A 144,179-nucleotide genomic window follows, 5' to 3' on the forward strand; every position below is an offset into this window, starting at 1 on the left:
TATGAATCCCAAATCTATAACATGACTGGGTCTACTTCTCCAGTACCCCCTCTCAGGACTCCCTCCCATTCCTCAAGCTCTGGGAACTTCCCGTTGTCCCTTAGACATGGCTAGGCACTATGAGCACTGGCCCTTCAAGTATGTTGCCCCTTCTCTTAACCGCACCTTCACCCTGTTGACCTGGCTGACCTTCATGTCACAGCTTACATGTCACTTTCTCCAGAAAGCCCACTTTGGCCCTCACACGCAGCCTTTGGGGCCCTTGCTGTGTGTTTCCAGAGCTCTCTACATATTCTTCCTGTCATAGTTTTGATCTAACTGGATCGTAACTCCCTCTTTTCTGTCTCTCCATCTAGAGTAGAAATTCTGGAGAGCAGAGACCTCTTCTCTCTTGTTCCTCTCTGTATGCTGGGTGTCAAGCTCATAGTTAGCTCTTTGTTCCAGCTCGGCCTTATACCCTCATTTTAGAAAGTCTGTCCACACATCCTCACATCTCATGGTCAGCTCATGGCTTCATGGTTATCTCCTCATGGTCTCATCCCATGGTCATCTCCTCATGGATGTTGTCCCTGCTCACCCAGTCACTCTACCTCATTACCCTACTTTCTTTCTTTTTTTTTTTTTTTTAAGATTTATCCATTTATTTGAGAGAGAGAGAGAGAGAGAGAGAGAGCAAGCATGAGCAGGAGGGGCAGAAGGAGAGAGAAAATCTCAAGCAGAGTCCCCACTGAGCACAGAGCCCCATGCAGGGCTCCATCCCAGGACCCCGAGATCACGACCCAAGCTTAAACCAACAGTTGGATGCTTAACCAACTGAGACACCCAGGTGCCCCCACATTATCCTGCTTTTATTTGCTGCGTGGCACCTGTCACTGTTGAATCTTTTCCGTGCATGTGTGTGTGCTTGTCTGTTTATTGTCCATCTTTTCGGGCAGAAACGTATACGCCATGGGACCAGCGACCTTGTCTGGTTTTGCCCCACACCATAACGTGGTGCCTGGGTTAAAGCTTGGTACATGGTAGGATGAATATTGGATGAATACATGATGGGTGAATGGAATGAATGAACCAATGAATGAATGAATCAGATGGAACCCTCAGAGGAGAGCAGCAGTCCGCAGGCAGAAGCAGTAAGCCTACTTTCTAGCCTGAACTGCCTCTGGCACTCATGAAAGGTGCTCTTTTAAAATTTCCAGATGGGACACACCCTTGATATGGAAAGAAAAAAATAGCCTCCCCCCGTGGCTGGCTGGAAAAAAAGGGGCTGGCGGGAAGTGGGTTCTCAAAACTTCCAGTGGCTGCTGGAGACTGGTTAATCAGTGACAGGTAAGGCCTGGGACACAGATGTCCCATGAACACTCATGGAAACCAGCATGTCATTGGCTAGTGGTAAGACCCAGGGCAGGACAGAATGGCCTGGATGTCTGGTGGCCCTTTTGAATAGTCTCAGCTTTTCTGGAGAGCAGTGCAGAGGAATTTTGGCCAACAGGCCCCGCATTCCATCCTTGGCCCCCATCTTCAGCCCTCCCACCTCCCCCCCACCAGCAGGAACAGAAAGTCATCGTTCCACCTCCAGAAGTTCTGTCCACAGGAACGTGTCCAACCTACTAAACGGAGCTCTTCACTCCCGTGAATACTAAGGAGGGAACCCAAACGGAGCCCGTGCCAACATCACTTCTCCCTTGCTCGACATCAAAATTGAGGTTCTGAGCTTTCCAACAAACATTTCTGAAGCCACCCCTTTCCTTTTGTCAAAACTGAAAAGTAAAGAGCTCTCGCGTGAAAAGCCTCTCTTCCGCCTCTCCCTTAGCTGGAGAGCCATGCCAGTTTGGACATCTCCCAAGGACCAGACTTTCTATGCCAGGCTTTTTATGAACAAAGCACAAGTTCCCTCAAATGCTGCTTGATGGCTGGAAGTCCTGTGGGATTCAACCCTCGGAGGATTCACACCCAAAGTCCTCTTGCTTATTAAGAACTAGCAGAGCGAACACTACATTCCAAGGATAAAACCCAACCCCCAAAGGCCCATTTTCTTGCTATTTCCTCTACCACTGTGGACAGTTTGGCCCTTTATGTGCCCTGGTTCAGGAGACCCTATGTCGTACTGCCTGAACAATAGAAGACCTCATTCCTACCCCCAAGAGAGTCAAGGTGGGCCAGATCGACATACTTGGAAAGGCAGACACGTTAATGCAGAAGCTCGTAGAGCGGACGCGGGGACAGGGCGGCCAGCATCTCCCTCTGCATTGCCTCTGCTGAGTGGTCAGAGACTCCTGGTGTCCTTGGGACTCCGGAACCCGAGGACCAGGCCCCACCCCTCATCCAGGGCTAGACATAACAGCTCAAGTTTAAATTCGGGTCCCTGGAGCAAGAAGATCTCTGAAGAGCACCAGAGCCTCCTGTCTGAAATCTCTGTTAGATCTCCATTCTTGGGGAATGGAGAGTGGGTTGGAGAGCCCCAGCCTCACCCCCTCGGAGCCAGGGCAGGGCGCAAACCCAGGACTCATGGCTCCTATCCTAATCCTTCTCACCTCTCAGTAATCCATGCGATCGTACTTCTCCACGCCAGCTCGTGGCAAGTCTAAGTACAAACACGGATCTGAGTGACTCCCCACCACCTCCCCGGAGGCAGGCATCTGAGATGCAGCCGAGCAGCAATCAGTGAAGTGACTGTGAGCTCAGAAAATGCAGACATTTTGTGTGGGAGGCAGCGGCTCTTGGGGGAAAAAAAGGAAAGAAAGAAAGAAAGAAAGACGGTCAGGAAGAAAGAACACACCAAAAAGCAACTTGTTGAGCTGGTAATCTTCTTCTTCTTCTTCTTTTTTTTTTTTAAGATTTTATTTATTTATCTGACAGACAGAGATCACAAGTAGGCAGAGAGGCAGGCAGAGAGAAAGGGAGAAGCAGGTTCCCTGCTGATCAGAGAGCCCGATGCGGGGCTCGATTCCAGGACCCTGAGACCATGACCTGAGTTGAAGGCAGAGGCTTAACCCTCTGAGCCACCCAGGTGCCCCTAAAGATTTTATGTATTTATTTGACAGGGAGATCACAAGTAGGCAGAGAGGCAGGCAGAGAGAGAGGAAGGGAAACAGGCTCCCCGCTGAGCAGAGAGCCCGATGTGGGGCTCGATCCCAGGACCCTGGGATCCTGACCTGAGCCGAAGGCAGAGGCTTAACCCACTGAGCCACCCAGGCGCCCCAAGCTGGTTATCTTCCTGCCAGGCAATATCCCCATGGCAGAATGAGCTCCAGGAAGAGGAGAAAGCAGGTATGTCGTGGTTTTCAGAAACCGTCCAACTCCAGACAGCCCCCCAAATGTTGACGCCACCCCACAGCAGTCCCTGCAGGGGGAGAGAAAGCCCCCGCTGAGAAATTGCATGGCCCAAATGCTGAAAACATACACCCAAATCCCAAAACGTGTTTCTGAAATAGAACCCTGACACCTGATCCCTTGGGTAAGGCTGACCACTCTCTCTCTCTCTCTCTCTCTCTCTCTTTTTCTCTGAAGAAATCCTCTGCGGAGTGCTTTTTAGGGAACTTGCTTCATTCAGAACCTGTAGCCAATTCCTTGAGATAGCCCGAGTGCTATATTGATTTTTTTTTAATTGGCCAGTGTTTGATCCATGGCTACGAGGCCGATGTCCCAATAAGGCCACACTTTTTTGGGTCCAAAAGGGTGAAGGGGGTGTTCTCAGGTGTCACAGAGCTGGGCTCTGAGGAGCAGCCCCCTGAGATGTCCAGGGCACTGGCAGCTGCATTGGAATAAGTGTGCAATCTCCCTAGGGAACTTCTTGGAAGGACAACGCTCATTTACTAAATGTAAAAATTCTGATGTCATTGAATAAATATGAAAGCTTTGAGATGCTTGTTAAAAATCAATCTCTCTCTCTCTCTCTTTTTTTTTTTTTTTTTTTTTTTTTTTGGCGTGCTGTGTGTTTCGGGAGCAGGGGAAGGGAACAGGACATGCCACTAAATTCACATGCTCTCTTCCGGGGCTGGGAGGCTTGGTAATCTTTTCCTGAAAGGGCCACAGAGTAGATATTTTCAGCTTTGTGGGCCATTTGGGCTCTGTCACATGGGCTCAACCCTGCCTTTGTAGTGTAAAAGCCGCCACAGGTGGTGTCCGAACCAACAAGCGTGGCCGTGTGCCAATAAAACTTTATTTGCAAAAACAGCCGGCCCGGCCTTGGTCTGTGGGCCGACTCCGGTTCGCAGGCTGTATGTCGTTCACGACCTCTGCTCTCCGTAGAGCGAACACCCCTTTGCAGACTTCTCGTTGAACGTCTCCAAACTACTTGATGAAAGGTAGAGGGACGAGCTTGGTCCCTAGGCTCCCATAATCACTTCTCTTCAGCCGTTCTCAGTTTAATCCCATGATGTCATTCTGCAATGCAGTGGGTCACCGACAGGGTCACATTACTCAGAAAAACAGGATGTTTGACACCTAAAATATTCAGAACAAGCCCAGAGCTCATCTCTGCAAAAACGCTCTTACATAATGGGAAGCCGGGACAAAGGGGAGGCAGCAAGCGGTGACTCGAGGGACAGTCACTCCCACGGAGGAGGCACACTGGGCCAGGCCCAGATGGCAGGAGAGCACCTCTCTACTTGCAGCTGTCACTCTAGTGGACAGATGACTTCATTTCAGCTCCCCTCAAATAAAGGGGTAATCATCTCTCACTTGGGAGAAACACCATATGGTAGATGCTTTGAGAAGTTGTAAGAAAAGTAGAAAGTACTTAGGCGGGGCAAGCTTCATCTAAAAGCATGAAATTTGTCTAGAAAGGGATCAGGCTGTTCCTTTGAAATGCTTACTAGAAAACCGAGTCTAAACCAGCAGGATTAGGTAACAAGAGCAGCATTATCGAGGCAGAGCCCCAGGGGAGATCTGTTTCTGGTGTTTACCTACCTTTAGTGCAGCTCAAATCCCGAACATGCATCCGCAAGGCCTTCCCGTGACCTGCTCCTGCTGAAACCTTGGTGCCCACCACTCTCCGCTGTGTGCTCCAGGCTCCAAAATACAGCACGGAATGGCTTCTCGTTCCCCAGAGGCCCAGAGGTATGTGGCCCCCTGCTCACTGGGGTTCCTTGTTCTCGAAGTCCTGTCTCCCCTTCAAAATTCAGTTACCTTGGGCTGTTCCCTGCCCCTCGCAAGTGTGTCCAGCACCACCCCCTTTCTGTGCTACCCTGGGCTCTTACACATGGTTCTCCTATTGTACGATTTGTCGCTGGATCCCCAGGGCAGAGAGCATGCTGGTGCTCGGGAAGAACTCCAGAAACCTCTGTGAGGGTAGATGCCCAATCATGGAGACACCTTACGTGCCCAGCTGTTCTCTTTTGAACCACAGCTGTGTTTTCAGGGCTATCCTCAGTTAGGGCTCCAGGTGAAGGCCTCTAGAATACACAGCCTTGGCTTCCTCAGCACAAAGCTCCCGTCAACTGTGAGCTATCACTCACATAGCTCTTCCGTTAACTACCTACCTTATTTTCTTTCTTCCTTCTTCCTTTCTTTCTTTCTTTCTTTCTTTCTTTCTTTCTTTCTTTCTTTCTTTCCTTCTTTCTCTCTTTTTAAAGATTTATATGTTTATCTCAGAAAGAGAGAGAGAGAGCGTGCACGAGGGGAGGGGTAGAGGGAGAGAGAGGATCTCAAGCAGACTCTGCACTGAGCTTGGAGCCCGACACAGGGCTTGATCGCACAACCATGAGGTCATGACCCTGAGATCTTGACCTCAGCTGAAACCACAAGTCGGACGCTCAACCGACTGTGCTGCCCAGGCACCCCTTCCGTTAACTTTCTTAACTGAGCTCTTATATTCCAAGACTTTCTGTCCATCTCCTGGAAGTCTCCCAGCCAGCTCCCTCTTATGCTCCAGGGGGCTTCTCTTCAGGGTCTCCTCTTTCAAGAGGCTGTCCCTGACTCCCCAGTCACGGGTAGGTCTCCCCACGACTCTGTCCTGGCCCATAGTTCTTTTGCTTTGTCCCGCTCAAAACCATCTGTAATGACTGGTCGTATGTCTTGACTTGTGCGTGATTTGCTTCTCCCTACTGGTGGGTTAGCTCCATGAGGACACAGGCCGTCCTTCTAACCCACTGTCGTGGCCTTGGCCTAGCACAGCACTTGGCACGTCAGCCAGCTTTCAGCAGCTATGTGTGGGATGCATGAAGGAATGCAGTGAGGTCTGAGTATCGTAAGCCAATCTACCCGGAATGCCTCACACAGTACCCACGGCCTGTAGGCACTCTGTGAATGTTCTCTTCGTCAACATCTCTTCAACCCCGTGAATCCCAGGAAACAGCTAGGATAATGAAGCCACATTCGCCCCACTCCAGTGCTTCCAAAGATGCTTCCCTTCACCCTCAGACAAACATAAAGGGAGAGGACTGCCCCCCCAAAAAAGGTTAATTGTCATCTTTCGTGTCCAAATGAGACGGGTGCAGAGTTGTCAGCATTTGTGTTTCCTTCAAGTGTGGCAGCAGTGAACTCCCCCACATAACCTTAAAAGTGGCTCTGGCCAGGCTGCAGAGCGAGACAAGGCCGGGTTAGGAGATGATGCCCATATAAGGCCCTGCAGGCAGCTCCCAGTGGAGCCTGAGCTAATTTGGCACCTCTCGGCAAAGGCCAACAGGGTTGCTTTCGGGGCTTTGTTCACAAATAATTCTCGCTCTGCTGTCTACATTTTCATCTAAACATTTGAGGAAAAACCTAATACCACCCTACATATCCCAGGCCTCAAAGATTCTTGAAAGAAGTGCTGAAAATAACCCAAAGGCAGCCGTCATGGAGATGTTCATTGGAGGCTCCCTGGAGCTCGCCCTGGGTGGCTGGGGAAGAGGCTGGGAGAGACTGGGAGAGGAGGCCAGGGCTCTGGAAACCACCTGAATTCATGCTGAGACCTGCTTTTTTTTTTTTTTTTTCTTTATGCCAGTGACCTGCAAGGTGATGGGAAGGGTGGTTTGGCAAACTTCCTGTGAAGAGCTAGATAGCATTTTCGACTTTGCGGGCCATAAGGTCTCTGTCACGACTCCTCGACTCCACTGTTGCAGAGGAAAGGCCTTCCGCCATGTGTAACCGAATGGGTGTGGCCGTGTCTCAATAAAACTTTATCGATCAACATTGAAATCTGAATCTCATGTAATGTTCACTTCAGAAAACATTCTTCTTTAGATTTTTTTTTTAACCATTTAAAAACGTAAACGCCATGCTTAGCTCTGGGCAGTACAAATACAGGTAATGGGCCAGATCTGGACTATGGGCTACAGGGGACTGACCCCTGCAGTAGGCAGGATTGCACAAAACAGCCACAGACCTTTGGACTCACTTGGATTTTTCAAGCTTACTTCTGCCACTTTTTGGTTGGGTGGCCTCTGAGCCTTAGTTTCCCTATCTTGCCAGCTCTGGAATGAGGCTTCAAAAAGACAAGGCATGGACAGCACTCGGCATAGTCTTCGGCACACAGCAAGGACTCAAACAGCGTCAGCTACTATTATCTGAGATTCCCTTCGATTCGTGTTGGGATTCTCCCTTCTCATGAGCCAAGTGCCTAGCATAGTACCTGACACACAGTAGACACATGAATTGTTGAATGAATGAAAGGCCCCCCACAGAAATGCAGCATACGATGCCTTGACTCACTATGCCTAGGCTGGCGAAGTTCCATCTGCCTCACTTCCAAACTCTCAGTTTGGGCCCAGTGGCCTGGTTGGGTCATCACTGGGGACCGGATCCTGAAGCTAGACTACGTGCCATATCGGAACTTGGAGGGAGTAGGTGCTCAATAATTCCTTGGCAAATGAACGAATGAATGGATGAACCAATGAACAAATGAAAGAACAGCTATCGCCCAAGCCAAGTCCTTTGGTGTTTGAAATCCAAGAAAAAAGACCCCTTCTCCGTCATCTCTAGAGTTCATGATGTTGGGGAGCACTAGACAAAGGGACCCCTCTGAAAATCCACTTGCGGAGGCAGAAGGTCATGGCCCAGCACTACCTGTCTGCCTTCCGGTCCCGACTTCTGCTGGTCCCACCGGGGCCGCCGGCCCGCCCGCCACCTGCCTCCCCAGCAGACACAGCTCTTGCACAAACGGACTGGGGCTTTTCGGAGCCAAACTGCTCTCTACAGACGCATCCCCATCCAGAGGGCCGCTGCTCCAGCTGCTAAGGTAAAAGAGGGGTTAGCCAGTGATTCAGGCCCGTGTGCTTCATTGGGGGGAAGCCATTTATTTTTCTATAAACAGCATATGGTGCTCATCTCCCCCTCAGCTGGAGGCTGTGGGGATTTCTGGCACGGGGGTCATTTTAAGTTTCAAAGTTTCTCTCAGGTTCTGGGAAAAACAACAACAACAACAACAACAACAACAACAAACCTGCAGAAAACACGGGAGGGGAAATCATCTTGAGCCACCCGTGGCAGTTCTGAAACCACGAAGAGCATCGTGAGCAGATCAGAGGCTCCAGCAAAGAGTTCGCTGGAGAAATGCCCCGGCAAGACGCCGCCAGGCCGATACGGTGCCGGTTTCCCCACCCGGAGACGCGGCGCGGGCGTCAATGGGCGCACTGTCTCGGCGGCTGCCTGCCCGGAAAGCCTCAGCCTCGGGGGCCACTGGGAAGGGGCCTGTGGGCTACGTGAGCACTGACAAGACCCTTAGAGGCTTCCAGCTCTCCTCCAGAGGAAGGCTTGACTTGGCTCCGACTACAAATACTGTCAACCACATCATAGCTGTTTCACAAAAGCACTCGGAAAATGGAAAATGTTCAGGGCATTTGTGGGAACCAAGAAGGAGCCAAACACAGGCATGGCATCATTTTTCCCACCACCCAAGGAGCCACCTTCCCAAGTCTCAAAGAGGCAGAAAGGGGGGTCAGGGAGTCTCGTGCCCACTGAGCAGGCCTCTGTGAGCCCATGCCATCAGCCACTGCTTAGGATGAATAATAGTGATAAAGCCCATAACAGCTACCACTGAGTGTTCCTGGTGGCCCAGGTGCCGTCCTAAGTAGCTGTGTGACCTCGGACATTCCCTGACCCTCTCTGAGCCTCAGTTTGTAGTTTATCTGGAAAAGAGGGGTAATATCAGTGCTTCACTCAGAGGGCTGTTGTAGGGCCTCATTGGGGCCACGTGTGTGAAGGGCTTAACCATGTCCCTGGCCCCATTAGGCACTCTGTACATGGGCGGCAACTGTTCCACGTGAAAAATATCCAGTGATTAGGATCGAAGGGGGTAATGAGAATAGTCTTAGCTCCGTATGACTTCTGTCCTCTCTCGCCTTCCCTCTTCTCTCCTTCCCTTGGCTCTTAGACACAGACTCGTTCCATTCTCCCCCAACCCCCGAAGAGGGTGGGCAGAGGGCAAGGGCTGAGCCATCAGAGCGGGAAGCACAAAGCCATTCTTTGTGGCTCTGTCGGCCCGTAAGCGGCGACTCTGAGCAGCCTGCCTCTTCCTTCCTCCTGGCCAGGTCCGCCTTCTGCATCTCCCTGGACAACGTGACTTTGGCCTGCTTCCCCAGGAGAAGTTGGCAGTGGGCTACCTTGCCGGGCTGTGTAGCTGTCAATCAGAAATGCCAAGGCATCCGAAGAGAAAACCCACCCCTTCTGTGATGGCCCACCCCAAATAGTGCCCCCAGAGCTGTTTCTGGAGGTAAGGCGGAAGAGGGAACAAAAATGAGGGGTAGCAACAGCTCCAGGGGAGGGAGTGTTTTGTCTTGGTGCGTAGTTCTGCTCATTCTTTCCATTCTCAGGAAGCATCTACTCTTCGCTGAGTAATATGCCCCAGGCACAGGGGAAAGGGGCAAACAGGACGAGGTGACCGTGCCCGAGGGGCGCACCATCTAGTGGGGGAGCTGGACAAAATAAGCGCTTCCAACAGGCTCTGCAAAGTTCTCCGCAGGAGAGGAGCACAGGGGGGCGGCGGGCCCCAGAGGAACAGGTCCTGAGCTCATCGCGAAGCGTGTCTGTTTTAGTCCAAGAAAAAGCCAGCAGCCGCAGCAACAAAAAATAGGCTCTCATGAAAACAAGCGGAACTCAGCAGCCCAGGAAACCAAATGCAGCTGGTGCCGAACTTGCAAACGAGCCTGTTCGTCTGGCTCCTGGTGATTCGGGTTTTCCTTCTTGTCCACCATTCCTGAGCCTGCCGATTAGGCTCAAGCCTGCAACCCGCCAGCAGTTCATCTTTAAGAAAATGCTCATGATTTGAGGTTATGAAATACAAAGTAAAAAGGCAAAATCCTGTAGACTGGGGGGATTCCAATTGTATAGAATAGTTTGTTTCTGTACATGGGAGAGCAGGTGCATATCCAGCAAAAGCGGTGGGAAGGAAACACATCGAAATGTTAATGAGGGCTGTCTTTGGGAAGTATTTTTATATCTTCCTGTTTCTTAAACATTTAAGTGTTCCCACACTGAACATTACTAATCTTTATTATCTGAAAAACACTGTAAATTTCAAAAGTGGAGCGCCAGCCAAAGGCCCATGCTGTATGACTCTGTTTATGTGACATTCTGGAAAAGGCAAAACTATAGGGACAGAAAACGGGTCAGTGGTTGCCAGGAGTCTGGTGTGGGGACTCAAGGGAATTTTTTGGAGTGATTAAAAACATTCTGTATCCTTCTTGTAATGATTACATGACTGTATGTTTTTCAAGACTCATAGAACTATACACAAAAAATGATAAATTTTACTGTATATAAATTGTTCCTTAATACATCAGAGTTGGTTTTTTTTTTGTTTTTTTGTTTTTTTTTTTTTTTAATGTCGGAGTGTGGCTCATTTCTCCAGTTCTATTATCTCGGGACAGTCCAATAAACATAGGAAGATAATGAATATTTTGGAGTATATAATTTCGAAAAGAAGATCAGAGAAAAAAAGAATTTTCCTATGCCTGTCAGTCTCCCCACGTTCAGCCTTAGATGGCTGGGGCTTGAGTTTTGTTTTTCATTCTTTGCTCCTTTTTTTAAAAAAAGTCACTTGAGACCAGGATTTATGTGAAAGACATAGTTTTTCTTGGTATTTAATGAGGTGACTTTAGTATGAATTCAAGTATATGATTTACAACTGGAGTGGTATCTTTATGAAACATTTACATCTGTGACAACACCTAATAAAACTTTTTATTGGAAACATCACTTGTATGGTTAGAGCAGACGGTCAAAGTCATCCCCCTTGGACCGGACGCATCACAAATTGATCATTTATACTGTTGCTCTAGCCAGTCTCAGACCTACAATCAGTCAGATGGGGAATCCAGAAAAGGGCAAGGCAATGGCATCATTTTCTTTACGAAGCTTGGAGTTTTCATTTACTGCAAGGGACACAACATAAAAACTATCTTAGAGTAGGAAATTATATGAGCCTGAATTTGGCAAGAAATACCTAGACACAGACCCTCCCTCATACATAAAAGGACCCGAGGGCTTAGTATATCTACAGCATAGAGACAGGCACTGTGATTCCTGTCCTGAATGACCAGGGTAGGCCCTGTCCAACCCAGTCACGTCATTTAAATATTTGTGACTGCTTTGTGCTTTATTTAATAGAGAACAGGTCATTGTCCATCATTACGACATCCGCTGCTGTATAACTGAGATAGAATCTGGGGATGCCTGGGTGGCTCAGATGCTTAAGCCTCTGCCTTCGCTGAGGTTGTGATCTCCAGGTCCTGAGATGGAGCCCCATGTTGGGCTCCTGGCTCAGTAGGGAGCCTGCTTTCCCTTGTCTCTCTCTGCCTACCTCTCTGCCTACTTGTGATCTCTCTCTCTGTCAAATAAATAAATAAAATCTTTAAAAAAATTGAGATAGAATCTAAAGCTACCCTTTGGTTTCTTCCTAAGGTGAGCAACAAGAGAGAGATCTAATGTAATCTGTCAATGCTATGGGGGGGGGTGATTGCCTTAGTACAGAGAGGGGGGCTGTTCCAGCTCCTCCTTAATTTGCCTGTAAATTCTTCTGTTCTTACTTACAAGTGGCTCCAAATGTGTGGTACAGAAACTACATGTACAGATGCTTTTGCTTCAAATAAAATCAGTTGAGAACTCGCAGAGAAATACTGAGAATCAGAAAATAATCTAAGTGACTGATCCTGGAAAGGGGCATAATAAAAATGGAGTGGCATGGAGTTACCCACAGGGAAAAAAAAAAAACCTGGCCATGTTAGTCTACTTGATTTACAAACCAGGATTTTGAAACTCCAGACCCATCTAGCTAATGGCCCCCTGGCCATGCTCGCTTGGAGAGCCACGCGTACCTCATGCTCAATGTGTCCCAACCTGAACTCCTTCCTTCTCCCTCTCCCTGCTCTTCCTGAGTTCCACATTGTGGAGAATGGACCCACCACTCACCACTCACTTGGGCCAAAAACGTGGTCGTTATCCTGAATGTTCCACTCTCCCTCACTCTTCCATCTGTCAGTAGGGTCTCTCCTAAACCTGCTTTGACCGTCCCCTTACCATCACTGTTGGTCAGTGATGTCTCCATATTCCTGGACCCAGTGGATGCCTTTCGGTCTATTACTTGACCTCTTGACTGATTTTGACATTTTTGACCATCCCTTCCTTATGAAAATTCTTTTTCTCCCTTGTATCTGTAACCACACCACTTTCTTACTGTTTCTCACCAACCCCCCAAGTTCAACTTGAATACATGACCTGAGCCCAAGGCAGGCGCTTAAGTGACTGAGCCACCCAGGCATCCCTCTACTTGCCCTTTAAATGTCACTGGTTTTCGTTTGCTCTGGTTTGGTTTTGGTTTATTTCCTATTTTATTTCTAGGACTCTTTCTGTTGCAGACCAGGTTCTCTTGGTGATCTCATCCACACCCAAAGCCGAGATCTCTCTCCTGTGCTTTGGGCTCAGAGATCTAACGTGTCCTTTAAAGCTGAACTTAGTGCCCCCTTACTGCAGCTCTGTCTTTATCACTAATGTGTGGTCTCCTCGCAAGCACAAACCTCGCCTTATTCACCTCTGAATTCCCAGTACCCAGGGTAGGCACTCAAAGTTTGCTCAATAAATAATGACAAATCGAATCAAGTAATTAGCCACCTATGAGAGGTAGAGGTTTGACTCCCACTACTGACATCTCTACCAACAGGTCAGAAAAAGTAGAGCTCAGCTGGTTAGAGTACAGAGTAATGAGAGCAAAGTTGCCGGCTCCATCATTCCACAACCAGTCAGCTTGTCCTGGATGGTAGCCATAGGCCAACTTTGAACTCTAACTGGCCATCTTGGAAATGTAACGATGGTCACAAAGAGCTGTGGGTGAGAGCAGAGAATCATCAGCCCCAAGGGCGGTAGGGTCTGACCCCAGCCCATCATCATCATCTCTCTTTGGTGTCTCCACCTGAGCTCCCTTTGTGGGGTGTGGTTGGTGTTGGTTCAAGAAAACCTTGGAAAGATGGAGAGAGAGAGAGAGAGGGAGAGAGAGAGAGAGAGAGAGAGAGATTGATTTTCTCCTTCCGCAGCATTTCCAGAGGCTATGCATCTCACTCCTGCCTCTCCCAGGAAAGTCTAAGGTGAGCCAAGAAAATTTTCTTTATAGTGTGAAGGGCATACTTCGTGAGATTCTGAGTTTAATGCACATTTTTAGGTCAGCACATTAGTCCTACAATTTCTGGGCGGAGGACTTAAATCCTGCTGTGGAAGGACTGTAATCCTGAGTTAACATAAAAGCAATTTTAGGAAATATCTATCAGGACCAACATTACATTGAAAACAAAAACAAAAACAACCCAAAAAACCCAAAACCTGACACCTCTCTGCAGATCATTGTTCTCTCCAGGTAGTTCTGAAGTAACTTTTCCCAATGACCCTGGAGGCAAAGAAGACTCCATTTTGGAAACATTGGCTGGGTGAGCTGGTGACTCACACCTCAGATGAATTAATAAAACTTAAGAAAACAAAACCAGATGTTTCCTTCACTTTACTATAGGCCTCTACGCTTTCGTTGGTCAGTTACACTGTCCGTTGCTGATTTCCTTCTATTGAGGCAAGAATCAATTTTTTAAAAAGCTTGAGTCCCTGCTATTTGGCTTGAACTTCCACAAAGACTGCAGCCCCAGCACTGACCATTTCAGCAAAGCTACAGCAGACCAGAGAGCTTGGAACTTGCTAGAGAACGCTTGCGACAACCTTTGCGGAAAAGCAGGGTGAAGCAGGCTCTGTGCTCGCAGATCAACCTCCATGGAATCAGCAAGGGTCTGGCAAACTAGCCGTGGCTTCCTCTCCAGATCCAATATTCATTCCTTGGCCCTTGACCCTCCCAGAAAATGCTAAGGACTGCATTTTAGCGAACCCACCACATATATTTTCATTCTTCTGGCCAGACCAGTGGAGGATACAACGAAATCCAGAGTGACGCACTTTTAAATTTCCTAATCACACCGCCCATCGTTCCCTGAGAACTTCGGAAGCTTTCTGCTTTTTGTAAGGAGGGAAAATAATTTATTTTTTCCTCCATCTATTGTACTTGGGTTAGAGCAATTATTTTCCCCAGACACCACCCACAGCAGAAAACTCCAGATGTTCTTGGGTTATAACAGGAGAATGGATTACAAGTGCTGGCGTTTCTCAAACTTGGCATCCTCCCTCAACTTTCTCGCTGGGGGCCCTCAGTCCCCTTCTCCCACACCTTTTCCAGCTGGGCTCTGTCTTTTCTTACCTCAAGGATCCAGGGGCAAACCTAGCTCTGTACCTTGACAGCTCCATCCCTTAACTTGTCATTAAAGTATTTTCTAGAACTGCAGTTACTGTCATTCTGCCCCCTCATTTGTCCAGCTCCAGGTGGCAGGGTGTCACCGTAACCACCTCCCCCCCCGCCCCACCCCCCCAGGCATTTGCTATAGTTAGTCACTGAGTCCTGCTGAGTCTACCTGCTAAATGACTTTTTTCTCCCCTGGGCCAGCTGTCTCACCTGCCAGGTGTTCTAACCATTACCCCTGCATCCACTTTTGCCCCATCTTGATAATCCATCTTTCCTACTGCATCCGCAAGGAGACAGATCTTTCTAGAACCCAAATGTGGTCAATGTCTTCCATATACTGCCACTCCCCAGGAATGTAGTGGGCATGGTGGCCCAGAAAAATTCCTTGCACCAGTGAGCAATGTGTAAGTGCTCAAGTCATAGGAACGGCAGGGCCTTCCCAGGCTTCCCAGCCTCCTGATCCTTCCCCTCCCTGTGCGTTTACCATCTGGACTTCCTTCCATCATGGTGCCATGTTGGCCCTTTACTTGCTAGTCTTCCCCACTGGGCTGTGGGCCGTGGACCTGTTTCAGTGATGGGTCTGCAACACCGGGCACAGTGCCTGGCACAGACCAGACATTCAGAACTAAATAGTAACAGAGACGACACTCTCTCCCTCCAAGGCAGCATGTTAGCCCCCCACTACAGCCCTAACAAATTAGCATAGACTCAGGGGCTTGTCCTCTTATGCTTCTGGAGGGCAGAAGTCTGAGCTGGTTTTACTGGGCTGAAGTCAAGTTGTCAGCCGGTTGCATTCCCTCCAGAGGCTGTAACGGGAGAATCCACTTCCTTGCCTTTTCCAGCTTCCAGAGATGACCTTCCTTTCTCTTCCGATTTAGCAACATAGCATCTCTCTGACCCTGTTTCTGTTGTCCCAGCTCTTTCTCTGAACACGGCCTGGAAAGGGTCTCTGGTTTTGTGAGACTATGTGATTAGTCTGGGCCCAGGATAATCTCCCCGTCTCTTGAAATCAGCTGGTTAGCAACCCAACCTATAGTCTTAATTCTCTTTGCCAGGTAACCTAACAGACACAGGTTCCCGGGATGTCCTACAGACGTCTTTAGGGACCATTAGTCTGCCCATCAGAAGCAGAAGTGGGGGGGCGCCTGGGTGGCTCAGTTGGTTAAGCCGCTGCCTTCGGCTCAGGTCATGATCTCAGGGTCCTGGGATCGAGCCCCATATCAGGCTCTCTGCTCAGCGGGGAGCCTGCTTCCTCCTCTCTCTCTCTGCCTGCCTCTCTACCTACTTGTGAGCTCTCTCTGTCAAATAAATAAATACAATCTAAAAAAAAAAAAAAAGAAGCAGAAGTGGGTGAGGAAATTCCATCTGAAGTCCCTTGCTAATGCTTTTCACACAATTGCAATGCTTTGACCTAATGGGCCACAGTGGCCTGGAGATCAAAATTGTGACTGAGTCCCCTCTGTGGTCCCAGTGCCTGGCCCAGGGCTCAGCCCATTTGACATGTTCAGTGTTTGCCGACTGGAAATCAGGGACTAAAGGATCGGTTGGCCGGAATGTTTAAATCAACCTCTTGGCTCCCCTTAGAAAATGGAGCTTTGAGGGTCGAGGTTTCAAGCAAGTGTTAAAAAAACAATTTTGTAGCACAATGAGGGGTCCAGTTGCCATTGTCTTGCTTTCTCACACTAAACCAGCTTTACAGTTAAAAAAACAAAACCCAAAAAATAGGCATCTTCCATAATTCGACAGAAGTCTTCCAGATTTTTTCAGACGAAAAAAACAGCTCACATGCTTTTTGCCTAGGCTACATGGGAACACAGCTGTATAGGAAATTGAAATGAATAAAAGAAAAAAAAAGCATGTCATAAAGCCTCGTGACTCCCAGAGCAACCAAGAATTGAATCCTTCTCAAGCAATTTTTGTAAGATTAGTATTTAAACACAGAGCAAGCCACTTCAGTTCCAACAAATCTGGAGAAATTAAACCTTGTTTCCAAGAAGTGCTCACTGAGCCTTCGATGCATTTTTTCATCACTGCAAAAGAAATAATTCACACAAATACATCGTGTCACCTTAGGGGGCCCGAGCGCCCATCAGCCAGCACCAAGTGGAAAATGAATAGACCTGGGGTGCAGGCGGACGCCAGGGGCAGGACTCCCTGGCCACAATTGCAGTATGGTGTGTGGCAAAGGAGAGAAGGTCTTTTACTAGGCAGACAGAATTGTCCAGAAACTGTCGGGTCTCACGGAGTTCCGGCTACAGCCAAGACAGCCCCAACTAAGCCAGTTCTCAAGAGTTCAGTCTGCACCGTGGCAACGGCTTGGGACCCCTCCAACTTGCTGAACGGGAGATTTCAAGAAAAGCAGCCCGGAGTTGAATCATGGTCTGTAAAGTGTTTCCCATATTTTACTTATACAGTACCTCGTCAGCAAAACCTTACAGGGTATGCAACCTCAGTTTCAAGAGCCTTCGGAATCCTGGTCAAAATGTTCCGATGTACATCACTTCATCTGCTCCCCTGAGCACGGCTGGCAGCTGCACGGGGGCCGGAATCAGAATCCAGCACCTACCACAGTGTTGGCAGCCGGCAGTAGCTCAATGAATGTTTACTGAATCAGTCGGCTGGCATCATTTCATAAGGGAAGAAACAGGCTCAGAGAGGTTTAGGTGGCTTCCGGAGAGTGCCCAGTGGCCGGCAGGGTAGGGCCTTAGGCCTATCGATTCTCCTGCCCCATGCTTCGAAGGCCTTCCAGACCCAGCTCAGTAAAAGGTCAGGAGGACGTTGTGCTTCTTTTCAGCACATTCACTGAGCATTTACCCTAAACCAGGCCTCTCCGCCACGCTTCCCATTTGCTGTCTGCCTGGCTGGTTCCTTAAAGCCTTCGAGTTAACGCTACCTCCCGAACCTTCCCACATTCCCCTGCCGCTCCTCGTGCCCATCGCCCTCCACCGTGTTCCCTACCTGTCCCCGATCCCAATCTCTAGTTATTTTGTACGTATTTTGCGTATTTGTGGTTGGCCTGCTCTGCCGGGAATATAAGCTCTGTGAGGGCAGGGGGCCCGCCCAGACTTTCTGGGGACAGTCAACCCACTGTAAGACGAGGGAGATGTGGCCACTGAAACAAAGAGCCAACATCGGCTCAGGCGCATTCATGAAAAAGTCTAGAACAACAGACTCCTGGTGCATGTCCAGAAGATAGGAAGAGAATAAGGCTGTAAGTTTGGGAGCAGAAAGGCCCAGAAGACATACCAGCTCCTCTTTTCAAATGTCTGAAGGCTGCAAGGGAGCAGAGGGCACAACTTGCCTAGCAGGTGCAGCCCGAAAGGGCTGACTGAGAGGAAGTCACAAGGTAGGTTTGGCTTCGAGGTGCCCCTCGTTACAATTGCTGGGTACTGTCTTCCATACGGATATTAAGGGCTAGGAGGGTGACCTGTGTCAATTTTATTCTTCACTGTGTATACAGCATAGCACATGGTATGTCTGTCGCTCAAGGAACCATTTGATTGGATGAATGTTGTGTGGAAGATCGAGTACAGGTGGTGAGTTGTCACTGTTCACTCTGCTCAGAACTGCTCCTCGTCCTCACCACCCTTCATCTGGGTGACCCCCTGCTTAGCTTCGAGGTCTGTTTAAATGTCACTTCATTAGAAGATCTGCCTTATTCCCCTACCAGCAGGCAGCAGTCCCCTCTCCCAGCCTCCTGTACTCTGCCATCACAGTCTTTATGGCGATTGCATTTTATATTCTTTGCCAATTATTTAAGATAGATATTCCCCTACTGGAAGGCAATTAGTGTTTCTGTAGCATATGCTCTGTGAAAGCAGGGATGGTTGTAGAACTGTCTGCACTATAGCCACTGTGTGTGGCACAAAGTAAGCTCTCAAATATTTCTTGAATGAACTCACTTTATAGCTAAGGAAGCAGAAAGGCTCAGCAAAGTCAAGTAACCAGCTGACACTGTGTAACAGTGGCGCCTGGGTTTGAAACCAGATCTGTGTAACTCCAAAGCCTGGGATTTTTCTACTTCATCACGATATGTGGGCACAGAGCCACTCTTTAGGACCACATGCTCTGCCACAAAAGATGCCCCCCTCCGGCGAAAATAGTGGAAGGCAGATTGGGGAGGCATGGTGCTAGCCAGGCTGCCTTGCTTATGGACACAGGAGGGCACTTCACTAAGAATTCGAGAAACTTCCCAGTCGGGCAAACTTGTGTTTGGCAGCCAACAGTGCAGCGAATGGAGGGACAGAGCTGAGACTTCATGCCTTTCCCTGGCCTCATGTCAAGCAGGTGGTGGGCAGCAGAATGGAAGCCCACAATTTTCTGCAGCCTCCTTCTAGTTCTCCAGATGGATTAGCCCGCAGACCGCCACTGGAGCCACTAGAGGAGTGGCTAACAATCTAGACTTTGGATCAAGCCTGGATTTGAGTCCTGGCTCTGTCCCTTACCAGCAGGGTGACGACCTCCCTGCACCTTACCTTCCACGTCTGTGAAATGAAAAGAACAGAATGTGCTCCCACAGCATGATTTGGATTCTGTTAAAATGCAGCTCTTCAAGAAGACCATGTATACACACAGCCTGTATCCAAGAGGGGCTCCAAAAAATGGGAATTAGTATTGCTATCATTTCCAATTTATTCCAAGCTTCATACCTTACGCTGCATCATCTGTGTGGGGTGCCTCCTATCAAGGACTGCCTGATGGAGTTTTTTAACTTCTATCTCTTTTTGTTAAATAAACTTAAGTTGAAGAAACTAAGCTTAAGTAACTTAAGTGAACTCAAGAAAACAATGCTCCCAACATGGGGCTCAAATGTACTTAATGTACTCAATGTACTTACTCAGATCGAATGTCAGATTTGATCTGTGAATTAGAAAACATGGTTTGTTCAAGAAAAGAGGGGTGGGGCACCTGGGTGGCTCAGTGGGTTGAGGCCTCTGCCTTCGGCTCGGGTCATGATCTCAGGGTCTTGGGATCGAGCCCCACATCGGGCTCTCTGCTCAGCAGGGAGTCTGCTTCCTCCTCTCTCTCTGCCTGCCCCTCTGCCTACTTGTCATCTCTGTCTGTCAAATAAATAAATAAAATCTTAAAAAAAAAAAAAGAAAAGAGGGGTGTGTAGGCCTATCACCTGCGTCTCTCACTGGACCATGAATAAGAAAGCTGGCAACAAAACAGAGTGCTAGTGTGGTTGGTGTCTTTACTAGACAAAGTTGCTGTGAGCAAACCCTAACCTATAAAACTGCTCAGGTACACAAAGAAAGATCTCTCTAACTGGGGAAAGGGCTGTTTGCGTGAGCGTGCTTTCAGCTAAACTTGGAATGGCTTTTCTACCTAACAGGACACAGAATCTACTCTCACCACATCATGGAACTGACATTTTCATGACATTATCCATTACCGAGCTAACAGGCTACAAATCAGTGTGATGGAATTTGAGAGCTTTGAGTCTTATTTCTTAAATGGTCCAATTGTGACCACAAGCAAACATGTCCATCCTTACACGTAAGCCCCTTGGTTGGCAGCCCCACACGTTACGTTCTGGTAGGTTCCTGTCTGCTCTTTTTTTAAACATCAGTCTTCCCCGCTTTCCCAGTAGGTGTATAGGTAGAAAAATAAATGAAGTCAGCACTCTTTACTTCTCACTAGAATAAACTGTGACTCAAATATGGTGAGTGGTTATTTGCAAGGCTATAATTTTTTTTAATGACAGATTTTCCTAAAAGAAACCACTATAACATCTGTCCAAGTACTCCAAGGGAAAACGAAAAAAATACATACAGATTAAGTCTATTTCTTTAACAGCACATTGTCAAACACGGACGACGAGGATAAAATGCCAAGGAACCTTACAAAATAACTTTGAAAGATGCAATGTTTGAGTCACTCAAACGCGCAGGGCTCACAAAGAACAGAACAGTTAAGTCCGAGAGCAGCTCTCCTTTGTGCGTGATGGTAACTCAGACTGTCCTTCATTCGAGTTCACTCAGGTGTCGAAAACCGACGGGTATATGAGCACAGTTTGTTGGTTCTTCTTTGCTTGGAGATGTGCACACAGATTAGAGGAGAGGAGAAGCTTCCAGATGCTGATATAAGCACAGCAGCCTTGGTTCCCCTTTGATAAAGTACGAAGGCAGATTTAGTTGACTCAAGCTGTATCGGTTTCCCTAAGAAAAAGTCTGATGCATGCTGAAAGAGACGAGTTACTGACTGTGTCATGCTAAGTATTTACAGCCATTTTCCTAAAGTGAGCTCAGTAACCTGACAGAATAAAAAAGGTAGTTGTTAATTTCGTGTATGACCTTTTACAACTTGAATAACTTCATGGGTGAATGACGCTGAAGTTCAAAGCCCCTCAAACACACATTAACAAGAAATGAGAGACTGTAAGAAGAGGCGCACGTCCTCTCGAATGCACACGTCACGGGGCTCCTGCATAGCAGGAAAGTCGCTACCACTACGTAACAAATGGCTATGCCAACAGTTAGAGCTGCCGCTCAAGAGTCCGACAGTAGAATTCCCTTAAAATCTCAGAGTGTTCGCAACAGTACAGACACCTTGGGAAGAATAAGTACATATTTTGTTTGGAAAGACATCTTTTTCTGGGAAATTTGAACATCATGTAAACACGTCAGTTTGCGAATCGGGTTAAGATTTAAGGCAATGCTACTCAGACCCGAGGCAGGGGGAAGACCCACAGAAGTTCCCATTTGTCTTCCGAAACATTAACAACAGGTCAGGATCCACATCGGAACATATCCCCCTTTGAAGCATTCGCTGCACCTGTAGGATTTTTCAGCATTACAAAATAGAATCTACTTTCATTCTCTGAGTAGGAAATGAGAAGTTGCTAAGTACTCTTCCTTGAAAACTGTAAAAGAAAAAACAAACCCACACCCACCCACATGGCAGCTTCAGTATTTCATATTAAAAAGTAACATGGAGAGGAAGACAAGTCTAGCCGGAGCACGTAAAGGAACACTGCCCTTATGGTGAGTTCCAAAGCGGTGCGCTTCTCCCCGACTGACCTTGATGTAGTGTGGAACGATCATGGGAGTCATAAATTAACTTTAAACATCAACTACAGACTAACGAATGACAATGAGACACAGTAAAGTTCAAAAATTTTACATTTTGCTCCTGTTTGGCTGCTAAAGAGCAGCGATTTAAATCGATATAAAAACATCTGACCACAAAGCTTGCTATACAGATAAAGTATATAATCCAAAAGTAAGCAGCACTGAGTTTCTTATTTAAACTTATCTGGTATGGAATATTTACACATCTGGGAAGAGAGCTCTCCGAAGCACCCCCCGCTTCTCTTGACTCCGCTCCCACGCTCTGCCCCGGCCCCCACCAATGCAAACCACCTGCCCTGTGCCATGTACACCCGTACTTTGGCTAGCTTGGCAGGATGATACGACTCCTTCCTATGGTCTTGGTCTGGGAGAAAAGCAACACAGTCTTGGATGTCATTTGTAGCCCTTCTTTTCTGAACACCAGTGTGCTATAGTCAATGAATCTGTTCTTTCATAGCAAGGGTGGGGGGAAGAGCCCCCCCCCCAACTTCACTCCCATCTCCCAACGGGACAAGATCCGAACACCATCAGCCTCTAATGCCACAACAGGCCACCGGAGAAAAAGGAAAGACAAAGGTCACGACCAAGGCAGTAGCAATGAACACAAGTTTCCCAACAGAGGAACCTCTCCCGTCCCTGGGCTTTCCCAGAGATAACACTCCCTCTTTCCTCTCCCTCCCCTCCCACGAAACAAAATTAATTCACGGCACAAGAACTTGGTTCTCTGGTTAAGTATCAGGTAAGTGTAAGAAAGAGTAAATCTGTCACTTGGTGTACTTTAACTGAGACGTAAAGCTAACAGAACACACAACATCACTGTGAAAATAACTTTTTTCTAAAACAGATCCAATCTACATAGTGCAGCCAATGAAACATAAAAGAATAGTTTGTTCACAATCTGCCTTGTACAGGATATTTATATTCTCTCGATGCCATATAAAGAGCATTTATATAGCTTAAACATTCAGAGACATGCACTGGGACTTTTTAGGTAGTACAAATTTCTTCACAATCACATGTGCAAATTTTACAAATCACTAGGTGAGTATTAGTAAGCTTAGGCTGGACTGTGTCTTGTATTATCTAACAAATTTAATGGGGGCTCAGAATCATCCATAGGAAGAACCAGGCGTGTTCCCCGAATGACCAGTTCGTGGTCCCCAAACGCAAGCTCCCGATCCAAGGCATCTTCAGAACTGTTTCCCATAAACCTCCTAGGGGCACCGGATGCTCCCGATTCGGTGTTCACAGTGGAATCCCCATACGTCAAACTAATATCGCCATCATTGAGAATAAGATCGGAGTCATCGTCTTTCAATTGCTCCTGGTTCTAAATACAAATAAAAGAAGTCTTAAGAATTGCTATGTGGCTGACTCAAGAAACATTTCCAAGAGAAGAATTTTTCGAGGACTCGTATTAAAACCCTTCAGGGCTAGTCTGCTGCCTTCAGGATAAAGCCCACAGTCCTCACCTTGGCTTAAAGACACCTCGTGACGCAGGCGATTCCCCATCCCCCCACCCCATCCTGCCCTGGCATGTGCCTCACCCACTCCAGCCGCCCCACCGTGTGCCTGCCGTTCGAACTGCTGACACGTACCCAAACCACTCATGCTTTCCCTTCCCTTCTGTCTCCCCTGCCCTCCGTCCTGTGACTAGAGCCTGCTTATCACTGAGGTCTTGGCTTAAAAGAAAGTCCCTTCCTGCTGGAAGTCTTCCTTGATCTTGCAAAGCTGGCTTAGGTGTGCCTCCTGTGCTCTTACCCAGTGGCCGGCACTTAGCCCTGGCCCTGGACTGCCCTTTCCCCTCGTACCACAGCTGCACGCGCACTGACTGGTCTGCTCTCAGCCCACACTAGCTTCTGAGCCCCTTCTGTGCTTGAGTCCAACCACCAGACGGCCTGGGGCACACGGAGGGTATTCTCCAAATGTAAGGTCAATGGATCACTGAGTGGATGAGTGGATTTATGGAAATCAAGCTTTTACTTCAGTATGAACAATGCCTAGAGATACAATGTGTTGAAACCTCACCATACACTTGCCTCCCAGCTCAATAAGCTTTGGTTCTCATGGGACTTTGTGGCCAAAAATGTAGAATTAAATGAATTATGTTCTACAAAAGGGGAAAAATCAAATACACACACACACAGAATGCCATTTTGGTAAATAAAAGAATGTTATATATGCATAGAAAACTTTGGAAGGGTAGCAACAAAATGATGATCTCTTTAGCTCTGCATGATAAAATTGCTAGTGATTTTTATTTTCTTATGTTTTTGTACTGAAATTGTATTATATTGAGGACCTATTACTTTTAAAAATCAGAAAGTCATCCTTTTCTAATATAAAGCATCAGAATCATTCTAAACACTCCTACGGATCTGGCAAAAAAAAAAAAAATCTGTGACTAATATTCCTTGAGGGAAGCAGAGCTGATACAAACAGCAGACATCCGTCTCTCCTGAGTTGTATGTGTTTGAAAATCGTAAATTTGTCTGAGAGAGTCAGACTGAGGAGACTGTTAAACACCAATTTAAAACAGTTTTAATTTGCTGTTGCTAAATATTTGCCTAAATACCCAAAGCCATGTGAATTAAAAACCAAACAAACCCATTCTACTAACCAACCGTAAGGCCCTCCTGCTCTGTAGAGTATGACATGAAGGCCCACCAGGGTCTGTCACCTCGCTTAGCGATATTCAACAAAAAAGCTCAGGGATGCCTTCGCACCAGCAAGAGCTCTTCAGCACCTTTAAGGACTGTGCTGAGTGTGAGGTTTGGGGCAATAGCTATCAAATTTTAGAATGCATGTATGCCTTTTGACTCAGCAATTTAACCCTTAAAATCTATTTTATATACCTTTATATACTTGGATAAATTCATAGGTACAAGAATATTTACTATAAGCATGGTTTGTAGAGACAAAAAAGAAAAGGAAACTACTTAAAGGTCTATCCATAGGAGACTAATTAAATCAATGCTGGTCTAGCCATACTAGGCAGCCATGAATAAAGAGAAGATAATGGGTCTTGTGTAGTCATGGAAAGGTAGCCATGATATATCACTAAGTGAAAATGCAAGTAGCAGGTGCAATTGTGATCTCACTTGTATAAAACAGTAAGAAAGCTACACATGTAAATTTGTCTAAGTTTGTGCAAAGCTATATATACACATGGAAGTAACGTACTTCTTGTGTACTAGGAAGTATACACAATAAATCATTAATAAAGACCGTTTCTGGGGGGATGTAAGTGGGAGAAGGAGCAAACTGATTTTTCACTTTGTACATTCCATACTGTTTGAATAGCTGGCCACAAGTAGAGTTAACTTTAATAATTAAAAAAGTAGGTGTTAATTAATTAATTAACAAGTGATAAAACACTAAAAGTTAAGTTTTATGGTTGTTACAGGTTACATGCTACCCCCCCAAAGATGCTAAAATCCCAACCACGAGTACCTGTGACCTCATATAGAAATAGGGGCTTTGCAGATGATCAAGTTAAGATGAGGTCATTAGTGTGGGCCCCGACCCAGTATGACTGGCGGGTGTCCTTTAAAAAAAGGGGAAATTTGGGGACGCACACACACACACACACAGAGTATCATGTGAAGATGAAGACAGCGATCTATATAACTCATCTACTACAAGCCAAGCAACAACAAAGACTGGCAGCAAACCATCAGAAGCTAGGGAGAGGCCCGGAGCAGACTGAGCCTTATGGCCCTCAGAAGGGACCAACCCTGCCCACACTTAGACCTCAGACTTCTCCAGAACTATGAGATAACACATTTCTGTTGAGCCATTCAGTCTGTGGTACTTTGTTACCGCTGCCCTAGGAAACAAGTATGACAATGTTGTATTTTGCTAAAGGCCATAGGATGCGCAGTTGTGGAACTCTTGGCTTTCGGTGACTGTGAGTGGGTCTCTGGAATCCAAGAGCTGAGGCTCACTGACTGAGCTGACAAAGCTGGCTGCCCCTCTGTGGCCTCGTAGGCTGACAGGGCACAGAGGACAGGGAGGCTGCTCGACATGGAGAGCCTGGGCCATGTGGGAGGGAGAGACAAGATAACACGGGTGCTCCCCATACCCCCGGGCACAATCTGTCAGGAAGCTGCATGGACTCAACGTCCCACAGAGCTGTAGGGCACCCCACCCTGTAGGTGCTACCTCTACTAAGACTCCTCTGCCCGTCCCTTCTCTGTGGGCTCTGCTCTAATATACCCCAGCGGAGGGCATAGGGAGCCACACGGTGCCTGTCTACACTGCTTCACCATGGCCTTGTTGCTCTACTCAAGCTGTTCCATCAGATCAGCCCAGGTGGTGGGCTTAATCTGGGCCCTGTATATGATGCCACAGATGATTTTGGAAGGGTTGGGTTGGAAGCAAAGGTTTTTTTAAAAAAAAAAAAAGAACTTGAAAAATAAGATGTTCATATTTTTAAAGTAAAGGCTGTCAGCATTTGTCATTTCTTTCTGTGTTGTGACACGTGCTGAATCACCAATCTCATGATGGCAGCTAAGGGAAAAAAATATGGACTCTAGGTTCTATCTAGATATGCTCTTGCCGCTGAGCAATGTGGAACACCAGCAGATAAACTCTCCCTGATGTCCAAATGTGGCGGGTTTGAAGTAAAAGACCATCTGTTGTACTTTAGGGGTATCAAAAATGGTTTTATTAATCCTCTCAACATGACTGTGACCTCTCTAATTCATAGATGAAAACATAACACATTCAATACTGAGCTCGGGCCACATACTGTAAATAAACGAAAACCAGTGTGGAAATAGAATTATTTACTAAAATCACTGACAGTAAGTGAGGCAATACTCTAGATCTCTTTTCAAATGAGGTTTCAAAGACCGTGAAATTGTATCTCTAGATTTCTATACGTATCTATATGCATTTTCTGGCCGGGCAAAATAGGCTTGTATTCCCTCTCATGGATTTTATACCTTAAAGGCCGGTGAAGCAAAACCGAACCAGTGATGTATCCACAGAGCGGAAAAATTTAACTTCATGAAGAACTTAGGTTTTGGATAAAAGCAACTTACTTCATAAGCTTGGGGGCTGGTCAGGCATCTGGCGATGGGCCCACAGCAGGCAGGGAGCGTTGTAGTGAGAGGAGGTCCACTGTGCGTCAGCAGGGGCTTCAGATAGCTGCACCCCAGGTTAAGGAAGAACCACGTCCCTTTCCTCCCAAACTCCAAACAAGTCGTGTGCTCACCACCACCCTCACGGTGTACCTGCTGCTTCCGAGGGCAATGGAGGCCTTTCACATATGCTGCCTCATTTTGTGGCCACATTACGCCAGCGAGTCAGCAAAGCGAGATTTTGTTACCATCTCTGTTTCACAGAAATGGAAACTGAGGCTCAGGGAAAGGAATGACCCACCTAAAAGTCACACAACGAAGCAAGCGACGGACCCATACATGAACCCAAAGGGGTTGGATTCCAAGCCCTGCACCACGTCTACCACGTCATATTGCCGTTTTTCTTTTACTAAACCCAAAGGGAAGACAGGATCACTCTCAGTTTAGCACTGAAGGAGAAATGGTGGAAAGTAAAGAGTGGGAAGAGTCAGAAAAAAGATGAAATTTTCCAGTCGCAGAATTTAGTAACAAAAATGGTTTTAATCATTGATTGTGAATTCAGTTGGTATCCTGAATGAGTTGAAACTTCGTATCAAAGGAAATTCAACTCTAAAAACGTTAAAAAAATTATGTATCATGAGTTCCTCTATCATAGACCCTCATTTCAGTGTTCATTTATTTTCCAAAAAATAAAAACAGACATGATAACAGGTATGATACTCAGAAGAAAACAAGAGGGAATCGTAAGAAAAAAGTAGAGAAAATGGGAGAAAGACACATATACATATTCCCCACTTTCTGAAGTCACAACCTAAGGTTGTTCTCAGTTAAAAATGAGGAAGAGTCCTGGGGCACCTGGGTGGTGACTCAGTTGGTTAAGCGTCCAACTCTTGGTTTCAAGTCAAGTGGTGATCCTGGGGTCATGGGATTGAGTACCGTGCCAGGCTTCACACTCAGCACAGAGTCTGCTTGAGATTCTCTGCCTCTTCCTCTGCCCCTGCTTGTGTGTGTGTGTGTGTGCATGCGCGGGCGCGTGCACGCACACTCTCTTTCTCTCTCTCTCTAATAAATAAAACCTTTTTTTAAAAAAATGAGGACTAGGGGCGCCTGGGTGGCTTGGTGGGTTAAGCCTCTGCCTTCGGCTCAGGTCATGATCTCAGGGTTCTGGGATTGAGCCCCGCATCGGGCTCTCTGCTCAGCGGGGAGCCTGCTTCCCCCCTCTCTCTCTGACTGCCCCTATGCCTACTTGTGATCTCTCTCTCTCTGTCAAATAAATAAATAAAATCTTTTAAAAAAATGAGGACTCGTCCTATATCTATTAAAGAAATGAAAACCCTCCTCAGAGAAAACACTCCAGGCCCAGGTGACTTCACTTGTATAGTCTTCCCAGCACTTAAGGAAGAAAACATACAAATCCTCCGGAAAACAGAAAAAGAGAAAAATTCTTCCCCATTCATGTCATCAAACCAGCATTATCTTGCTATAGTCGCTTGACAAGGACATTACAACAATGACAAAAAAGCCCCACAAACCAGTATCACTCCCAAAAATAGACACAAAAATCAGACACAAAATATCAGTAAACTGAATCTAGTGACACACAGAAGGGATGGTGTATCACAACTGAGTGGGATTTCTTCTAAGCGTGCAAGACTGGTATAATATTCAATCGATGAAAACAGCACAATGACAGATCAAAGGAGAACAAATTAAATACATGATCACCTCAACTGATGCAGAAAGAGCATCTGATAATATTCAATGCCTGTTCATGCTAAAATCTCTCAGGAGACTAGAAATAAAAGAGGATATCCTTAACCTGACAAAAGCTATCTCAACAACCTATAGTTAACATCATACTAAATGGTGAAATATTGAAAATTTTCCTCCTGAGGTCAGGATAAGACAAAAATGTCCACTATCATCACTTATACTCAACATTGTACTGGAGAGGACCAGCCAGTGTAGTAAGACATTAAAAAAAGTAAGGTGTTAGAAAAGAAAAAAGGATACATTATTTTTCACTTGATTTTATAAGCAGTAAATACAAAAGGATCTATAAACTATTCGCTAATAATCAGCAAACGTGACAAGACTGCTGGATACAAGGTCAATATATAAAAACCCCATTATAGATCTATATATTAAGAGCAAACAAGTAGAAAATAAGTACCTTTTGCAATAGCATCAAATACTTAGGGATGGTAAATACAATAAAAGATATGCAAGACTGGTCAATGAAAACTATAAAGCGTTAATGAGAGAAATTAAAGATCTAAAGAAAGGGAAGGATATACTGTGTTATTAGATTAGGAGACTCAATATTGTTAAGACATCAGTTCTCTCCAAATTCATCTATTGATTTAATACAAACCCAAGAGAATTACCAGCAGGTTTTTTTTGGTGAATGGATGAGTGAGTGAGAGTGTGTATGCGTGTGCATGTGTGTGTGTGTGTGTGTGTGTGTGTGTGTGGAAAGTGGCAAGCTGTTTCCAAAATTTAGATGAAGATGCAATGAACCTAGAATAGCTAAGGCAATACTAAGGAATAACAAACCTAGAGAACTTCCCCTAATGGACAGCAGAATTTATTACAAAGTATAATCATTAATAGAGTGTGGTATTGATGTGAAAAAAAAAAAAGAGAGAAGAAAGTCCAGAAACAGACCTCCACTCATATGGCCAAGTGATTTACAACAAAGGCTCCATTCCAATTCAGTGGGTTAAGGACGGCATTTTCAATAAATGGTGCGGGGTTAATTGTATACTCATATGGGAAAAAAGTAGGTGTTGACCCATATCTCACACCATACACAAAAATTATTTTGTGGTGGGTCAAAATCTTCAATGTGATAGCTAAAACAATTACACTTCTAGGAGAAAACATAGGATCTTGGGATATGAAATATAAAAGCATTATCAAGACACAAAACCACCAAAAGAAAAGACTAGTAAGATAAACCTCATTAAAATGAAGAATTTCTATTCCTTACAAGACAGGATTAAGAAAATGAAAAGGTGAGCTAAAGACTGGGGGAAGATATTCATAGTACATACAACCAACAGAGAACTCATTTCAGGAACACAGAAAGAACTACAAGTCAATACGAAAAAGGTAAGCCAAATCAATTAAACAATGGGCAAAGGAACTAAACAGAACTAAACACACTTCATAAAAAATGAAGTCCAAATAGCCAATAAACATATGAAGGAATGCTTGATCTAACTGGCCATCAGAGAAATGCAAATTATACCACATCTGGTGTCACTAGGCGTCCATGGAAATGGCTACAATTTCAAAGATTGATTAAATATCAAGTTTTGGTGCAGATCGGAACAAGGGGGACTCCCTGAAGTTGCTGGTAGGAATGTAAGTTGGTTACGACCACGCTGGAAAACTGGTTGGCAGCATCTATGAAAGCCGAACAATACACTTGCCTGAAGATTTTCCCCTAGGTATATACCCAAGAGAAATGAGTGCTGACGGTCACTAAGAGATGCATATGTGGACTTTTAACTTTGTTCGTAATAGCCAAAAGCTGGGAACAACCCAAATGTTTATCAAACAGTAGAATGGTTGGAAACAAAGAAACCAACAGACCTGTAATATATTTGCACGTTGGAACACCACACAGCAATGAAAAAGAACGAATTATTGGTATATGCAATGATACAGACAAATTGCAGGTTGCTAAGTGAAAAAAAGTAAGACATAAAATAATATGCAATACATGATCCCATTTATATGGAGATCAAAACCAGGAAAAACTAATCCATCTGCCAGCAAGCAGAACAGTGGTGCCCTTTGTGGAGGGAGGAGGGGCAGGAAAGGCACTACTGACTGTACGAGACACGGGCAGCTTCGGGGATGCAGGAGATGTTCTTTGTATCTTTACAAGGGTAGCAAGCACACAGCTATATACACAGGTCGCAAGCTTAAGATTTGGGTATATTATTTCAGTTGTATCTCAATTATAACAATCTGGCTACCCAAAGGACCTGAAATCCAGAATCATGAATGATTAATTCTACTAGGGCACTAGCTATAAAAATTACTGGGTTTGGGGGTACCTGGGTGGGCTCAGTTGGCTAAGCGCCTGACTCTGAGTTTTAGCTCAGGTTATGACCTCAGGTCGGGAGACTGAGCCCCACGTCAGGCTCTGTGCTGGGCATGGAGGCAGCTTAAGATTCTCTCTCTCTCCCTCTCCTCCTGCCCCCACCCCTCCCTGCCCTAGCTCTCTCTCTCTCTCTCTCAAAAAAAAAAAAAAATTACCATGTCTTAGTCTAGCAGTACTGCTTCAAATCTTGGTGTTTGCTTCTATAAAAATATACAGAAAAATAAGCTATTATTCTGTGCTTTCTCTATATCAGGATTATTTAGTTGTTTCATACATGCATTATGCAGAAAATGTGCAAAACATTTTATGCAGGAAACATTAAACAATTTTTGTTAAATCAGAGGGAAGAAAAAGCCCCAAGAGATATGGGAGTGGCTTATACCCAAAATGCTGATAATGGAGCCACAAGTAATGACATAATCATTAAACAATTTTAAAGAGGCAGGATCTCTCTCCCTACTGGGAGGCTTAATACAATACCACAGATATGCTTGCGTTCTTGTTTCCATAGAGTATTTTCATTTTGAGTACTTAGAAAAAGTGATTGTAAAAATCTAGCAAATGGAATATAGTAAGTAGTAGCTTCTAATGATAAGTGCCAAGTGCATTCTTCTTAAATACACAAAGCTTTCATCAGCAAGTCGAAAGCGAGGGAACCATTTTTTACATGGTTTTCCCAAACTGGCTTTGGTGGAACATAAACCGGGTTTTGATTCATTTACTAATAAGCCTCAGCCTAAAAGAACTGCATGCTCCCTTTTCCCAGTTCAATTTTCAAATAAGAAATTGATTTTTTTAAAAAAGATTTTATGTATTTGACACACACAGAGAGAGAGACAGCATGAGACAGCATGCTCACGCACAAGCAGGGGCAGAGGGAAAGGGGGAAGCAGGCTCCCCGCTGAGCAGGGAGCTCGATGGCCGACTCGATCCCAGGACCCAGGCACCATGACCTGAGCTGAAGGCAGATGCTTAACCCACTGAGCCACCCAGGTGCCCCTAAGAAATTGATTTTTTTTTAAAGATTTATTTGACATAGAGAGAGAGAGATCACAGGTAGGCAGAGAGGCAGGCAGAGAGAGGGGGAAGCAGGCCTCCCGCTGAGCAGAGAGCCCGACGTGGGGCTCGATCCCAGGATCCTGAGATCATGACCCGAGCCGAAGGCAGAGGCTTAACCCACTGAGCCACCCAGGTGCCCCTAAGAAATTGATTTTAATAAATAGTAAGGGATAAAGTATTTTCTGAAAGGCATGATTTAAACAGGTTATAGAACATAACACAACCCAAAGCAGCACTATGAGGAACACTTATAATAGAAGACAGAGATTTGGCAAACAATGAAACACTGGCACCTTGAGTGGATAGGCAAATCTTCTAGTGTCCTGGCAGGTCAGGGAAAAGCAAACCCACCACTGGCTACTGCGGTATCTAATATGACTCTGTTTTCATCTCATCTGCATGCTTTTCCCTGAGGCAGCCTTTCCTCTTTTATCCCAGCACACTGACAAGGACTGGCAAATAACCTTTTGCAAGATTCACTGAATTAGGTAAAAGACAGCGACTGCTCCATAAAGTGTCCCATAAGGGCTCCTGAGGCCCATCACACAGCTACCTTCTGCACTAACCGCCCCCTGCTGGCTCATGGGTTTTCAGAGGGATTTATTTGTGGGGACTGTCTCTCATAACCTTCTCCATCCACCACACTGAAGGGGAAAAGGAAGACCAAAGGTAGGTTTTGTAGCCCACTTCAGGAAGGGAATAGTCAAAACAGCCATCCCATTAAATTGTAACTGGCCATGTTCACACTACCATTTCTCCCCTCAGTTAAGGATACTTATGGTCAAAGTTGTACCATATCCGGAAAAGCCAGGCACTCTCGGCTTTGGTGGTTCTTCTCTCATTTTCAGGGATACCCTGGCAAACAGATAATAAAGAAATAAATCCATATACCAAGATAAAAAAACACATTTATTTAGAACGATTTCTTTTTAGACTTGGAAATATAGCCTACTTCACACAAGATACTCTCTATCACGGGTAGCATTAGACATTTAATAGCTTGTATACTGCAGCTTTGGAATACGGAACTGAAATGTTTTTCTGAATACCTCTATTACTCAGGCTGCCTGCTGATTTATGAGTCTACTGTCATTTAAAAAAAAAAATCAATGTGTGATAATTCGCCCTTAAATCTGCAAGACTTACATCCACAATGTGAATTGCATCTTAACAGAAAACATCACATTGACATCCCTATCTTTGGGAGTTGTTATGGGTCCCAAAAGTAACGGGCTTCTGCAAAGATGCTATGTTCTTAGAACACTAGCAAAATGAAAGCAAGCAGAAAGATTCCATGGTAAGCCTGACTGGCTAGAAGGGAAAACTAACAAAGCAAGGAGGCCTCTTTTAAAATAGCTTCCAAAAACAAACTGGGTCCTTATTTGTAATGCGGTACAGTCAGCAGTGGGGCAGTTAGGTGATCTGGTTCCTGTCAGCTCTGACATGAACTAGTTGGACATGTCCCTTACCCTCCCTGAGCCTGGATTTTTTTGTGTACACAGCGTGAGGGGTGAAGAATCTCAAAGGCCCTTTCTAGCATGGATGTTCCACGGTCCCAGGCTTTCTGAAGGACACAGAGTTTAGATTCTGGGTTTTGGTTCTTTCCTGTCTTTCATGATCTTCAAAATAAATAAGTAAATTTTTCTCTCAACATGTATCCAAACATACACAAAGTAAGAATGTTTGAGAATACTGCATGGGTTTACAGGAGCTGAAAAACACCTGCACTTCCATTCACACTGGTACACAAAGGTTTGTATGTCTCTGTGTTTTGAAGAGCAATGGGTCTATAAATCTCATGATCCCCTCTCTACATAAACACCTATACCTCTAACCCCCACATATTCCATGCTTCCTAACACGTTCCTCTCTGCTTCCCAGTGGACACTCAAAATACTGACTACATGATGCAACAAAGCAAGACACCCACAGGGTTTTGAAGGCAAGGGAAAAATGTTTTGTTTTTTTTTTTCTGTATCTCACAGGTGGTACTCACCTACCTGGTTTTCTTTTTCCCATCTCTCCTCTGTGAGGGGACATAGCAGGGGGAGACTTACGTGTACCATGACCAAGCGCTGGTCTGGTGAATCGTATGATATTTGATTCTTGTTGGGACACGGGGATGGAGGCCTGAGGAACTACTACCCCTTAGAAACTACCCCAGCAGCTCGGCATCATGGGGATTTGTCCAGCCTGGTTTGCACAAGTATTTCAAGCCCATGAAACTAAACTAGTCTGGTTTGGACCACAAAAGAGGCAAGTACTTACTGTATTACATACACACTTGTCACTCAACAGCTAACAAAATTAGCATTTAGGAAATGAATCTGAGAATTTTTTTTTTGAACCACCCAGAAGACAAACAGACCACCGCTTGTTTCAGACAAGAAAAAGAATGTGTTTTGGAAGAGAGACTTTCCATCTTTCAAAACATTATTTCTGTGATTTCCCATCTAATGTCTAGGATGGAGTCACGTATTCAGTGGTGCTCAGAAACCATGAAAAAGCAGATGGAAAACACCAGAAATGGGTGGCCAGTCTAGAGAAGGCACCTACCAGGGTCAGGTTCAGAGGAACAAGTGAAAAAAAGACACCTAAAATTAAGCAAGGAGACCTGGCCAAGGTAGAGGCACGGGAAGAGAAAGTACATTTTCCTGACCAGCCAGGGAAGACTGGCTAAGGACCGCAAAGCTTCTAGGTGGTTCTCAAGGGCAGCTGCTGGTCATCCAATTTGAGAGTTACACAGGAAGAGCAGCTGGAGTGGAGCTGACATCAGAGACAAGCCTTCATGCGCAAACCAGAGTGGAAAAAGGCTCCATGTGCCAGAGCCGCCACTTGAAAACTAGGAGTGCTTAAGGGACTGTTTCGCTCCACGGCCAAACCCAGGCCGGCCCACAGACAGGAGAGCTGTCACCCCCGATAACCATATGTTGTCTAAAATTTGGTTTTGTCCCTATCAAGCAGTGAGAAAAGCCAGGAATGATGTCAGTTAAAAACTGGTGCAAACAGGACAGAGTCTAAATAACAGTGGCATGAAGTGTACGGTAGGCCATTTCTTTCCGAGTGGCTGCACATTCGACAGGAACGCTAGAGACAACATAAACGCATATTTACCAAGTGCTCTTGGTCGGAATCAACACCAACCCTAAAGGAGAAACACAAAAGGCAAATGAGATCCTGAGGCCAAAATGAGGTCTAGTCCCCTGTGCGCCGTGTCAGGCTGCTACTTTCCCCAACACGCAAGCTATGGAATGGTGACTCTTTTCTTGCTTCTCTCTGGTTGTTGGTGTAGATTTTTGGCTCCTGCCACTTTCCTTAGCAACAGCTTGGATCCCGAGGCAGGCAGGGTCTACTAATGATTCTCTTCCTGCAATCCCACTTACCAGTTTCAGAAAAATAACATTCTCTTCACTGAATGGCAGGGCACTGGAGGCTGGATAGGAACCACTGGGTAGTTCCAAACACGAGGCCGGCACGGCGCAGTTCCAGGAGGGAGCTGCGTGTTTGCGGACCTCTCAGCTCTCATGGCAACATTCTGTTATGATGACTGAAGAGAGGGCCCAGTTACAGTTGTTTTCACAGGCTAATGGACAGATATTAGCCTGGCTTCTTCATAATTATCTTTCATCTGCTTAAAATTCCTTTCCGTATCCCAGGGAACAGCTTCATTAGGAAGCTCTCTTGGACTCCTCTCTCGCAACAGCAGCTCCCACCAACTCTGTCTGTTCTTTCTCTACCCTGTTTCTCACATCCTTCTCTCCTTTCCATTCCAACAGCTCAAGCTCAGGCCTCACCGTGACTCATGAGGTCTGTCGCAATTGGCTATAAGGTTGTCTGACTGCCAGGATACCCCCTCGAGTGAGCTGTCTAAAGTACAGAACTCACTTGGCAAAAGACTTTGAGGGTGGCTTATAACCCAGAGGGCCAAGCCTAAAGCCCTTTGGGTGGCACCGAGGACTCTAAGACTAGTGACGCCTGCCACTCCAACCTAGCTTTCCACCCTCATTTCCCCTCATTCTCTTCTATATACCCTGTATTAGCCATCCCCACCGAAACCTGTCCCCAGACCCATACTCTCCCGAGCCTCTGTGCCTTTGCCCTCTATCTGAAATGCACTGTCCCTCATGTGTTTCCTAGTCTTTTGGTAGGCTCCAAAAGAACCATTCTGAGACCCCTGCAGCTGGAACCATTCTTTCCTCTGTCCTACAGCACTTTCTAGATTCCTCTATAATAATACTTTTTTCCTCTATAGTAATACACAGTAGAGTATAATTATTTACCTGTCAGTCTCCCCAAATAGACTGTGAGTTCCTTGAGGGTAAAGGCCATGTCTCAATTCATCTCTGTAGCCCCAGAGTCTAGCACAGTACCTGATACACAATAGGTGCTCAAATGTTTATCGATTAAGGTCACTACTACAGACAACACAAAAAAAATAGCAGTGTGAGTAGCTGTAGCAGTAGCATCCCAGAAAATGAATACACTAAAGGGAGGAAAATGATGCAAGACCTCATCTGGAAGGCGAGTGAATCATGGTCAAGTGCTTGAAAACAGATGGCCATGACCAGATTCATAATTCAAAGGCTCATCTTGTCTTTGTTAAATGGCCAGAAGCTGTTTAATACCTTCTTAGCCGTATTGAACTCTAGACACATTTGTGCATCTAAAGTGACATCTAGTGGTCTTGGCGATAGCACATTTGTAATACTTGGAATGTTACTGGAAGCCAGTTCAGTGTAATAAACATTTATAGAGCAATTATTATCTGCCAGGCACTGTGCTAGGCACAGGGCATAGACATGAATGAGACACAGCACCTGCCCTCAAGGAGCTCACAGACTAGTGGGGGGCACAGACACAACTAGAGCGCAATCCCCAGGGGCTTTGCCTCTGGGGAAGGCCAGGCTCCAGTCTGGCCTCAGCTCCTTTCTAGCTGGGTGAACTTGGCTATGCAGCCTGATGAACCCCAATTTTATACCTGGAAAATGGGGACCATATCCACCACACAGAGTTGATGCAAGGATTAAATGAGAAATGTAGCTAGAGAGTTTAAAAGCATCTGATGCCTCATCTCACCCCCACTGGACAGTCGGCTCTTCGGCCATTACAAGACTGGCCGACAGAAGTGCTGTAACAGCCATGGCCACGTTAAGCAAAGGGAAGAGGGGGTCCGACAGAACAGGGCAAAGGGAGGAGGCGTCTGAGCTGTGCTATTTCCTGGGGGGGGGGCGGTGAGGGTGAAGGAGAAGTCCAGGCAGAGGAAACAGTATGAGCAAAGGCTCGGAGACCGAGAAGTGCCAAGTCTGTGCGGGAAATGACAGGGAGCCAAGTGTGACTGTCACAAGCTACGTGAAAGGACGCAGGAAGAGCTGGCTGGCTGGCTCTAGCTCACTGAGGAGCCTTTGTCTGCACAACAGCTGGAGCAATCCTTTCTTATGGTCCAAGAGATCATGTCACTCCCTTGCTTTAAAATCCTAGAAGATTTCCAATTGGATTTTAAAATCCAAACTCCCCACATCCTACAAGGCCAGATAGCAGAGCTCCTCGAACTACGGCTCACAGGCCCCATCCGGTATGCCTCCTGTTTTGATGGAACACAGCCAATCCAAGGGATTTACTCATTATCTATGGCTGCTTTCACGCTAGAGTTGAGTAGTTGAGACAGAGACCATACGGCCAGCAAAGCCTAGAATATTTACTATCTGGCCCTTTTCAGGACACACTTGCCAACCCTTGCCCCTGTAGGATCTTGCCCATCTCAGCTCCTGCCCACCCTTCAATCACTATATTCCAGCTATGTGGGCTTTTTTTCCCCTCAGTTTATTAAACAGGCAAAGTTTTCTCTTGCCTCAGGGCCTTTGCACTTCTGTTCCCCACTGCCTGGACCATTCTTCTTTCTGCTCACTGTTTAACTCATAATCTCTTGTCATTCAGTTACACTGAGCTCCAGTGGAACCTCAGAGAGACCTTACCTGACCTCTGCATATAAAAGTCACTCTATCCCCAGTCGCTCTCACAGTATTGTGTTTGTCATCACAGCACTAAATTGTTTTCTTCCTATATTTGTTTGCTGGCTTATTGTCTGTGTTCTCTTACTAACATGTAGACTTTTCTATATTACTGCTACCACTGTATCTCTCCAGAGCAGGGTCTTTTACCCTTTGCATTACTGATATTTTGGTCCAGACAATTCTTTGCTGTGGGGGTGCTGCTCGGTGTCCTATAGGATGTTTAGAGGCATCCTTGGCCTCTGCGAACCAGATGCCAGGAGCAGCCCTGTCTCTTTGTGACAATCAAAAATGTCTCCAGACATTGCCAAACTGCAGCCCTCCATTGAGAACCATGAAGTCAGGGCCTAAAATAGTGCTTGGCACGTGGCTGGCGATCAATTGGTATTAATCAAATGAATGAATAAAAGGTACATTGGAAATGCTGTACCAAGAGCTCTACAGACATTAGCTCACTGAATCCTTACAGCAACCCTCAAGGAGGCAGGTACTATTACCCACATGTTACAAATGAGGAACCTGAGGCATAAGAAGAGTTAAGAATTTGCCCAAGACCACAGAATTGGAGAATGAAGGAGCAAGAACTCGAAGTCAAAACTTGGTCTGCATGAATCTTAAATTTAAGGACTTCTCAGCAGCTTCAAAATTGTACTAGACAAATCTGGGGGGAGGGAAAGGAAACTTAAAATCCAGCCCCTGCTCACAAAGAGGCCAAAAAGCCCCAACCAAGCACAGTAAGAACTAACCTAAGATTGTAAGGCAATGCATGTAAGTAAGTGCCAAATTATGCTCCAGGACAGGCAAGATGGCACCGAAGGGCTTGCAAATCTGGTGAGGAGGATTCAACTCTAGGTGGGTTTTTTTTCAGGGGGCAGTGGTAGGCATGGGTATTTTGTGTGGAGAGTTGTTAGGAAAGAGAACTGAGTCCAAGGAAATGCTGAGACTCTACCGAAGAGCATTACTTTTCATAAATTATCTTATATGGAATTTTGTTCTTCTCAGTAGAATAAGGACGAATCTTCATTTACAAGCTCTTAAGGCAAGAAAGGAGTTTAATCCTTCCAAAAGTGAACACCTTCATTTCTTGATGCAGCACGTTCTACAAGAAATGAGGTGAGACCCGAGGCTCCTCTGTCTGTGACTTCTCTGTATGACCTTGAACAACTTAGAAACTTTTAAAGCCACTATTTCCTCACTTGTAAAATGGAGCTATTGTGATTAGATGAATACATGAAATGTACTTAGCCCAATGCCCAGCACATAGTAGGTGCTCAACAAATGCCAGGTCCTCCCTGAAGTAATGATCTGGATTAGAAGAACATTATTTGCAATTATATACAATAATAGCACAGAAATGGTAAGAAAGGATTTTGAAAAGTAAAAAGAAATAAAGACAATGATAACATTCAAAGTGTGATTTAGGGCAGGCTAGTCTCTAGAATGTCTAAGGGAAAGGCATAATAGAATGGAAAAAGTAGAGAACAGATTCTATAAAACATGAAATACTGTTTTCTCTAATGAACCCTACACATTCTAGAGGCTCAGCAGAAGGTCTATGAAGTTTCAGCCAAACACAGAACTAAAATCTACAAAAGCTTTAGCAACACAGGCTGCTGTATCCATGGAAACAATGCAGTACTCCTGAGAGACAGGGAGCTTTCCAACTGAATACATTAACTAGTATGAATTTAACACTAAGACCTTGCAATCTTGGCCTTGGACTGTCAGGTTAGAGACAGTGCTGATCATAAAGTTGAGAGAGAAGGATAACATCTAGCTATCTGATTAGGATTGGAATAAACTGGACTGTCTTATATGCTACAGATGAGAAGAAACATTTTCTATCTGGTCAGGTGATATGGATCAAAAGCCTTAAATATAGGCATATCCTTTGACCAAGCAATGCCACTCCTAGGAATGTATCCTAAGGAAATAATCGAACAAGGGCACAGTGGTGTGTACATTTATGTATGCTCGTGCTGTTAATGGTAACACTTAAGAGCAAAATCCTCAAATGGTAATGGTAACAGAAAAATCCAAGAAATAATGCAAAGACCCAAAGATAGGGATTTGGTTACATAAATTATGGTGTATGCAGCCATGAAGTTCTGATGTAAATACACTTCCTAACATAAATGCCCACGCTATAATTACGTTTACAAATTGCTTTACAAGAATACTTGCAGCATTGCCCCTTTCTGTTAAAAATACATGTTAATGCATAGCAAGAGATCTGGACGGACATCCCTCAAAGTGTAAACAATGGTTTTTAACTTTCTTTTGCACATTTCCGATTTTCTCTGTACTACAGGTTACATAATTTCTAGAAGGGAAGAATAAAACATTATACATTTGTCAAAGCTTAAACTTTTCTCATAATGGAAAGAAAAAAAAACCCTAAATTAGAATTTAATATGAAAATGAGCTTCCCAGGCACTACCTACCTTATATGCAAGCATGAAAGCATGGCAGTGGTACCACCGCCAAATACCCACACGGTAAAAAACACGATCAGAAGTGTGGTGCTGAACATCATTTGCCGTGCGTAAGTGGCAGTATCGCGAATGGCCAAGGCAAATGCCATCGCGCCACGGAGGCCTGGAAGGGAACGAAAGAGGCTTTCTTCAGTAACTCACTACTAACGTGAGCTTCAGAAATTCAGAGAAGTAAGGCACATTCTAAGAACTCAGAAGCATGTGAACAAATACGTAATATATACTAACACACAAAAGTATATACAGATACAGAGAATGAGTAGAGGATCCTAACATGTGCTGACCCTTTAGCAGTATTTTGAATTTTATTTTTAAACTTACACGCAGTGACATCCACTCTTTTTGGGCGTGCAGTCCCAAAAAGTGGGACAGTGTGGACAGTGGCTAGAGGCGTGTGTCCTTGGTACTACATCTTTGGTACTACATCCTTGGTACAAATTCCTTGGTACTACATCTTTCTAGTTGCACCTCTCTGTCACCCTGCCAAACCCCTGAGCTGTTCTCCACCACTGTGCTTTTGTCTTTTTGAGAATGGAACCCTTTGAGACTGGCTTCTTTCTCACGCAGCGCAATGCCTCTCAGGCACTGTGCGTATGTATCCCCAGTTGGGCATTCCAGTGCTAAGGAGCACCCCATGGCCTCATGGACATCCTACGGTGTGCCTACTGGTTCACCCACTAGGCTATTTCCAGGTTTTGGCAATTATGACTACGACTGCCATAAACCCTCACACACAGGTTTCTGTGTGAAAATACATGAATCCTTATCTTCTTTACAACATGTGACGTATTTCTGAACCAGGAATTTGAAAACAGAAAAAAATTCTGACAGAAGGGAACGGGACACTATAAAAAGAATTTTCTACTGGAGGTTGCAACTTCAATGTTTAAGGGAGTCATATTACTAGTACATCATTCCTGTTTAAAATCAAGCTAGCATATGTGTTGTGAGTGGTTCCGTGGAATGGGCCAAGAGGGAAAGTTCCAACTTACCAGCAAACATCATCATGTGCTGAAAATTTGATCCAATCTTACTTCTTCTACCCAAATTAAGTAAGAGGGACAAGGGGTAAATATTAGCCGCTCTTCCCAAGAAAATAGCAATCTAAAATTAATAGGTTAAGGCTAATTTCATTTTACTATTAATATTATCTAGACTACACACTCAAGATGGGGAAAGGCTATCTTCAGCAGCTTAGTCTCTGGGGTGCCTGGGTGGCTCAGTCAGTTAAGCATCTCTGGATTTTTGGCTCAGGTCATGATCTCTGGGTCATGAGACTGAGCCCTGTGCACGTCCCTCCAACCCCAACCCCACGCTCTCTCTCTCAAATAAATAAAACCTTTTTAAAAAAAAGTTCAGTCTCTAACAGTCTTTTGCTTTTGCTAACAGAGTGCTGTCTAATGGAACTTTCTGCCATGACAAAAAATATTCCGTATCTGCCCCCAACACGGTGAGTGTCTGAATGTGACTTGTGTGATGAGGAACTAAACTTTCAGTTTTATTTCATTTAAATTAACTTAAATTTAAATAATTACATATGGCTAACTGGTACCAACTTGGACAGCTCTAACATATAGGAAATTCATTAGATGAATAGAAACATTTTTAAAAGCTGATCTTCTTTGGAATAACTGTAAGATTATTAATGTAATAGGTTAAGTCATCTTAATTTAAGTCAGTGTTGGTGGGAGGGAGAGTAATACTGGCTAAACTTGCCCTTGCTTCCTTGGAACAAACAGACGGGCAGCTCTAACCCCTCCTACCATTGATTTTCCTACTGGCCCAGGTGTGTTCCTCCAAGTCTACCATATCCCCACTGCTTCAAAAGGAAGTCTTAATGGGAATGCAGACTGGTTTGAACTACAAACCAATCCTCATGTCTTTTTGCCCACTTAGCTGTGTAGACACTCCTGCTTTGCAATTACAATTTTTATGATACAGTCTCCACCCCATTTTCTAAAAGGGATAAAAAGGAGCATTTAAGACACAAAACAAGACAAGGTAGGGGAAGCTGGGGGAGGAGAAAAAACAAACTAGGTGGAGTAAAGAGTGTTGACCGGAGTAACTTTGGAAGTGGACAGAGTCTGTAAGACTAAAGGCAAAAGGAACTGCACAAAGGCATCATGGGCTTGTTGGTCAGGTTGTTTCCCATGGGGAGTACTGGTTAACGATTCTGATGCTCCTACGTATGCTGGAACAATTAAGGGAATGGGATGGTGGACAGTGGGAGCCAGATTTCTCACTATTGGAATGGGAATTCATGGATCATCAAGAGGAGGAGGCCAGGATGATGCGTGTGGTAATGGATTAGAGTTAGAGACATCAGTATGAACTTATGCTTAGATTAATAGCAATATGGATGATTACATACACACATATAGGTATATGTGCATACAGGAGCTAGTACATACATACATCTTTCCTCCCAGTGTCAGCTGAGGGTGCCTAGAAGCCAGGACACCCCAGTAACACTGAACACACTCACAGCTTAGATCTTGGTTTCTAATACCATTCCCCAATAAAAGGAACCAGGGATCCTTGGGAAAATGTTGATTTGACGTTGGAACAGGAAATACACAAGATGAGCATGAAGCATCTTCCCTAGAAAGTAAGGCAGTGCTCAGAAAAAATTTCGAAACACACAACGATGGGAGTGTGCCAAAGGAGCAAAGTACCCACTGAACGAGCTCCTGATGGCCAAAGCTGGAACAGTTTGGGCAACAATATTTTTAAATGTAGTAATGTATTATAATCCGAAGTATAAAATAAATTCCAGTGAGTCCATACTGATATAAATGAAAATAAAACAACAAATGTAGAAGAATAGGTAAGTCCTCCATACAAAGAATTCTAAATAATTTTGTAGATACTCTGTCCTTGAGAAAGTGGAACCTAACTTCCTGCTGTGGATGGTGACACCCTTCCAAGTGGGACAATAGAGAAAGGGAAAAAAATGAATGACTTTACAGTGGTGCAACCTAATAAACACTATCTCGGTCAAGTGATGAATGCTAATACCATCATTATTCACATGCTAATGAGTATATGCCCTTGATATAATGTGATGAGAATGGCATCTTACTTCTGCATCTTCCTCCCAAATAATGCACAACCCCAGTCTAATCATGGGGAACACATCAGGAATTCTAGTCGTGACACATTCTGTAGCAGCCCTTCAAAACTATCAAGGACCATCAAAAAGAAGTCTGTGAAACTGTCACAGTCAACTGGGACCTAAGGAGGCATGACAACTAAATGAACTGTGGCATCTTGGATGGGATTTTAGACTAGAAAAAGGCCATTAGGGAAAAACTCTTGAGAATCTGCGTGAAGGACAAGCTTCAGGCAACGATAATGTGTCAGGACAAGCTTCAGGTAACGATAATGTGTCAATACTGGTTCATTAATTGTGATGAGTGTACCATGCTAACGTGAAAAGTTAATAACAGGGGAACCTGGCTATGGGGTATAGGAGAACCTTCTATATTATCTTCACAATTTTTCTTTATTTCTAAAACTAGTCTAGAATGCAAAGGTTATCAAAAATAGTGAGTCCCTAAAAAAAGAAAAAAAAGAAAAAAAAAGAACAACAAAACACATGGGCCAATGTGGCAGTGACTTCTAGTTATATCCCCAGTATATATCCCTCCTTTCCTCTCTAGCAGCAGACCCTCCTCACTTTCACCTCTAATTTTCATCTGCATACACAGTCACCTAGATAAAGAACAGAATTCCCAGCTTCTCCTGCAGGTATGTGTAACCCAATGGATGTTAAGTGGAAGTGATGTGTGGCTATTCTGGATCATGTCCTTAAAGGGATTGGCAGACACAGGGGAGAGCCATGCTGGCCCCTAAGAAGAAGGGCAACTCCTGAAGGATGGTTGCAAGAAGGCTGCTTGGGTCCCTGAGCTGCCACACTAGTTCAGACTTTGACACAAGAAAGAAAGAAATGTCTATCTTGTTTAAACCTTGGTTAATTTGGGTCCTTGTCACATAGCATCAAGCCTATATCCTAACTAATAGAGCTGGCAAGAGGACAGCTCTTTCCTGCTAAAAGTCAATATTCCTGGTAGGCTTTTGCATTGAGGAACCTGAATTCCTGACAGACTCAACATATAGAGAATATTTAGCCTCATTTCTGGATAAGTATAGTAGATCAAGCCAGTTGACAGCTCCAAAGTTTCTCAAAGACTAGCGGGATATGAAGGGACTGATCTCATGGGAGTCTTCAGCTAGGGTTCTTCTCTTATTAATAGGGTTTTCTCTTTTTTTGCCTGAAGTTCATTCCCAGAAGACTGAAACACGACAGGATGGCATTTCAGTAATACCTTATTTTCTAATAGAGATCCTACTTAGAGTTGTAATTTTAAAAATATTCCTGGTACTCCTTTTGGCAGAAACTTCATTCGGAAGTAGTTTTTAAAAATATTCCTTTTGGAAACTACTAATTCAAATATCCCCCTCTCTAATCACACTCTCTGCTTCCATGCCTCATGTTTATCTATCCCCCTTGGATCGCTACCCCACCTCCATCTCCCTGGGACCTCCCATCCAAAGAACCCTCAACCCTTCCCTCAAACAACCAGTCCTCTCCCTTCCTCACTTCGTTTCTCAGCCACATCTTAGTAACACTTTTCCTGGTACCCTATACTCATCCGCCCCTCTCTGCATTTTCACAGCACTCACTTGATTAAACCCCAAACCTCGAAGGACCCATCTCTCTCTCTCTTCTCCATGCTTCCAGCCAAGTACTCCTGGGCAAAGTAGTACCGCAGGGCAGACCGATTCTGCTGTTCGCACCTATTCCTCAAACTCAAAAGCATCCTTAGTACTGCTCGGCAATTCTACTGCATTTCTTCAGTCAACTTACTCACTCGCTTGCCCACGCTCTCTACGTGTATTTCTAAACCCTCTCCTCAAAACTCCGATCACCTGTGGGAGCCAGCCTCCAAGAGGGTCCCCTAGTGTTCACACCTTCGTATAGTCCCTGCGTACACTTACCAGCGGCCATGAGTGTGACCAATACAATGTGGACGAAGGGATGACAGTCACTTCTGAGATTAGGTTATAAAAGGCACATCAGCTTCCATCTTCATGCTCTCTCAGCTCGCTCCCTCTGGGCAAAGTTATGCTGTGAGCTGCCCCATGAGGAGGTCCCCTGGAGAAAGGCCTCTGGCTAAAGGCCATGTGAGTGAGATGGGGAGGATCCTCCAAGCCTCAGACAAGTCCCGAGAGAGGAGAGCCCGAGTCCAGAACTCGACTGCAACCTCAGGAGAGAGCCTTGTGCCAGAACCCAGCTAAGCTGTTCCTGGATTCCTGACCCTCAGAAACTGTGTGAGGTAACTGGTGCTTGTTGTTTTAAGCTACTACCTTTTAGGGTGCTTTGTTATACAATAGAAAACTGATAGGCCACCTGCTCTTCCCTCCCTCTCAGCAGATGCTCTCACCTCCTACTTTACAGATAAAAATAGAAGCCATCAGACAGGAACTCTACCTTACAGGTGTGTACCTGCATCTTGACATTCCCTGTACTCTCCTGCAACAATGGCGGAGCCATGCCTCCTCCCGCTGGACGCTTACCCTTCCCCACACGTGTTAGATTCCATTTTCTCCTGTCCTCTCCCAAGGCTGGCACTACTGAGTGCTTGCTTTCATGTGCTCAGCTTCTCCATTCGACTGGTTTTTAAAGCCAGAGACAGAGACAGAGGAAAGCAGCCCCCTTCAGCCTTTCACTATCCTGCAGCTATTGCCCCACGGCGCAGACTGCAAACTCTTTCCCAGGATCTGCGCTCTCTCTTCCCTTCAGTGACAAAGGACTAACAGTTTTATTTTGGGGGACTGCTGGAATGGTTGGAGACCTTTTTCTGCCATCTCAACCCGTGTTACTTGTGCAATAAACAAGATGAAAAGAGAATAGAATACATAGAATAGGAAAAAGAGTTGCAATTCTTCCTTTGTTTTACTCAGAGGAAAATTTTATATATTTAAATGTATTCTTATCAACCACCTCTCCAGAACACACGTGTGAATCTCAATCGAAAAGAGGTTTTCAAAATAGAACACATAATAAAGGATACAAATGCGCCCACTACAAATGTTGGGTTAAAGACATGGTTCTGGAAGGTGAACAGTGTCAGTCCCATGTAGGAGAAGATGAAATTCTCTGCCAAGAAATTGAGAAGCTCAAACAACTGAAACGAAATTTTGAAAGGTTAGTCCAGTAAATACATTAAGTTATGTAATTTGAAAACACGAGTATCACTAAGATAACAACGTAGACACTTCACATATGTAAAGCTCATGTATAGCCCTCAAACAGGTGCTTCAGAGGGGAGCAAATGTAGGGATGACATTTCTAGTCCCACAGATAAAGCCAGAAATGTCGCCCCCGCACGTCCCCCCATCATTTCCTTTGTCAATCCCCAAGTTTAGTCATTGTCTTCCACCTCCTCCTCCAAAACCTGTCAAGTTTCCTATGGGGAGGTTCCTTGTCCCTGCCACTGGCTTAGTCTAAAGCTTTCAGCAAGCTCAAATCCTAATTACTGCAAAGGGCCCCTAACTGTATCCTGCTGCCCCCATCCCACAGCCTCATCGGCTGGGTCTCTCCGGATACGATAGTTGGAAGACACCTCCCTCTTCTAGGCTGGAAGATGCAGTTCAAATTCTTTTCTCTTGGCACCGAACGCTTCGTGACAACTGCTTGTGTGATTTCACTTTTCACGTGGGTCTTAGCCCTTGTTTAGGGAGCAGGGGCTTGCGGGTTATAGCCCTGTGATCCTCCCCTCCCCGGCTGCCTGAGTGCCCCGCCGTTCACACCGCTGCCCAGGCAAGTGTTACTGACCCAGCAGCGAGCTGAGACTTGCGACTTGAATTGCCGCATGAATGAATCCCAGGCCCTGTGTAATCCAGCATCCGTCCGTCACAGTTATCTACCACTGCTCATTCACACGAGCCTCTGCCCCACTAAACAGGGTAGTGGTTAAGTAACAACAGGTGCCCAGGGGTCAAAATGCCTTGGCTTGAAGCCTGTTTTTCCTACTTGCTGGCTGTGTGGCTTTGGGCAAGTTAAACTTTTTAAACCGAGCTTGCCTCATTCTTAAAAAAACAGAAATTAAAAATGGAAATAAGTAAGTACATTCTTAATTTACTTTAAATGAATTAATATGCTATAATTATACTTATTTGTTTAAGCATAATAGCTAAGCTTTATCTGGTTTTTACTATATGCCTGATACTATGCTAAGGACTTTACAAGCATTATCTCGTTTTAATCTTACAACTCCATGAGGTAAGTACTATCGTGATCCTCATTTTAAAGATAACAACACTGAAGAACAGACAAGTTGTGTAACTTGCCCCTGGTCACACAGCCAGCAAGCAGTAGAACCAGGATTTGGAACAACACAGACTCTCTGCTTTGAACCACAATACCAAGGGCTGGCAAAATTTTCCTATGAAGGATCAGAGAGAGAGTAAATACTTGAGGCTCCGTGGGCCACGTGGTCCCTGTCATAGTCACTCAATTCTACCAACGTAGCACAAAAGCAACCACAGACTACATGTTAAAAAAAAAAAAAAAAACGAGTGTGGCAGTATGCCAATAAAACTACTAATGGACACTGCAGTCTGAATTTCAAAGAATTTTCCTGTGTCACAAAATCATCTTCTTTTGTTTCCAACCATTTAGAAATGTCAGCATCATCATCGTCAGCCCGCAGACCTTACCAGGAGGTCTGGCTGCTGTCTGCCAACCCCTGTGCGGCTTTCCATTCGCTGACGCTAGCTACCTTTTCGTTCCTGCCTTTACCAGTACTGTTTCCCCACAGCTTCTTTTCTTATCCTTTCTCTATGCTTTTCTGAATCCTTCCAATCTTTCTAGGTATACCATTTCTTCGATGATAGTTTTCCAGCCTCCGCAAGCCTCAAACCATTTCCCCACTTCTCTGACCTCTTGTATGGCAAATCATTTGAAACATGCTATCTAAAAGTTCCATTAGTCTGGGTTTTTCTAATGTTATACAAGCTTCAAATCACCAACAAGACCAAAAGACTTTTTTTTTTTTTAAATTCCCCACTCCACTGTCTAAAAAAATACCAAAAGCCCCAGCTGATTTTCTTCTCTACACTTAGTACAGTAAATTAATTCATAAAAGGGATTTGTAGCCTCAGCGTATATGCTTGGGGGAAAAAAAGTCTAACTCTTTTGAAGAGTTAGGAAAAAGCACAGGTCACATACTCAATTTGTATCCCCAGAAGAAAGAAGAAAAGAATAAGGACATTTGTTCCCACTTGAGCGGGAGTCCTTTCCAGGCTAATCTCACTGTGTTCTAGTCATTTGGCAAAACTGGAGGCATCTAATCATAATCAAGTATGCATTTAGTTCTATTCCAGACATTTCCTATCATTCATTCATTTGTCCCAAACACCCCATGAGACTAGGAAACGCTATGCCTATTTCCTCTGTAAGTCCCTTCAGGTTCCCTGCACACCTGATCACTTAGCACCATGTGAAACCCAACCACGGGTGTAGCTGACATTCCTGGAAACAGAGCAGCTGCGAGGTGCCCATGGGAGGTTGATCATCTCCATGTCACCCAGCAGCAGAGCCAGTCAGATCAGAAATGTATCTTGTTTCTAACACTCAGCGGTCCTTCTAGGCGAACCTGAGTGAACTTCCAAAACGTTCCTCTTAAAAGCAATTTGATTAGGAAAACAAGGAAGGGAAGCCAACTGATCACCGGAGCCACAGTAATAATGGCCCCTAGCTATTCTGATGAACTATCTCTACCTTAAATGCTGCCACCCTTCCACCTGCCAATCCCATCTATCTTTGGAATCAAAGGAAGAGGAGCTGAAACGAGTGGACATCATTTGGAACCAACCAAAGATGGTTTTTCAGTAAAGACAGACTTTGGTTTTGCTGCCAAGGAGGAAACATTTATTCACAAACTATAATTATAAGCTTCTCTTACCTGTTTAGTTCTATGCTGAGACTCGGTGGACAGATTATTGTAGGTATAATGGGCCTGTGTGATGCCACAGAACAACACTGCAACCACACCTATAAAGACAACAAGTTCCAAGTTCACATCAAAGGAGACTTCCCGACTTTCATACCGAGGCTTGTATTTTACAGAAGATCATATGCTTAGTGTTGAAATTTCCAGTTGTGACTTACTTTAAGAGGAACCACTTCCATTAAAAATCTTTTTTTATATTCTAAGTGACAGCACAAATCCCAACGCTAACAAGTATGTTCAAATGGTAGAGGATGTGTCCACGAGTGGAAGCAATGACTAGCAAAGTCACTCCCTGTGAAGGCTGACGATCAAAAAGAGAAAGGATCCTACCTGTGAAGCCCCATGCTTCAGCCAAGAGGAAGGTACTCCAGGACATCAAGAAGAACAAGCCTGTCTCCAACAGCTGGAACTCCCGTAATTTGGTGAACTTTGTCACGTAAGACTGTCAAGGTTGGTAACAGGATCTCATAATACAAAAGTAAGACTACAAAAAATAAGTTGAGGCAAGGCAACCATGATAGGGCAAGAAGGGTTCTTCAATCTAACACAAGACACAGAATAAGGAGGCACCAAAGTGAAAGACTTCTTAAAAGGAGCGTTGTACCAAGGAGTCTGCAGTCTCTGCTTCCATGAGGAAGTCACATAGTTTTGTCAGTCCAATTGTTTTATGGGTATCACATGCCTTGCTGGAAACCACATCATAAAGGACAGTCAGAAAGGCGAGCAACAAATCAGATACACGACAGGCCCCCTCTGACTATTAACCTGCAACTCAAAGCAAGACAGCTTCCCTAATTATAGCAATTTTCAATTGCTAAGAACGTGGCATTTCCATGAGATTTCATGTTTACTTGATCCCCTAGTACCTCCGTGATGTAGAGCATTCCATGATGAAGAAACTGAGGCATGTCACTCACTTATATGAATCTAAAAATTATTTGTTAGTCGACCGGGGAAGGGCCTGTGCAGACCTGTAACAAATCTCAGGACGGAATCTACGTCTGCTTCAAAAAATGTGTACCACAGCAGAAAGATGAACAAGATACTCTCCCTCCCCTCAAGGAGACTGCAAGGGGACAGCGGTATGATTTGTCCTGGTTCCTCCTTCAGAACTTTGTACTATCTATTTGTGCCTCAGTTCACCTGTAAAAAGCTGTAAGACAAGTCTCTTCCAGCACAAGGCTGAAGGAGAGCACACTTACAGATCCTTGAAAAAAAGTATTTGTTGTTTATTACTTTCTTTAAAGATCTTACTTTTAAGTGATCTCTGCACTCAACGTAGAGCTCGAACTCACAACCCTGAGGTCATGAGTCACACATTCTACTGACTGAGCCAGTCAGGTGCCCCCAAAAGTATTTGTTTTACATGAAAATATCTTAGACATTTTGGAGTTGGAAGCTCTTTAGAGACCATCTGGTCCCACTCATCTTTCCTGTTGTCCCCACCTGCCACCCTCCTACACTGAGGGCCCACAGGTGAAGGGCCAGTGCTCCCATACTGGAAGCTCCAGGAAGACAGAGGTCATGTCTGTCTTGCCCATCTTTGATGCCCAGAGCATAGCAACTTGCACGCAGCAGGCAATCAAGGAGTGCTTTCTGAATGAGCACAAGAATGACTTGCCCAACATTTCTAATAGCAAATCAGTGGCAGTGCCAAGCACTCTAGAAATGAAGGTTAAAACCATTGAGAGCAGAGATGAACTCCCATCTGTCCAAACCCAGGAAGCTGATTTTGTTCAACTGACATTATGGTCATACATTTCCTATTTGTCCCACTCAGCAAAGAGCAAATGAACAGCAGTGCAGAAAACCCAGAGGCTCAGTGAAATATATTTACCTTTATATCAATTTAGCCTATAGTCTTAAAATTCACTCCCAGAGAGTCACTGTGTCTAATTAGACTCTGGTAGTGAAAGTTGGAGAGCATGGAGCCCAATGCAAAATAAGGAAATTCCTTTATTTACATGATTACATAATGTTTTCAAACCAAGTCCTTGATTATATGGTTAATAATTATAACACAATGGGGTCACCTGGGTGGATGTCGGGTAAGCACCCAACCCTTGGTTTCAGCTCAGGTCACAATCTCATGGATCCCGGGACTGAGCCCCACACTGGGCTCCACACTTCGTGGGGAGTCTGCTTGAAGATTCTCTCCCTCTGCCCTTCCCCCTCCACTCTCTCTCTCTCTGAAATAAATAAATAGGGGCATCCAAGTGGCTCAGTCAGTTAAGTGTCTGCCTTCGGCTCAGATCATAACCTCAGGGCCCTGGGATGGAGCTCTGCGTCAGGCTCCCTGCTCAGTGGCGAGTCCGCTTCTCCCTCTCCCTCTGCCTGTTGCTCCACACTGCTCATGCTCCTCTCTCATGCTGTCTCTTTCTCAAATAAATAAAATCTTTAAAAAAATAATTGTAACCACAACACCAATTATGGAGCAGGAGAGACCATGGAATATAGTATTCAACCACTTTTTCAGTTAACAAGGAAAGATTAACAAAAGGATATTAAAGCGGTTACCACCCCAGTAGCAGCACCCATTGCGAAAGAGCCACTGAAGATCCCAAGGAAAATCCCAATAGACTTGAACATGGCTGTGACATCAAAGGTGTGGCTGTTGTCTCCAGCTGGCTGGTATGCCACTATTGAGCTACAAAAAAGAGATCGTTTTTACTTCTAGAAGCAACTTTTACTTCAAAAACTATCTTAAAAATAATAAATAAATACATTCTCTAGAGTCGTAGAGCTCAAAAGATGAAATCAGGGCCGGAGGAGGGTACGGGGGAAAGGGGACAAAAACCTTTGATTTGAATGGGCAAAATAAGGACAAAAGGTTACCAAAACACCCTGTGGTGGGTCCAGCTAGCAAGAAAATTCAGCTTTTACTTTAAATGACAATTTCAGGAGATTAAATGTTTTAAGGTCTTCTATGTGAAGTTGGACTGAGCCTTTTTCTCCAGTGTCAAGACACTGCAGTACTATTCTTCTATGACTCTGTTCAAGACTTCCTAGCACTGAATGCCTACAAGCCCTAACATACTAATGTGAACAAACTAATGAAAAATTCCACTTGTTTTCAGCAGAGGCATAAGAATATAAAGAATACTGCTCAATACTCAACCTGGTCACATTTTGTTTTTCCTATGGGAAAAAAAAGATGACTGAAATACCCTTTCAACTTTTAGAATACCAGAATGGGCTCAATGCCTAACATCTATTCACTCACTGAAATAGACTTTTATAGGGAAAAGGGCTTGAACGTCCATCCAAGGAATTAGAATCCACTCAGCTTACTCAGCTGGATCTCTACCTCAAACTTTTGAAAGAAAGTCACTCTGCAAGTGGCCAAGACACGCAATTACAGGAGACACTCTCCATCTTGAACTTACAAGTCCAAACCTGGTCTAAAATGCTTCTTTTAAAATGGTCACCCTGGGAAAGAGAAGTGGCTGAGAAGATCACTGTTGCCAGCAGGTGTCTGGCAAGAGTGCCTACCATTAGTAAATCCGTTCTCATCTCAGTTAATTGACATATCAGTGTTTTTATAAAAAGTGGACTCAAAGACATCATACAAGTCATGTCAAAGAAAAGAAGAAGAAAAAAATACATTCCCAGGAATATAATGAATTTTCCCTGTGGTTACTGCAATACCTTTTAAGGTTCGGGCTGAAAATGGGCTTGCTATACCATATACACCAAGTTTTTTTTCATACCTCCACAGTTAAGTTAAAAAAATTATTTTAATAAATATGAAATGGCTTCTTATCTATACATAAAGGGTCCCACCACCTTTTATGATTTTTAAGACGTCAAGAATGGTCCAAATGGATATAACCATTTGTTTAACCATTTCCCTACTGCTAGACATGTAAAACTCGCTTCTAATATTTTTGCTACCATAATAAACATGTGAAAGAGCATTTTTGCATTTTTACCAAATTTTGGACTAGTTCCCTGTGCTATATTCCTGGAACCTGGGTATTACTATACCTATGGCTCCTTTTACATGTAGTGCAACTGCTTTCAAATAGACCTATATTACATTTTTGGAGGGAAATAGGACTGTATCTCTCAATTTTTTACTGATCACATCCATTGGCCTAGAAATTCAACTTCTAAGAATCATACAGAAAAGCTCACAAGGATTCACAGAGATTTACACATAAATATGTTCACTGCAGTGCCATTCACAATAAAACAATATTAGAAAACACTGAACATTAAACGGTAAGGGACAGGAGAGGTAAATTTGTGGTGTATCATACAAAGGGATGGTAGAAGTATTAACACAGTAAAATGTCCAAATGAGAAAAGCAAGTTACAGAAGAGTATGTTTAGTACTATGCCTTTTTTGTTTAAAAATTATTAATATAGGGGTGGGGGAATGGGGTAATTGGGTGATGGGCATTAAGGAGGCCACTTGATACAATGAGCACTGGGTGTTATATGCAACTGATGAATCATTGAATTCTACTTCTGAAACTAATAATACATATGTTAATTAATTGAATTTAAATGAAACAAAATTAAATTTAAAAATAAAATAAATTTTTTTTTATCCATTCTGATACCCTGTGTCTTTTGACAGGGGCATTTAGCCCATTAACATTCAGGGTAACTATTGAGAGATATGAATTTAGTGCCATTGTATTGCCTGTAAGGTGACTGTTACTGTATATGGTCTCTGTTCCTTTCTGATCTACCACTTGTAGGCTCTCTCTTTGCTTAGAGGACCCCTTTCAATATTTCCTGTAGAGCTGGTTTGGTATTTGCAAATTCTTTCAGTTTTTGTTTGTCCTGGAAGCTTTTAATCTCTCCTTCTATTTTCAACGATACCCTAGCTAGATATAGTATTCTTGGCTGCATGTTTTTCTCGTTTAGTGCTCTGAAAATATCATGCCAGCTTTTCTGGCCTGCCAGGTCTCTGTGGATAAGTCAGCTGCCAATCTAATATTTTTACCATTGTATGTTACAGACTTCTTTTCCAGGGCTGCTTTCAGGATTTTCTCTTTGTCACTGAGACTTGTAAATTTTACTATTAGGTGACGGGGTGTGGGCATATTCTTATTGATTTTGAGGGGCGTTCTCTGAACCTCCTGAATTTTGATGCTCGTTCCCTTTGCCATATTGGGGAAATTCTCCCCAGTAATTCTCTCCAGTATACCTTCTGCTCCCCTCTCTCTTTCTTCTTCTTCTGGAATCCCAATTATTCTAATGTTGTTTCGTCTTATGGTGTCACTTATCTCTCGAATTCTCCTCTCATGGTCCAGTAGCTGTTTGTCCCTCTTTTGCTCAGCTTCTTTATTCTCTGTCATTGTCTTCTATATCACTAATTCTTTCTTCTGCCTCATTTATCCTAGCAGTGAGAGCCTCCATTTTTGATTGCACCTCATTAATAGCTTTTTTGATTTCAACTTGGTTAGATTTTAGTTCTTTTATTTCTCCAGAAAGGGCTTTTATATCTCTCGAGAGGGTTTCTCTAATATCTTCCATGCCTTTTTCGAGCCCGGCTAGAACCTTGAGAATTGTCATTCTGAACTCTAGATCTGACATATTACCAATGTCTGTATTGATTAGGTCCTTAGCCTTCGGTACTGCCTCTTGTTCTTTTTTGTGTGTTGAATTTTTCCGTCTTGTCATTTTGACCAGATAAGAGTATATGAAGGGGCAAGTAAAATACTAAAAGGGTGGCAACAACCCTAGGAAAATATGCTTTAAACAAATTAGAAGAGATCCAAAATCGTGAGGGGGGAAAAAGGGGATAAAAAGAGGTTCAAAAAGGAGGAAAGAAAAAAATAAGAAAAAAGGAAAAAAAAAAGAAAAGAAAAGAATTAAAATAAAGAAAACACCTAAGAAAAATGTAAAAAAGAAAAAATATATATATATTAGATAAACTAGTAAAAAATCGTTAAAAAAGAAAAAGGTAACAGTTAAAAAAAAAATTTTACCCGAAGGCGAGAAAAAAAAAAAAACAAAAAATGAAAAAGAAAAAAATTTAAATTAACTGCAAGACTAAAAAAAATCACAGGGAAAAAGCCATGAGTTCCGTGCTTTTCTTTCTCCTCCTCTGGAATTCTGCTGCTCTCCTTGGTATTGAAACCGCACTCCTTGGTAGGTGAACTTGGTCTTCCCTGGATTTCTTGTTGATCTCCTGGGGGAGGGGCCTGTTGTAGTGATTCTCAAGTGTCTTTGCCCCAGGCGGAATTGCACCGCCCTTACCCGGGGCTGGGGTGAGTAATCCGCTTGGGTTTGCTTTCGGGAGCTTTTGTTCCCTGAGCGCTTTCCGCTTTCCGTAGAATTCCGGAGGACTGGAACAAACCCATCTATATGTTGCCTCCAAGAAACTCATTTTAAGCCCGAAGACACCTCCAGATTTAAAGTGAGGGGATGGAAAAGAATTTACCATGCTAATGGACATCAGAAGAAAGCAGGAGTGGCAATCCTTATATCAGATCAATTCGATTTTAAGCCAAAGACTATAATAAGAGATGAGGAAGGACACTATATCATACTCAAAGGGTCTGTCCAACAAGAAGATTTAACAATTTTAAATATCTATGCCCCCAACGTGGGAGCAGCCAACTATATAAACCAATTAATAACAAAATCAAAGAAACACATCAACAATAATACAATAATAGTAGGGGACTTTAACACTCCCCTCACTGAAATGGACAGATCATCCAAGCAAAAGATCAGCAAGGAAATAAAGGCCTTAAACGACACACTGGACCAGATGGACATCACAGATATATTCAGAATATTTCATCCCAAAGCAACAGAATATACATTCTTCTCTAGTGCACATGGAACATTCTCCAGAATAGATCACATCCTCGGTCCTAAATCAGGACTCAACCGGTATCAAAAGATTGGGATCATTCCCTGCATATTTTCAGACCACAATGCTCTAAAGCTAGAACTCAACCACAAAAGGAAGTTTGGAAAGAACCCAAATACATGGAGACTAAACAGCATCCTTCTAAAGAATGAATGGGTCAACCGGGAAATTAAAGAAGAATTGAAAAAAATCATGAAAACAAATGATAATGAAAATACAACGGTTCAAAATCTGTGGGACACAACAAAGGCAGTCCTGAGAGGAAAATATATAGCGGTACAAGCCTTTCTCAAGAAACAAGAAAGGTCTCAGGTACACAACCTAACCCTACACCTAAAGGAGCTGGAGAAAGAACAAGAAAGAAACCCTAAGCCCAGCAGGAGAAGAGAAATCATAAAGATCAGAGCAGAAATCAATGAAATAGAAACCAAAAAAACAATAGAACAAATCAACAAAACTAGGAGCTGGTTCTTTGAAAGAATTAATAAAATTGATAAACCCCTGGCCCGACTTATCAAAAAGAAAAGAGAAAGGACCCAAATAAATAAAATCATGAATGAAAGAGGAGAGATCACAACTAACACCAAAGAAATACAAACTATTATAAGAACATACTATGAGCAACTCTACGCCAATAAATTTGACAATCTGGAAGAAATGGATGCATTCCTAGAAACATATAAACTACCACAACTGAACCAGGAAGAAATAGAAAGCCTGAACAGACCCATAACCAGTAAGGAGATTGAAACAGTCATTAAAAATCTCCAAACAAACAAAAGCCCAGGGCCAGACGGCTTCCCGGGGGAATTCTACCAAACATTTAAAGAAGAACTAATTCCTATTCTCCTGAAACTGTTCCAAAAAATAGAAATGGAAGGAAAACTTCCAAACTCATTTTATGAGGCCAGCATCACCTTGATCCCCAAACCAGACAAGGATCCCACCAAAAAAGAGAGCTATAGACCAATATCCTTGATGAACACAGATGCGAAAATACTCAACAAAATACTAGCCAATAGGATTCAACAGTACATTAAAAGGATTATTCACCACGACCAAGTGGGATTTATTCCAGGGCTGCAAGGTTGGTTCAACATCCGCAAATCAGTCAATGTGATATAACACATCAATAAAAGAAAGAACAAGAACCATATGATACTCTCAATAGATGCTGAAAAAGCATTTGACAAAGTACAGCATCCCTTCCTGATCAAAACTCTTCAAAGTGTAGGGATAGTGGGCACATACCTCAATATCATCAAAGCCATCTATGAAAAACCCACCGCAAATATCATTCTCAATGGAGAAAAACTGAAAGCTTTTCCGCTAAGGTCAGGAACATGGCAGGGATGTCCATTATCACCACTGCTATTCAACATAGTACTAGAGGTCCTAGCCTCAGCAATCAGACAACAAAAGGAAATTAAAGGCATCCAAATCGGCAAAGAAGAAGTCAAATTATCACTCTTCGCAGATGATATGATACTATATGTGGAAAACCCAAAAGACTCCACTCCAAAACTGCTAGAACTTATACAGGAATTCAGTAAAGTGTCAGGATATAAAATTAATGCACAGAAATCAGTTGCATTTCTCTACACCAACAGCAAGACAGAAGAAAGAGAAATTAAGGAGTCAATCCCATTTACAATTGCATCCAAAACCATAAGATACCTAGGAATAAACCTAACCAAAGAGACACAGAATCTATACTCAGAAAACTATAAAGTACTCATGAAAGAAATTGAGGAAGACACAAAGAAATGGCAAAATGTTCCATGCTCCTGGATTGGAAGAATAAATATTGTGAAAATGTCTATGCTACCTAAAGCAATCTACACATTTAATGCAATTCCTATCAAAGTACCATCCATCTTTTTCAAAGAAATGGAACAAATAATGCTAAAATTTATATGGAACCAGAAAAGACCTCGAATAGCCAAAGGGATATTGAAAAAGAAAGCCAACGTTGGTGGCATCACAATTCCGGACTTCAAGCTCTATTACAAAGCTGTCATCATCAAGACAGCATGGTACTAGCACAAAAACAGACACATAGATCAATGGAACAGAATAGAGAGCCCAGAAATAGACCCTCAACTCTATGGTCAACTAATCTTCGACAAAGCAGGAAAGAATGTCCAATGGAAAAAAGACAGCCTCTTCAATTGGACAGCCACATCCAGAAAAATGAAATTGGACCATTTCCTTACACCACACACAAAAATAGACTCAAAATGGATGAAGGACCTCAATGTGCGAAAGGAATCCATCAAAATCCTTGAGAACACAGGCAGCAACCTCTTCGACCTCTACCGCAGCAACATCTTCTTAGGAACAACGCAAAAGGCAAGGGAAGCAAGGGCAAAAATTGAACTATTGGGATTTCATCAAGATCAAAAGCTTTTGCACAGCAAAGGAAACAGTTAACAAAATCAAAAGACAACTGACAGAATGGGAGAAATTATTTGCAAATGACATATCAGATAAAGGACTAGTGTCCAGAATCTATAAAGAACTTAGCAAACTCAACACCCAGAGAACAAATAATCCAATCAAGAAATGGGCAGAGGACATGAGCAGACATTTCTGCAAAGAAGACATCCAGATGGCCAACAGACACATGAAAAAGTGCTCCATATCACTCGGCATCAGGGAAATACAAATCAAATCCACAATGAGATATCACCTCACACCAGTCAGAATGGCTAAAATCAACAAGTCAGGGAATGACAGATGCTGGCGAGGATGTGGAGAAAGGGGAACCCTCCTACACTGTTGGTGGGAATGCAAGCTGGTCCAGCCACTCTGGAAAACAGCATGGAGGTTCCTCAAAATGTTGAAAATAGAACTGCCCTATGACCCAGCAATTGCACTATTGGGTATTTACCGTAAAGATACAAACGTAGTGATCCAAAGGGGCACGTGCACCCGAATGTTTATAGCAGCAATGTCCACAATAGCCAAACTATGGAAAGAACCTAGATGTCCATCAACAGATGAATGGATCAAGAAGAGGTGGTATATATACACAATGGAATACTATGCAGCCATCAAAAGAAATGAAATCTTGCCATTTGCAACAACATGGATGGAACTAGAGCGTATCATGCTTAGCGAAATAAGTCAAGCAGAGAAAGACAACTGTCATATGATCTCCCTGATATGAGGAAGTGGTGATGTAACATGGGGGCTTAAGTGGGTAGGAGAAGAATCAATGAAACAAGATGGGATTGGGAGGGAGACAAACCATAAGTGACTCTTAATCTCACAAAACAAACTGAGGGTTGCTGGGGGGAGGGGGTTTGGGAGAAGGGGGTGGGATTATGGACATTGGGGAGGGTATGTGCTTTGGTGAGTGCTGTGAAGTGTGTAAACCTGGTGATTCACAGACCTGTACCCCTGGGGTAAAAATATATGTTTATAAAAAATAAAAAATTAATAAAATCAAAAAAATAAATAAAATAAAATTGGTATATTTTTTAATTGTGAAAATATATTTATATGTATGTTAATATCCTAATGGAAAGGCCTAAATGAAAACCTTAATAGTGGTTATCTGAGATCTAAAATTTCAGGAATGTTCTACTTTCTACATCAAATACTTTTGAGATTGTTATAAACATATTAATTTTATTATCATAAATAATGACAAAGAGGTAGAATGCAAAAGAGTAGATGATACCAACTGCAATATTAAGAACAATGTACAAGTGAGCTTGGTTAAAACACCAGGGTGTCTCAGTTCTGGCACTATTGGTATTTGGGGTCAGGTAATTATTTGTTGGGTGGTGGATGCTGTCCTGTAAAGGCAACTGTCTACAGGGCTAGATATTTGCTTAGTAGGAGTGGGTTGGCAGGACTGAGTCCCTCTAAGGTTCACACTCATTTTTTTCACCAGCAAACACCTTCTGCTAACATGTATGGTAACTTCCATAAGTAGATTAAAGTATTAACGTATCATTTCAGTAATTGTCTTACCGCTTCTAAAAATTAAACATTTCTGCAATGCTTACGTTAAACATGAGAAATACAAATTAAACTACCATGAGATATTGTTCAATCATCAAAGTGGCAAAAAAGTAAAAGTCTGACAAATATTCTGTTGGGGAAGCTATGAGGAAACAGACACTCCCATAATTCAGTGGTTAAAGTGCAAAATGGCATAATCTCTTTGACAGGCAATGTAGCAATGTCTACCAAATTACAAATGTATTTACTCTTGAACATACTAATTTCACTTCTGGAAAATTATCCAATGAATATACCTATGCATGTATAAAACAGGTGAGGTCAAGGTTAAACACTGTAGCATCGTTTGGGATAGCAAAGGACTAAAAACTCTTTAATGCTTCCAGCAATGGGAGACTGAGTAAACCAACTTTAACAGTTCATAGTACAGCACACAGGGTAGGTACTCTGTAGCTGCAAACCAAGAATGAGAAAACTTTCTGCTTCAACATGGAGAGAGCTCCAGGATATAGTTATGTGAGAGAAAGCTAGGCATAGTCTATATTTAGCATGCTACTTTTAAAATAAGAAATAAGAGGCAAATGAGAATATTTATTCATATGTGTGGTTGCATTTGGTTGAAGAAATATGAGGATACACAAGAAACTAATCAAAATGGTTACATACAAGGGGCTGGGGGAACAGGAGGATGAGAATGGGAGTAAGAACATGACTTTCCTATGTTATATCTCTATACATTTTTGATTTTTGAACCATGTAAATATTTTATGTGTTCCAAAAATTTAATTAAAAAAGAAAATGTTCACATTATCATGTTAAAATAGAATAAAAAATTATATACACACCACAGCCACAACTGTGTAAAAACAGCACTCATCACGCATAGAAAACAAGAATAAAAGGCATTGCCTTGAATCTTTAAAGTAATTGTCTTTAGGTGTGAGCAGGATATACCATTTTTTCTTCCCCCCATTTTCCATGTTGTCTCTAAGTATGTATTTCTTTAGGAGGGGAAAAAAAACCAATGCCTCAGTCTTTCAAACATCTGCATTTGTATTGTACTTCATTCAATAAGCAACTTTCGGTTCCTAGTACCCCAATATTCAAAATATAGAAGATAACAAGAAAACAAACACTTACGAAGACAGCACTATGGCAACAGCATCGTTGAGGACACTCTCCCCAAAAAGAAGTGCATAGAGTTCAACATCCACTTGAAGCTCGTGGAATATGGCAAGGACAGTCACTAGCATGCAGAGAGAGTCAGAGAAGTATTTAGACATTACAAATGTAACACAGTCCCCTTCATAGATGATTATGATGGCTACTTAGAAATTCATCTCTTCCTCTTAGGATCTGATCCCAACAAATTCTCTTACCATATTAAAGATTCAGTATGTTCCTGTCAATACTGCTCTTTTTCTTAACTGTGTACCACAATATTTCCTTTATCTTACAAACAGCTGAAATTAACCCTGGAGGACTGAGCTGACCTACACGTTTCATGCAAACGCTAATCATCTTTGTCTTGCACATTTCTCTTCCATAAAGAATATATACAGAACTTCTTACAGACCAGGTGATCATTAATCTGATGAAGAAGGGTTACTATGAAAAGCATCTCTTGCAGCTAACTTCATTTTCTCCTTGGAGCCTTACAACTTGTTTCTATTTGACTTGCAAATTTCAGGCACATGCTTTAGTTTAGCAAAGACAGTAGGAAATGAAAGCACAAGTATGGTTTTTGGCTGAGATGAAATTTATGACCGGGATTACAGCTGTTATATTTAACTTAAGAAGAAGCCAATGACCAGGCTATAACCTGAGAAGATTAAAAAACAAAACAAAATAAAACCTTCTTCTAGGCAACAATTCCATGAGAATTCTTAGAAAATCAGATGAGCTGAAGTTGTACTATAACTTTAGTTGCTGAGTCACATACAGCTCACTCACTAAACAAACCCAAGCAGACATGAAAGATTATTCTAATCAGAGATGGGAAAGCCCCTTCACACGCCAACCAACGAAACAGGAAACTTGCATTTTAAAAGATGTAGTTTCTACCGCAAAGCATTTCATTTGGAATATACTGACACAAAAGCTTACTGAGAAAAGGAGAGCAAAAGCAGTGCTGAAGAATTTTGCAAAGAGAACCCATGGCTCACCCTTCTATTGCAAATAACAGAATTATTATAGGGGCAAATGCCTATATAACTCAGAAGAAATGTTAACTGTCCAGTTTAATATGAACAGCACACTTTTACTTGAGCCATTCGGGAAATACCTCTACCAACACAAGACCAGAAGGTTGAATTAATGTAGCCAGTCCAGTTGACTTAGATTTCTCATAGATGTTGAAAAGCCAAGGGCTTTGCTTCTCAGCAAAAGGACGCAGAAAATCGAGACTACTGCCTCCTTGCAAAAACCATCTTATCTTCATACAGATAATGGGAGCAGCTCTAAATAGTAAGGTCTTGAAAGGAGCACTTTGATTTTCGGTCTTAAAAATGCTGAACTAAAAAACTAAAAAAAATAAATAAAAATAAATAAAAATGCTGAACTATATAAATGCCTCTGTAAAATGCCCTCTGAGTTTTATAAAATCATCTCATATAGAGTAGAGAACATATTTTCCTACTTCCTATATATAACGCCCTGTGTTATCAGAGTTAACACAGGAATTCCGAGATAAGCTTATTATCCTACCTTTAATTGTGCTGCATGACAGTTAAAGAAGATGATTAACTTACAAGGGCAAAAAGTGAAACAGAACAAATCTCTGCTGAGGTCCTAAAGCCCAGTGAAAGAAACCTTGCATCCTTAGTTCAAAAACTCCAGTCTTTGATCCCATCACTAGGTCTTCAGCCTGTATCTTCTCTAAGTTGCTACCATGAAGTAACTGTGAGGCTCATCAATACTGTATTAGGAAAATTACCACCTAACTCCATAGAATGGTATTCATTCTCCAGCTGTGTTCATATCAGAACTATTTCAGGGGTGCCTGGGTGGCTCAGGCCGTTAAGCATTCAACTTTGGTTTTGGCTCAGGTCATAGTCTCGGGATTCTGAGATTAAGCCCCTCGTGGGGCTCTGTGCTCACTGCAGAGTCTGCCTGAGATTCTCTCTCCCTACACCCCCAACCCCCAGTTGCTTGTATGAGTGCTCTCTCTCTAAAGCATTCTTTTTTTCAAGATTTCATTTATCTGAAAGACAGAGAGAGAGAGAGAGGGCGCACAAGCAGGGAGAGAGGGAGAGGGAACAGTCTCCCTGCTGAGCAGGGAGCCCGACAGGGGTCTTGATCCCATGACCCTGGAATCATGACCCAAGCGAAAGGCAGACACTTAACCAACTGAGCCACTCAGGCACCCCAGTGCTCTCTCTCTAAAATACATAAATAAAACCTTAAAAAACTATATCATAACCATAAAGCTTATTTTATAAATCAATTCTTTAATGTATAGTAAGGCCTACCAATGATGCTAAATCACACTAATGGTAGCACAACTGCCTTCTAATGATCATATAAAAACTATTTTTCTTATTCTTACAGGCAGATAGCTGAATATAAACAGAAGGTTTTTAGGGAACTGGTCTTCTAAATGCATGAAAGGAAGTGTACCACTATTACCCATTTTAACTAATCTAGTTCATATTCTCCAAATACCCAATTACTAAAGATAGACACCAACCTGAATTTCTGAAGAAAAGGCCTTAGAGCCATTGTCTAAACAGCATCAAGCTGAGGACCAGTAATGGCAAATGTAAGGAATAAAATAAATAAAATAAAATAAAATAAAATAAAATAAAATAAAATAGGGTGCTTACGCCAAAAGGACCCATGAATTTTGTTTTTTCCTCTATAATTGGAAGTACAGTACTATGGGAATTTATGAATTCTACACCCAAAGGAAGGACTGCACATATGTGCTTTTGCTAGCAAAATGCTGTACTGGGGCGCCTGGGTGGCTCAGTGGGTTAAGCCTCTGCTTCGCCTCAGGTCATGGTCTCAGGGTCCTGGGATCGAGCTCTGCATCAGGCTCTCTGCTCAGTGGGGTGCCTGCTTCCTCCTCTCTCTCTGCCTTCCTCTGCCTACTTGTGACCTCTCTCTGTCAAATAAATTTTAAAAAATCTTTAAAATGCGGTACTTTAAGTTCTGAAGCTCCGCTCTCATGGACACATACCTGGGTCAGTTGCTGATACAATGGCACCAAACAGCAGACAGTCTGTAAAGTAAAAATCTCCCGCAAGCTGTCCAGTTACTTTCATCAGCGTGACACAGCCATACATTATTGACCTGCTCAATAAACACATATCTACTTTAGAAAAAAATCAGCAACTGTTAAAGAAGTCAGAATATAGTAAGAATAAGATGAGTCTAATGTAGTACTTTGTGACTAATCCCAAATTTAACTCATTTCATTTAAATATGGTAATATCTTGTCCTTAAGGAGAATTCAAACAATTTCTTATCTACGTGAACACATTTTATTGAAAAAGGTCCTTAGGCACACTCAGGAATACAATACTACATAAATCAAATTTGCATTATTTAAAAAGTATAATTTGAAGGATAAAAAGTGTTTTAATTTTCAAGTACTTACCCAATTACAAAACAAGAAATTGCTGTTCCAAGAAAAGCATATGCTAGGATTGACCCAAGGTTTCGAAAGAAATGTCTCTAAAAAAAAAAAAAAAAAAAGAAATAAAAAGTTACAGTGTGTTAGAATACTTACTGATTATTTAGAAAAGAAAAGGCTTTCTATTCTAGTGTGCTTTGCTAATATTCAATGCATTATTCATTAAAGGAAATAAGAGAAATAATTTTTGTACAGGCATAAATTTCAGCAAGGAGAGGAGAAGGGAGGGAAAGCTGGAAAGAACTGCCTGTTTCTGAAGTGTCAGACATGATAAAGTCCACAGAGTTTAAAGTTGTTCAAAATATATGAAATATACAAGCACTTACTCTTTTCAGACTATATCCTGCATAAAATATGATAGGAGGAAGTAATATGTTGAAAAATACTTCTGGATCAAAGGTAACCTGTTAAAATAAAGAGTTCTTTTAGATGAATTCCCTTAGAAGACCTTGTATTACATTATCAAATTATTAAAAAAAAGATTGAATGTTAAACTGATGAAAGTCAAGAATATTACTGTGGTCACTGAAAAGTATTTCATATGGGATAGCCGTTCTATTTCTCAACCAAACAACAAGGAGACAGTGTTGGAGCAATCAGTTAAGTCATATCTGGGGAAAGGGTAGTAAAATACTATGACATTAAAAAATCTTAAAAATGGGGAAATCATGAACATTTCTTTGCTTTAAATTCAGGAGACCCCCAACTAGGTAACAAAATATGGGGGTATACCATTATTGCCGGCAAAAAGAAACAGACTTCTTACACAGGTAATGCCTCTAAGGGGTATACAGCATAATATTATGGCAAGAACTTTCTGTGTGACTAAGATTTCTAGTCCTGATGGCCCATTTCTTTTAATATCTATTTCTTATAATCATACAGATGACCCTTTCTGTTCATAAGGCTGCAGCAGGATCCAACATGAACACAAAGCTATTACACACATACCCATGCTAAAACTTCATTTACCAGAACTTTTAAGGAACTGGAATTTTCCACAGGTGGAAAGAACTCTCGCTGCAAAGCAAACTAAGCTTGTACAAAACTGTAAAAAGCATTAAGGATGGTCAGAACCACAACCAAGTAGCTCTGAAAGCCAAGTTCTGCCCATGCAGAAGACAGAAGTGGAGGCGCCTGGCCGAGGGTGGGCGGCAAACAGGAGACACGAGCAAAGAGGCCCTGAGAAGCTTCATGGGGAACTATGGCAAGGACAGGAAGAAGCAGTTCCAGGAATGTCGGGGTGCCAGTGAGACTGCGGCACAGCCTCCTACATAAAGCTTTATGCACAGCATGGTACAGTATCTGGTTCTCAGAATGAGGCCCCTGAAATTGTGCCAGATTATGAATCAAGGAAAGATTAAATTGTCCTCCATATAGAACACAGTCAAAACAAGGAAGAAATAATATTAATTTTATTTTAATGGAATATTAATGGAAATATTAATGGAATATTTTAGGTATTATCAAATAAACTCAACGTGCTGAAGTACCATAAAATTCTAAGGACCATCTGCTAATTGAAAGAAATGCTTATAAATTCTGCTTGAGTCAATACTAGTCACCATTTATTACAATTATAAACATCACAGAATGAAACAAAAAGGATTATAGTACTTGGCCTCGGTCAGAAAATGAAGTGTACAGATGTCTATTTCCTTCGTATTATATCACACACAAATTGAGATTTCTCTCCATTTTAAGAGACTGATTTTCAACATCATTAAAAATTCACTATTGGCTTCCTTTCCTTTGCTACTAGTTATACACTTTTAAAAAAATCCAAATATTCCCTTTAATGAAGAACTTACCTTTCTAAGCATTTCATTATCTTGAACGTTATTGAGTTCATGTGAACTAATTTCTCCTTTAAGTGTATATTCATAAAATTTTCCACTAACATTTACCAATAAGGTAGTTGGGCTTGACTGCACTTCACAGCTTAGGGTCACATTATTTACGTCACTTGGAACATGAATGCCGTATCGAAGCACAAGGCCCACCAAAAGACCTGGAAATAATAAAAGAACCATATAAGCTCTTCTTCTGGACAAAGACTACTTCTTTTATACCCCATACATACCTTTGGATTGTTAACAGAAAAACTCTTATGATAGGGGCACCTGGGTGGCTCAGTGGGTTAAAGCCTCTGCCTTCAGCTCAGGTCATGATCTCAGGGTCCTGGGATCGAGCCCCACATCGGGCTCTCTGCTCCACGGGGAGCCTGTTTCCTCCTCTCTCTCTCTCTGCCTGCCTCTCTGTCTACTGGTGATCTCTGTCAGTCAAATAAATAAATAAAATCTTAAAAAACCAAAAAAACTCTTATGATAGTCCTCTGTGTGGTTCAGAACCAATTTCCAAACCGAATGCAGTTACATTTTAAAGTAGTATTAAATTTGCAAATCTAAGAGTCTAATATTCATATAATCCAGTGGGACAAGAGGAAAAAACATTCCCTAGGGCACAAGCATATATCACTGCATCTCTAGATCAAGATATAAATGGGTAATTAGGAATGTAACAAAATAAAAAAATACCTTCAAATTATCTGCACACAGAATATGCTCCAAGGTGTCCCAACCTGACAGCATAATCCTGTTAGAAATGTGTTTACCACCTCCACCTCCATCCATCAGTTCATAAGACCGTTAAACACACAACACTTCCCAAACTATTCTTACAGCATCTGGCTAGCCAAATAATACACGTTTAACAAACTGGAATGTCAATGGCATTTGAAGAGCAACTGAGCTCTTTTACCACTAAATGCTCAGATTTTAATTGAAAAATATGTGCTTTGGGACACCTGGTGGCTTAGTTGGTTGGGTGTCTGCCTTTGGCTCAGGTCATGATCCCCAAGTCCTGCATTGGGCTCCTTGCTCAGCGAGGAGCCTGCTTCTCCCTCTCCCTGCTTCTCTTTCTGTCTGTGCTCTCTGTGCTCTCGCTCTGTGCTCTCTTTCTCTCTGTCTGGCAAATAAATAAGTAGAATCTTTAAAAAGTTAAAAATATATGAAAATAAAATAAATAAAAATATGTGCTTCAAAATCAAAACATGGAAAAGAAGTCCTCAGTCCAGTACTATGACATCAGCGTATTGCTAGAATTATATTTGGACCATCATACTGATATTCAGATGTGCACCATGTTCTAGGTACTAACACCTATATTGATCAAACTGATAATGGCTTTATGGAGATGTAATTCACATACCATAAAGTTTACCCTTTGAACCACACAATTCAGTAGCTTTTAGTATAGTCACAAAGTCATATATTGATCACCACTATCTAATTTTAAAACATTTTCATTGCTCCAAAAAGAAACCCCATATCTATTAGCAGCCACTCCCCACCGCCCCCCAAACTCCAGCCCCTGGCAACCACTAATCTGTTTTCTTTATGTATAGGTTTGCCTACTCTGGACATTTCATATAAACAGAATCCTACAATATGAATTTTCATGTTTGGCTTTTGTTCACTAGGCATCCTGTTTTGAAGGTTTATCCCTGTTGTAGCATGTATTAGACATCACTCCTTTTCATGGTCAAATAATATTCCACGGTATAGCTGTATTTCAACTGCAAACTGAACTCAAACTTCTGGAACTTCCCTTAACTACAAGATGTACCGCACACCACTATCAGTTACACCTGACCTCCCTCTTTCCTTTCACACTAACCCGCCAGCCACTCTCTTAATATATGTGATTAGAGTACTATGCTGAGTAGGCCCCCAGGGTTCAGAGATGAAAACAATGTCCTTCCTTCAAGGAGCTCTCAGCCTAGTTAGTGAAAGCAGACATAATAAACAATTACAGTATGGTGTACACACACACACACACACACACACACACACACACACACACACACACACGAGGTGTTAAAAAAACAGAAGAAAGCGGTACCTAACCAAGCCAGGGGAAGTGGGATGTGGAAGAAGTGGGATGGTGGGGAAGTCTTTCTAGAGGTGTCACCTAAGCAAGGAAACAAAGTATAAGAAGAGGTTTTCCATGTAGGAGGTACAGTAGGACACATCCAGTCATGGAAGAGAGAACATAGCCCATTCAGGGAATCACACATAGTTCAGTATGGCTGGGTTATAAAGTGACAGAGTTGAGTGTGAAAGATCGGCAGGAGCTGAGTCATAAAAGACCTTGCAAGCTGGGGAAGGGAGTTTAGACTTTATCTCGAAAGCAAAGGGAAGTCATAGAAGGGTTATAAATAAACAGGGGCTTGACATCAGGTTTCTATTTTAGAAAGACTGGTTGCTTTAGACCACAGTGGTTTGAAAGGGCCAGATAGAAGGCCACTGCAGTCTTTCAGGCACTAAGCTTAGAGCTTCATCTAAGAGGACAGAGAAAGGGATGGAGACAGATTTTTAGAAGGTAATGAATTTTTCTAAGAATCAGTGACTGAGTAGACCAGGAGGAAGGGAGACTGGGAGAAAGACTAAGAGGAGCCAAAATGACTTGGCAACTATGTGGGTAAGCTGGCCTGAGCAACCAGATAGGTAGCAGGGCCATTCGGTGAGAAAGGGAACAGGTTCACGAGGGAAAACATACAGTTCTGTTTCAGACCTGTTGAGTTTGATGTACCTGTGACAAAATGCACAGTTGAGTGTGTGGGGTCTGGAGCTCAAGGAAGTAGGGGGTCTCAAGTGGAGATGGCTGAAGTCAGGTGCCTTTGAGATTACCTGGGGAGCAAATAAAATGGGAAGAGGACTATGGATATATGCCCGGATTTTATCCCAACATTTAACAGCCAATGTGAAGGAGCTGGTAGAGGAGGAGGAGCTGATGAAGGAGTGTAAGGAGGAAAAGTAACAGGAACAGGAAGAGAAGAGGAGGAATTGATGAAAACTAGCTAATGCTGCAGCCAAGTCAAGGAAGACAGGTATTAAGAATGGTCCATTGGGTTTGGGAACGAGGAGCTCACAAGTGAGCTTGGTAAGGGCCGTTCCAGTGGAGCAATGGGGGCAGAAGCCAGGCCAGAATGGGAAGTGACAAATGCAGGAGGGGGACAAATGTGGCAAGTGGGGAGGGTGCAGAGATGAGGGATTCCTTCAGGCAACTTACAGTCAAACATTTTTTAAGTGAGCAGAAATGAGTAACTGCTAAACAGTATGATGACCTCAAATTTTTAGAAAGTTTTTAACAAAGTCCTAGATTGAAAATAAATGAAAGGGGTGCCTGGGTGGCTCAGTGGGTTAAGCCTCTGCCTTCGGCTCAGGTCATGGTCTCAGGGTCCTGGGATCGCTGCTCAGCAGGAAGCCTGCTTCCCCCCTTCCTCTCTGCCTACCTGTGATTGCTCTCTCTCTGTCAAATAAATAAATAAAATCTTTTAAAAAAATAAAGAAAAAAGAAAATAAATGAAAGAGGAAAATATTTGCAAGTCAAAAATCTGCTAAGGGACTAATATTCCACCCCCCAAATATATATATATGATAAGGACAAAAAATATCCAAAATACACATAAGTCAATAGCAAAAAAAAAAAAAAAAAAAGAATGTGATTAAAAAATGGCCAGAAGAACCGAACAGACATTTTTCCAAAGAAGACATAGAGTGCCTGTGTGGCTCAGAGGGTTAAGCCTCTGCCTTTGGCTCAGGTCATGGTCTCAGGGTCCTGGGATCGAGACCCGCACTGGGCTCTCTGCTCAGCAAGGAGCCTGCTTCCCTCTTTCTCTCTGCCTACTGGTGATCAATCTCTCTCTGTGAAATAAATAAATAAAATCTTTAAAAAAATAAAAAAAAGAAGACATAGAGATGGCCAGTAGGTACATGAAAAGATGCTCAACATCATTAAGCATCAGGGAAATACAAATTAAAACCATGATGAGATCACCTCACACCTGTCAGAATGGCTAAGATCAAAAAGACAAGAAAGAACAAGTGTTGGCGAGGCTGTGGAGAAGAGAACCCTTGTGCATTATTGGTGGGAATGCAAACTGTTGCAGCCATTATGAAAAACAGCATGGAGGTTCCTTGAAAAAATTGTTAAAAACCCACCATATATGGTCTAGCAATTCCATTTTTGAGTATTTACCTGAAGTAAACAGAAACACTAACTCAAAAAGATATATGTACCCACAAATTTCACTGCCACATCATCTATAATAGCCAAGCCATGCAAACATCCATGGATGGATGAATGAAGAAAATGTGGTGTATATACATAATGGAATATTATTCTGTCATAAAAAATGAAATCTTGCCACTTGCAATAATATGGCTGGATCTTGAAGGCATTAGGCTAAGTGAAATAAGTCATACAGAGAAAGACAAATACCTTATGATCCCTCTTATATGTGGAATCTAAAAACAAAACACCAAGCTCATAGATACAGAGAAGAGACTGGTGGTTGCCAGAGGTGGGGTGTGGGAGGTGGAAGAAATTAGTGAAGAAGTAAACATTTATTTATAAAAAATGAAAGATACACTGTGAGGGTAGCTAACCTCTAGAATACAAAATAAGAAAGGGATGGTTGGGTATGAGTTGGGTTTGATAAGGACAACCTCGGTGAGCAAAGGCTATAGATCCATAGTCACCCTGCCTACATGATACAGAAAGAGCTCTTTTCTCTACTATCCTGTAAGGCCTCCTAATCAAGAGGCTCATTAAAAGTCATACCCCCCTTATATTTCTGTGCCAATATCATAGCTAAGCTACTACAAATAATGATAACAGCAGCACAAATTCTGTCCATGTCCTTAAGGCCGACTGTGGAAGGAATGGTATCCACCAGTTTTGCACTCCGATTCAAAGCTGAAATGTCACTGCGTGCCCTGAGGAGGGCTCAGCACTTGGACAAATTTGGAACACACACTTTGGCAGTTAAAACTTCAGCAAGGAGAATAATTACTTAGGTTGGAAAAAACTGACATGCTTTTTATTACAGCATCAGACATCTGAAAAATTGGAATTTCTCTGAATAAAGTTGATAGTTCAAGTTAATTTGGGTTCTGTGAAAGGTCAAATTGTAATCAGAGAGTTAGAGCAATTCTCAGTGAAGAGAAGTACACAAAAAGAGTGCTTTGTTACGGGGATAAGGCGGAAACTTCCAGCCTCCTACACAGACAGAGGCACAAAAAAATATTGATATCATGAAATGTAAAATTACCACTAACAGGCAACAAAGAATACAATCTCAAAGAGATATCCTTCACAAAACAGAACGGTCCCACCTCTCCTACACATTCCTGACCCTCATGTGCTGGACCTCCTCTCAGGGATAAAGAACTCAGTGTATCATTGAGGGTTCCAACACTGTGTGGGGCTCACAGTCAATGGAAGTTGGTTTTCTATGGGTCTCAGCCCATTCTCCCAGGCTATGACACTAAAAGACTCTGATAGTCAAAATATGGAAGGAATATTGCTGGGATATCAAATGTCGTCAAAATTGATAAAATTTCTACAAATTAACATGTGTATGTTTGTACACAGAGATTTATATACACATATGTATGTGCGTGTATTTATTATATAACATTTGTCTACTTCTTGAAGAATGCTGTTAGATTTTGTTTTAGAAGCCAATTCAGGGGCACCTGGGTGGCTCAGTGGGTTAAAGCTTCTGCCTTCGGCTCAGGTCATGATCCTGGGGTCCTGGGATCGAGCCCCGCATCGGGCTCTCTGCTCAGCAGGGAGCCTGCTTCCTCCTCTCTCTCTGCCTGTCTCTCCACCTACTTGTGATCTCTCTGTCAAATGAATAAATAAAATCTTAAAAAAAAAAAAAGCTAATTCGACTTCAAGACAACCAAAAAAGGCAAGGTCTTTGCTGACCTCTGGTTAGTTTTTCATGTGTTTATTCAACTTTTTGTCTCCTAGCACATTCTCTGCAGCAGCTCCTCCAACCTTTATCCTCCTTCTCACATCTTCAATCTCACTATATCCTTTTTGGAGAAGCCACAGGCCATCTGATGTAAGCTGTCTCAATTCCAAGCCTCTCCATGTCGACACCAGCTTGTTTCTCTTTAGCCCCGCTCTGGGGAAATATCAACCTCTTTTCAGAGGGAATTCTCTCACTTAGCATCTTGAACTAATCAATCCCCATCTTAATTCTTTCTGCATGTAGTATCTGACCCTCATAACCTCATGTAGTAGATACTATTGTAAACCTCTCAGTCACCGTTTCCGTATCTCTAAAATGGGGATAAATGACTTAGCCACCAGTATTTGGCATTAAGTGACAAAACCAGCACTGAATCTGGTTTTTCTATCTCCAAAGCTTCTCTTAAGTTCCTTTATTTTTTTAGGTACATCCCATGCTGGCATAGAGCCCAACATAGGGCTTGAACTCATGATTCTGAGATCTAGACCTGAGGTGAGATCAAGAGTCGGACGCTTAGCAGACTGAGCTCCCGCAAGGCATCCCAAGCCTCTCTAATTTTCTTATTTATTTATTTTAAAATTTTTATTGTGTTATGTTAGTCACCATAAAATACATCATTAGTTTTTGATGCAGTGTTCCAAAATTCATTGTTTATGTGCTCCATGCAATCCATGCCCTCCTTAATACCCACCACCAGGCTCACCCATCCCCTCACCCCTTCCCTCTAAAACCCTCAGTTTGTTTCTCAGAGTCCATAGTTTCCAATTTTCTAAACATCTCACGTCACAATGAACTGCTCCAGTGGTTAAGGTCTCTACTCCCTCACAGCCTTCCCCCACAATCTACCTTCAAAACCCCTACAATCTAAGTATTATTTCTCTACATATATGATCTTATGAAATTTAGTACAGCAAGATGTAGGAGGAAAAGCACAAGTCTGAAAGTCAGAAGCATGAATTCTGGCTCCATCAAGTTCTAGTCTGTGATCTTAGGGTCAATAAACCCTCCTTGAACCTCAGTTTCCTTATATGTCGTGATGGTAACACTAACTGTTTATCTTTATACTTAAGTTTTAACACTTCAATATAAGGCAATAAGGTTAGGGGGTAAGAAAATGGGGCTTCTGAGCCAGATGACTGGGTCTGAATCCTGGCTCAATGCTTACAAATTATGTGACTTCAGGCAGGTCATTTAACCTCTCTCTGCTCCAATTTTCTTATATGTAAAATGGGAGAGATAATAGTACCCATATCACAAGCTTGTTAGGGGGTTTAAATGTACACATTAGAATGCTCAATGAACACTATCTATTAAGGCACTAGATCCTAAGTGCTTTGTGGGCAGGGAAGATGACTCATATCTGTATTTCCCATCATATCTCATATGTCAAAGACAATAATATTTATTGATGAATCATGTCAGTTAAGCATAGGACTCTGGATGCTGGAAGTTTCAGGCAAAATATTTCTTTCCTGTCTCTTGCTTTCTATAGCATCTGTAAACACACTACAGCGAGTGATCACTTTTCAGACTCAATTAGCTACCCTGACAATTTTTACTAATGGTGACTCACTTTTAAGCTTCTTAAGCAAGCTAGCCCAGTGAACAGAACCCTTGGGTGCTTTCACATTGTGTTCGTAACTGGAGCAATTAGGCTATATTACAATCTAGAAACTGATCACAATTTAATCTTTTCTTTTTTTACTCTTGATTCTCAAAAAGATAAAGGAGAGGCTTATTTTAAATAGCATTCTTCCAGGATTTAGGTAGCTAAACTGACATCACAGAAGTAAAATCATTGGTGGGCTGAATCGTGGAGGGCTGGATAGTTGCAGAGTAAGGAACATTTTCATCCGAAAGTCAAGCAGAAAAATACAGGTCTTAAGTTAATATATTAACAGCTATGATGGTCTAAGAGTCAAAGAAAAGGTAAATGGCAGACAGTAATTAGGATTAGAAAATATCGGTTTCTATGGCACTGAAAATACTTTGACCCAATCCCATCTATTCTCAAACTGGACTTGGGAGTTAGTCAGGAGGCTGTTTATCCACAGCCCCCAATGCCATACTGAGAAAATGGAACAGGCTAAAGAATGCCAAGTCGTGGCAAATCAAGCCCAGGTCTGACTCCCAGATAACACCTTTCCACTTGATATTCCACAAGAGACACCCTTGTTTTTCCTTCACAAAATACTAACGCTAAGCTACTCCATAACCTTTTACTACCAGAAATGTCAGGAAATGTAGTCAGTAATCCCACTTTCCAATTTAGCTCAAGAGTTAGAGGAAGTTAATGACATCAACTACCAAGGAGCAAATATTTACAGGGCAATTCTAAGTCTGTATTTGATACTAAATAAACCTGTGTTTGCCTCTCAACTTATAAAACTAATAAATTAAAGGAAATGCTTTGAGCCTGACCTGAGAAAATGCAGTATAATAGCAATAATAATAGTATCAAAGCTATCATTTATTAAACATTTACTTAGGGGTCAGGTACTAAGCTAAAAACATTTCTTCCTCACAACAACCCTCCTGTCATTTCCCGCAATTTACAGGTGACAGTGTAAGAGGGTAAGGGACTTGTCTAAGATCACATAGAACAATTAGCACAGTGGGACAGGAACCCTGGACTGACTCTAAAGCAGGAGTTGGCAAACCACAGTGAGGTTTTGTTTTTGTGTGGCCCAAGAGCTAAGAACAGTTTTAATGTTCTTTAGCTTTCTTAAAAGGAAAAAAAAAGAAGAAAATGCAACAGAGACATATGTGACCCACAAAGTCAACAATATTTATACTCTGGCCCTTGACACAAAAAAATTGTGGACCTCTGGTCTAAAGCCCTGCACCTTTAACCACTACATCATACTCTCTCCATATGGAGCAAAGAGGCTTCTATGATCAGCTCCTTATTTTAACTCCATAATACTCATTTGGCAATTAATGGAATTTAAGATGCCATTCTTTTCTTTTCTTTTTTTTTAAGATTTTACTCGTTTATTTGTCAGAGAGAGAGGACGCACAAGCAGGCAGAGTGGCAGGCAGAGGTGGAGACAGAAGCAGGCTCCCTGCCGAGCAAGGAGCCCGAAGCAGGACTCCATCCCAGGACCCCAGGACCATGACCAGAGCCAAAGGCAGTGGCTTAACCGACTGAGCCACCCAGGTGTCCCTAGACGCCATTATTTTCTTTATGTGACCTGTCTACCCAAGGAAGCTAAGCGCCTCGAAGGAGGGGCTCTTCTATTTATTTGTATTTTCTGTGCCTAATACATAGTTGGCTAACTAGCAAATGCTCATTCAGTATAGCAAATACAAATCATACGTTGTTATACAGAGAAATTATATAGAGAGAGAGGTGTAGCTTAAGGGGCACTGCAAGTAAAATGCAAAAAATTATGAAGTAGGAAAACTACCCAATATGTCTAGAAACTAAGAATCCTACAGAGCAGAGATATTTGCACACAGGCTTAGAATCATATTACCTTACAGATGAAAAATAAGTCTGATTTCATGTATTTTCCTGATGCACACAACTACCTTGTTTTGCCACTCTTGAGATGCACATATGCTCGTTCCAGAGCATATGTATTTACTGGGAAGGGCTGGGGAGGGGGGTCATGGAGAAATGTCTCTTTTGTGCCAAGGCTGCTTCTACCTATTTGCTAGTCTGGGAAACAAAGCTCAGCAAGATCATCAGTTTAAGCCTGTTCATATGAAGATAATCTTCACTCACGGACTTCACTGAAAGGACTGTCTGTCCATCCTCATCTCTTCAACCATCTACCCTCACAGTCACATTAAGACAGTCAGCAATATGCATCTTTACCACTCACGAGGCCTCCCAGCAGGCCAAAATGCCTGTGAGCCCATGGTTTGATTTGCCCTTCTTGCCTTAAGACCAAAATATAAAAATACATAAACAAGAAACCTCAAAAAGCACACTAAGACACCAGAACTGAAACCATTTACTCAATGATCCGTCAATAACCTTACAGCACCAGTCACCCATACCGCATATGCGTGGTGTTCCTAAACACTGTTTGGCTGAACTGTCCTGATCACCGTATAGTACAACACACTGCTGGGAGATCTTTAACTCTTTCCTGTCCTAACCTCGGTATGCCTGGATTAGGACGGTAGACCACACGTATCCTAATCAGATATTACGAGCATAGTACAATAAAGCAGGATGTCATTAAAAATACCCTAAGCCTTCCTGGTAGCTTTTTCTGCATTTGGGTTTTCACTTGGGCTACAAGGGAGGTAACGTTTTCATTCTCAACCTCGAAAGGACAGGGCGTAGCAAGAGCTGGGTGATGGGTATAGGTGGACGCCGGCTCCAAAAGGACGCCAGATCCTGAGCGGTAGAGATACTACTGCAGCTTCAATGGACCTTAAACAAACTGACACCCCAGAGAAATAGATCGCTACGCTGTCTTCCCCTCCCCCAGTCCCCAGCCCAATCTGAGACACCGCACCCACTCCCTTCCCATCCTCAGTCCCGGGTCCCAAGCTTGGTAGGCAGAGGCGGGGGAGGGGGACGGGGGGTGGTGCGCGGAAGAAAAAGGGGGTGGGGTCGGAGGGAAAAAAGGTGTGGACGGACAAGGAAAGGGGGTGAGAAGCAGAGAAAACAGGGGGGAGGCTGAGGAAATGGGGTGAGGCAGAGAAACGGGGGGCATAGCAGAAAAAGGGGGGATGAGGCTGAGAAACGGGGGTGGGACGGAAAGCGAGGCAGAAAATGAAAGAAATGAGAAGGGGAGCTGAACACAGGCCAAGCAGGGCCAGGAGAGGAGGCGAAGCAGCCGGCGGGCAGAGAAAGGGGGAGCGCCAGGGAGCGGACATGGGTTGAGGCACTTGCCATAAATCATAGCCAGGCCGGTTTCATGCAGGAAGCGGGCCCGGCGGTGCTTGAAGAGCCATATCGTGAGAATGGTGAGGGTGAGCAGCAGGATGAAGATGAGTAGGTTGGCGCTGTCCTGCCGGTGGCTCTCTTCCGCTTGCTTCTCGGACACGATCTCCTCATCCATGGCTCTCGCCGCTCCGCCGGCGCTGTCCAAAGCCCCGGCCCAGCCAAAGACGCCCACTGCGAGGAGCAACCAGAACGGCCGCATGAGCCGGTGGGCCCCGGGGCCGCGGCCGCCGCCGCCGCCGCCACCACCGCCGCGGCTGAGGGGCGCCCGCAGCCAGCCGCGCCGAGCCATAACTCCCCCCGCCCCCCGCCCCGCTCCTCACCCGCAGCCGCCCGCGGTCGGACCACTCCCCGAGGGCTCACGGGAAAGAGGCGGGGCCCCAGGGAAGCCGTCGGAGCGCGCGCCGCCGCCACCGCCGCCGCTCTTAAAGGGGACGCGACACTCCCGGCTGGTTCGGCCCCATCCCTTTGCCCTTCGGGCCTCCACCGCACCGGTTCCCCCCAGCCTCGGATACGCACGCTCGGGGGCTTCCAGGGAACGAAAGGCTGTCGCATCCAGCCTACGGCTTTCTGGAAAAGAAACCTCAGCTCGGCTTAATCAAGCAGAGGCGGATCGGGCTAGGTCTACTTTGGTCCTATTCTTAGAGCTCTCAGGGGAATCGAGCTTTCATAACCCATCTCAATATTGTCCCCCAGTGTCTCTTAACTGGATAAGAAGCTGTCCCCTTGGGGGACGCCTAGAACTCCATCTCTGTAATTTAAATCGGATTCTCCTTGTTCTGTCCTCACTGGGAAAAAACCAACACTGTAGTAGTTCATGAAAGAATTGACTCAAAGGCAAGGAATATGAGTGTGTCTGTACGTTCGGTTTTCCTTATATGTAAACCACCCGCGTCATCTTCTCACATCAGGAACCTGTACAGAGACACTCGTTCATCTCGCAAAGAAGATTCAGTGTGTGCTCAAACTTACCCAAGCTTCAAACCACTCCTCTCCTTCCTAAAGAGGAAATCTTTTGAGATGTGGTGCATTTCTCCTTCACTCCTTGCTCCTTTCTTCCTGCTGTTACAATGCAGATTTCCCCAGCTGGGAAGTCACCTTTGACACCATCTCTCATCTCTCTTCCTCCAAGAGTATTTTCTCTACTCAGCCTCTCCACGCCTCATACCCAAACGGAGAGATTCACAGTTCTCACCTCTTGGAGAACAGTGGCTTCCTATTTTCTCCATACTTGTCATCAAATCACATTTTAGTCTGTGTGGGCTTTTTGTTCTCTCTGGACTTTCATTTCTACCTCTACATGAATGCACTACAAATCCCAGCCCTGACTTGTCACTCTTCCTTCAGGCCTCTAGCGGTGGGATACTGATCACATCCTGTTGAAGGACCTACCAAGCTCAAAAACTAGAACTGCTTTGAAGTGAGCTCGATTGTCCCTTACAAACATGAATTCCTTCTCAAATTTTGCATACTATCAATGGTACTATCAATCCAATTCCTATCATTCTGCCTAGAATTCCTGATTCTTAAATGCTATATCACCCCCTTGCTAAGACAAATAACATCCAGGTAACTCCAAGCTACCCCATTCTGGATTCCCTCCCGTTAACCGGCTCTTCATTTTAATCTCTTTAAGTTCTGTGAGGATAGTGAGCTTAAGGAAAAAAAAGAAAAAGACCTAGAACAGGTTGTTCAACTCCAAATTCTGTCCCTAGCAGGTCAGGAACTGTCCCAGGGGTTGTGAAGCCCATTGTCTCCTGTTAGTACCTGGGACTATCTGCACTTTCCCAAGAAATCTCATGCCTGCCTGTCCCCTATACCCTGGCTCCAGCCTAACCACACTGCCCTGTGCACACAGAAACCCAGGTGAAGATCCTTCCCAGTCTCCCCACTGCCCCCTCCCCAGACCTAGCTTGATCACCCCAGAAGACCCACTGAATTCATTTACCTGTTTCTTCAGGCCTAACCACCTACTCTCAGGCTGTTTTGCCTCAGAACAAAATCATTTTTCAGTCTCTGAGTGTTTGGAATTAAAAAAAAAAAAAACCAAAACTCGAAGTCAGAGATTGCTTGCCTGACCAGTAAGCAAATATTTTCAAGCGCCAGACTTTACTTCTGTCCACAGGCCCCAGTGACCTAGCAGCTACCCCATCACCACCACCACCCAGCCACCTCTTTATAACACAGTTCTGGGAGGAATCCTGACGGGGCAATAACTCTACCAAGTGGGCCAATCCCCATGAGTTTTGGCTCCCCTGAGAATGTACCCCTCGCTCAACCCAAACCAGTTGCTGCATTGATGTCCCCGAGATGTCCTCCTTTAGCAGCTACCTGAATTTCACTCAGGACATCACGTGCTCTGTGGCTGTTTCAGGCGGTGCTGTGTCACCATCCCGCTTACACACAGACAATACCTACATGCAACTCCCGCCCTGTATCCTGTGGCCTGAAGAGGTTGCCATTCAGCTCACTTCCCCACTGTTGTTCCAAGCTCCTTGTTCCTCTAGCCCTCATTTTAAGCCCTAACACTCTCCATTCCTTGTCCCCTGATGATTTCCTCGTCTCTCCTGTACATTCACGGAGGATGTGGGCATCTGGGTCACAGCATCCATCCCCCGCCCCAGCCCTGCCTTCATCCTGGCTGATTCAATGTCCATACTGATAAATCACCTGGAATTTGAGCCTTGTCTCCTTTTTCGTGCGAAAATCAAGATCCTCAAGAAAATCGTCCTCACCTTCCTTACCCTGCCACCTACTTAGCCATCCTGTGGGGGCCCCTCCTTTCTTCCTCCCTTCCAAGCTCAGTGAAAGATATGTTTCCTCTTCCTTTATGAAACATACATTGCAATCTGTGCTCTGCATTCCATCACCTCCTACTTGCCTCTTCCAGGATCTACTCCAACCATCATCTCCCTCCACCAACTTCAATGGCTCCTTGTCCACTACCTTTCTTTTAATTGAAGTCTAGTGGACATACAGTGTCACATGATCAGTTTTAGGAGTGCCACATAGTGATTCCACAAGTCTCTATGTTATGCTGTGTTCACCGCAAGGGTAGCTGTCATCTCTCACCATGTGACACTATTACAATACTCCTGACTATATTTCCTGTGCTGTGCCTTTCATCCCCATGACTCACTGTCTCTTCCTGTTCTCCAAAACCATTTCCAGATCTCTTTGGAGAAACGGGCCACTGTCTATACCTGCCTCCACTACCACATTGGTTTTGTCTCCCCATCAGAAATGAACTTCTCCAAAGAGCTGCCTACATTCTCTACACTCCCACCTGCTAGTCCAGAGATTAGCAACGTACAGCCAGTGGAATCCAGTCTGCACCCATTTCGGTACGGCCTGAAACTAGGAATGTTTTATACATTTTTTGTAATGACTGTACAAAAGTCAAAAGAACATTTTGTGACACATGAAAATGATGTGAAATTCACATTTCAGTGTCCATCAGTAAAGGTTTATTGGACACGGCTGTGCCCATTTGTTTACTAATGGTCTGTGGTGGCTTTTGCACTACAAGGCACAGTTAAGTAGCTGCCAAATAGACTGTAGAATCTGCAAATAGCCTAAACTATTTACTGGCTGGTCCCTTACGGGAAAGGTTTGCTGACTTCTGCCTTGGCCTCTACCAACTGTCCTCCCACACTTCTACTAGAGGGATCTTTTTGAAGCACAAATCTGATTATATATAGCACAGCCCTGCTCCAAAACCTCCAGTGACCCCACTGTCATCAGTTCTGGTGCCTTGGCCTGACCCGTGACGCTCCCTGAGCCCCGATTCCTTACCGTTTCTTCCCCTCATAGCCCACCCTTCTCCCCCAAATATCATTTGCTTCAGCCATTCTGAACTCTGTGGGTTCGTGAATGCTTCACGTGGTTTCATATGTGTATGTGCCTTTCCATGTGCTCCCTCTGCTTGGATGTCCTTCAGCCCTTTCCTCACCTCACCTCTGCTCCTCTGACAAAACTCAGTAGAGAGGTCACTAAGCTTTCCATGCCCTCAGGCTGAGTTTGGGGCCCTTTGTATGAGTTCCCACAGCCCACTGGGCAACTCTTTCTTTTAGCCCTCCTGAAATACTGTCATGCTTGATTTACATGTTTGTTACTCTGCAGGTCATGGATAGGTATTCTGAGGGTAGGAATCGGGCATTACTTATTTCTTGACTGACAGCATGTAGCATAAGGTCTAATCTAAAGAGGTATTCAATAAAACACATCTAAGGGGCCCCTGGATGGCTCAGTCAGTTTACTGTCTGCCTTCAGCTCAGGTCATGATCCCAGGGTCCTGGGATCGAGCCCCAGATCAGGCTCCCTGCTTAGCGGGGAGCCTGCTTCTCCTTCTGCCTCTGCCTGCCACGCCCCTGCTTGTGTGCTCTCTCTTTCTCTCTGTCAAATAAATAAAATCTTTTTAAAAAAATGTAATACATCTGAGCATCAGTGAATGCCTCTCAAATTTAACTGAGGGCCAAAGAAATCTCCATGTTTGCAGATGACATTAAATTCTCTTAGGAGTGGGCGCCTGGGTGGCTCAGTGGGTTAAGCCGCTGCCTTCGGCTCAGGTCATGATCTCAGGGTCCTGGGATTGAGTCCCGCATCAGGCTCTCTGCTCAGCAGGAAGCCTGCTTCCCCCTCTCTCTCTCTGCCTGCCTCTCCATCTACTTGTGATTTCTCTCTGTCAAATAAATAAATAAAATCTTAAAAAAAAATTCTCTTAGGAGCACAGACTCAGTTCAAGGATTAAACTGAAAGAGGACTTTCCAGTACTGGGCACATAGTAAGTGCTCAGTAAATACCTGATCACTGATAAGTGGAGATAAGTTTAGCCCAGTGGTTAGCACAGTCCTTGGCTCACTGGAGATGCTTGATAAACACTGAACTAACTGGCTCCTGAAATGGGGGAAAGGCCAGAAAGCAAAGTTGAGGCCATACTGTGGAAGGTCTTTATGCTGCAGACATTTTTAACTCATTCATTTCCCTGGTCAAAACTTCCCCGATGTTAATTTGGCAGCAGAAAGGGGGATGAATGAAATGCAGATAGATGGGTATTGGGGAGGCTGATTAAGAGGTTAGAAAAGTTTAAAAAAAAGGTAGGGGGGTTAGAATAGGAGGCCTTAACTGACTGGATGCAGTAGGAATGGAAAAGGGAGAAGGGAGGTGGGGTTCAGCAGCCCATGCAGAGGTAGGACTAACCTGTCATGGAAACTGACTGGGCAGGTAGATGGGGAATGCTTGAGAAAAAACAATTAGAAGACTACACCAAAGTTTTAAACCCGTGCAACCTGAAAATATAGGGGTGCTAATAACATTAAAATGGGAGTCATGGGGTGCCGGGGTGGCTCAGTGTTAAACCTCTGCCTTGGGCTCAGGTCATGATCTCAGGGTCCTGGGATCTAGCCCCGCATCGGGCTCTCTGCTCAGCGAGGAGCCTGCTCCCCTCGCCCCACCTGCCTCTCTGCCTGCTTGTGTTCTCTCTGCCCAATAAATAAATAAATAAAACTTTTTTAAAAATGGGAGGCAGGAAGTACAGCTTGGCTCTGGACTGGTTGGATTTAAGGGACTGGTGGGATATCCAAGTGGAGGGTCTGCAATTCAGGCGTGAAATCAGGATCAGTGAAAGATGTGGGAGCTATATAGGCAATATTGAAGTTATAGGAGTTCATGTGTTCTCCAAAGAACAGAAGGTAGAAAGAGACCCAGCTTTAAGGCAGTGGTATAAGAAATGTCTATATTCAAGAAGTGGGAGGGGGAACCTAGGTAGTTCAGTTGGTTAAGTGTTGATTAAGCGTCAGACTCTTGATCTCAGCTCAGGTCTTGATCTCAGGGTCGTGGGTTCAGGCCCCGCATTGTGTTCCATGCTGGGTGTGGAGCCTGCTTAAAAAAAAAAAAAAAGTGAGAGGAAGAATAGGTCACAAATATCAGTTGACGGGATGCCTGGGTGGTTCAGTCAGTTAAACATCCCACTCTGGGTTTTGGCTCAGGTCATGATATTAGGGTCCTGAGATTCAGCCCTGTGTCTGGCTCCCTGCTTAGTAAAGTTGGCCTGGGATTCTCTCTCCCTTTCCCTCTTCATCCCTCCCCCTCACCATGTGCATGTTTGCACATTCTCACTCCCTCTCTAAAACAAACAAACAAACAAACAACAATAACAACAACAAAAAGCCCCCAGTATTAGTTAGGACACAGTATAGTGCTAGAGTTTTACGTTCACTTCCTGAACTTATCAGCTCAATGTGCTAAAACAGCAAATTAGACTTTTGGTGTCATTTTCAGTGTCAAGGCTACTTGAAATAAATAATCATTTTAGCCCCAGACAAGTAACCTAGGATACTTTGTGCAGATGTGGTAATGAAACCCCAAGAGAGATATTAGTAGATCTAGAAATGGCCCAGAGAAGAGCAATTAAAATAAACAAAGGGGAGAAGCTACTGATGTTTTAAGAAAGACCAAAGGGATAAAGAGCTCCTTTAGTCTGGAAAAATTGCTAGAAGACTCTACAGAAGCAGCAGCAGGAATGATAATGGCTAACATTTACTGAGTACTCACCATGTGAGGTTATTCTTTTTATTTAAGATTTTATTTTTTTGAAGTAATCTCCACCCCCAACATAGGGCTCGAACTCACAACCTGGAGATCAAGAGTCGTATGCTCCACCAACTGAGCCAGCCAGTAGGAGCACCCTTCCTACCCCAAGTGGGATTATTCTAAACAACTCGTATGTGTTGTCTCCCTCAATCCTAAGAACAATCTTACCAGGTAAGTACTATTATTATCTCCACTTTACAGATGAGGAAATTGAGGCAGTTAAGTTAAATAACTTGCCCAATCTCCCAGATAGTAAAGGAGAAGCCAGGATTCAAACCCCATCTGTTTCTAAAGCATATACTTTTAACCACAGGAGTATAAATCTTTCAGTAAACAAGTCTTCAAAGATATGAATCAAGTAACCAGAGTCTTATTTACTGAGATTCAAAACGCGAGATGCCAAGGGGCCACTTAATACATTAAGAGGGATACATGGTTTCATTGTTTGAACTTCTTACACAAACACACACCATTTCTGTAAAAAAATAAAAAAGAGATGATGCAATTTCAATATAAATGTTGAAAATACTAGTCTACCCAGCAGGTAGTAAAATTCTAGAATTACTTACCCAGGGAGGTTGAAATAAGTATAAATAGTTTGAAGAAAGGTTTAGTACCTACAGTAGATATGTTCCTTTACACATACCTATAACAGCAACGTATTCCTAGGGAAAGTAGGTTTTTGAACTAGGTAGGAAAGGACAGAGCGTGCTGGAAAGAGGGAGAATGTGTGTGGGAAATGGAGGCACAACTGAGTGATGTATGAAGTCACTCGCCTAGTTGGGTGGCATGTAACCAAATTAATTAACTTGAAGATAATTTGGGAATGCAGTGCTTTCTCTATTCAACAGACTATCCTGGGAAGACGTGATGCGCCTTCATAAATAACATCTGGGTTGGAAATGCTTCAGAGATCATTATCCCCGCCTTTAACAAATCCACACCATGTATCCTCTGTGCATATGGAAAATGACTGTTTCTTTAGGAAAACTAAAGGCACTTTTGGGGTCACCTAGGAATTTAAGTGTTCTTTCACATGAAGTTTGACTTCTGTTCTAAAAACTCATGAAAACAGTGCTGCCCCTAGCTGTACCTTGCACCTTTGGAATGAACTCCAGCCTAGAAAACAATGTGTGACTGGACCCAAGGTACTTATTTGAATGATACAATCTTTGGTAACTATGACTCTGAATGAATACCTTGGCTTCCCTTCATGTTAAAATCTACAGATGAGACCATTAAAATCCCACTCCCTGAATAGGAGTTAACCATTTATTTCTAGAAAATGCGAAACTAGCCTAGTTTCTTTTGCATTCTGCACATGGGTAAGATATTCAAAAGAAGAGAATGGGGGCATGTATCTTAGACTGTAGTGGACAAAACAAAATTCAATGCTTGCCCACTACCCTGATGACTAGGATAATGTATGGTGGCTTATAGAAATACCACATTTCTTACCGGCTCTCTCTTTTTTCTGTAACCTCATCTTTTCAAAGGAAAGGAACCAGACCTCAGCTCCCTTAAGAAACCTAATGATTTTTCTGCTTTGAATAAGTTAATATTAGCAGAGATAATTTAATAAGATATCTGAAAGGCTATTTTAAATTCGACCATTATCAAAGCTAAAACCAAGGGTTAAGACTTTTTTTTTTTTTTTTCTGGTCAACTACCTTTTCTATTTTGCCACTTCCTGGGGTGAAGGAAGCACTTTCCTGTCAAGTACAGGAAGATTATTTCCTGGTTCTTCCTGATTGTGTGGTTTATAAATACGCCTACATTTGTAAGGAATACATTACACTGTACTTGACACTGATTGAGTACCGTGTCAAATCTTGGCTTAGAGGTGAAAGAATTGGAGTGGGCCCAGAGAAAAATAATGAACATAATATTTGTCCTCTTGGAACTTACATTCCAATGGGGGAAGAGAAAAAGTGAACAATAATAACACAACAAACATAATAAACAGGTAAATTATAGAATATTTCAGAGGGTGATACAGAGATAGAGCAGGCTATGCGGGCCAGGAATGGTAAGATTGCAAATTTAAAAGGCGTGTCCTTTGAGTGTATGAGAGTTAGCAAACTCTCTTTGAGTATATGAGAGTTAGCAAAATTGATGCAACTCAAAAGTAGAATCCTGACAGGACTGAGGGCATTTACCTTGTGACATGCTGCTTACAACGCTGTGCCTATGAGTCAGGGGGCACAGGAGGAGTCCGTGCAGAGTTTGGGAAAATGGATGAATTCCGTCTTGGCCATATTAAGTTCGAAGTGCCGCAGGATAGAAGTAAGCGATTAGCAGGTCTGGAAATCCAAGTCTGGAGCCAAAGAGAGACATTTGAGATCAAGATGTCTCTTCGGAATTACGGTGTTATCGACGGTAGCTGAAGGGGTGGGAATGAAGAGGTAAGCTCGCCAAAGGAGAGCAGAGTGAAAGAAAGGGAGAATCTCACTAACGACTGTGTGCATTTTAGGGGATAGCAGACAAAGACAAATCAAAGAGGGAGAGTACACTTTTTTTCTGATCGGAGACAGACGAGATGGGCTGGCGTTTTGCGTGTCCTTTATTCCTCCCCTTTCATTTCTCCCTAAACTGGCTCTCTTCAGGACAAACCCTCCCGCGTGACACCACACTCCTTCGGACACGAGTCTTTCTTCAAGACCTTTTGAAGGTAAGGAGAAGAGAACTAACTTTTACCGAGCATCCCACGCGTGCCACGTGCTTGGGGTTCCAAATACCGGGTTGTTCTCTTCTACACCCCACCCGCCTCCTCGCTTTCACAACCTTGCCGCCTTCAGCAGTGTGGGCTCCCAGAGGGCTGAAGCACTGGACAGGCCGGCAGAAAACAAAGGACCCAGCTGGAGGGAAAAGCAAAGCAAACAAACAACCCCCCCCAGCGAGGAGTAGAGACCCAGCGCCGCCAGCCTTGAACCTCCGCCTCCAGCTCTCCCGGAGCCGCGCCCCTGAGCCCCTCCCGGGCCTCTCCTCAGGCCCCGCCCCTTGCCCCGCGGCCCGCGCTCATTCGCTGGCGCCCTTCCGCTCCGCTTCCCCATTGATCCGCTTTCGCCTCCTTGGGTACGCTCTCCGCTTAGCTCCGCCCCCCACGGAGAGACAGCGCACGCAAGCTCGGCTCGTGGTCACTCGCGGACCTTATTCCGTGTCGCTTTCCCCTTCTTCCCGGCATTCCTGCTTCCGCTTTCTCACGGCTCTTTGGTTTTTCCACCTCTGAGGCACTTCGCGCCCAGGGGTTCAGTGACGTCATCTCTCTGCGCTGCGCGGACACCCGCCAGTGGAAGAAGGAACAGCTCCGCCGCCCTTCGCCTCTTTTGTTGGGCTGCTGCTCCTCCGGAATCATGGCGCCGTCACTGTGGAAGGGGCTGGTGGGCGTCGGCCTCTTTGCCCTAGCCCACGCGGCCTTTTCCGCTGCGCAGCGTAAGTGCCGGGGGGACAGCGACCGCTCCTGTGTGGGACTTCGGGGGCGGTGTGTGGGAGCACCCTGAGGGAGTGTCGGACCGGGTGTCCCAGGAATGGTCATTTGAGCCCTTAGAGTTGGGGGGTGACTTCGAGAAGCGGCGTGGGGCTCCCCGGTGGAAGGCTCGGAGTCTGAGTTTGAGGAGACGGGCACCTGAGAGTGCAGCAGGGGTGGAACGGGAAGAGGGTGTCTGGGAGACAGTGCTCTGAGCTGACTGCAGGGTGGGCAAAGAGGGAGTCTCTCCGGCTGCGGGGTGACCAGGAAGGCAGTCTTTTGGGGAATGCGGGATAGGTGATGTCAGATCCAGCGTGGGGCTGAGCAGGCAAAGTGTCAGAATGAAGACTTCGGGTGCTCATGGTCCCATGACAACTAGGTGGACAACATCTTGGGCGCTCCTGGCTGTCCAGGTAGAGTGAGAAGTTAAGTGACCGTTTGCCTTATGGGGGCACTGTGTTACAAGAGAAAGAGCACTGGACTGGGAGTCTGGAGGACTGGTTCTGAAAAACTTGATTTACCGCTAAATCTGTGTGACCTTGGGCAAGTCATGTCCCTTCTCTGAGACTTCATTGAGGTGGATTTTAATTCCTGCTTTTTCTGTGTCACAGAGTCACTGGGAAGTTTAAAAGAATAAAGTAAAACTACTTTAACATACACATACTATTGTATCATCAAGAAGAAACTTGGAGTCTAGCAGAGGAGGTATAGCTGCCTTGAGACAGCTGATTTGTTTTTTGTGGTCTTCCTTCTCTACTAGGCCAGGGGTCAGCAAACTGGTGTGTGGGCCAAATGCAGCCTCTCTCCTGTTTTTGCAGTGAGCTAAGAATGTTTTCACATTTTAATTTGTTGGGGGAAAAAGCAAATGAATATCATTTCATGATCCATGACAATTACATAAAATCCAAGTTTCAGTGTCCATCAATGAAGTTTTCCTGATAGACAGCTACACCATTCATTTAGGTATTGTCTGGCTCCTTTCTAAGTGAGAAGTTGAGTAGTTGACACAGACACAGTATGGCCTGCCGAGCCCCAAATACTTATTATCTGACTCTTTTTTCTTTTTAAGATCTTACCTATCCACCTGACAGAGATCACAAGGTAGGCAGAGAGGCAGGCAGAGAGAGAGAGAGAAGGAAGCAGGCTTCCTGCTGAGCAGAGAGCCCTACAGTGGGGCTCCATCCCAGGATCCTGGGATCATGACCCAAGCCGAAGGCGGAGGCTTTAACCCACTGAGCCACCCAGGCGTCCCTATTATCTGACTCTTTAAGGAAAAGTTTGCTAACCTCTGTCTTAGATTGTAGAGCCCACAAGGGCAGCCCATTTTATTCATTGCTGTGATTCCGTGCCTAGCACAATGTTTTCGCACAGTAGGTACTCAATAAATTAGTCAAATGAAGGAAGTGAATTCAAAGTTGAACTTAATTCATTTGCTAGATTACTTTCCATCTTAGGAATAAAGTAGAAAATGAAATGTGAATTCCTTCAAAGCTCTAATTTTTTTCAAGATAAAACCTTTTGTTTATTATGTAGAATTAAAATGATCCAGTTATTTTAACTACTTTTTACATACATGTATTGACGTTTGTCTGATCGAAACTCAGCTTTATTTTTTAAATACATTTTTATTTTGAAATTTTGCAGAGAAGTTGCAAAGGTAGTACAGTTACTATATACTCCCCACCCAGTGTCCTGCATTGTAACATCTATTACCATGGTATATTGTCACAACTAAGAAACTGATATTGGTATAATACTACTAACTAAAATCAAACTTTTTTTTGGGGTTTTACCAGTTTTTCCAATAAAGTCTTCTGTTCCAGAAATCAAGCAGGGTATCACGTTACATTTGGTTGCCATGTTTCCCCGGTCTTCTATATTTTGTGACAGTTTCTCCAAATCTCCAGTCTTTAATGATAACAATATTATAGCTAACACTTATTAAATGCTTACTGTGTGCCAGGCACTGAACTAAGCGCTTTACATGTATTATCTAATTCAGTCCTACCAAAAGCCCTGTGAGGTAGCTGTTGTTATCACTCTTGAAAGATGAAGTTGAGACACGCATAGCTGGGAAATTTGCACAAACTGACAGAGATGATGGTGGGGCCAGGATTCAAAGACAGGCAGTTTGACTCTAGAGCCTGTGTGCTACACTGCTTTATGAAATTCACTTTTGTGTAAGTAGTTGAAACAGCGCTGTGCTTAGGTGCCAGAAGTACAGTGATGCCCTAAGGGAGTTCAAAGTGAAGTGGAATCAATAAATAATCACAATAAAGTGCTATAGATGCTATGCTGAGTATGTCAGGATGCATGGAGACAGGCTGGGGATGGGAAGTGGGGGACAGAGGGTTAAGGAAATACCTTAGAGCCTTGCTGCTCAAGGGTGTTCAGCAGACCAGCCTCCAGGGAATTGCCTGGGAGCTTGTTAGAAATGCAGAAACTCAGGCCCCGCCCCAGAGTTTATTGAATCCTAATCTGCATTTTAATAAGATCCCCAGGAGATCTGTCTACACATTCATTTGAGAAACACTACCCTAGAGATCAGGATACTGTGTAGTACTGCGTCATTTTCTACAGTTGGCTTCAGTTGTAAAATTTTACAGTACTTGAGCAAGGAGATGACTGAAGTCCAACCCCTTCATTTTACAGATGAGGAAATGTCTGGTTAGAGGTACTGTTCGAATCAGATTAGGCTGCATGCAAAGAAGAAAGCTGGCTAGGAATTGAACAGACAGTAGGAAGTTAGCCAAACCTATTTTTAGTATTGGATTGATGTTTCTTTTACACCGGTCCTAATGTTAAACCTGTAAGATAAAACTTAGAAATGTCTCTAAACACATTGTCTTTTAAGAGTGGCTGCATGTTCACTCACAGCAATTTGGTTCTTTAAGTCAACAGCATATTGTTAAGTAGGGATTGTGCCAGGTTTTTCTAGAATTAGGATTTTATGTTTTTGTGTTTCTGATGAGATGAGAATGCCTTGTGGCATTTGTCCCTACAGTGGGACCGCTTTATAATGCTCATGTTGGAAAAATACTAATACTTACCTTTGAAGCTAATTGTGTCATGTCAGATGGTAGCTGCAGATAACACACCTTTGTGCTAGGGCAAGCTCACTTTTGCTGGGATGAACTTTGTTATGGCAGAATGGCTACCATGTATCTAATGTAATCTTCCCATTATCCCCCACTTTACTGTTACAGACAGGCAGTAGAAAGATACTGTATTTCTTTGATTCCAAGATACACTCCCACTCCCACTCCTACATTTCAACAGTATGAAATTGAGATACATGTTACAATGCACCAGAATGGCTTAAGGTTTGATGAGATAAAGTCAGTGAGTGACAGGAAGTAGAGGAGCTGGTTTTATGATCCCGGCTGATCAGCTTCCAAATCCTGGTCCTTTTCTTTAATACCTTGCTGCTTTCTGAGGCTAAGGCAGCAGCAGAATTATGATTTAATCAGAGAGGCAGAAATTGATGTTCTGGAACTTCTCCTGTTCCACCACTGCCCCAACATACTCTCTCAGGAAAAAGCATGTCTGTACCAATATTACTGGATTCATACTACGTGATGGCGGTGCTGTATCAGAGTTGAGATTTTCTGTAGGATTATTCGTTTTTAAGTAACTGTGATTTCTCTGACCATTTAGTGAAAGAAACTGTTAGTTTCAGAGGATTCTAGTTTTCCCATAGTACCAAAAGAAAAAAAATACGTTTAGGTATTTCTTCCTCTTACTTGTTCACCTTTCACTCTTACGGTGTTTTATAAGGTGACAAAGCAGGTCATGATGAAAGTAAAATAGTTCAAGATTGGGCTGACTGGCTTAGGAAATAGAGGTTTTTGAGGAATCCGGGATTAGCATTACTTTATGTAGCATATAAGTCAGCCGTTTCTTTGGTATATTGATTTGCTTGCATTTTAAGAAAGAAAAATGAGCTACAATTTCCTTAATGGTATGCTTCTGGTTTATAGATCGTTCTTATATGCGATTAACAGAAAAGGAAGATGAATCACTGCCAATAGATGTAAGTTGGTCATTTATATTTCGTTAAAATATATTTTAAAAATTAGCCACATAGCTTATAATAATTTTTTGCTGGTTCTTGTTCTCTTAAAAAATTTCCAGACATGAAGTAACATCTGTTCACTACTTTACTATTTGTCACTCATTGTAAACCCAAAGATTTGGAAACAAAAGATTTCTGTTTGGTTTCTAGACCTATAGTTTAAGTAGTCATTCTAGAAGTTGTTCTGTTCATAGTCTGAGATGGATTTAAAAAGTTGATTATTTGTCTTTATTTTACTTAGCAAAGTTCCTTTTTATGTAAAGTCTAAGAACAAGCAAAACTAAACATTGTTTATGGACATATATGTAGGTGGCAAAAGTAAAGAAAAACAAGGAAGTTTTTTTTTTTTTTAAGCTGAAATGACTGTGAACTTCACTCATCATTTTGTTTATCTCGAATGGATTTTAAGTGACAAAATAGTAACTTCTTTATAACAGAATCAAGCAGTAAGTGTAAAAAGTAAAACTGACCCCATAAAATAAAAAATGACAAGTGACCTCACTGCTCAGCAGTTCTGCTGCTACTCCCACCAGTTTGGAGCATGTCAGTAGTTCAGCTCACCCCTGGTCTTTATTTACATTATGTATAGTTTCACCTAATCAAAAGAGTTTTTCTTTTAAAAAGTTATCTACTTGTATATATGTATAGATTTATAATTAGCCTTTTATTACTTAACATTATTTATCTTGACATAACTTCATGAAAACTCACAGATTTGCCACATTCTTGTTCACGGTGCCTGTGATTGCATTATATGAAATAGGTCTTGGTACACTAGTGGTGGGAATGTGTAAGCTGGTATAACATGTGACGTTAGTTTTAATTTAGAAAGTTAGAGTAATAGCTTGTGGCTAATTTTGACTATAGTTGTCTGTAATAAAAGTTATGATGGGCGGGACTATTAAGCCACTCTCCTATCACCTTTGCAGTGTGGTAGGTTACCCCCCCCACACCACACACATATCCATTTATAACTATTATTTTTAAAAGATTTTATTTATTTCAGAGAGAGAGAGCACAAGCAGGGGGAGCAGCAGGCAGAGCAGGCAGAGGGAGAAGCAGACTCCCCGCTGAGCAGGGAGCCCCATGTGGGACTTGATCCCAGGACCCTGGGATCATGACCTGAGCCAAACGTAGATGCTTAACCGGCTGAGCCACCCAGGTGTCCCTCATTTATATCTGTTTAATATAGCTTGCTTCTGTTTACAAATTGGGAAATTTGAAAAATACAGAAAAATCACAAACAAAATCAATTGTGCCTGTCTATAATCCCAAGTTGGTTAATATCAAATATTGCAAGTTTTTGCTTGCACAACCTCTTTGGAAGACATTTTGGTATTACCTAATGAAGTTGAACATGGGTATACCCTCCCCCAGTGATTCTACTCCCATGTGCCAGGAGACCTACTGCAGGATATCTATATTGTCATTGTAAAAGTAACACACAGAAAACAGCCCACAGAGCCATCAGCAGTGGAATAAATAAATTGTGGTATTTTTATATAATGAAATATAAAATGCAGTAAAAGTGAATGACTGCAAGGATATACTACAACAGGGATGAATCTCCCAAAATATTCAAAAATGGGGAAAAGTAAGCAATACACATTTTAGAGGTACATACATAGCTGGTAAAATTATAAAGAAAAGCCTTAAAGAATTGATTAATATGCAGTTCAGTACAGTAGTTAACTTTGAGGGGGTTGGTGAAGGATATAATTGAAGAGGGACACGTGGGACTTGAAAGGTACTGGTAGTTTTATTTCTTAAGCTGGGTGGTGGGTTCAGGGGTATTCTTTTTCATACTCAATGATATTTAACAATAATACATTAACAAATTCTTAGTTGCTCTTGGAAGCAGGTAATAGTTGGTAAATGAGTTCTGAATAGCTTAGTACCTGTTTGCTATTGGAGCAAAACCTAGAAGTATTTTTCCACTGATACACAGAATTTATGGAAGAGTTTATTGTGTCTGAGTTCAGATTATTTAAAGCGAGAACTAACTCCTTGATAGGATCTGGGAGAAATACCTGTCAGAGGCTAAAAAGAGATGGAGGGAAAATTGTAAATTTTTATGACAATATTTTTATGTTATTTGATAATCTCAATCTTTATACTCACAGATAGTTCTTCAGACACTTCTGGCCTTTGCAGTTACCTGTTATGGTATAGTTCATATTGCAGGAGAATTTAAAGACATGGATGCCACTTCAGAACTAAAAAATAAGTAAGTCTTTCCCTTTTCATAGGCATTTCGATTCATAAGGGTTTTATTTCATTTATGTAATTTCAAGTGTATGTTTTCTGGTACATAAAAGTTGATTTTGCTTTTACATTTTGATGGTGCAGTTTGTGTGAATAATGAGGTCAAAATATCGAGGCAGTGCTTGATATGACAGAAAAATGGAAGTTGAATGACAGATGATTGACATTAGACTCAGAGGTCATGTTATATTTGCTTAAAATTATTTATTGGTTAGATGGGTGGAAGGGAATAGGTAAATAGGAAGATATTCCCTCAGAAATGTTTTCCTGTCATCCCTTCTTTTTTCCTTCCCTCCCCTCCCACACCCTTCCATTTTTTTCCCTCTTTTTATCTGCATGTCCCAGCTTAATCTTTGGGAAAATAGGGGTTTTTGGTCCATTTTCTCTATCACTTGAGCCTAGACTGTGACCTATACTGCTCTCTGGCCCTTTCCTATTCTTGGATTACAATATATTTGTTATTCTGTTTTCTGTTTTCTCTTGTGCTGCTTCTAAGCTATTTTCTTGAACCTGTCTTGCTTTTCTTTTCCGTATTTCCTACTTTCATAAAGTTATTCTTTAGCTTTGTTCAATTCCATCTCTGGACTTTACCTACCTTCTTGAGCCTGGCAGTTTTAACCCTTTGCAGTGTGTCCTCAGAAGGGTTCACAATAAACATTTATTTGTTTGAGGAAACTCACCCCCTTGTTACTTTTACTTTTCAGTTTACATTTTAGATAGTTACATGTCAGGCTTCCTGTTATATGTGGGAGTATGCTTGGAATTTTAGGTGGGCTGGCTTTGAGATTGGAGTTTTTATCAAGCCAGAGTTCTCTTTTTTGCAGGAAAATAGTGTTTAAACAAACCAGTACTAAAAGCCATACACTTAGGTGTTTGTGAACTTTTTTCGACTATACATAGCTCACTGGGAAAGAAGAAAGGATACTCTACTATCACCACCCACTATAGTTCTTACAAAGAGTCTACCAAGAATCATAGGCAAAGGGCCAGGAAAGAAAGAAGTAAAACAGAATGGCATTAAGTAGGTGGTAGCAAAATATATAAATTTAGTAGGTGGTAGCAAAATATATGAGTTTGGACAACAGTAGGTACAGAAGGGCCAAAACGAGTTTTTTTTTGTTGTTGTACTTGAAAGATTCTTGGAAACAGATCTGTGAAATGATCGTATTGCTTGAATAGTGAGGGCCAAATGAAAATAATCAAGGGTACAATCTATGTACTGTTTTTTTTTTAAAGACTATTTGGCATGGGCTAGTTAGTGTTAAGATTTACAGAAGTGATTAAAGCTGAGCGATTATTTGTGTTATAGTCATAGGCACCTTGGAAGGAGTGGCTGAAAGATTTGAGAGCTTTATGTTGCTTTTCCAGGTTTCTTATTTTCCTTATACAGAAACAAACAAACAAACACGAGACACAGTATGATCGCTATGTGTCGCCTGATCTCATGGATTTAAACTTAGTTAAGACTATAACCCATAGCAAATTCATAATTCGTCAGAAGCCTGCTTGTTTTCAAATAGGCTTTTGTACAGGTGTATCTAAAGTGGATGCTTTTTTTTTTCTTTTAAGGACATTTGACACATTAAGGAATCACCCATCATTTTATGTATTTAATCATCGTGGTCGAGTACTGTTCCGGCCTTCGGATACAGCAAACTCTTCAAATCAAGATGCATTGTCCTCGAACACATCATTGAAGTTACGAAAACTTGAATCACTGCGTCGTTAAGATTTTTACAAATTATCATAACAGGACAGGACACAGAGCTGGAATATTGGAGTTTGGGGTATAAAACACTCCCCCCATCATCAGTATTTATATTATATTGATCTTTCAGACCTAATTAAAAAAAGTCTATGGCCCTTGTTCGTACACTGTCAATCAAATCATTAACGGAGTATAAGTTATCTGTGAAATGAGTCTGATCTTTCATAGAGAGAATTCTTTTTTCCATTTAAAACAAACCCTATCTTTTGTAAAAGTCACTGTTTTGAGCACATTTCTTTGAAAAATGTTGATGATTTTGTAATTATTTATTTTCTTAGATTTCTTTTGCACTTGAGTTTTTAGGATCCTTTTGGAAATAATGTGACTACTGCATTTTGCAGCATGAATGAAAGTTAAAAAGTCTTTGGTTTTTAACAACAAATGGACTTCTCTAAAGAGACCAAAATGGTGGCTTATCAGTTTTTCTTATGACCCCTAAAAAATGGCTCTGCTTCAGCAGCTGCTTGCCAGTTTTCAATTTCTCATGACTTCTTGCCCCACCCCCACTCCCATATACCTTCTAACATCGGCTGTCTTGTTTCATCACTTCTCTGGGGTTCTGTGTGCAGTGAGTAATTCTTGTGTCAGAAATTCTTTGTCATAAATATATTTAACAAATTCAACTTGGTATAAAGCTACTTGTGTTCTCTTCATTTCTCTGTCAGAAATTTCCCCAATTGATTAAGTAGTTAAGGACTAGTTGAAGATAGACCACAAGACCCTTCATGATTTCATGAATTATCTTGCCTGTGTAGAATAGTAATCACTGAAGAAAACTGATTACTTGTCATCAGCCAGTTTAACTTATTCAAAGTCTCTGTTATTTTATTGCATACTAAACTCGCAAATTAGTAAAACTAAAGGAAACTTCTCATCAAAGGTAGGCTTCAAAGGCATTGGGACAAATATGTTTTAAATATTTGGAACTAGTATCTTTAATGAAAAGCCATTAATGTCATTTAAGAAACTGTTTTATAGCTTTGGATTCATTAGCCGGCTTAGAGTTTTGCCATCTTTGTTGGATGCTGCCGAAGATGAGGATGAGGAGACAGAGTAGACTTTTTTTTTTAGAAATAGTAATTTTGGCTTCGGAAATTTGGCTAGCCCTTTGATCTGCAGGGAGCTGAACGCTTCTTTGTAGAGAAGGCTGCTTTTGTTGAACTGTGCAGGTATGAAAACATTGCTTTCTTTGAATTGTGTAGGTGCAAAGGGAATAACTATGCAGACTTGAAAAGCAATACGCTTTCGGCAAGAGTCGTAAGATGCCCTTCTGCTTGATGGCATTTTTCCCATTAGAAATGGACCTCCGCTCTTCTATTCTGCCGGTAACACATAGCCTCAAGGCATGAGACTCTTTGTCGTTGAGCTTTTACTGTTGATTAGTTTTGTTTTGCCAACCCAATCTGTGGAACACTGACTCTGCTCTCTACGGAGAACAAAGTTAGAAATCTGCTGATTAGCCTAAGATAATTTAGAAATGAGTTAAAAATGGAATTCAGGGGTTAATGTGATGATAATTAAATAAAAATATTGTATGAGAAACAAGCTCCTCCCATCAGGCTTGCCTGCCATTTCCTCAGGTATGACTTGATTCGAAAGAGCCTCTTCTCTTTGGGGGCTGCCTTCCTTTTTTTATTATCCACATACCTTCAGTGCAGCCATTTAAAGGGTGCAGTTCAGTGGTTTTGTCATATATTTGTGAAATGATGCAACCACTACCACAATGCATTTTAGGACATTTCTATCACCCCTAAAAGAAACCCTGTACCCTTTAGCGGGGGGCCTCTCCTATCCCCCTGCCCCAGTGCCTCCCAGCCCTGGGCAACCACTAAACTACTTTTTGCCTCTATCGATTCACCTGTTCTGGTCATTTATTATGAATGGATTCGTACAATATCTGATCTTTAGTGACTGGCTTCCCAAGTATAGTTTTGTATTCTGTGTGGAGTGAGAACTTCTCCCCTTGAGAACTGGGATCGCTGAGGAAGGAAGTGGTTTGTCAAATCAGTAGATGGGGAGTAGGGAGGGCCAGACACTTAACCACGTTTCTTCATCAATCTTAGGCTGAATGGTTTTCCCTTGTAACCAAGCACTCATGATATACTACTTTTTATAATATTTTGCCTAGTCTCTAGAATAGATATGGAAATCTTTGCCTGCCCAGTCAGGAAAGTCCCAGTAAAAATGATGCCTGAGGATTTGGCAGATAATTGACATAGTTTTCAGGTGCGTCTAACTTTGCTAGTAGCTTGTATACCTCGGGCCAGGTGAGCTTCCCAAATTTCTTCTTCAGTTTCCTCCAGTGAATTTCTGTTTTCTTTTTCCAATATGTACCATAGAACTAAAGGTGATTTGGGTGCATCATAACAGTGCTAAATGGATTAAATTCAGAATTTTATTTATAATGCTTTGAGACAGTCCATGACTACCTAGGGTAGTTTCCCACCCGCCCCCCCCCCAAATATGTAGTGATGTGAGCTAGTTAAGCCTGCAGTTGACTGCCATTTTAGTGACATTCAGAAGTGTGCACTCTTGGACGGCTCTCTAAAATGTAGGAAGAGACTTTTTAATAACTAGGGAACCAGCCAAATGCTATGGGCTAGTGGCCCAGCCACAGAAAATGCAGATCGGCGGATTGGAGACCATGATGCTCTGTAACTCCCTAATGATTGTTTCCTAAGCACTGTGGCTTATTTTTGAGTGGCATGACAGCATCTTCCTAGTTGTATGTGGCCTGTTTCCATGATGTATTGAGTAGTGTTGTTTGTTGTGAACATCGATGCCTGTAACACCAAGCTAAACACCTTCTTTTGGATATGTTTCCTCTCTTTAAATGGCCTTGCCCTGTCCAATAAATAAATGATTGTCTCACCCTGTTTTTGGTAGTGGTTTTTGTTTTTGTTTTTGTTTTTTAAATCTCATTTTCTTCTGCTTCTCTGTCCCCAGAAAAATGTAAGAGGTAATTTTATGACTGTATTTTTTTCCAGTGTGATGCTGTTCTACTAAACTCAATGGATACTTTACTTTTTATTGTATGTGTAAAGTCGAATTACAATTTTATGGGTTTTTTTTTAGAGTTGAAATAGAATGTGTAATCTCATTTATATTTATAAATTATCAAAGGACCTTTGGGGTATAAGAATTTCAGTCCTTGAGTGGCAGTGCCCAATCATTCCATCACAAATTTGTTATAACTTTACACTTAACGGGAAATCATTATGATTAAAAGCATCAGCGGGCAAATCCAGAGTCTGATGAAAACCCAAGGGGAAGTTCTGGTTTGTAAAACTTGGCACCTATTTGGAGTATTTTGAAAAATAGCACTAGCAATATTCAAATCTACCTAGAAATATCTCAAAATAACCTACAAATCAAATATTTAAAAAAGGAAAAATAAAGACGATATACGTATGTGGCAAAACCAAAAAAAATCAGATGGTGCAGAAAGGCATGCCATTAAAACTTGCCCCCTTCTCTCTCGTGCCTAATGCCTCTCTCCAAAGGTAACCAGCTTAGAGTGCCCTGTATATTCATTTGGGGGAAAAATTATTTCCCAGCAAACGCAAGTTTTAAAAACTTTTTGTTAATGGAATCACACTGTATACACTCTTCTGTACCTTGCTGTTTTTGCTACCTGTGTCTTATAAGATCTTTCTGTATCAGAATATACAGAAATACCTCATTATTTTTAATGACTGTGTGGTATTCCAATATAGGAATGTGTTACAAATGTTCAAACACTGATGGGATCTCAGGTTTTCAATATTTTACTACTTCTAAACCATATTGCAGTGAGCATACTTACGCATATAATGAGATTATACCCATGGAGTTAATTCTTAGCAATAGAATTGCTGGATCAAAGGGTATTTTTCATTTTCAATTAAGTAGTTATTGCCAAATTGTTCTCCAGGAATCTTGGCCCAGTTATTCTCCCACAAGTAATTTGTAAGAACAATTATTTCCAAGGCCCATGCTGATACTGGGTACTAAACTTTTAAACATTTGATCATCTGAAACAGAATAAACAATATCTTGCGTCATGCTTATTGATTACTTACATTTCATTTTCTGTGAACTGTGTGGTCATGTTCTGTTTTCTATTAGATGAATTGTTTTTTATTGATTTGTATGAGCGCCTTGTAAGCTAAGAAAATTGGTCCATTGTCATATGTCTAAGAGTATTTTCCTCAGACTTATTTATGTAGTTAAACGTATCAGTCTTTATGGCTTTGGGGATTGCTGCCTTGCTTAAAAAGGCCTTCTTTACATTTAAGAATAAATTTAATGTATTTTTCCAGTACTTTTAAGTTTTTTTTTTAACCTTTAAATCTTTGTTCGTTTGGACTTTATTTAGGTAGAAGGAGTGAGGTAAGGATTCAATATTTTTCTCCCCAAATGGCTATCTGGTTATCCCAACCCCACTTTCTTCCTTTTCTCCCCACACTGATTTGAAAAGCCATCTTCATCCATACACTGAATTTCTGTGTATATTTAGATCTATTTCTGAGCTCTGCACTCTGTTATGTAAATTACCAGTCTTTTAATTATTTTAAGTTGCTGTACACTTTCATATTTTACATTGCTAGTCCATACTGCATTATTATTATTTTCAGGACTTTTTCTAGTTATTCATGTATGTTTATATTTCCAGAGGGATCTTAGTATCATTTTGTCTATTCCTAGAATCCTACTGATATTTTTCTAAAATTTTATTTTGAAAAATTTCCAACTTACGGAAATTGTGAAAGAATAATATGAGGAATGCCAATATACTTTTCATTTAGTCACCATTCCTAACATTTTTCCACTTTTTGCTTTTGTTATCTCCAAATGTGCTTTTGTCCCCTCCTGAATAGTTCATGGTAAGTGTGGATTTCATAATCAACACTTTGCAACACCATGACATCCCTAAATATGTTAGTGCACTGTCCTATAAGATGAGGACATTTCCCATTTAACCACGATACCATTTTCACACTGAAGAAAATGGTGAACCATCCAATATTATATTCAAATTTCCCCTTGTGTCCCCAGAATGACTTTCATAGCCACCCCAACCAAGGTTTGCAAATTACATTGGTTAGTGTGTCTCTCCAGTCTCTAATTTTAGATGGTCCCCCTACCTCTTCTTTTAAAATGGTATTTTCTAAATAAACTTTATTTTCCAGAACTGTTTTAGAGTTACAGAAAAATTGGGAAGATGGTGCAGAGTTCTCATATAACCCATACTAAGTTTCCCCCACTGCTAACATCTTAGGTTACCATGAGACATTTGATGCAAGGAAGGACCCAATATTGATACATTACATATAAATTACAGTTATTATTCAAGTTTCTGCAGATTTTACTTAATGTCCTTTTTGTGTTCCAGGATTCCATCTAGGATACTGCATCACATTTAATTGTGATGTCTTCTTAGGTTTTCTTGGCTGTGACAGTTTCTTACACGATCCTTGTTTCTGATCACAGATCTTTTTTTTTTTTTTTTAAAGATTTTATTTGAGAGAGAGAGTGAGCACAAGTTGGAGGGAGGAGTAGCCAGAGAGAGAGAAGCAAACTCCTTGCCGAACAGGGTATGCAACACGGAGCCCAATCCCAGGACCCTGGAATCACGACCTGAATGAAGGCAGAAGCTTAACCCCAACCGATGGAGCCACCCTGGTGCCCTGATCTCGACAGCTTTGAGGACTAATGGTCAGGTATTTGGTAAAATGTTCCTTTATTGGGATTTGTCTATCTTTACCATTTTATACTAGGATTGTGTGTGATGTTGTTATCAAGGGTACATATTTATTAACATTACTTATGTTGATGTTATTTTTGATCACCGAAGTTAGTGTTTGTCAAGTTTCTCCACTGTAAAGCTACTCTTTTTTCCCTATTTCCCTACTGTACTCTTTGGAAGGAAGTCACTATGCGTAGCCTACACTTAGGGAGTGGGGAATGATGGTCCACTTCCTCAAGGATGGAGTATCTACATCAATTACTTGGCATCCTTCTGCACAGGAAATATGTTTCTCCTTTCCCACTTATTAATTTATTCAACAATATATTTATATGAGTTTGGGCCCCTGGACTTTTTTTTTTATACTTCAGGTTATCATGTAACCAGTTTATTTTGAGGTTGAAATTGTTCCAGTTTTGGACATTGGGAGCTCTTTCACTGGGTTCCTGTATCCTTTTGACATACTCTCATTATTGTGGACTTTTTTGTTTTATTTGACCACTTCCTCACCTTCTGGCACTACAAGATGTCCCAGGCTCTGTGTGTATACTTCCTTCCCCAGTCCTGGAATCAGCCTTTTCTCCAGGGAACCTAGTTCCTCTTATAGAAGGATGGTACTTGAAACCAGGATCTGGGCCCTAGTTGTGCCCAGTGCTGCCAGTGTTTTGTTGCTTCGAGGCCCTTTGAGCTGACAGAGTAAGAAAATACATGTGTGTGCGCTAACCTGTGCATATACGCACATATAAATATTTCTGGATATAACCTCTGTATTTCTATTAAGTGAAACACAAATTCATACTGGTGTTCCATCCATCACCACATAAATCTTTCTAGCCAGCCCTCCTGCTGATCTGCAAACTCCCACTCCCACACTAAGAAACCTGGTTCCCACCATCTGCTACCTGTTCACTTGAATTGCTTACAAACCAGTATACACAGTTTCAGAAACATTACCCTGTTCTCCCATGGAAGACAACATTTCCAACTAGAGCAGTGATTATGTGTTGGGTTGCCATTTACTTACAGACCCCACTTATTTCCAAATTTACCCCCTCTCCTTCAGTGTGTTAGCTTCACAGATCTGTAATACAGTTAGATTGCTTTGTCACATTCTGCCTTCTACCCTGGGATTCCCCTCACCTAAATGATTTCTAAAAATTTATATACACCAGGGTTCACTTTTTGTGCCCTATAGTTCAGCAGATTTTGAGAAATCCATCATGTTATATATCCACAATCACATTATCATATAGAGGAGTTTCATAGCTCTAAAATACCCTGTACTTCACCTGTTCAACTGGGGCCCCAGTTTACCACTGGTCTTTTTACTGTCTTATCATTTTGCCTTTTTCCAGAATGTCATATAACTGGAGTCATGCACTATGTAGCCTTTTAAGACTGGCTTCTTTTACTTAGCAATATGCATTCAAGATTCCTCCATGACTGTCTGTGGCTTAGCTCATTGTTTTAAATATCTGAGTAATAGTCCATTGAATGAATGTTCCACAGTCTGTTTACCTATCATCTATTGAAGGACTTCTCCAGTTTTTGACAATTATGAATAAAGCTGCTCTAAACATTTGCATGTGTGTTTTTGTGTGGACATAATTATTCATATTAGTTGGGTAAATACCAAGGTACATGACTGCTGGGTCATATGGTAAGATTATGTTCAGCTTTTTAAGAAATTGCCAAGCTGTCTTGCAAAGTAGCTGTACCATTTGGCATTCCCATCAACAATGAAGGAGAGTTCCTATTGCTCTGAATCCTTGTCAGTAGCTGGCATGGTAAGGTTTTAAGTTTTAGCAATTCTACTAGGTGTGTGGTGATATCCTATTTTATTTATTTATTTAAAGATTTATTTATTTGACAGAGTAGAGGGAGGGACAGAGGGAAAGAGTCCCATGCAGACTCCTCGCTAGCTGTGGAGCCTGACACTGGGCTTGATCTCATGACCCTAAGATCACAACCTGAGCCAAAACCAAGAAGTCAGTCACTTAACTGGGTGAGCCACCCAGGTGCCCCATGATATCTCATTTTAATTTGCAGTTCCCTAATGAAAACGATGTTGAGCATCTTTTCATATGCTTATTTGTCAGCTGTGTTTGTCTTTTGATAAAGTATCTATTTGGATCTTTTTCCCGATTTCAAATTGTGTTGTGTTTTCTTATTGTTGAGTTTTAAGAGTTTTTTGTAGATTTTGAATACAAGTCTTATACAGATGTGTGTTTTTCAAGTATTTTCTCCTAGTCTGTGGCTTATCTTTTCATTCTCATGACAGTGTCTATCACAGTGAAGTTTTTCATTTTAGTGAAGTCCAACTTAGCAAATTTCTTTTATAAATCATGCTTTTGGTTTTAAATTTAAAAGCTCATTTCCGAAGGGAGAGAGGGAAACAAACCATAAGAGCCTCTTTTTTCCAAAGATTTATTTATTTATTTTAAAGAGAGAGAGAGAGAGAGAGAGCGCGAGCAGAGGGAGGGGCAGAGGGAGAGAATCTTTGAGCAGACTCCCCGCTGAGCATGGAGACTGATATGGGGCTCAAGGTGGGGCTTAGTCTCAGGACTCTGAGATCATAACCTGAGTGGAAATCAAAGGTCAGATGCTCAAGCAACTAGCCATCTGGGTGCCCTACCATTAAAGACTCTTAATGATAGAGAAAGAACTAAGGGTTGATGGAGGGAGGTAGGTGGGGCATGGGCTAGATGGATGATGAGGATTAAGGAAGACATTTATGATGAGCACTGGGTATTGCATGCAAGTGGTGAATCGTTGAATTCTGCTCCTGAAACCAATATTGCAATGTATGTTCACTAACTGAAATTTTAAAGTAAAAAAATTTAAAAAATAAAAGCTCATTTCCAAACCCAAGATCATCTTGGTTTTCTCCTATGTTTTTTTTAAATAGAATTTCATTGTTTTTCACTTTATATTTAGGGCTATGATCTATTTTGAGTTAATTTTTGTGAAAGATATAAGATCTGTGTCTAGGTTCCGTTTTTTCCATATGAACATCCAATTGTTTCAACACCATTTGTTGAAAAGACTATGCTTTCTCCATTGAATTGGCTTTGCTTCTTTATCAAAAATGAGTTGACTATATTTGTAGCTCAATTTCTGCTTTGTCTGCTCTGTTCCATTCATCTATATGTATACTCTTCCATCAATACTATACTCTTGACTCCTGTAGCTTTATACTAAGTCTTGAAATTGGGTAGTGTGAGTCCTCCATATTCGTTCTTATTTTTCAGGATTGTGTTGGCTATTCAGGGTCTTTCATCTTTCCTTATAATCTTCATAGCCTGTTTGTCAATAACTACAAAATAACTTGCTAAGGTTTTTATTGGAATTACTTTGAATCTATAGATCATGTTAGAATTGAAATCTTATTAATACTGAATCTTCCAATTTGTGTACATGGAGTATCTCTTTGTTATATAGATTTTTGGTTTTACACAGAGATCCTGTACATATTTTGTTTGATTTATATGTATTCATTATTTTGGTGGTGTTGCAAATGGTATTGTTTTATAAATTTCAAATTCCAATTTTAATTGTTGGTATTTAGGAAAGCAATTGACTTTTGTATGTTAACCTTATGTCTTACTCTTTATTATCATTTTTAAATTTTAGGAATTAATCTTGAATTTTATCATATGCTTTTTCAGTATATATTGAGATAATCATATATTTTTTCTTTTATGTATTAAAGTGGTAAATTATAAGAATAGCTTTTTAAGTGATGACCCATCTTTGCATTCATGGGATGAAGCAGGTGCCCATTAAAAAAAATACAGCTTTCTAGGATTTTTGTTTTTTATGATTTTCTTTAATGTTAACCCTACTTTTATAAAAATTTCTTCAAACCACAGGTTTGGTAGTAAGACTAGAATTCTGCTAAAAGTTGGATTTATTTCTTTCATGATTCTTCTTTTTTTTTTTTTTAAAGATTTTATTTATTTATTTGACAGAGAGAGATCACAAGTAGGCAGAGAGGCAGGCAGAGAGAGAGAGGAGGAAGCAGGCTCCCCGCTGAGCAGAGAGCCCGATGCGGGACTCGATCCCAGGACCCTGAGATCATGACCTGAGCCGAAGGCAGCGGCTTAACCCACTGAGCCACCCAGGTGCCCTCATGATTATTCTTTTTAAAGATTTATTTATTTATTTTAGAGCAAGACAGAGAGAGAGAGCAGCGGGGAGGGGCAGAGGGAGAGAGAGTACCAAGCAGACTCTGCCCAAAGTGTGGAGCCTAACATGGGGCTAGATTTCATGGCTCTAAGATCATGACCTGATTTGAACAAAGCGTCAGTCACTTAACCAAATGAAGCACCCAGGTGCCCCTGTTTCCTCCATGGTTATTAAGGACCCTAACCTCCTTCTTTGCCATACTTGGTATGTCTTTCTTTTCCCAGTCAAACACTTTATAAGGTAATTCCATCCCAAAAATATATAGGACATTTATGTAAGATGCAACTTAATAAAAGGGATGTTTGTAAACTTACCATCAAACTTAAACATGAGAGTATTGCCAATACTATTGTATCTACCTTTTATGTTTAGCAATATTTATGTCTTCCTTAAGAAATCTTTTCCTAATTTGAAGTCTTCCAAATTTCTTCCATAGTCATGTTTTTTATGTTTAAGTACTTAATCTAAAATTGTTTCATTTCTTATATATAGTGTGAAGAAGAAACCCAATTGCATTATTTTTCATGAAGATTGCCAGTTGTCCCAGTGCCATGTATTACACAAAGGAAAAAAGTCTGTTCTTTTCCCAGTGATCTGAAATGACATCTCTGAAATGCATCAAATGTCCTTCTATTCATGAGAATTTTTCTGGTCTCTGCATTGTTCAATGTATATACCTCTGCATCTCTAGCACACTGTCTTTATTACTAAAGGCTAGTAAGGCTTGGGATAGTAAAGCAGATCCCCCTAATTTGTTCTTTGTGTTGGCTATTTTGGAGCATTTACTTTTCCATGTAAATTTTAGAATCAGCTCCTCAAGTTTCATAAAAACCCCTGTGGGGTTTAGATTATAATTGTGCTAGATTTATACATTAAATCAATTGGTGGAGGAAGTGGACACTGAGTTTCCTATTTATTCTCTGATGTCTTTCAATAACATTTTATAATTATCTACATATCGACTTTATACACATTTAGTTACATTCATTCCATACTCACGCACACACACACACACACACACACTCTCTCTCTCTCTCTCTCTCTGTTGTGTATATATTCCATACATACTACTATTTCTATCTTTATATATCTATCCTTATATAATTTTGCTAATTTTAACAGTAAATTAAAAATGTACAAATTAAAAGTGTACTTTCCTGAATTTCTTGTGGCTGTTATATAGAAATACAATCAATTTTTATGTGTTGATGTTACACCTAGCTTCATTGTTAAATTCTTTGTCTATAGACTACTTTGAGTTTTTAGTTTAGCTAAATAACTTATTTATCTTTTATTGTCTCAGGGTGCAAGCTAGGGATTCTTGTAGTCCAGTGTTGAAGAGAGATGGTGATAGTGGACATTCTTGTCTTGTTCTTTTATTTTGTTTTTAAAGATTTACTTATTTATTTGAGGAGGGAGCAGAGGGGGAGAAGCTCAAGCAGACTCCTCACTGACTGGGAAGTCTGATTCAAGGCTCCATCTCATGACCCATGAGATTATGACCTGAGCTGAAATCAAGAGTGGGATGCCCAACCGACTGAGCCACCCAGGCACCTCTCTTGTCTTGTTCTTGATCTTACAAAGAATACTTCTAATTTTCACCAGTAGGAAAAATGTGCACTGTAGATTTCTGGTAGATTCAGTCTTCAACAAATACTTTTGATTTTGTCCTCATGAATAGTTATTGCATTTTATCACTTTTCTACATTTTCTACAATGTTTTTTTGCATTGGTTAGAATGATCATATGACTTTGCTCCTTTGTTGATACAGCGTACTGGTTATGGGTTTCTTGCCTCTCAGCTCCCAATTCACCCGTTTGGCCCCATCTCTGGAATTTGTCTGGTTCATTTAAATTTTGTTTTCTTGTGGCAGTTGTTACTGAAGTTTGCCTGTAGGGGGCGCCAGAGACATTGCAGGGGAAAGTTTTGCTCTCTGGTTGTGGGCTACGGATACAGCAGGCCCCTTCTGGGCACGAGGCTTCTCCAGCACCACGCTCTGCTCCCCACACAGCTTTTCTAGTACCCAGCTGATACGGGGCATTGTGGCCAGCGGCACTCCTTGGCCAGCAGCTTCTCTTTAAACCCTTCAAAGCAGTAATACATTAGAGTGCTTCTGGTGAGACAGCTCTGTGCGCAACGTCCTCAGATACCCCTGAGACAGATTTCCAGCAGCTGTCAGAGAGCAGATTTCTAGAAAGTTCCACCGGTGTGGCACCAGAGCTTGATTGCCATTCTCTGAGTTGCTGCTAGTCTCTCTCAAAAAGGTACGGATTACAACTCCTGGCATGGGAATACCCTTCCTTGGGAACTTTTTCTCTGTTCTGGAAGGGGTTCTTCCTTGGGTATTCTCAGCCCAGGGGGGTGGTACTATTCCCTGGTTGATCTTTCTCAACCCTGGGAAGGAGAGCTCTTCCTTGGGTACTATAGATCAGCCATGGGGTGGGGGACCAGTCCTTGGGTGCTCTGCCTTCAGCTATGTGGGGCTGTCTTTCTTGGGTGACTCTTTCAGGCCTGGGGGAGAACTTTCCCTTGGTCACTCTCAGTTGTGTTGATGAGGGGGCTTTATTTGAGTCCAGCGAGGAGGATCTCTTCTTTGGTACTCCATCCTGGGGGAAGACTTTCCCCTGAATGCTCCCTGTCTCTGCTATGTTGGGCAAGGGTCTTTCCTTGCTTGTTTATCTGCCATGCAGTGGGGAGTTCCTTTCCTGATTGCTTCATCTCAGCCCTGGGTTTGGGACTGTTTCTTAGATTCTGTATCTAACCTCTGTAAAGGGAAACTCTTCTATGGGGGCTTTACATTGCCCTGGGGTGGGGGCTCGTCCTTGGAGACTCTGTCTTAGAGATGGAGAGGGGGCTTTTACTTGAGCACCCTGTCCAAGTGGAGACCAAGAGGATATTTCCTGAGGCTGTCTGTCTCAGCTGTGTTAAGGGAGGGGCTTTCCCTTCAGTGTTTGCTCTCAGCCCTAGATAAAGGGATTCTGCCTTGGGTTCTACAGCTCTAATTCCAGAGGGTGGGTTTCCAGCACCACAGAAATCCTCTGCCATGCACTGAGTCATAGCTCAGCTTCTCCAACAAGATCTGGACTTCAGTACTTTTAGAGGGGGTGGATTTTTTCCCTTAAGCCCTCTCTAAGTCCTGGAGAGGACGTTTCATTGGATGTTCTATTTCAGCCCAGGTGTGGCACTCTTTCTTGGGTGTTTATGTCGGGGTGAGGGGGATTTCCCATGGGCATTGTATCTCAGCTATGCAGTAGGGGGATTTTCCTTGGGTGTCCTGATGAGGATACTAACTTTGGTGCCATGACTCAGTGCTAGGGGTGGTGCTTTTCCTTGGGTGTTCTTTCTAAGCCCTGAAGGGCGGCTCTTCTCTGGAGTTCAATCACAGCCCTGGTGGGGATGGGAGAGATATGTTATATCTGGACTTGTGGAAGAGGTCACTGATACAAAGACACAGGACAGGGAATAATCCTTGTCTCACAGAAACTAGACTTGATGGTATTCCACCTTACCCCAGTCTTCAGTTAGAGTTTCCCTTAATCTTTCTGTGCTTTGGTTTCCTTATTTATAACAAAGAGGATGATCATCGGACCTAGTTCACAGGGCTCTGTAGAGGATTAAGTGAGTTCATGTAAGCCATTTAGGATAATACCTGGCAGATAGTAAATGCTCAACGAAATGCTTTTACCCTCTTCGTACTCTTCTACTGTGGGAAATGCAAATTGTATGAAAAATTGTTTCTTGGGATTTTATTTGAATAACAGGGGGCATAGTTTTGATTATCCTTGCATGATAACAGCTTAAATATAACCTTTTCTTTTTAAACATAACCTTCTATACTTCTGATCTGTATCCTCCAACATTGAAAAGCACCCATCTCTGCCTGGCACCTAGGTGGACATATTTGAATCTCCTTGTGTTTGGGGACTTACACTTTCAAACTATCCTACCCTTCATTATCTATGTGTAGCATTAGGTAAGTGGTAATCGATTTTATTAATGATGACTTTAAAACATAAAAAGACACACACACACACACACACACACACACACACACACACACACACACAATTTCCCTTAAAGAGAGTTGACACAGAGTGGGTTATACTTCTTTAATGGGTAATCGTGTAATTGGCTCCTTTTTGGTTGATGAGAGCCACTCATTCCCTAAACATTTTGATGAATCATGGCTCTATTATATTTGACTTTGGACAACAACTTTTTTTTAAAGATTTTATTTATTTATTTGAGAGGGAGAGAATGAGAGAGAGAGAGAGAGAAAGAGAGAGAACACAAGAGGAGGAAAGTCAGAGGGAGAAGCAGACTCCTTGCTGAGCAGGGAGCTCAATGGGGAACTCGATCCTGGGACTCCAGGATCAGGACCTGAGCCATAAGGCAGTCGCTTAACCGACCAAGCCACTAGGTGCCCTGGACAACACTTTGTATTTTCACTTCCTCCTCATTCTGCTTAGGCTGGATTAAAATTAAGTTGCATTTCTGAGAATAGAACATCTCTTGGTGGATGGTAAGTTTTTGCTGCATGATCAAAACTTATATCGATGATGCAAATGCATGATTTTAGACACATAGGCAAACTTTCCAACTTTGCAACAGTTGCATTTTTGTCAGTGATGGAGTATGTTGATTGATTTTTAAAAATTTTTTTAATTTTTTTTTTTTTTTTAGGGACTGATGACCAATGAAGCAGATGAGTTTGCTTCAGGGCTTGAAAACAAAATGAAAAATCCTGGAGAACCCGACAGTCCTTTGTCATGTAAGAGAAGTTAGAGGACGCCTTGCTGTTAATGAAATAGTAAGGAAGATGGTAATTATGTCTTTGAGAAACAGTTATAAGCATGTTTGCCAGTAGAAAGGAAAGAATCTAATAAGCTTCAACCATTTGGAGTTGCTGCACGAGTTGGTAGGATGAAGCACGTCTCTGTGGCAGTAGGAGATGATGGACTCAACAGGACAGTGGGCCTGCACTCGCTCTCTGCAGGTCCTCACCTCCTGTTCGTCCTCTAACCCAGTGTCATCCGGGTTTTGCTTCCTCTGCTCCACTGAAACTGTCCTTGTCAGTTCCCCAGTGTCGGCTCTATGTTGTCTTTAACTTCTCAGCAGTATTTGACACAGTCATTCACTCAATCCTCCATGAAAACCTTGGGCTTTCAGAAACCACATTTTCCTGATTTCTTCCTCCCTTACTGGGACTCTTTTTCATTTTCCTTTTCTGCTTGTTTCTTTTCATTCCCACTACTAAATACTCTATGGCCACTAATCCGGATCCTGGGCCTTCTTTCCTGGAATATACTCTCTCCCTAGATGATCACACATAGTCTTGGAACTTTAAATATGACAATGGGTATTTCATCAACTCCCAAACTGATACCTCTAGATTACAACTTGCTCCTGAACTCCAGACTCAGATTCAAATGCATACATGGTATCTCCACTCACATGTCTAAGAGACTTTTAAAACTCCACCCATTCCTTGTGTTTAAACTGAACTCCTGAACTCCCTCCCTTGCATATACCTTCTCCACATACAGCACAGTCTGTTTTGGCTTTTGGTGTTATAGTGAAGAAATTATTGGGGAATCTGGGTGGCTCATTCTGTTGAGTCTCCTGCTCTTGGTTTTGGCTCGAGTCATGATCTTATGGGTCATGGATTGAACCCTGAGTCAGGTTCCACACTCAGTAGGGAGTCTTCTTGCTGATTCTCTCCCTCTGGGCCCTCCCCCTGCACACACACACACACTCTCTCTCAAATGAATAAATAAATCTTTTATAAAAGGAAATTATTGCCAAGTCCAATGTCATGAAGCTTTCCCCCTATGTTTAGCTTCAGGAGTTTTATAGTTTTAGGTCTTACATTTAGGTCTTTAATCCATTTTGAGTTCATTTTTTAAAGATTTCATTTATTTATTTGATAGAGAAAGAGAGATCACAAGTAGGCAGAGAAGCAGGCAGAGAGAGAGAGAGAGAAGGAGGAGGAAGAAGGCTCCCCACTGAACAGAGAGCCCAATGCAGGCCTCTATCCCAGAACCATGAGATCATGACCTGAGCCAAAGGCAGAGGCCCAACTCACCGAGCCACCCAGGCACCCTTGAGTTCATTTTTATTCTTGGTGTAAGATAAGGGCCCAACTTTATTCTTTTTTATGTGGGTATCCAGTTTTTCCCATACCATTTTTTAAAAGATTTATTTTATTTATTTATTTGACAGACAGAGATCACAAGTAGGCAGAGATGCAGGCAGAGAGAGAGGAGGAAGCAGGCTCCCCACAGACCTGAGAGCCGGAGGCGGGGCTCAATCCCAGGACCCTGGGATCATGACCTGAGCTGAAGGCAGCGGCTTAATCCACTAAGCCACCCAGGTGCCCCTCCCATACCATTTTAAAAAATTTCTTAAAAGTAAGCTCTAAACCTAGTGTGAAGCTCATACTCATGACCCTGAGATCAAGAATCACATGCTCTAGTGACTGAACGAGCCAGGTACCCCCTTCCCCCAGTAACATTTTTTGAAAAGACTCCTTTCCTTATTGAGTGGTCTTGACACTTACAGAAACACATTTGACCATATATGCACAGATTTATTTCTAGGATCTCTATTCTATTGGTCTGTTTGTGTATCTTTATGCTATTACCACACTGTTCTAATTACTGAAGCTTTGTAATACATTTTAGAATCAGGAATGGGAATCTTCCAGTTTGATTCTGACTTTTCAAAATAGTTTTGGCTATTCATTGTCTCCTGAGATTCCATATGAATTTTAGGATGAATTTTTCTATTTCTGCACAAAATGTTGCAATTTTGGTATGGATTACATTTTTGATTGCTTTGGGTAGTACAAGAATCTTACCAATATTAAATCTTCCAACCATGGACATGGAATGTCTTTCCATTTATTTGTATCATCTTAATTTTTTTCAGCATTTTTTAAAAGTAAACTCTAGGGGCACCTGGGTGGCTTAGGCTCCACCTGCCTTCACCTTGGGTCATGATCTCAGGGTCCTGGGACCAAGTCCTGCATTGGGCTCTCTGCTTATTGGGGAGCCTGCTTCCCCTTCTTTCTCTGTCTGCCTCTCTGCCTACTTGTGATCTCTCTCTCTCTCTCTCTCTGTCAAATAAATAAATAAAATCTTAAAAAAATACCTAAAAAAGTAAACTCTATACCCGACGTGGGGCTTGAACTCGACCCTGAGATCAAGAGGCACTTGCTCTACTTACTGAGCCAGCCAGGTGCCCTGTTTCAGCAATGTTTTATAGTTTTCAATGTACACATGTTTCACTTTCTTTGTTAGGTTTATTTCTAAGTATTTTATTATTTTTTAAAAAGAATTAATTATTTATTTTAGAGAGTGCATGCATGAGCACACAGGCAAGGGTAGGGACAGAGGAAGATAGAAAAGGAGAGAAAATTTTCTAGCAGGATCCCCACTGAGCTCAGAGCCTGACACAGGGCTCAATCCCAGGACTCTGAGATCATGACCTGAGCTGAAACCAAGGGTTGGACGTTTCAGTTACTGGACCACCCAGGTACCCTTCTAAGTATTTTATTCTTTTTGATGCTATTATAAATGGAATTGTCTTCTTCATTTTCATTTCAGATTTTTCATTGTTAGTGTACATAAGTGCAATTGATTTTTGTGTGTTGATTTAGTATCCTTCAACTTTGCATGAAAATTCATTTTGTAGTCCTATGTACACTGTAAGCTCCTTTTTGTATCCCCCACAGCATCTTGCACAACATAGATGTTTTAGGCATCTTTTGGTTAATGACATTTCTGTTTATTTTCAATTTAAAAAAAAGATTCACAACCTTGAGAAGGTACTAGAAAAAGTAATTTTTGCCATCTTCATAACAAAGTTAATTACATCAAAAACAGCCTGTTATCACAACTGTCTGTGAGAAACAAGGACAAGTTTGCTGTGCTGTAGAATGGTGTTGGATATTGCTGGTTTCCTAGAATGTAGCTTTCAAGGGAATTGCCTTCTGGAGGTTAAGAAAAAGCAGTGGACTTTTTTTTTTTTTTTAAGATTTTATTTTTATTTATTTATTTGACACAGAGAGAGAGAGAGAGAACACACAAGTAGGCAGAGTGGCAGGCAGAGGGAGAGGGAGAAGCAGGCTTCCCACTGAGCAGGGAGCCCTATGTGGGGCTTGATCCCAGGGCCCTGGTATGATGACCTGAGCCGAAGGCAGATGCTTAACCGAGCCACCCAGGAGCCCCAACAATGGAACTTTTTAATGTTGTGATTCTCCATCAGTAAAATTTGGCTTTGGCCCTAAGAATATCCATTGAAAATATAGTTTGTTTTCTTATTTGTTTTCCCACTTGAGAAGGGTATGGAATTAACTCTTCAGGCAAAATCCTACTACTGTCCTAGTGTCTACGGCAGGTCACACTGCTGGTACTGACAAGTGCCTTCTTTCACCATTGCTATCCTCTGCTGCTCCTCAGCTCCTCATGATTCTTTGCCTGGGAAGAGGAGTTGAGCCTTCATTCTTTTTTCCTTGAGGATTAATTAATTCATTAAAGAGAGAGAACATGAATGGGCATGCGCAGGAGAGTGGGGCAGGGGAGGGGGAGAAGGAGTGAAAGAGAATCCCAAGCAGACTTTGAGCTGAGTGCAGAGCCCTATGGGGGCTTGGTCTCATGACCCTGAGATTATGACCTGAGCTGAAACCAAGAGCAGATGCTCAACCGACTGAGCCCTTTGAACCTTCATTCTTTTTTTTTTTTTCTGTAAAGATTTTATTTATTTATTTGGCAGAGAGAGATCACAAGTAGGCAGAGAGGCAGGCAGAGAGAGAGAGAGAGAGAGAGAGAGAGGAGGAAACAGCCTCCCTAACCATCAGAGAGCCTGATGCAGGACTTGATCCCAGGACCCTGAGATCATGTCCTGAACTGAAGGCAGAGGCTTAACCCACTGAGGATATTTAAAGTGTACATGATGATGATGTGATAGACATGCATTGTTCATTGACTTTAATCACAAAACACGGGACTATCAAGAAGCTGTCCAAACATATCAGACATATGCCTCCATAGCACTTTGGTAGTAGGAACTCAATTTCCTTTGATGGTCAGGTTCAGTCACCCCAGCCAGTACAGTATAGCCCTTCTTCGCCTGTTGATTGAGAAGTCTGGGGAGTCCAAGTGCCCAGCTGGAAGACTCAACTTCCCATTCAATGTAGTCATTGTTTTATTTCCTGGTGAAAGCATTCTTTCTTTGGAACGAATATCTCTAGCCCAGAAGAGCTAGATCTCTTGTCATGGGGCAAGGAAGCAAAAATTTTCTATTGTCTTGCTGGGGTTAATAGTGAGGAGAGGCACTCCTGTTTCCATACCTTGATTGCAGGATCCATAAATCCATGTGATAAGAGGAACAGTACCATATACCTATGCATGTAAATGCTTAGCTACCCCAGGTCCTCAAGTTACTGCCACTTAGCTAGAAACAAGTGAGGTCTTCCAGATGCCATTCCACTTCAGGATGAGGAGAAACCTAAGACCAGTGAACTCCATGAATATTGCTCAATAGCTGCACTCATTTCCTATAAAATGGGTTCCTTGTTTAGAAATGATGCTCTTTGGAATACCATGATGGTGAATAAGGTATTTTTCAAATCTACAAATATTGTTTCTTTTTTTTTTAAAGATTTTATTTATTTATTTGACAAAGAGACAGATCACAAGTAGGCAGAGAGGCAGGCAGAGAGAGAGGGGGAAGCAGGCTCCCCGCTGAGCAGAGAGCCCAATGCAGGGCTTGATCCCAGGACCCTGAGATCCTGACCTGAGCTGAAGGCAGAGGCTCAACCCACTGAGCCACCCAGGCACCCCTACAAATATTGGTTTCTCAAAAGCACTAGAGGTGGGGGATGCCTGGGTGGCTCAGTTGGTTAAGCAGATGCCTTTGGCTCAGGTCATGATCCCAGGGTCCTGGGATCAAGTCCCACATCGGGCTCCTTGCTCGGCAGAGAGCCTGCTTCTCCCTCTGCCTCTGCCTGCCTCTCTGTCTGCCTGTGCTCGCTCGCTCTCTCTCCCTCTGTCTCTGACAAATAAATAAACTCTTAAAAAAAAAAAAAGCACTACAGGTGGGAAGGAAAATCCATATCCAGAGTATCTATTTAAGTAAGCACAAAGCATGGCCCCTTCCTTAATAAAAGTGCTCCACCATGAAGCCCCTGCCACCTGGTATTTGGCTGATCAGTCACAGGAGCCATATCAGGGGCTCCATGGTAGCTCCTGCTTCTGGCAGATCAGGCACTCAGCAATGGTTGTAGTGAGATCAGCTTTGGTGATCCCAACCTGCCACTTGGCCACCTAGTTCTTGAGCCCACTGGGTTCAGACATGACTGCTGGGGAAGAGCCTGATGGGTATTTACACAATGGGTCCCGTAGCCATCAGATTTTTATTTTTTTAAGATTTAATTTTAATTTTATTTATTTATTTGTCAGAGAGAGAGAGAGAATATGAACAAGCGGAGTGGCAGGCAGAGGCAGAGAGAGAAGCAGCCTCCCCACTGAGCAAGGAGCCCGATGCGGGACTATCCCAGGACTCTGGGATCATGACCTGAGCCAAAAGCAGCAGCTTAACCGACTGAGCCACCCAGGCATCCCTAGCCATCAGATTACTAAACTTCTGCCCTAGTAAGGTTTTCTTTGCTGATCACCCATGGGACACACTTATCTTCGTATCATATGTCTATTCAGTTGGGCGTATCCACATACCTCTTCCCTAGACCTTTTTGTCACAAACTTTCAGTCATGTATTTTCAAAGTCCCTGACCATTCAGCTAATAACTCAGACACGGTCTATGCATGGTTATACACTCATACCTTTGGCCAGCTCTCCTCCAGGCAGAGTGAACAAGCAGATGCACTGCTCAAAATTTTCCCTCTGGGAAGTTTACCTTTCACCAGTGTCCTTCAGGGCAGTCCCAGATGAGACCAAAGTGCATCTGCTGTCCACTTTTGGCCTGTGTGGGAGACAGGATTCGAATTATGCCCCTCCCCACATATTCCAGTCTTCTGGTTATTCAAACACTAGTATGAGTACTGCTGTGGGATGCTTTTACTGCAAAAATGAGTATTTTATTTTGGTAGCATTAAGGGATAAAACAACAGTATTTCTACTGTTGAGGTGAAAACAATGTTTAAACTTTGTTATCCTCCAAATATATTCCAAATGAGAATGTTTTAGGAAGGTCCCAAAGCACAGGCAAATTTTAACACAATGATACGGGAATCTGTAATACTGAAAATAACGCTCTCTGACAGAGTGTTTAAAAACATATTTTTTGAGTTCCATAAGCAGTCAAGCAATCCCTTCCAAGCAACTGTGTCAAGAGTGAAACAGCATGTTCCATTCATACTCTAACAATTTCATTGTAATACTTTTTACGGCTATGACAATTTTATATAAATTTTCCTGTACTTAAAATAGGCTTTTAAAGTGGAAGAGTGTACAAAATTCCAGATAAAATGATAGGGGAAGAAATTTAATAAGGTGTTCCCTCCCCTCCCTTATCATCAATGATAGCCTTTAGCAGTTGGGGGTTGAACTTTAAAATACAACCCCCCCACCCGGGGTGCCTGGGTGGTTCTCATTTAAGCATCTGACTTCGGCTCAGGTCATGGTCTCAGGGTCCTGGGATCGAGCCCCGCATTGAGCTCCCTGCTTCTCCCTTTGCACCTCCCCCCCTGCTTGTTTTTCTCTCTCACTCTCAAATGAATAAAATGTTTAAAAAATTAAAGACAACCCCCCAAATGAAAACCCAAGTTTTAAATCTTAATCAGATATAATTGGAAAAGTTTACTTATATTTGGAAACCTTTTATAAAATCATTTCTTTTTTGTATTAAAGCAGAAACCAGTTCCCAAAACCTCTTATTCGATTATGTATCCTGATTGGACTAATATCTGACAGAAGACTATCACTTTTGCTTTTGTAATTGTGATTTTTCACTGTAGCTTTTACAGAACTCATGGTCTCTAATATACCCCCACCCTTCTTTCCTGGGTGGGGAAAATGGCTGCCATAATGAACTTCTCACTGATAGAGTTTCTGGAAATATGTGCTGTTTGTTATTATTCAAGGGGGACAAAATTCTGGGTGGATGGCCTACAGGTTTTCTCGTGCTGCATACCTGTCTCCACATGAAAATTGCTAGGAACTTGAGGAACCGCATTTTTCAGAGTGTTGGCAGCCAGGGTACTGTCAAATACTGTCCTGTCCCAGTGATCATCATCATTAGTACAGAAATCGTCTGCATTCACTCAGTTTCGAATATGCATCCTGGGTCAAGGCCAGCCCTATATTGTGCTCCCAAGTTTTCATCTTTAGCTTGTTAGCAGTGCCAGAGAAACTTCTCCCTGGGGGTCTGGGTCCCTAGAGAGAGAACACCACAGTTAGGACATTCTTGGTGGCTTTTATTCTCCCATCTTTTGGAAGATGTGCTAAAAGCCCAAGGGTAAGTAGTGATCCTTGTCTAGTATAAGCATAAGTCCAGCAGCATCCTGAGTATTTCTGGCCATTTCCCATACAAAATGCAGCTTCCCCCACCGCTGTTTGGTTTGGGAGAACTTGGCCCCTCCCCCAGTAGCCCAAGGAGTGGGGATATTGGGCGTGAAAGCACCCCATCTTCAAAGCTGCATTCTTCAGGTCTCTGCAGCAGTCTCTCCGGGTCACTGCCTGGAGACTCATTGGGAATGACTGATGGCTCCAGGACAGACACTTGCGGGACCAGAGAGAAGTGGATGCAGCCATCGCCGGACCCACATCTGCCCTCACTGACTCACCATCCCCCCCACCCCACCCACCCCGGGTGTGCTCGTGGGGGGCTGCGCCCTTAAAGTTCTCAGCTTGCCCACACCCTGGCCCCCCCGCCATGTGTTTCAGCCCCCCCCCCCTCCCCCACCGGCAGCTGCAGTGAGGCCATCGCCCCTGCCACTGGGAGCCAGGGCTCAAGGTCTGTCCTGTCCTGGCTCTCTGGGAAGACATCCCACAACCGCGCCCTACTGCACCCCAGCCCCATGACCTGGGCCTCCAGTGCCCCCGCGTCCTGGTCCTCACTGCGGCCATGGCCCTGCAGCCCCCTCCCACCCAGGCAGTAACCTCCTGTGATGGGCTTTTGCAGTTGACAGAAACTCTTTATATCCACTGTCCCTGAGATGTCCTGCGGCTGGGCCTGATCCATGCAGGTGAGTCCTTTAAAGGTAGGCAGCTCTCTCCGTCAGGGAGAAGAGGAAGTCAAGGATTTGCCACGCTTTACCACTCTGAAAGTGTAGAAGGGTCCATGTGAGAAGGGTGAGAAGATATGCAGGAGCACCTAGGAGCTGACCGTGGCCCCTGGCCGACACCCAGCAATGCGATGCAGACCTCATGTTTACAGTCTTAAACTGTGAATAGATCCTCAACATACCAGTCAAGAGGGAGCTGGGACTGAAAACCACAATGAGATACCACTTCACACCCACCGGGATAGCTGTTAATAGGTGTTTAACAAGCGGCCTGAAGAGATTGGAATCTTCCCACGTTGCTGGTGGGAATGTGAAATGATGTGGCATCTTGGCAGAACAGGCTGGCATTTCATCAAAAAAAGAACACATCAAGTTACAAAATAGCCAGCAACTTCACTTCCAGGTACATACTCAAGAGACACAGAAGCATGTGTCCACACAAGAACTTGCACGTGAACAAGATCCAGCATTATATTGCTTCCATGTCCTTACCCCAACCTTCAGAGCCATTCCCACACATTTACCCCAGGCTACTGTGTATCTCTTGGAAAAGATGTGACGTGCTTCTAGTGACTATCACATCTTGCCACGGGTCTCATTTTTTCGCTCAGTCTTGGCCCCTGGACCTTCGAGTCTAGGTATATGTTAAGGAGCAGTGAGAGGCAATGGTAAAAGCTACAAAGGAAGACTAGCAGGGCCTTGCCTGGCCACCATTTCAGGTGAGACCCTTAGAGCTTATTCAGGCAAAAGGGAAATAAGCTCTCCAGGTAGGAGTGGAAGGGCTGCTTCTGCTGGCAGACACCTCACGTAATTCAGAGGTTTGAGGACCCGACTTATCGGCATGCATCTGTATATCTGCACTCCAATTTCCAGCATCCTATGTCTCCCAGTCAGTGTCCTAATATTAACAGAAAGACCCTGCAAGGTTGTGAATTTAATTTGTGTTGTAATTCAGCCACTCAAAGACTGAACTTTGGATCTGGATTCCCCAAATTTTGCGCCCATGGTTACAAGAGAAAACGATTTCTTTCAGGCCTGTAACAGGACTTCTCAGGTGCTTCATCTGGACCTTGATCTGGGACTGTAAGGTCCCGAGCTCAGTCTTTTCTTTCCTCAAGTTCTGAAGTTCATTTAGAAATGACAAATCAACTCCATAATACCCCATTTTTTTTCTTCATAATCCTCCTTATTTTGACGAAAATATTCTAACATATCATATACTTGGTGACCCAGAGACTTACTTATCTTTTATAGGCACTTAATGATAGGTAACTAAAGGTGAACATTTGAGTAGCATTTTTGCCACTTCCCGTAGTGGACTAACAGTGCCAACTTTACCATTGGAAACAGGATATTAAAGCCTTTCCAGTCTAAATAGAGATGTATTCCAGGAAAACCAGTACAAATTCAGAGAACACACTGTTAAGATTCTGTTCCTTTGGAACCATTCTCAGTACCCCAATCTGTATTAGTTGCCTTCAACCTCAAAAGCACAACTAATGGGAGATTTTAATATGTGTATATCACATATACGAGTGTATATGAACCAATGAACTTGGTTGCTACGTAGAACTGGCTCAAGCAGTCCCTTAAGGACATTGTCTCCAGGTATGATGTTGGAGCAGCTCAGGCAGATAGGAATGGAAGACCATGTGCAGGCTGACTTGCACATTCTGTGCTTTTAAAACACCAAAAGAGGGACAAGTTTGTCAAAAGGTACAGTTGGGGTTACATAGGATAAGTCAGTCTAGAGATCTGATGACAGTTAATACTGTGTCAAATCCTGGCAATTTGCTGAAAGAATAGATTTTTGGTGCTCTCACCTCTCCTCCCCACAAAATAATTATGTGAGGAGATGCAGATGTTCATTAGCTTGACTGTAATAACCATTTCACTATGTATATGTGTATATATCATTGTGTTATAAAACTTGAAGTGTGAACAATTTTTAAATTTAAAATAAATAAATACATAAATAATTTTAAGAAACACTAAAAGAAAAACAAGATAAAGTGAGGTTTTCCTTTCATGTTTATACACAAGTTTATATTTGGTAGTGTTCTCATTAATATCCACATATTTTACATAAAAAAGACTTCGATTTTACATATGTAAAAATAACACATCTTACTGGTTTTTCACAAATTCATTAATGCTGGAGAAATTTCTAGTTATATCTTTCTTATGATTTGTCATTCCTTCATGGAAAAATAAATTGTACCATTTTCTTTCATTTTTTTTCTTTTTTTTTTTTAAAGATTTTATTTTTATTTGTTTGACGGAGAGAGAGAGAGATCACAAGTAGGCAGAGAGGCAGACAGAGAGAGGAGGAAGCAAACTCCCCGCTGAGCAGAGAGCCTGATGTGGGGCTTGATCCCAGGACCCTGAGATCATGACCTGAGCCGAAGGCAGAGGCTTTAACTCACTGAGCCACCCAGGTGCCCCCCATTTTCTTTTAAAAAATGAAGAAGAGGTCTTAAGAATTGGACTTCAAAACATCCCTCATTGTCATCAATGGTATTTGTTCACATTTGGTCCCAAAATGTTGAACTTAACAGCAGAGTGAGTTTAAAAGATGGATTTCAAAACAGGACAATGTTCAAGATATCAGCACAGAGGGAAACCTCACAAGTCTAGAAGCAGGTTGTATAATGGAATTAATAAGGGTTTGGTCATCCCCCCCCCCCTCTTAGCATTCAGCCAGCTGCAGAAAAAGTAGGGGGAATAGATGGATGGTTATATAAATGGATGGATGGATAGATAGACGATAGATTTGTTAAAGAAAATTGGCCTTACACAACTGTGGAAGGCAGTTAAGCAGGCTCTATAAGGATGTTGTCACCTCAGCTAAGGGTAAGGAAGTAAAAAACAGGCCAGAACCCACAAACATGATCTGGAATGCATAAGGACAGATCGAAGTATGTACTCATCCTCATTTCCTCTGACCTTGGGGATGATGGTAACCCACAGATGCCAGGAGGGCCCTTTGCATGGAGCTAAGTGCCTACATGTGGCCCAGAAGATAGAGCTGCTGAAGGAAGATCCAGGGGAAAGAAGAGAAATTGCAGGGCCAGCTGCCACTTCACCCCGGTAAGGTGAATCAGCCAATCAACAGCAACACGTGGGAGCTACAAAATGGCTGCTGCTTCCCCTCAGACACCATCCCCAATCTTCAAAGAATCTGTCTGTGGCACACTGTAACCACATACATCCCGGAAAGGGGATTGCGGGTGATGTAATTTGGCCTAGCATAATTGATGCATTGACACGAGTGATACCCTTGTCATTGTGGTACCCATACTTATCTCCTTAAACCATACTTAATCTCTACAGACGATGACAAAGTCACACTTCTGCCTAACATGACACAAATCTCTCCCACCTACAACTGAGAAAATCCTAACCCTTCCCTAAAAGAGGGCACTAAATCCTATATTTTCTTGTCTTGTTCATTCTTTGGCTACCTGATTTACCCTGCAATTTAATATATTGTACTTTAAATACTGAAAAAAAATTAATAAAACATCTTGTGCTATAAGATAAGGGGATGAGAAGGTTTCAAAACCAAAATTATTTGCTTAATATTATGTGAGTAAATTCCTATGAATATAAAGAAGTAATTACCCATTATTACAGTCCTTTTTCTCTGCATATGATTATGTGATTACTTCTTCCACATTCCACCTTCTTTTAGCCTCAAAGGCACTTTTTCTGAGGATGATCCTTTTCCTGATGGGTGACCCAAACTTTCTCTACCGAGGTTCATGGCCATTAGCAGTCCTGAATGAATTAACTTGGTGTAGTTTCCATTGACCAAAGTAAGTGGATGTGGGCGTATTGACATGGGAGTAGCTCGTGTATTGCCCACATACACCTGCTTACTCCCCTTCTGACCAAGAGTCCCTGAATCAACCAAATCCCACACCTGACTTGGTCAAAGATCCAAAAGCTCGTGTATGAAGGGGGAGGCTTCTTAAGGAAGCGCCCTAAAAAAGTTTCTGTTATTATCTTTCTCCCACACATACCCAAAGGGGCCTGCATCCCTTTACCAGGGTGACCCTCTGTTGGGGACAAGAAATAATCAGATTTGTCCATAATTAGAGGACCCTGGCTCCAAACCAGAACAAATTAGAGGACCCCGGCTCCAAAACCAGCACAAACCAAAACATCATTCTTGTCCTTTGGAATAACACTGGGCTTACTACTGGCCTTAGTAGGACTGAAGGCTTGACCAGGGGACACCTCGTCCCCATGCCACCTGAGCTGTCCGTCCTAACCCGGGTGCTCTCTGACCCACCAAGTCATCGCCGTGGGTGTGCACAGAAGCACCCTTTTCCAAATGGAAGTGGTGTGTGCAAGATCAGCCCAAGCAGGTCCCGAAGCCATGAGAGCTTTTCACGAGGAAGTGGCCCCAAACCCATGGCTCTGAGTCCTGGGACCTTCACTTCTTTCTCTTGCTCAGGAGAATTCCCAGATGTTCCCCATGACCTTTGCCCTCTGGTGTTCTCCCACATTACAGGACAAAAGTGACTTCGCAGATGGAACTGATCATCTGACCCTTGTAGTGGGATGAATGGGAGCGCCCAGCCGCCCTCCTGAGCCTTTGAATCAGTGTCCTCCAGCTGGTGGCTGCACCCAGGGAGTTAGAAACCTAAGAATTTGATGTGTCATCGCTCCCTTGGAGACAACAGAGCCACATGAAAAGGGCCCGAGAGTGACCTCTAGAGGTGACACTGAGCCCTTGCTAACAACCTGCGAGAAATGCAGCATCTGTCTGATAGCACAAAGGACTTGACTTCCGCCAAAGATGCGAATGAATTCGGAACCGCGTTCCACCCCAGATCTTCCAGACGAGAGCCCAGCTCGGCTGAAATCAGACTTCTGAGCTACAGGACCCTGCGAGAAGAGAGAACAAATATTCTTTCAAGTCCCTAAGTTTGGTATGATTTTTGAAGCCGTGAAAGTGGGGGTAATTTGTCACACAAAATAAAAAAATGAATAAATAGCCTCCCAGAATGGGGATTCGCATACGCTCATGTGGATTTCGCTAAAGCCAGTTGGCTAGAGAAGCAATACGTGCAGCCTGGATTCTAGAGAGTTCTTCCTGATATGCAGGCACTGCCTCTTCCAGTTTCCTTCCAGAACAAGAGAGAAACAGCATAAATAATTTACAGTCTCAGGCACTGGATTTTATACTTAGTTTACTATGTAGCCTATAGGAGGAGGCATTTCAGGGTCGGTGGAGGCAGGGCCTGTGAAAATCCGCTCCAGCATACAGGCAAGAACACGGGCAAATCCTGTCTAATTAACTGGTTTCAGAACCGTGCTAGTTAACCCAAGCCTGGCAACAACCAGAAGAGCCTTCACTCAAGAGAGATGGCTCCGTCCCGCTAGAGACGGGGAGCTTTGGGCTGTTGTCGCCAGCACTGTTCTCACTGCCCTCTCCTCAGCACCAGGGTGGCCTTGAAACCAAGGACCTCGCGTCCACAGTGGCTCGGAACACCAGCGACAGTCAGCCACTGGAGGGGACTAACCTGATGGGAGCTCCCCACAAATCTCCTTTCCCAGACTCTTGTCACTATTTGACGTGCCCGGTGACTCCACCCCCGGGCTCGTCCATCACTGACCAGTGTGAGAGCTCGCTCTGAGCAAACAGCCATTTACTATCTGAAGGTGCAGGGTAGGAGTTCCAGTAGGGAGTGTTGGACAGAAGGGATGGTGGTGGGAAATCCTGTCTTGCTTTGATTTTATGTGGAATACTTCTAATGTTTCTCACCCAGGAATAATGTACAATGTAGATTTCTGCTGGAGATTCTGCTTAACAAAGGCTTTTAATTTTTCCTCATGAACATTTGTTGCATTTCTAAAAACCATAACCTTCTTCCTTTTTGGTGAATATAGTATTTTGGTTTTTTATTTTTTTACCTCTCACCTTCAAACTCACTCTTCTGGCCTGATATGTGAAAAATGTTCCAGTTCCTATAATTTTTTTCCCCATGGCATATGTAACTGCGCTCTGCCTGTAGGGACATCTGAGACGTGGCCAGGAAGACTTGCTTTCTGTGTTCTGAGCAGCGGGCACAGCTGGCCCCTGGGGGGCATGAAGCTTCTCTAGCACCTGGTTCCGCACCGCACACAGCTTCTCGGGGGCTCGGGCTGCTGCAGGGCAGTGTGGCCAGAGCACCTCAAGTCCTGTAACTGCCTTTACACCTCCCTGGGCCAGTAATAATAAATAGATCAACCTTCTGGCTGGACAGCTGTCTGTGCTCACCGCTCCCAGACCACCTAGGGGGCATGTTTCCAGCCGCTGCCAGGGGGCACATTTCTGGAAAGTTCCACCTGAGAGGCACCACAACTTCAGTGCCATTCTTGTTTCCAGGTGCCTGGAACAAGGTCAGGATTTTAACCCTGGGAGTGTGGGTTTTTTTTTCCCTGGCGCTCTCTCTGTGCCCTGGGGGTGCCTCTCCCTTGGCTGCGGTGTCTTCCTGAGGGATCTACCTCAGCTCTGTGGAGAGATGCCGGTGGGTTCTGATCTCAGCACCGGGGATGCATTTTCTGGGCAGCTTGTCTCAGCCATGTTGGAGAAGAGGCAGTCCTTGGTGGTGTCTTGAGTTCTGTGAGGGACTCTGCTTACGTAATTCTGTCAGCACTGGCGAGGGGACATGTCTTTGGGTGATCCCCTCAGTCCTACGTGAGGGACGGGGGAGTGGTTCCTGGCTCTCGGTTCAAGCTCTGTGAGGGGATGTTTCCTGGGCTGCACCAGCTCAGCCCTCGGATTCCTGTCCCTGAGGGCTTCTACCTCAGCCTGCGAGACACCTTGGGGTGTAGCTCAGCACGAGGGGGCATTTTCCTGGGGTGCTCTGTCTCAGCCATGGTGGGCCTGGGCTTCCGTGGTGCTCTGCTGGTCCCTGGTGGGGACTCGTAGTCCTGCGAAGAGTTCCCTGGAGCTCTGTCCCCTCCTATGGGGGTGATGTTCCTGGGATGCTTTAAGACTAGAGTGAAACCGGCCTTGGGGGGCTCTGTCTCTGCCTTACAGGGTAGATTCCTCATGGTGTGGTCTGTCTCAGTCTTTGGGGTGAGGTTTTATTTGGGTGCTCTTGTGCACTTTGAGGGGAGGTGCTGTCACTGGGTTGCTCTGTCTCAGTTGTGGGGTGGGGTACTTTGATTTATTATTTCTCTTTTTTCTCTTAGCTACTTCTTATTCTGATTTTAAAATTGACACTTTTTCTCATTGGGAAAAAAATGAAATGTTATAAATACAAAGGGAAAACAGTAAAATGTGAACATATTTTTATCTTCCCTTTTAGCAGTTTTTTAATGTGCAAATAGATACTTTTTACCCCAAATTTAGATCATACTACACATCTTAGAATCAGTTGTTTTCTATAAGTTTATGTCATCAGCAATTTCTCTAGTTGGTAAATGTCAGCCTAAAACCCGTGTTTTAATGGTTGCAAAGTATTTAATCATATAACGATATGAAAATATTTCATCACTTCTGTAAAGCATTCAATTCATTTGCAACTTTCCACCTTTATAAATTGTATTTATAATATATTTATATACAATATTTTACAATAAAATTCACTTTTATAAATGAGAAGAAATAGTATTATGTGGGAACAGATCAAGAGACGTTAACCTTCAAAAAATTGCAGCATTTTTAAAAAGATTTAAAAAAAAATTTTTTAAAAAGATTTTATTTATTTATTTGACAGACAGAGACCACAAGTAGGCAGAGAGGCAGGCAGGGAGAGAGGAGGAAGCAGGCTCCCTGCTGAGCAGAGAGCCCGATGTGGGGCTTGATCCCAGGACATGGCCTGAGCTGAAGGCAGAGTCTTTAACCCACTGAGCCACCCAGGCACCCCTTAAAAAGATTTTATTTATTTATTTGGCAGGCAGAGATCACAGGTAGACAGAGAGGCAGGCAGAAAGAGAGAGAGAGAGAGCGAGAGAGAGAGAATGAGAGAGAGGAGGAAGCAGGCTCCCTGCTGAGCAGAGAGCCTGATGCGGGGCTCGATCCCAGGACTCTGGGATCATGACCTGAGCTGAAGGCAGAGGGTTTAACCCACTGAGCCACCCAGGCGCCCCCCAAAATTGCAGCATTTTAAAAACTTTATGAGGAGGCCCGTAATAACTCTTATTATTTAATTTTAATATTTATATGGAATGTAGTATTTTCTTTAGTTACTTTTAACATTATTATTATTTGGTATTAGGTTTATTTCATTTCAAACATTTTGAACAGGCACTGGCTAATTCAAGCAATAAAAAATATTTTGGAAAGAATACTGGCTAACTTTTAACAAACTAGTGAGAGTTATCAAATATTTACAATGACTATAGAAGATATGGGGCAGATGGTTTTAATATATAAAAAGCTAAAACTGAGTAAGAGAAGAACTAATGGAATAGTTGGGAAGGAACATCAAGGGCACTTAAAGAAGAAGCAGTTCACTAAAGGAGAAGTAACAACAGGTAAAAAGGGTAGGGGATAGGTTTTTCTTCATTAGCAAGGTTGATGTCTGGTGATATTGTCTGTTATGCCCTTTCAGGGAGGCATGCCTCCTCTCCCCCACAGGGTCTTACCAGAACTGTGCCTTCTTGACACAAACTAGGGCAATCAACACTCTGCAGGGAAAAGTCAAGGCTGAGTTGCTCAAACAGCGACATCTTAAAGAAACTCTCCATCAGTCCATGCTTCTTGTATCGCCAGAATTCCCCTGTTTCAACTGAAGCCAGATTGCTCAGTTGCATTTTCCTTGATTTCTTTATCTCAGCCTTGAAAGACTTCTGTCTAACCTTTCAGCCATGGCCGGGGGAATCTAGGTGGGAGTCTGGGTCCAGCAATGGATGAGACCTCCAGCTACAGCACATTCTAGACACTTGCTATCCAGGCAGTTGGGACTCTCAGCCAGTCTGGTGGGTGTGCAGGGGCCTCTCATTATGTCTAAGCTGTATGTCCCTGTTGGTTAATGAAGTCGAGCACCTTCAAGCCGTGGATTGACCACTTGGGTATGTCTCTCTGAAGTGCCTTTTCGGGTCTTTTGCTTATATTGTAAATTTTTCATTGATAGAGTTCTACATATGTTCTAGATTCCAGCAATTTTTGGAGAGAGAGGTATATATATCCAATTATACATACAGATTAATATATTTAAATATAGACAATTTACATGTCATTTCTACTTATTAGTTAGACATTATAAATATATTAATATATGAGTATTTTATATATAAATGTTTATCCAATTATATATATAATTTTATATAGATATAATTTTGAGTCCTTTATAATCTCTCTATATTTTTATATAATATATATTTATACATAATATAATATATATACATATATATATACATATATATTATAAATATATATTTATGTATATAATTTATATATGATTTATAATGATGCATATAATTTTGAGTCTCTTCTACATATTTATTTTGCTTTTACTTTCTCTTGATAGCATCTTTTTGATGAACAGAAGTTTTAAATTTAATTATATATAACTAAACACTATTTTTTTTAGTTAGTGCTTTTTTTCTCCTTGTTAAAAAAATCTCTGCCTACTTTAAAGCCATGAAGATAATATCCTAAGTTTTCTACTAGATCTCCCATTCATCTCTAATAAAGTTTTATGGAATGAAATGAGGTAAGAATAAAAGTTCATTTTCTCCCCCTGTACATATTATGTGGACTTATTAAAAACACTGTCTCCTTTCCAAAATGATTTGCAGGGGTTCTTGTGTGAGAAATCAAGCTGTTTTATATTTCCAGATTCATTTCTAGATTCTTTGTCCTTCTACTGGTGTGTTTGCCCTACCTTGCTCTGTGACCACACTGTTTTAATTACAGTGTTTTTATAAGTGAATCTTCATATCTACTAGGGTGTGTCTTCTAACTTTGTTCTTTTCCCAAAAGATTGTCTTGTCTATTCTAAGCTTTTTGATATTTGTAACTTTTTCCTATTAGCTTTTATGTTTTCTTTTTTAAAGATTTATTTTATTTGTTTATTTTAGAGAATGAGATGGAGAGTGAGAGAGTGCTCACTAGGTGGAGAGAGGGGCAGAGGGAAAAGATCTTTTTTTAAAAGATTTTATTTATTTATTTTACAGAGACAGAGAGAGAGCACAAGTAGGCAGAGAGGCAGGCAGAGAGAGAGGAGGAAGCAGGCTCCCCACTGAGCAGAGAGCCCCATGCGGGGTTTGATCCCAGGACCCCAGGATCATGACCTGAGCTGAAGGCAGAGGCTTCAACCCACTGAACCACCCAGGAGCCCCAAGGGGAAAGAACTTAAGCCGTGTCCACACTGAGTGCAGAGCCTGACTCATGGCTGGATCTCATGACCTCAGCTGAAATCAAGAGTCAGATGCTCAACCGACTGAGCCACCCAGGCACCCCTCAGCTTGTCAATTAAAAAAAAAAAAGTTACACTGAAAAGAAATAAAAAAAAAAAGGAAGTAACATGATGAGATTTTAAGCGGGATTGGAAGAGATCATTTGGGGGAGAATCGACAGTAATGTGTCTTACTAATGAGTCTTTCAATCTATGCAAAGAAGTATTTCTCCTCATTTCCTGGAGCTTTGAATTTCTCAGTGATGTTTTGTACTTTTTGTGCCATGCTTTAGCACAGATTTCGTTAGGTTTAGATATTTGATGTAACTGATACTATTTTAATGGCATTTAAAAATGTTTTTCTGATTATTTGTTGCAGAAATAGAAAAAGTGGTTTGTATTATATCGAATAACTTGATTAATTCACTTACTAACACTAATGATTTATATTCTTTTGCATATTTTATATACAGAACAATGTCATTTGTGAATAATGGCAGTTTTACTTCTTCCTTTCCAAACTTTATAACTATTATACTTTCCTAGTGCTACTGCACTTTTTAAGGACCTTTGTAAAATTATTTAATATAGAGTGGACATCCTTGTCTTTTTTCCAAACTTGGGGAAAATCTGTTTGATATTTCATCATTAAGTATAGTTGTTTGTTTGTTTGTTTATTGTAGCTGTGCTCTGTGAGATTAGGGAAGTTGCCCTGTATTCTTTTTTTTTTTTAATTTCTTTTCAGTGTAACAGAATTCATTGTTTATGCACCACAGCCAGTGCTCCATGCAATACGTGCCCTCCATAACACCAACCACCTGGTTCCCCCAACCTCCCACCCCCTGCCCCATCAAAACCCTCAGATTGTTTTTCAGAGTCCATAGTCTGTCATGGTTCACCTCCCCTTCCAATTTACCCCCCAACTCCCTTCTCCTATTCATCTCCCATGTCCTCCGTATTATTTGTTATGCTCCACAAATAAGAGAAACCATATGATAATCGACTCTCTCTGCTTGACTTATTTCACTCAGTATAATCTCTTCCAGTCCCGTCCATGTTGATACAAAGTTGGGTATTCATCCTTTCTGATGGAGGCATAATACTCCATAGTGTATATGGACCACATCTTCCTTATCCATTCGTCTGCTGAAAGGCATCTTGGTTCTTTCCACAGTTTGGCGACCGTGGCTATTGCTGCTATAAACATTGGAGTTGCCTTGTATTCTTAGTTGTTAGTAGTTTTATCATGAATAGGTGCTGAAATTTAACGTATTTATAAAAATTATCATAAAGTTTTTCCTTTTTGTGTTTGTTTGTTAATCTGACACATTATATTGCTTTCAAATTTCAAACCAATATTGCCTTCCTGCACTGTACATCCACAATAAGACAAGATCTATGTCCTTCAAGGTACTAGTGTATATTACTTGCTAATCTTTTGTTTAGGATCTTCATGTCTAAGTTCAGGAGAAGTCTTGGACTGTTCTTTCCACTATTGTCTTCTCGGCTGTTGTTAACAGGTTTATAATGGTTTCCTAAAAAGAGGACAAAGAAGAGGAATTATTTCCCATAATGAGTTGACACATATTGGTTTATACTTCTTCAAAGAGGTAATCATGTTTTCATCCACTTTTGGTTGATGAGAGCTGCTCATTCCCTAAGCACTATGATTATAACATGTTTGACTTAGCATAGTCTTCTATGTTAGCATCCTCCATTTTCCCCATAGACTGGATGGAAATTAGGCTGGGTTGACTAGAACAGAGTGTTTGTAGGCATGGTAAACCTTGGCCCCTAGGAAAACTCATATAAATGATTCAGAGGCATGTTGCCTATACAAATGTAGAACGCAGTTTGGGCATGGTTGCATTTTTGTCATTAATGGAAATTGTTCCTTGATGCTTCTCAGGAAATAATGACTGGTAAAGCAGAGGAGTCTGCTATCAGGGATGAAAGCCAAACAAACATCGTGGAGAACCCACGAGTTCTCTTCCTTCTAAGAGAATGCTGAGCATGGCACTGCTGTAAGTGAGAGGAAGGGGAGGGAGTGTCCCACCCTGGTGGCTCAGCCATGTCCTTGGAAGATGGTGAGGATGCCCATCCTCCCCTCCCCTACCTGACTTGACCCAGGACAGCCTGCCACTGGCTCCTCCATGCCAAGGGAGTAGTTCCCATCAAGGTCACTGGCTTTGGGTGAGGCTGCCATTAATTTCTCAGCCACACTGGACACAGGGGTTCAGTCTGTCCTTCATGGAGACATTCCTGGCTTCCCAAACTCCATACTCTACTGGCTTTCTTCTCCTTATTGGTAACCCCTTTCCATTCTTTTCTTCTGCTTTTCCTTTTCTTTTTCTCCTGTAAATATTGTAAAAATTCCTGAATCCAACCATTTCTCTTTATCCCTCTAGTTTTCTCTGACATGACCTTTCATCAAGATAATACAGTAGCTTCCTTTTCAAAAGATTTATTTATTTATTTATTTGAGAGAGAAAGAGAGACAGACGGAGAGAGAGTTGGGGAAGGGGCAGAGGGAGAGGGAGAGAAATCCTCAAGCAGACTGCCCACTGAGCACTGAGCTTGACCTGGGGCTCCAACCCGGGACCCTGAGTCATGACCTAAGCCAAAACCAAGAACCAGCTAACCAACCAACTGAGCCACATGGTGCCCCTACCCATTTTTTATTTTGTTTGCCCTGAGACTGCAACTCAGCTGGTCATGGTGCTTGGCCTGGTGGTGGGGGCACTTAATCCTTTACTGAAGGATCTGGACATTTAGACGTCCTTTCTGATTTGGGTTATTGTAATTTTCCACATACTTTAACCACAAAACATGGGAATATTAGGAAGTATGGTAGACATTCCACACATACTTATTCTAGACCACTGCCTAAGCAAGAACTCAATTTCCTTTGATAGATTCTACCAATCCAGCCTGTTCAGAAACCCCCTTTATATCTGTTGATTGAGACATATGAATAATCCACAATGGTTAACTGGCAGTCTCAACTTCCATTTCAATGAATCATTGCTGGGTCACTTGTTGATAAAATTTCTCCATTTGGAACAAAAACCTCTACTCTGCAATTGCAGGATCATAGGGAAGCTCTATTTTTAATTTCTTAAAGAATCTCCACACTGTTTTCCAAAGAGGCTGCACCAACTTGCATTCCCACCAACAGTGTAAGAGGGTTCCCCTTTCTCCCCATTTTTTATGTGTCTGATAGCCATTTGTATGTCTTCATTGGAGAAGTTTCTGTTCATATCTTCTGCCCATTTTTTGATATGATTGCCTGTTTTGTGTGTGTTGAGTTTGAGGAGTTCTTTATAGATCCTGGATATCAACCTTTTGTCTGTACTGTCATTTACAAATATCTTCTCCCATTCCGTGGGTTGCCTCTTTGTTTTCTTGACTGTTTCCTTTGCTGTGCAGAAGCTTTTGATCTTGATAAAGTCCCAAAAGTTCATTTTCACTTTTGTTTCCTTTGCCTTTGGAGACATATCTTGAAAGAAGTTGCTGTGGCTGATATCGAAGAGGTTACTGCCTATGTTCAACTCTAGGATTCTGATGGATTCCTGTCACACATTGAGATCTTTTATCCATTTTGAGTTTATCTTTGTGTACGGTGTAAGAGAATGGTTAAGTTTCATTCTTCTACATGTAGCTGTCAGTTTTTCCAGCACCATTTATTGAAGAGACTTCTTTTTTCCACTGTATATATATTCCTGCTTTGTCGAAGATTATTTGGCCATAGAGTTGAGGGCCCATATCTGGGAACTCTACTCTGTTCCACTGGTCTATGTGTCTGTTTTTATGCCAGTACCATGCTGTCTTGGTGATCACAGCTTTGTAGTAATGCTTGAAATCAGGTAACGTGATGACCCCAGTTTTATTTTTGTTTTTCAACATTTCCTTAGTGGTTCAAAGTCTCTTCTGGTTCCATACAAATTTTAGGATTATATGCTCCAGCTCTTTGAAAAATATCAGTGGAATTTTGATCAGAATGGCATTAAAAATATATATTGCTCTAGGCAGTATAGACATTTTAACAATGTTTATTCTTCCGATCCAAGAGCATGGAATGGTCTTCCATCTTTTTGTGTCTTCTTCAATTTCTTTCATGAGTGTTCTGTAGTTCCCTGAGTACAGATCCTTTACCTCTTTGGTTAGGTTTATTACCAGGTATCTTATGGTTCTTGGTGCTATAGTAAATGGAATCGATTCTCTAATTTCCCTTTCTGTATTTTCATTGTTAGTGTATAAGAAAACCACTGATTTCTGTACATTGACTTTGTATCCTACCACGTTACTGAATTGCTGTATGAGTTCTAGTAGTTTGGGGGCGGAGTCTTTTGGGTTTTCCATATAAAGAATCATGTCATCTGCGAAGAGAGAGAGTTTGACTTCTTCATTGCCAATTTGGATACCTTTTATTTCTCTTTGTTGTCTGATTGCCGTTGCTAGGACTTCTAATACTATGTTGAACAAGAGTGGTGAAAGTGGGCATCCTTGTCGTGTTCGTGATCTCAATGGGAAAGCTGCAGGCTTTTTCCCATTGAGGATGATATTTGCTGTGGGTCTTCCATAGATAGATTTGATGAAGTTCAGGAATGTTCCCTCTATCCCTATACTTTGAAGCGTTTTAATCAGGAACAGATGCTGGGTTTTGTCAAATGCTTTTTCTGCATCAATTGAGAGGACCATGTGGTTCTTCTCTCTTCTCTTATTGATTTGTTCTATCACATTGATTGATTTGCGAATGTTGAACCATCCTTGTAGTCCAGGGATGAATCCCACCTGGTCATGGTGGATAATCTTTTTAATGTGCTGTTGGATCCTGTTTGCTAGGATCTTGTTGAGAATCTTAGCATCCATATTCATCAGTGATATTGGTCTGAAATTCTCCTTTTTGGTAGGGTCTTTGCCTGGTTTGGGGATCAGGGTAATGCTGGCTTCATACAAAGAGTTTGGAAGTTTTCCTTCTGCTTAATATTTTTGAAACAGCTTCAGGAGAATGGGTGTTATTTCTTCTTTGAAAGTTTGGTAGAATTCCCCAGGGAATCTGTCAGGTCCTGGGCTCTTGTTTTTTGGGAGGCTTTTGATAACTGCTTCAATCTCGTTACTAGATATCGGTCTATTCACATTGTCAATTTCTTCCTGGTTCAATTTTGGGAGTTTATAGTTTTCCAGGAATGCATCCATTTCATCTAGGTTGCTTAGCTTATTGGCATATAACTGTTGATAATAACTTCTGATTATTGTTTCTACTTCCTTGGTGTTCTACTTCCTTTTAACTCATGATTTTATTAATTTGGGCTTTCTCTTTTTTCTTTTGTATTAGTGTGGCAAATGGTTTATCAATATTATTAATTCTTTCACAAACCAGCTTCTAGTTTCATAGATATGGTCTACTGTATCTCTGGTTTCTACCTCATTGATCTCAGCTCTAATCTTGATTGTTTCCTTCTTGTGTGTGGCGTTGGTTTGATTTGTCATTGATTCTCCAGTGCTTTAAGGTGTAGAGACAGCTGGTGTATTCTGGATTTTTCAATTTTTTTGAGGGAGGCTTGGATGGCTATGTATTTTCCCCTTAGGACTGCCTTTGCTGTATCCCATAGGCTTTGGACTGAAGTGTCTTCATTCTCATTGGTTTCCATGAATTGTTTATGCTCTTCTTTGATCTCCTGGTTGATCCAAACATTCTTAAGCAAGGTGGTCTTTAGTTTCCAGGTGTTTGAGTTCCTTCTGAACTTTTCCTTGTGATTGAGCTCCAGTTTCAAAGCATTGTGATCTGAGAATATGCAGGGAATAATCTCAGTCTTTTGGTATCAGTTGAGTCCTGATTTGTGACCCAGTATGTGGTCTATTCTGGAGAAGGTTCCGTGTGCACTTGAGAAGAATGAGTATTCTGTTGTTTTAGGGTGGAATGTTCTATATATATCTATGAGGTCCATCTGGTCCAATGTGTCATTCAATGCTCTTGTTTCTTTATTGATTTTCTGCTTTGATGATCTGTCTATTTTTGAGAGAGGCGTCTTAAGATCTCCTACGATTAGTGTATTCATATCAATATGACTCTTTATCTTGATGAACAGTTTTCTTATGTAATTGTCTGCTCCCATATTGGGGGCATAGATATTTACAATTGTTAGATCATCTTGGTGGATAGTCCCTTTAAGAATTATTTAGTGTCCTTCTGTATCTCTGACTACAGTCTTTAGTTTAAAATCTAATTTATCTGATATGAGAATTGCTACCCCGGCCTTCTTTTGAGTCCCATTGGCATGAAAGATGCTTCTCCATCCCTTCAATTTCAGTCTGGGTGTATCTTTAGGTTCAAAATGGTTCTCTTGTAGACAACAAATAGATGGGTCCTGTCATTTTATCCAATCTGCAACCCTGTGTTGTTTTATGGGCACATTTAGGCCATTCACATTGAGAGTGATTATTGATAGATATACTTTTATTAACATCGTGTTACCTTTGAAGTCTTTCTTTCTTTAGATTGTCACTATATTTCTGTTCCATGCTATTCTAAGGATTTTTCATTTTTTATAGAACCCCCCTTAATATTTCCTGCAGTTTCGGCTTGGTGGTTGCATAGTCTTTTAAGCCTTGCTGGTCTTGGAAACTCTTTATCTCTCTATCCATTTTGAATGTCAGTATTGCTGGATAAAATATTCTTGGCTGCATGTTCTTCTCCTTTAGTGTCCTGAATATATCTTGCCAGCCCTTTCTGGCTTGCCAGGTCTCTGTGGACAGGTCTGATGTTATTCTGATGGGCTTTCCTCTGTAAGTAAGGAACCTCTTTTTCCTAGCGGCTTTCAAGAGATTGTATCTACAGTTATGATCCCTCAATTTGACTATCAGGTGCCTTGATGTTTTTTTTTTTTTTTTTTTTTTTTGAGATCTATAATCTTGGCGGGAGACCGTTCTGCCTCTAGTACATGAACGCTGGTTCCATTCACAAGATTGGGAAAATTTTCATGAAGAACTCGTTCCACTATATCTTCTAGACTTCTTTCATTCTCCTCCCCTTCAGGGATTCCAATAATTCTGACGTTGGAACATTTCATGGCATCGTTTGTTTCCCTGATTCTGTTTTCATGGCTTCCAAGCTGTTTGTTCCAGGCTTGATTCTTTCTTGATTCTTTCTCTCTGTTTGTCCTCCAGATCACTAATTCTATCTTCTGTCTCAGTTACCCTAGTTTTTAGAGAATTTAGATTAGATTGGAACTCATTGAGAGCATTGTGAACCTCATCCCTTGTGGCTTTCAGTTCTGCCCTAACATTGTGAACATCATCCCTGATGGCTTTCAGTTCTGCCCTAATCAATTCTGTTTGTCATCCATGACTTTCTCCAACCTAGCTATTGCCTGGATAATTGTTAGCCTGAATTCTTTTTCCAACATATTGTCTATGTTGATAGCTATTAGCTCTGCTGCAGAAGGCCCATCCTCTGTATTTTTCTTCTGTTGGGCATTCCTCCTCCTAGTCATTTTGGTGAGAGATGACTGAACGGATGTAGCTGGATGTATCGACCATGGTGCAGTCAAGGTGCATCCTGGAGCACTTCTGAGAAATCAGGATTCCCCACCCAAACAAGAGAAAAAAAGAAAAGAAAAAGAAAGAAAGAGAAAGAGAGAGAGAGAGAGGAAAAAAAGGGAAGATAAAAGAGAAGGTTCAGCCTAAATGGGCCCCAAGGTAAGATTTATGAAGTAGACAAACAAAAACAGACAAACAAAAAGACTGATAAAAGTATATGACAAGAGAAAAAAATATATATATAAGCAAATAAAGGAAGAACGTCATCAAAAAGAACCCCAAGTATAAGATTTGTATACTATCAGGACAAACACAAAAACACAGAAACACTGGTGGAAGAAAAAGATGGGAGAGTGGTTATAAAATCTCAGGGTGGGTGAGGAAGTTTGTTTTGATTCTTCCTGGATGTATCTTGATATCTTTGTTAAAAGACTCAACTTTCCTAAAATAAAGGGGGATTAAAAATTGTTTTACTTATAGGGGTAGCATTGATTGGGGAAAGGGGGTTACCTTGAAGTTTAACTCTATATGAATATTAGAAAATAAAAATAAAAAAGGAATAAACTAGACTAAACTAAACTAAAATTTTAAAAAAAAGTAAAAAAATAGAAATGCAAAGAAAAACACAGGTGTATGTATCAAAAAGTTCAGGTTAGAAGTTATTATGGAATTTGATGTACTAGACATCTCACTGTGATGGTAAATAGGTTAAAAAATTATCTATATTTAAAAAAATGAACCAGAATAATGGGAACGAGTTAAAAATAAAAGTTGTCCTATGAAGTAGTGATGGTTGTTCTCTTGTAGTCTTTTTCTTTTTTCTTTCCTGGTTGGTTTTCTGGGGGAGGGGCCTGCCACATGGGTTTTCAGTCAATGATGTTCCCTGAGTTAAGTCCTCCCACCCCCCTCAAGGAGGTGGGCTCTGAGGAAACCGTTTTTTTCAGGCTTTTGTTCTCTGGAGGTTTTTATATTTGTTCACTTTTTTTCCTCTCACCTTGACTGCTTTTGGTGGTTTTTGTAGGTTTAGAGGAAAGCAAACTGCACCCTGACCTCCCTCTCAGAGAGAAGCCTCAGCCTGGTCCCCTGTGGGTGCTGCAGAGCCCATGTAAATTCCCCCTTGGCCGCTGGCAGAGCAGGTTCCGAGTCGCGGTCCCTGGGGACGCAGGATCTTCTGCTTGTGCCCAAAACCACAGCAGCGGCGGCTGTCTGGGAGCTCCAGATCGCCAGAGAGGTTCCAAGCAGTGATCCTCACTGAGATTTTCCCGCTGGCCCAGGCTGGGAGTGCCTGGTCTTGCTGGGTCTAAGAGCGCCAGGCTTGCGTGCACCTCTTTCAGGGATGGGTGTGGGTTGTGCATGCGTCTCAGGTTCTAATAGCAGGGTGTGGGTCCAAGAGCACCAGGCTGCGCCTTCACGCACCTCTCTCAGGGGAGGGTGAGGGGCGCGTGCATCACAGGCTCTGTTAGCACGGCTTGGCATTCTGCTGTCTGGAGAGGCTCCCAGCCCCTCACAGGAGCCGGACCCCATGCGTTCTTGGGTGTACTGGCAGCTCAGGGACCAAGACCTGGCTTCTCCGCCACACTCTCTCTGGCTCAGCGCCAGGGGAGGCTATCCTGGGTCTGGGGACTTAAGCCCCTGTCCCTAGCTGCCCTGCTTCCCACAATTTCTCCCCACGATCCTTTGTTTTTTTTGAGTGCTTTCAACCAGTCTCCAAGTTAATGCTGGTCCCCAGACGCAGGGCACTCTCGTATTAGGGGTATTACTTTCCAATAGGTCACCTCTGGTGGCTTCCTCCCGCTTTTGTTTATCTTCTGATATTAGTCCGATGTTCCCACTCCGCTTTACCTGCCCACTGGTGTCTTCTGCCCCTGTAGAGATCCAGACGTGTATAATTCTGATCTCAGGCTGATTTCATGGGTGATTGGAGTTCTTTGGTAGGTAATCAGCTCACTTTAGGATACAGGTTGAAACAGCGCCTCCTTCTACTTCCCTGCCACCTTGTCTCCCCCAAGGTGGTAGGTTTTCAGTCAATGGGTCATGGTGGCATACCACAGCGAGTTATATGTTACAACTAGCGTCTTAGTAGGCCACTTCATTGCTGTTTTCCTCTTTAGTGGTAAGAAAAGCAAGATGTAGAAACTTTCCGTTCACTAATGAGCATTATCCTAACATTTCTCAGACTACTAAATCACTAAAAATTTCACTCATTTGGAAGGTCCCTGATTTTGTGTGGGAATTATTTGCCATGTTCTCTCATTCAAGTATGTTGCCAATGTGTCTATATTAGTTTCTACATCCTTATAAGCTAGAATAATGTCATCGATGCAAAAAAATAGCATCATGTCTGGTGCAAGGAAAAGCTAATCAAAGTCTCTAAGGCATAGGTTATGACGTAAGGTCAGAGAGTTGATAGAAACCTGCGGTAGAAGGTGAAGGTGCATTGCTCCCCTTTGCAGCTCAAGGCAAACTCCTTCTGGTGATATTTAATGAGGAAAGAAAAAAGCATTTGCCCAATTAATGCTGTATACCAGGTGTTTGGGGATGTGTTGGTTGCTAAAGCAACAAAAACCACATGCAGGGCAGCAGCTATAATTGGAATGACCACCATTAGGTTGATGATAATCATCCATCTTTCTTTAAGAGCCATCTTTTTTGCACAAGACCAGTATTGAAGTTGAAAAGGATGTCATAAGAATCACAACTCTGCATCTTTCTAATTCTCATGGTGGCAAAGTCACTCCAACCCCTGTAGGAATGTGGTACTGCTTTTGGTTTACTATTTTTATAGTTAAAGCAGCTCTTCTATTTAGACTTTCTTATCACTAGAGCCCTCACTCCATACATCAGGGAGCCAGTGTGGAATTTCTGCCACTTACTGAATATGTTTGTTATAATTATAGACTCTGACACTTGGGAAATGGTCAGAGCATGAATTCATTGACTGATTGGGTTCACTGTGAGTGGAAAGTGAGATAAAACCACATGGATTACCTGACCACCGTAAGCCAATACTCTAACTAGAGAACAATACTGGTATATTTGTGTCTCCTGGAATTAGTGCCAGTTCAGAGCCAATATTGAATAATCTCTTGGAATTCTGATTACTTACCTTTCCACTGTGCATTGCTATCCTAGTAATTGGCCACAGGTCCACTGGGGGAAGGTTGGGATAGCAATTAACAGCATAAATATTTGGCAGTGTAGCATGGTCCTTCCTCAAGGGTAAGCCCAAAGTAATTTCTGACCAACAGAGAAGAGCCACACAGAGCTCTTTACAGATGCCTGGGCTCTCCTTAGAAAGCAATTTACCACAGCCTCAGTGAATTTTGTATCTCCTGGAACTCCTGAGGTGAGTGAACACATCTTACATGATAAATTCACTTTTACTTCCCCGGCTCTTTAAAGTTTTGTATTTATTCCCCTCAGTACACCAGGAGAGCTCTTGCATTTCTCCTTAATTAAGGATAGGCTGCCTTTGGGACTTATTTCAACCAACAGCCAAGCAAAGTGTTAGAGCCATCCCTATTTGCTGAAGCAAAAGCATTGGATCCAGAGGCTTGGCTTAATGACTCCATATCAATAAATTTGGTCTACTTAACTTTATTTTCCTTCATATCCTACCCTTAAGTATTTTCTGTGCAAATTCCCCAGATTTCTAACTATTTGTTTTGGAAAAATCATATGGTTAGTTTTGGTAAATTATTATTTTTTTAAAATTTTTATTTATTTATTTGAGAGAGAGAGAGAGAAAGAGAAAGAGAGAGCAAAGGTGAGAGTAGGCAGAGGGAGAGGGAGAAGCAGATTCTCCACTGAGTGGGGAGCCCCACAGAGGACTCAATCCCAGGACCCTGGGATCATGACCTGAGATGATCAATGGCAGATGCTTAACCAACTGAGCCACCCAGGTGCCCCAGTTTTGGGAAATTCTACACCCACTCATGGGTCACACTACAACTCACATTTCCTGGCCTGTGGGAATTTGAGGCTTGTTATAGGGTTTTGAAGGAGAGAGAGGTGGCGGAGGTAGCTTGTGTGCAGGATTAGCCATACCCTGCAAGGCGGCCCCATTAGGCAAGATGATTACAGATTCTTTGGACAGAGAGGGAAAACCTCCTCAGATGGCTGGGTCAAGCAACTTCTATTGGCAAAGGCACCTCAGAGAACTTAGGGGTTCAAATTACTGGGCTCCATCAGGCTGTGCATGATCCCACTCCAACTTCCAGGATCTCATTCATTCTCAACCAGTGCCCTAACATTATGTGGAAAAACTCTGAGAATTTGGGAAATCATATTGTGTTCTAATACAAAAAATCACAGGATTAGGCTTGGACTTTGGTTTTCCCACATCTTGGCCCTGTGGCTGTAAGAGATTATGATTTCTTTCAGGGCTAGTTCATCGAAGCTTTTAGATCTTTTATGTAGACCTTGAGCTGGGACTTGAAGAACATGGGGACATTATTTTCCTTCCCTATATTCTCGAGCTGACTTAGAGGCAACCAGTTCTCCACAATATCCTCCTTATTGTGACTACAGTGTTCACAGACATTTGGATTCATTTGGTAGGTTCTTGATTATAGGGATCTAAATGTCATAATTTGAGAAACTCAGTTGTCACTTCTGCCACAGACTACCAGTGCTCTTTTACCATTGGAAACAGAGTCACCAATGCCTTTAAATCTAGTCAGATTAAAGAAGAAATTTCATAAACCTAGAACATTTTCAGAGAACTCATCCTTAAGATTCTGTTTCTCTGGGGTGCTGCGTGGCTCAGTCGATTAAGCATCTGCCTTCAGCTTAGGTCATGATCCCGGGGTCCTGGGATGCAGCCCATGTAGGGCTCCCTGCTCAGCGGGGAGCCTGCTTCTCCCTCTCCCTCTGCCCCTTCCCCCTCTGCTTGTGCTGTCTCTCAAACAAATAAAATCTTTTTTTAAAAAAAGTCTTTGTTTTTCTGGAACCACTCTCAGCATCAAATCTGTATCAGAGAGGAGGAGGAAAACCAGTAGGAGAGAATATGGACACGTGTCTGTATGTGTCCATGCACACATGTGTTGATGTGTGTGCTAGTATGGATTTGTTCCAGGGAAAGGATTTCATGCAATGGTCCTTGCTGATTTGGCAGTCTCTGTCAAACTGCATCCTTATCTGATGCTGGAGCAGAGCAGAAATTCAGAAACAAGGGGCCAGGAGCAGGCTGGAAGCCACAGACATGAGCCTCATGCCCCACAAAGACCTACTGATGCCCATGAGTTGTACATGTCCTTCTACCCTGCTTGGGGAAGAGGGTGTTCTGTAGAGGCCAGGGCCCTTCTGAAAGGACTAATTGCCAAGGCCCTTTACTCTGATTCGCATTAGATGTCTCCTCCTCAGGGAGGCCTTCCCTGACCACCCCGTAAAAGCTACTGTCCACCTTTTTGCATCTCTCCATTGCATTTGTACTTTGTGCAGAGTACTTACCACTACATGACAGTTGTTCTGCTTGTCTAGTGTCTCATGGAAGATCCACGCGAGGGGCATCTAGTTCACTGTTCTTCCACACCTAAATAAACAGCTGCCACTTAGTCAGTTTGTACCAAATAGCTAATGAATTATTTCTAAACCTCATGACCAACCTGGGAGTTTGATGCTGTCAGCAACCTCAGTTTGCAGGAGTGAATGTGGAAACACAAGGAGGTAAGGTACATAGCCCCAGGTCATGAGCAAATAAGAGTGGACCTGGAGCAACCACTCCAAGCCAGCTCTGGCTTGAAGCCAAGTTCTTCCCAGTCCTCCAGTGCTGCCCCAGACTCCACAGCCTCTGGCTGTCCCCAGCCCACAGCCTGCCATTGGTCCTTATTTGCCATCTAACCCTGGATCTGGAGCATTCTCTGCTCACTCTCCCTCCTTGACAGGTGCTCCCAGGGGCTAAGTGCTCCTAGGCAGACAATTTTTTTTTTAAAGATCTTACTCATTTATTTGTCAGAGAGAGAGGAGCGAGAGCGAGCACAGGCAGACAGAGTGGCAGGCAGAGGCAGAGGGAGAAGCAGGCTCCCTGCCAAGCAAGGAGCCCAATGCAGGACTCGATCCCAGGACACCGGGATCATGACCCGAGCTGAAGGCAGCCGCCCAACAAACTGAGCCACTCAGGCGTCCCTAGGCAGACAATTTTTGCAACATGGAGTAGACAAAGGAAGAAAGTCTGCTGAACGCTAAAGCCCACATCCCCTTAGGGGCAGTGTTCCTGCCGCTCTTCCCCCCCCACCCAAGAGCATGTCGGCCAGTGGCTAGCTCTCTGTGCATTGACAGTAGACATCTCCCTTGTACTCCAGGTTCCTCAGAGTCCGTCTCCATGTAGTGGTCACACAGCATTAAGGAGCCCAACGATCACTCCTCATCACCCTCAGCATGAACCCACAGATTTCTGGGTGCCACCGAATCCAGCAACACACTTGGAATGTGCAACCTCCTCTACTCTTTATTACCATCTGTGGAGTAGAGATGATTTGGCTCTTCTGTTTTGAGGAGGAGATTCAAGCCAAGGCAGCTGAAGGCACAGGCAAGGTGGCTCTCTCAGGAAGTGATAAAGCCAACTCTTACTGATTAGGGACAGAGAAGGAGCAGGGTCTCTGGAGCCAGAGAATGTTTTTAGGAGCCTTGATGAGGGGGTGCGATTAACCCTGGATGCTCCTCTTCCCACCCTGCTTCCATGACAACTTACCCTGATGGTTCAGGAAAGAGCTTGCACATAATGAGTAGGTCATCTCTGAAGATCAAAAATCAGGGTCCCACATGATTGTGCCCCTGGATGTGCGGCAGGCCTCCACTTACAGCTGGTCGCCTGCTTCAGGCCGACTTTCCATGACTTCATTATCCAATTCGTGTAATCATTAAAAGTGATGGTCAGGGAACATAAAAAGAGGAATAGAGTTATACCCTTCTAGCAAAAGTTTCTTATGTGGGGAGCAGTGTGCTGCACAGACACTTGTTTAGTTATTTATTTTTTCTTTTAAAGATTTTATTCATTTATTTGATAGAGAGAGAGATCACAAGTAGGCAGAGAGCAGGCAGAGAGATAGGGGAAAGCAGGCTCCCTGCTGAGCAGAGAGCCTGATATGGGACTCAGTCCCAGGACCCTGAGATCATGACTTGAGCGGAAGGCAGAGGCTTAACCCACTGAGCCACCCAGGCACCCCCAGACCCGTGTTTAAACTGTTTTAACCATGACCTTCAACCATTCAACCACGAAGGACTGACAAAGCAATCATGG

General features: G+C 42.6%; 2 protein-coding genes and 2 long non-coding RNA genes across 8 annotated transcripts; 2 read left to right on the forward strand and 2 right to left on the reverse strand.

Annotated features, from left to right (window-relative positions):
- Positions 1 to 4,914: 4,914 nt before the first annotated feature.
- Positions 4,915 to 7,113, forward strand: LOC309855844. Its single transcript, XR_014307010.1, has 2 exons — positions 4,915 to 5,058; positions 6,926 to 7,113. It is a non-coding gene; the product is annotated as an uncharacterized lncRNA (long non-coding RNA).
- Positions 7,114 to 20,353: 13,240 nt separating this feature from the next.
- On the reverse strand, positions 20,354 to 78,794 carry SLC9A6 (solute carrier family 9 member A6). Of its 5 annotated transcripts, XM_082716979.1 has the most exons (18): positions 78,049 to 78,160; positions 77,675 to 77,899; positions 66,803 to 67,002; positions 65,318 to 65,395; positions 64,956 to 65,032; positions 64,536 to 64,648; positions 61,496 to 61,601; positions 52,048 to 52,189; positions 49,873 to 49,978; positions 49,495 to 49,583; positions 46,600 to 46,713; positions 41,515 to 41,626; positions 40,472 to 40,625; positions 36,300 to 36,389; positions 35,134 to 35,164; positions 32,795 to 32,874; positions 26,805 to 26,910; positions 20,354 to 23,086 (listed from the first exon to the last, which is right to left on the reverse strand). In XM_082716979.1, exons 2-18 carry the CDS (start codon positions 77,841 to 77,843, stop codon positions 22,814 to 22,816), a joined length of 2,040 nt encoding a protein of 679 aa, XP_082573105.1. In that variant the 5' UTR covers positions 77,844 to 77,899; positions 78,049 to 78,160; the 3' UTR covers positions 20,354 to 22,813. The 5 variants fall into 5 exon arrangements, with proteins under 5 accessions (XP_082573105.1, XP_082573107.1, XP_082573106.1 ...); XM_082716981.1 differs by lacking the exons at positions 36,300 to 36,389; positions 78,049 to 78,160 and adding an exon at positions 78,698 to 78,794; XM_082716980.1 differs by lacking the exon at positions 36,300 to 36,389 and having other exon boundaries at positions 78,049 to 78,166.
- Positions 78,795 to 83,432: 4,638 nt separating this feature from the next.
- Positions 83,433 to 84,358, reverse strand: LOC309856173. Its single transcript, XR_014307080.1, has 2 exons — positions 84,278 to 84,358; positions 83,433 to 83,602 (listed from the first exon to the last, which is right to left on the reverse strand). It is a non-coding gene; the product is annotated as an uncharacterized lncRNA (long non-coding RNA).
- A 2,985-nt stretch (positions 84,359 to 87,343) lies between these two features.
- Positions 87,344 to 98,766, forward strand: MMGT1 (membrane magnesium transporter 1). The gene is made up of 4 exons (XM_082716982.1): positions 87,344 to 87,748; positions 91,763 to 91,815; positions 93,981 to 94,084; positions 95,692 to 98,766. Exons 1-4 carry the CDS (start codon positions 87,670 to 87,672, stop codon positions 95,849 to 95,851), a joined length of 396 nt encoding a protein of 131 aa, XP_082573108.1. The 5' UTR covers positions 87,344 to 87,669; the 3' UTR covers positions 95,852 to 98,766.
- The last annotated feature ends 45,413 nt before the right edge of the window (positions 98,767 to 144,179 follow it).

Source organism: Mustela nivalis, assembly GCF_964662115.1.
Source record: "Mustela nivalis genome assembly, chromosome: X".
Taxonomy (NCBI): domain Eukaryota; kingdom Metazoa; phylum Chordata; class Mammalia; order Carnivora; family Mustelidae; genus Mustela; species Mustela nivalis.

What these genes read in the sequence shown, in the direction of transcription:
- SLC9A6 (XM_082716977.1), bottom strand. Translation starts at nt 78,017, where the DNA reads ATGGCTCGGCGCGGCTGGCTGCGGGCGCCCCTCAGCCGCGGCGGTGGT. An exon ending in CGGCCTGGCTATGATTTATG is followed by an intron (nt 67,003 to 77,674) that starts GCAAGTGCCTCA and finishes TATTATTTCCAG; the next exon opens with GTCTTTTGGTGGGCCTTGTG. An exon ending in CTCAGCATAGAACTAAACAG is followed by an intron (nt 46,714 to 49,494) that starts GTAAGAGAAGCT and finishes ATTTCGTTTCAG; the next exon opens with TTGTTTGAGCTTCTCAATTT.
- MMGT1 (XM_082716982.1), top strand. Translation starts at nt 87,670, where the DNA reads ATGGCGCCGTCACTGTGGAAGGGGCTGGTGGGCGTCGGCCTCTTTGCC. An exon ending in ATGAATCACTGCCAATAGAT is followed by an intron (nt 91,816 to 93,980) that starts GTAAGTTGGTCA and finishes TTATACTCACAG; the next exon opens with ATAGTTCTTCAGACACTTCT. An exon ending in ACTTCAGAACTAAAAAATAA is followed by an intron (nt 94,085 to 95,691) that starts GTAAGTCTTTCC and finishes TTTTCTTTTAAG; the next exon opens with GACATTTGACACATTAAGGA.